The following is a 119,847-nucleotide window of genomic DNA, read 5'->3' on the forward strand; positions in this document are numbered from 1 at the left end:
TTGCAAACTGCGGGGGAGGCCGACACCCACAAACTTTCGGCATCCCCAGTTCCAAGACGCGCGCATCTCGGATGCTCTTTTCCTTCCGCCCCGATCCTCGTCTCCTAGAGCCTCACTCCCCGCACGTCCCGCCGCGGAGGACCAGATTCCACTCGCGGGAAGGGGATGCGAAGGGGCCGCCTTTCCCACGCCTCCGACAGCTGCTCCCCTCCCCGCCGTGACCGTCCCCACGTGGGACACGAAAGGAAAGCCCCGCCTGGATCCGCGCAGATCAAACCCCCGCTGATCGTCGCCTGACTTCTTCGCTGGCGCCGGGAAAGAGGGCAGCGCAGTAGAGGAAAGCGCGCGGGGGCCGGCAGAGGAAAGGCTGCAGGTAAGCGGCGGCGGGACTCCCCGCCTCAAGATTGCGACTATCCCACCTGGGCGCTCCCACGACGCGGCTGCACTGGAGGAGGGGGACTTAGCTGAGCCCGAAGCGAGGGTCTGGGGCCCTATTTTCTTGCAAGGTGGGGACAGAAGCGGGTTTGCAATAGGCTGGTTTTCCTGGGGGGATTTGGGGGGGTCCCTCTGATTCGGGGCCTTCCCTCCGGACCCCCGGACTCCAGAATAACAGAGTTGGACGGGAGGTAGAGGTAGAATGAATGAGCTGGAAGGGACCTTGGAGGTCTTCTAATCCAGCCCCCTGCTCAAGTAGGAGACCCTATCCAATTAGAGACAAGTGACTGTCCGGTCTCTTCTTTAAAATCCCCAGTGATGGAGCACCCACCACTTCTGGTGGCAAGCTGTTCCACTGGTTAATTTTCCTCCCTGTTAAAAAGTTTCTCCTTAATTCCAGGTTGCTTCTCTCTTTCATCAGTTTCCATCCATTGTTTCTTGTCCTGATAATAATTTGATAATAATAAATAATAATTTGACCCCTCTCTTCTTTGTGGAGGCCCCTCAACTCCTGGAAGACTGCTATCATGTCAGCCTTAATTCTTCTTTTCTTTAGACTAGCCAAACCCAAATATTGCAGCCGTTCTTCATATGTTTTTGTCTCCAGGCCTTTGATCAACTTCTCTTCTCTGCACTTTTTCCAAAGTCTCAACATTTTTTTTGTAGTATTGTTACCCAAATTGGTTGTGGTATTCCGGGTGTGGCTTTACTGGGGTTTTATAAAGCAGCACTAAGACTTCATGTTTTCTAGTCCAACTCCTTGCGCAAACAGGACTCATTCTGGACAGATGGCTGTCCAATCTCCTAAAAATTTCCACTGTTGGAGCATTCACAACTTCTGAACATAAGTCATTACATTGGTTAATTCTTCTTAATTTTCTGTTAAGAAATTTCTCCTTAGTTCTAGGTTGGCTTGGCTCTCTCCTTAACAAGCTTCCATCCATTGTTTCTTGTCCTGCCTTCTGGTGCTTTGAAAAATAAATCAACCCTCTCTTCTTTGGGGCAGCTCCTCAAATGCTGCAAAACAGGAGCCGAGGTGGCGCAGTGGTTAAATGCAGCACTGCAGGCTACTTCAGCTGACTGCAGTTCTGCAGTTCAGCTGTTCAAATCTCACCGGCTCAGGGTTGACTCAGCCTTCCATCCTTCCGAGGTGGGTAAAATGAGGACCCGGATTGTTCCTGGGGGCAATATGCTGACTCTGTAAACCGCTTAGAGAGGGCTGAAAGCCCTATGAAGCGGTATATAAGTCTAACTGCTATTGCTATTGCTAAAACTGTTATCATGTCTCCCCTGCTCCTTCTCTTTACTAGACGAGCTATGCCCAATTCTTCAACCGTTCTTCATCTGTTTTAGCCTCTGCCCACTAATCCTCTTTGTTGTTCTTCTCTGCACTCTTTCCAGAGTCTCAACATCTGTTTTCTATCGTGGCGACCAAAACTGGATGCAATGTATTCCATTATATAGGCTGTAGGGTCTCCTACTTGAGCAGGGGGTTGGACTAGAAGATCTCCAAGGTCCCTTCCAACTCTGTTATTCTTGCCATGTCACTTGGCTTGGTGGTTCACATCCGGTATGCAACAGGGAGCTATTTTGAAATGTCTTTTTTCAAGAATCAATCATTTGGTGTTTCTCACACTGGGTTTGTGGAAGGGAAAGCTAATATGCGAGCAAACAGCTGTGCGGCTGAGTGCTAAATTTCATTCTATTGTTTTTAACCCATTGTATTCAGCCAGAGGTGTCTGCGGACATGAAAATAACATTTGGCCACAATTGTGGGACTGAATGCCATAAGTTATGGGCATCATGTTAAAAGGGGGTGAACTTCAAACATGGATCTGTCATTTGCTGGGTACCCTAGCAGTAACTCACCCAGATGTTCCTGAGTGTCATTGCTGCCTTATTTAACATTTTAGCTGTAGGTAGTCCTCAACGTATGACCACAGATCAGAATTTCCATTGCTAAGCAAGGCAGCTGTTGAGTTGCGCCTGATTTTATAAACTTTTTGCCACTGCTGTTAAGCAAATCACTGCAGTCGTTAAGTGAGTGATGCAGTTGTGAAGTGAGTCTGACTCTCCCTCTGGCTTTGTTTGGGCTGGGAAGATCACAAATGGTGATCACGTGACCCCAGGATGCTGCAACCATCATAAACATGTGACAGTTGCCAAGCGCCTGAATTTTGATCATGTGACCGTAGGGATGCTGCTATGGTCATAAGTGCGAGGAGTGGTTGTAGGTCACTTTCCCCCCACACCATAACTTTGAATGGTTGCTAAATGAATGGTTGTAAGTCAGGGGCTGCTTAATTCTCTCCCCACTAAACTTTTCGTGTCGCCTGAACATTTGATAAGCATTCTTTCTATCACTTCACCCCAATCCTTAATAAAACTATTGACAAAAAGAGGTGCCAGGACTGATCCTGGCAGCATTTCTACAATATATGCCTCCACTTTGAGGAGGCTCCATGCATGCATCCCCTCTGATTTTGGGGCCAACTGTGTCGCTCTGTGTACCCCACAATAGGTTGTTAATCGGCATGTCATTGTGTTTCTCAAATGCTTTGCTGAAGTCAAGGTATATTATGTTGATAGCATTCCCTCTATCGATTAAGTAAGCTGATGGTTGAAAAAACTGAGACAAAAGGTTAGTTGGCAAATTTTCTCAGGACAAATTCAGGCTGATTTCTAACAATCCTTGCATTTTCAAAATTCTTATACAGAACAACAGAGCTGGAAGGGACCTTGGAGGTTTTCTAGTCCAACCCACTGCTCAAGCAAGGGACCCTATACCCATGATGGTGAACCTATGGCACAGGTGCCACAGGGGGCACATGGAGCCATTTGTCAGGGCACGCAAGGTGTGCTGTCCAGCTGACTTCGGCTTATTTTAGGTCATTTTTTGGGCCTACGTGCAAATCAGAAGTTAGGGAACGGACTTCCGGTTTGCTCGTAGGGCTGGTTTTAGCCCTCCGGAGCGTTCAGGAGCCTTCAGGAGCTTTCCCTGAAGGCTTCAGAGGGCTAAAACCAGCCCTATGAGCAAATCGGAAGTCCGTTCCTGAACTTCTGTTTTGTCCGTAGGGCCGGTTTTTCGTGCTCCAGAGGCTTCAGGGAAGCTCCTGAAGCCTCTGGAGGGCTTCTGGGGGTGTGGGGTGGGGGAGGCTGTTTTCCTATAAAGCCTCTGGAGCATGGGGAGGGCGAGAAAAGCACGCCAAAAATGGGGCGGGAGCATTGGCATGTGCACGCATGTGCACTGGGGTCGTGCACGCATGTGCACTGGGGTCGTGCACGCATGTGCACTGGGGTCGTGCACGCATGTGCACTGGGGTCGTGGGCATAGCATTATGGGTATGGCATGCCCGCACCCGATTGCCCTGCGCTCCCTCTGCTTTTGGCACGCGAGCCAAACAAGCCAAAAAAATATTTTATTGAATAAACATTAAAACAATGGACATAGAGGGGCCTTCCTGGCTTTGTCACTTCCATACCTATTTTAACAGAATGACAAATACAGTTTCTACTTATCGTACATAGCTACTTTGATCTTATTAACATATCCCTTATCCTCCTTTGTATATTTATCTATGTATTATCCAGTTCCAATTTGACAATCCTCAAAATATTCTGTTCTGATGCCGAGCATCTACAACTTCTGAAGGCAAGCTGTTCCACTGGTTGATTGTTCTCACTGTTAGGAATTTCTCCTTAGTTCTTGGTTGCTTCTCTCCTTGGTTAGTATCCATCCATTCTTCTCTTGCCTTCTGGTGCTTTGGAAAATAAGTTAACCTCCCTATTCTTTGTGGGAGCCCCTCAAAGGAGAAGGGATCAACCTATTTTCTCTTGAGCTCTTTGTGTCTTCAATGGAATCTTCCTAGATATTGAAGTCAGACTGACTGGCCGGTTGTTTTCAAAATCTTCCTTTCTTTCTGTTTGAAGTTAGGGATAGTTCTTTTCCAGCCATTTGACATTTCTCTGGTTCTCCGGGATTTTTCAAAGACACGATAGCTTAGCCAGACCATCATTCATTTCCTTAAGAACCTTAGGATGCAGTTCATCTGATACAGGAGATTAAACTTGTGTCAGGGTCCCAAATAGCATCCAAAAGTAAATCAGAGTCTGAGGCAAAGTGTTCCTCAAAGTTCCAATTTATTAAGAGAGCCATGTTAGCACATCTGGGAAAACCCGAATCCGAAACTTCCCAGGTTTCTCTACCTAGTTGAAAGTTCAAGATCCTGCCCCCACACCCACAAGCCCATCCCATGGTCCAATCTTCCACTGCCATGCTGGCAGTTCCACCAATCCAGTTCTGGCCAGGTGAAGAGGTGCAAAGACAAAGGATGACTTTGGCTTTCTAGAAAGGCGTTTGTTATGGCTACATAGCATCTAACTCTGTATAATCCCCCCTCCCATTTTCCCACAATAGAAAATGCATAGCAGAATAATATAAAGTGTGGCAGGCCTGAGATCCAAAAGAAAAGATGGCTGCAGGCCTCCTAACTTATTTTCTTCAAGGACTCGACTGCCCTTAAGTTTTCCAATGAAAACCTGTTCTTCATTTTAAAAGATGACATGGATAAAGATTCAGAAGATGGTTATGTTAGTCCTGCATCCTCTCCAGATCACAGGAAGGCTGTTGGAAAGAAAGTAAACCAGTCTCTATATTAACGTAAACAGCAACTTATTGGTTCTAAATTTAAAATAATCCAGTTACTGGCAACGCAAGTTACTGCTCAACGCAAGATTAGAGGAAAAGGAATTTCTTTTGATGTAGGCAGCTGCCAAACAGTTTGACGATTGCCTGGTTTTCTTTTAAGGATGCTTTGAAGATTCTTTAAAGCAGTGTTTCTCAACCTTGGCCACTTGAAGATGTCTGGACTTCAACTCCCAGAATTCTGGGAGTTGAAGTCCAGACATCTTCAAGTGGCCAAGGTTGAGAAACACTGCTTTAAAGGATGTTTTTAAGATACTTTATGTGCCCTATTTAAATGATTGTGCTGTTCGCAGGAGGAGTGGAAATGTAATTCTGCCAGAAGGCTGCAAAGTTAAATTTTGTGGCTGTTGATTAAAAAAGGAGAAATGTTTGGTTCAGGGCAGTTTCCAGAATTAGGGAAAAGTTGGCACAAACCTTTATAGAATCTGACTAAAATGGACTTCCAGTCTTGTCTTAGCCATGAAAGGCAGCTGGATGACTTTGGGCTGGTCCTTCTCACTCAACCCAACCTACCTCACAAGGCTGTTGTGGGGAAAATAGGAGAAGGAAGCCCTATTGTCTTTGTTAGTTGCCTTGAGTTAAAATAATAAAGGCAGGGAATGAATGAATGAATGAACAAATGAATACATTAATGAATGAAGTAGATTCTGGTTGCCCTGTGCAGAGGATTGGATTTGATAGTCTCAAGGACTTTTTTGTAGATTGTAGATTGTAGAAGTTTATTTGTATGCCGCCCTTTTCCCTGGGGGGACTCAGGGCGGCTCACAGGACCCAGTGTTGTGGCCCGCCAGTGGCCAGTGGAGCTGGTGGCAGACTCGGACAGTGAGGAGGTTGGGGAGGAACATGGGCCAATCCTGGAGGATGGGGAAGGCTCTGAGGAGGGCTCTGCGTCGGAGGCAGAGAGGGGGCCAGGGCCATCTGACAGTTATCAGCTGCCTTCGGAGTCGGAAATCAGTGGGGCAGAAGAACTGCTCGAGCCTGTTCCCAATGTGCACATGCGCAGAGTTGCCAGGAGAAAGGAACAGCTGAACAAGGGCTGACTCAGGAGTAAAGATACAGGTGGACGGTGAATGGCCCCTCCCAGAGGAAATAAAAGAGGAGTGACAGGGGAGTGGAGTTTGCAGGAGAATATTAGTTCAATTCATTAGGGTGAAGATCTGTTCCTGACTTCTTGCCAAGGAATTGCTGCTACAGCCTGGCATTTGGAAGATATCGGCCTAGCAGGTCTCCAAGCCTGATAAGGTCTGTGGTTGTAAATTCACCCTTGAAAGGCTGTTTGCCAGGACTTTGCTGGATGTGAAGGAGAGGAATCCACATTAGCTTAAGAAAAAGAAGTTTTGTCAGGACAAAGGGTCTGCTTTGTGATTTGGGGAAGCCTAAGTCAGAACAGGCTGGTCAATTTGTGAGACACTCAACAGCAGGCAACAAAGCAAAGAGAAACAGAACACCAGAGAGGAGAAAAGCTAATTTCATTGTATACAGGATGTAGAATGACAATAAAGGCTCCCCCCCCCCCCCCGATTTTATTTTTTGTTCTCTTACATACCATTTTAAGTATACATTCACATAATTGTTATTCTTCTTTACATTTATCATTCTTATACATTTATTATTTCATTTAATAGGTTATAATATAGAGTTTGGGTTGCTTTATTTACCATCCCTTCCACCTTAGTTCCCCTTTCTTTTCTCCCTCCTTCTCTACTTTCTTCTTTCCTCCTCTTCTTCCCTTTCCTTCTTCCCTTACCTCTCCCCTCCTCCTATTCTTCCCCTTCCTACCCTCTCTCCTTCTCTTTTTCTCACTTCCATCCTCCTCTCCTTTCCCCTTTCTTCTTTCCCCCCTCTTCCTCTCATTCTCTCCTCCTCTCTCCCTTTCTTTTTCTATTGTTGGTGTCTCTTTCAAATCTCAGTTTATGTTTCCTTGGGATGGTATTTCCGTAAAGTCAAATATAATTTGATATCATTTCTTATTCCCTTACCTTCACTAATCTATCCTTACTATGTTCCCCCCCTTTATGTCTCATTATTGAATATATACTTTTATATTTAATATTTTCTTTTCTGTTTTCCCCTTCTCCCCCTCCCTTTTCCATTTAATAGTGTATCATCTGGGTTCTCTATCTTCTCCCTTCTTTCATTTCTAGCTTGCTTTCTCTAGCCAATCATAAAATCTTCCCCATGTCAATATGACAATAAAGGCTTTGAACATTGAAACCAGAGTGTTGAAAAGAAACATTTGGGGGAACGGGGAATGAAAGAGGAATTGAAGAAACCGAAGGAGTTCACACAGAGTGAATGTAGAAACTAAGGAAGTCCAGCAAAGTTCACCAAAAAAGAAGAGCGAAAGTTGAGGAATGAGAAACATAAAAGAGACCAGGTGGGGGTAGGGAATAGAGGCTTGAGATAAATTAAACCAAAGCTGATTGAAAAAGAGCATCAGAATAAATCCAAGTTTCTCTTCCTCTCTGCCCGAGGTGGCGCAGTGGGTAGAGTGCAGTACTGCAGGCCACTTCAGCTGACTGCTATCTGCAGTTCAGCGGTTCAAATCTCACTGGCTCAAGGTTGACTCAGCCTTCCATCCTTCCGAGGTGGGTAAAATGAGGGCCCGGATTGTTGGGGGCAATATGCTGACTCTGTAAACCGCTTAGAGAGGCTGAAAACCCTATGAAGCAGTATATAAGTCTAACTGCTATTGCTATTGCTATTGCCCTTCCAGAGATTCTGGAGGAAGAGCGAGACTCAAGCAGGGATGCAGAAATCATCCATATTAAAACTAGAGAACCGAACTCTCCCTCCACCACGCTCAGCCTTCTCTGCATATGAAAGCGTTAATGAAACCAGAGAGGAGGCTTAGGGTCTTTCCCCACTCCTGAGTTTAAAAGTCTTTTACCCTCTTGAGCTGGTATAAAACTATTGCAATTTAACATGTGTGTCCCTATTCCCAATCTTTAACCCGTTCGTTACATCTCTTCTGAGTGACCTATAAATGGAGTTATCTTGGGTTTGGCTAGTCTAATGAAAAGAAGGACTAGGGGTGACATGATTGCAGTATTCCAGTATTTGAGGGGCTGCCACAAAGAAAGGGGGGTCAACCTATTCTCCATAGCGCCAGAGGGCAGGACAAGAAATGGAATGGAAATTAATCAAGAAGAGAAGCAACTTGGAATTGAGGAGAAATTTCCTAACACGGGAGGACAATGAACCAGTGGAACAGTTTGCCACCAGAGGTTGTGGGAGCTTCATTACTGGAGGCTTTTAAGAAGAGATTGGACAGTAACTTGTCTGAAATGGTATAGGGTCTCCTGCTCTAGCAAGGGGTTGGACTAGAAGACCTCCAAGTTCCCTTCCAGCTCATTCTATTCTATTAGAATATAGAATAACAGAGTTAGAAGGGGGCTTGAAGATCTTCTAGACGAACCCCCTGCTTTGGCAGGAAACCCTACGCCACTTCAGACAAATGGCTATCCAACATCTTCTTAAAGACTTCCAGTGTTGAGGCATTCACAACTTCTGGAGGCCAGCTGTTCCACTGATTAATTGTACTAACTGTCAGGAAATTTCTCCTTAGTTCTAGGTTGCTTCTCTCCTTGATTCTTGCATGGTGTGTATGCCACTCCCAACAAGGTTTTACATTTTACAAATAGCCTCAGAGATCTTTCTATGACTGTGCAGGCAGAAAAAATGTGTGGTGCAGAAGAAGTGAAACAGATTATCTTCTGGGTAAGCAACGCTTACGTTATGGTGGTAGAGAAGTGGTTGAAACTGACAAGTACTGTACTTTGCTGTTCCACTTGCCCACACACAAACATAACATAGTTTAGTGGGCTTATTAATGTTACCCAGCAATTCCCTTCATCCAAACCTCAGAATTGTCCCAATGAAGTCCAGCCACATGCAGACCAATGCTAATTCACAGAGCAATGGCCTAAGGTAATGGCCTTAGAAGGAGTCCACAAGGCACTTGAAAGTTTCCCAACCCCACCAGGCAAAATTAAATAGCACTAGCAAAAGCACTTATATACTGCTTCATATTGTTTTTACAGCCTTCTCTAAGTGGTTTACAGAGTCGGCCTATTTGCCCCCAACAATCTGGGCCCTCATTTTACTCACTTTGGAAGAACGGAAGGCTGAGTCCACCTTCAGCCTGGTGAGATTTGAACTATTGGCAGTGCCTGCAATACTGCATTCTAATCATTGTGCAGAGGAAGGAAGGGAAGGGAGGGGAGGGGTGGAAGGAAGGAAAGAAGGAAGGTAGGTAAATAGCAATAGCACTTATATACCACTTCACAGTGATTTTAAAGCCCTCTCTAAGCAGTTTACAGAGTCAGTATATTGTCCCCCAACAATCTGGGTCCTCATTTTACCCACCTTGGAAGGATGGAAGGCTGAATCAATTGAGCCTGGTGAGATTTGAACTATTGGCAGTGGGTAGAGTTAGCCTGCAATGCTGCATTCTAATCATTGTGCAGAGGAAGGAAGGGAAAGGAAGGGTGGGGAAGGAAGGAAGGAAGGAAAATAGCAATAGCACTTAGACTTATATACTGCTTCGCGGTGCTTTCCAGCTCTCTCTAAGCAGTTTACAGAGTCAGCCGATTGTCCCCCAACAATCTGGGTCCTCATTTTACCCACCTCGGAAGCACAGAAGGTTGAGTCAACCTTGAGCCGGTGAGATGTGATCTGCTGAACTGCAGCTAGCAGTCAGCTGAAGTAGCCTGCAGTACTGCACTCTAACCACTGCTCCACCCTGGCTCTAAATCCACAACATGAGAGTTCCCAAGGCAAGAAAAGTCCAGAGTTCACAATCCAACCTCAAGGCACATTATCAATCCAAGGCAAGACAAGAATCACAATGACTGGAGAACACAAGCTAGGAAATGAACATGTTGTTCCCAGCATGGCTCCCATCTGTCTGCTGTGCTAAGTAGCCAGTTTCTGGTGCAGCCCATCAAGAAGGGCAAGGCTACCTCCTCATGAGTAGTCGGGCTGACCTTCTCTGCTCCTGCCTTTTCTCTGCCCTCCGTGTTCTTGGATCAGGTGTAGAAGGCAGCTCCTCTTTGTCATCACTGATCGGCTGTAATGACAGGCTTTTTCCACCTCAAGCCTCAAGGTGTCCTGCTGTCCTCTGCTAAATCCCTCCCAGATGGCTGCTTGGAGCCATTGACTATCTCCCCTCCAGATGTGCCTGGGACTGGCTCCTCTTCCTCTGAGCTGACATCTGGAGAGCTATCTGGGGATGCATGGAGGGGAGCCATCACATGTACGGGGAAAGTGGCAGATCTGACTCCTCTTTTTTCCATGCTTTAAATAGCAATGCTCTGCTCTCTTGGATGCTTGGGGAGATGCATTTCCACAACCTAATAATGCTCAGGGTTAACCTTGGCTAGGTTTTGTGTAGCTTAGCGCAGTGATGGCAAACCTTTATTTTATGGCGTGCCAAAATTTTCCGGTGCGTGCTATCGCACCAATTCAATCCTCCCCACCCACCTGTGCATGTGACATCCCTCCCTTGTGCATGCATGCACAACCCCCCTCCCCAGGCTGTGGAGGCTTTCCTGAAGCCTGGGGAGGGCGAAAATAACGTCTCCCAGCCCTCTGGAAGGCCAAAAATCAGCTGGCTGGCGCATGCATGCGTGCTGGAACTGACAGCTGGAGTGCCAGCAAATATGGCTCCATGTGCCACAGGTTCACCATCATGGGCTTAACATATTGTGCCAATCTATCCATTTTGATAGCTAATCCAGAAATAATCAGTGAGTGGCATTCTCAGTAGTGGGAATTAATATTTAAGACTTGGTTTCCTATAGATCAGATGCAATCAGCACTTGGAGACATTGGCCTGCATCCAGCTAGATGTGGCTGTGATGCAGAAGAGCCAGAGAAATGGAAGTTGGCATGTCTGGGGGGGTTGGACTAGAAGACCTCCAAGGTCCCTTCCAACTCTGTTGTTCTGTTTTTCAACAACAGGTACCAATAGAAGAGAATATCTGTAGCTCAGGGTTGAACTGTGGGGTCTTTGGTGCTCTCTGAGTATACATGTTTTCTTGTAGATGTTTCATTACCCAACTAGGTAACACCATCAGTGTTAGCAACTGATAGAAGAGAATTTCTGCAGCTTAGAGTTGAACTGTGAGCTTTTTGATGCTCTCTGAGCTTGGCTGTTTTCTTGCAGACATTTCAATACCCAACCAGGTCATAGTTTCAGAAGATGTTTATGTTATTTTATTCATTTAGTTTGTCACTCATGTACAAGATAACAAGAATAAACATGAATAAGAACACAGGAAATGGGTAGAAATGAATGTGGACAGTAGGACAGGGATGTTAGGCACGCTGGTGCACTTATGCATACACCTTCTTGACCTAGTTGGGTAATCAAATGTCTTCAAGGAAACAGCCAAGCTCAGAGAGCACCAAGGACCTCACAGAAACAAGAGGAATGAACTTGCTGCCCACACCAATTTTGCAGATTTAACATTGGAAATGTTTGTTATTCGTTACTTCCTGGGTTTATATTTTGCTTCGGTCCTTGACAATGCTGAGTGACGTACATATCCTCAAATTAAGTCAAACAAAAATCAAAGTACATCTAGTTATATAAACTTCAAGAAGGTCAACACAGGAGGATTAGAAAAGTCTGTTATTAAATATTATGGATGTTTAGCTAGAACAGGACATAAGGATTCAGTGTTACTGGAGGATTTTAGAAATATTAAATGAAATGCCAGTATGTGGTTATGTATTAAATTTTGGTATATTTTATGATGAAGGACATTTAAATAATTACAATCAAATATAAATGGAGGTATAAGGGTAACATATAAATATCTGAGTTAAAATACTTGAGTCAATATGAATTATGTTTGATGACTGTGGAAGAGATGCACAAAAACCTTTTGTAACCAACTGATACACTTTCTACAGTATGTAAGGAAGGAAGATTTTATGTGTTTTGTTTTGATTATATACATATATATATATAATTTTAAAAAAGAAGGTCAACACATGCTGCAAAGGCAACAAGATTGAAATGTTCCATCTTGGTGGTTCTCTAACACAATTTAAGATGTGTGTTTTAAGGAGACTGGCTCGCTTTCCAATATTTGAAGGGCTGCCCAGTGGCAGATAGAATTTTTTTACTACTGGTTCCGGGGCACTCATGTCGGTTCGGGCAGGTGGGCGGAGTGTCCTGCCGCCACTACCGATCCGGGCTGAACTGGGAGCAAACCATCTCTGGGGCTACCACAGAGAGTAGGGGCTCAAGCTATTTTCCAAAGCACCTGAAGGCCAGACAAGGAATAATGGATGGAAACTGATCAAGGAGAGATTTAATCTGGAAATGAGGAGGAATTTCCTGACAGTGAGAACAATTAACCAATGGAACAGAAGTTGTGGGAGCTTCATCACTGGAAGTTTTTAAGAAAAGACTGGACTGCCATCTATCCGAAATGGTGTAGGGTCTCCTGCTTGGGCGGGAGGTTGGACTAGATGACCTAGAACAGTGTTTCTCAACCTTGGCTACTTGAAGATGTCTGGACTTCAACTCCCAGAATTCCCCAGCCAGCGAATTCTGGGAGTTGAAGTCCAGACATCTTCAGGTTGCCATGGTTGAGAAACACTGAGCTAGAAGGTCCCTTCCAACTCCATTATTTCGTTAAGCTTCTGTTTTGCTTATATATTTGTCAGTAAAACAATTACCACACAGTTAATGTGCCTCCATCTCTTTTCACCTGTTTACTTCTGAAATCCCGTCGACTTCTGAATTTGCCACTGCTCTACTTTGCTGACCCAGTTTGTTTTCAATTTCCTTGAAAGCCTTTATAGAACGATCGTTTCGTAGTAAACGTGACGCAATTGTGGAATAACCCAAAGATGAGTAAAAATGATTAGGTCAAATCTTTCCATTCTTTTCGCTGCTGAGACAGCTCAGCTCTTCATCTGGATCAGGGTGCTCAGAGAAAAAAAAGAGGAAATAACTTTTTCTCCTCTGACTTTTTGAAAGGAAACATGAAGTTGGTGTCAGCGGGTTTTTTTTTTTTTAAAAAAAAAACACTGTCTGTTTGGGTCTGGAGTCCTTCAATTTTGCTTGCTTAGAAAAAAATGGGGAAATCTTTACCTCATGTTTATTTTGTTAACAAGTGAATCAGGATAACATCGAGGTATAGTTGACAAGTAGATCACAGAAGAACCGTTGCTGAGATGTAAATTCTAAACAGTGATTTGGAAAGAAGGATTTGTTAATATTTGTTATTAAATATTATGGATGTTTAGCTAGAATAGGATATAAGGATTTAGTATCATTGGAGGATTTTAGAAATAGTAAATGAAATGCCAGTATGTGGTTATGTATTAAATTTTGGTATATTTTCTGATGAAGGACATTTAAACAACTATAGTCAAATGAAAATGGAGGTGTGATGACGGTAACATGTATAAATATCTGTGTTAAAATACTTGAGTTAATATGAATTATGCTTGATGACTGTGGAAGAGATGCATAAAAGTCTTTTTGTAACCAACTGATACACTTTCTACAGTATGTAAAAAAGGAAGATTTTATGTGTTGTGTTTGTTTTGAGAATTATTATTTTTTAAAGAAAAGAAGAACCGTTGCTTCTTGGAAGGTGATAAGTTACTAATATTATTTCTACTTGTGATGAAGGGGAAAGTCCTTTCTTCATATATTTCTTTTCTTTTCCTTTAGTATATGAGTGTTTTTCTGGTTTTCTTCTTACTCTTTACTTTTTTGTCATATCTGTTTTCTTTTTATTCTTTGAGCTTTGTATTTTATTTTCATTTATATTAATATGTATCCTGCTTTTAGAGTAGTCCTCAACTTATGATCATAATTGAGTGCAAAATTTATGTTGCTAAGTGAGAAATTTGTTGTGAGTTTTGCCTCATTTTACGACCTTCCTTGACACATTTGTTAAGCAAATCTGGCTTCCTCATTGATTTTGCTTGGCTGAAGGTTGCAAAAGGGGACTCTCCCTGGACACCATCGTAAATATGAAGCAATTGCCAAGCATCCAAATTTTGAACACATGACCAGGGGGATGCTACAACCTTTGCATGAGTGTGAAAAATGGTCCTAAGTTTCTTTTTTTCAATGCTGTAACTTTGAATAGTTATTAAGTGAACTGTTGTAAGTCGAGGACTACCTATATTGATGAAGACTGTAGTGTCCTAGGGTCATGTCATCACTTCTGTGACTTTCTGAGAATGGGGAAGGTAGAGTCAGGATCCAATCTGGGTTGGTCACCGGGATGAGAGCTTTTGTAGTTGTACTGGAGGCTGGGAGCCCATTCTCCAGGAACTTCTCCCTACCAGAACATGTGATTTGGGCAATTCTACACATAGAAGGTAAACGTTTCCCCGTCCAGTCATGTATAATTCTATGGGTAAGGTGACCAGATGTCCCGCTTTCAGCGTGACAGGCACGCTTTTGTACAATTTGTCCCACGCCCCGCGCAGTTTTCAAAAAGTCCCGCTCCCCAGCCCATGAGCTGTCGCTTGCTCCCCTGCCCATCCACACCCTTTCAGTGGGGTGCATGCTGGGAGGAATCTCTCCTGTCCTCCCAGCTCCCTTTCGCCCGCAGCAGAGATCAGGCAGGCCAGAGGAAACACTTTAATCAGTGGAATGCGTGCAGGGAGGAGAGGAGATATTCGTCCCTGCGTGCAGCCCACTGATTAAAATACTTGCTTTCACTCGCCCGAGCTTTGATGCCGGTGAAAGAAAAGTCCTTTCCGCCTGAATCCCGCCCGAGCTCTGATGCGGGCATCAGTGGGGTGTGTGCAGGGAGGAGAGGAGAGATTCCTCCCAGCATGCACCCCACTGATTAAAGCGCTTTCAGTGGGCTGCGTGCAGGGAGGAATCTCTCCTGTCCTCCCAGATCCCTTTCGCCCGCAGCAGAGATCGGGCGGGCCATAGGAAGCACTTTAATCAGTGGGCTGCGTGCAGGGAGGAGAGGAGATATTCGTCCCTGCACGCAGCCCACTGATTAAAATACTTGCTTTCGCTCGCCCGAGCTCTGATGCCGGCGAAAGAAAAGTCCTTTCCTTCACCTGAATCCCGCCCGAGCTCTGATGCGGGCATCAGTGGGGTGCGTGCAGGGAGGAGAGGAGAGATTCCTTTCTGCACAAGCCCCCCCCTTCTTTAGAAGAGCCGGAAGCATTAGGGAAGGGGGCTTTGTGCATCCCCCCTCCCCTGAAGCCCCGCGCCTGCTTACAGCAGCCCCAGATCGCCAGTGGCATCAGACTCCAGCTCCCATCCCAGCCCTTTGCACAGGGTGACGCTTGCAAAGGAGAGATGCGAGAGGCGCTGGGATTGGTTAGAATCAGATGAAGCTTGGCTTTGGAAAGGTTGGATGGCGGGACAAGCGAAAGTGAAAGCCCCATAGAGTGACGCCACCAAGAAGAGTTTTGCAGTGTTCCATGGCCCTCCCACTCAGGAAAGGAGGGTTGGGATCACAGGCACCTGACTCTATTCACTTTGGATGTGCATCATAATGTTGTAAGCCGCCCGGCGTTACCTGTGTGTGAGGTGGGCTGCCCTATGCATTTGCGTGTGTGCGTGGGAGAGAGAGAGAGTGAAAAAGAGAGGGAGAAATAATTATATTAATTAGATAGATCAGTGTTTCTCCACCTTGGAGACTTGAAAGTGTGTGGACTTCAACTCCCAGAATTCTGGGAGTTGAAGTCCACATACTTTCAAGTCTTCAAGGTGGAGAAACACTGAGATAGATGATAATGAGATGAGGGAGGGAGAGGGAGAGCGGGAGAGAGAGAGAGAGATATATATATATATACCATAACTAGATAGACAGATAGGCAGGCAGATAGACGGATGGATAGAGAGAAAGAGAGAGAGATAGGTAGGCAGGCAGATAGACGGACGGAGAGAGAGAGGGAGAGAGAGGGAGAGAGGGAAAGAGGGAGAGGGATACCATAACTAGATAAACAGATAGGCAGGCAGATAGACAGACAGAAGGAGAGAGAGAGACAGAGAGATACCATAACTAGATAGACAGATAGGCAGGCAGATAGACAGACAGACGGATGGATGGATAGAGAGAGAGAGGATATGTATAATTAAGGTGACCAGACGTCCCTAGCGAGGCCACGGGCTGGCACTAGCCACTGCGGCCTAGCTTCTTCCTCCCCCCCCATCAATGGGTCCCTCTTTACCAATCTGAAAATCTGGTCACTTTATCTATGGGGCTGTGCTTGTATCTGTTTCTTCGTCAAGGTTACTGAACTAGTACCTATTTATCTACTCACATTTGCATGCTTTTGTACTGCTAGCTGGAGGAAGTAACGGGAACTCACTCCATCCTGCTACACTTGGGTCTCAAACCTGGGCTGTCAGCTTTCTGTTGTAGCCCGCTAGCAGCCAGTGGAGCTAGCAGCAGATTCAGACAGTGAGGAAGTTGGGGAAGAACATGGGCCAGTCCCGGAGTCTGGGAAAGGCTCAGACGAGGGCTCTGTGTCTGAGGCAGAGAAGGGGCCAGAGCCGTATGCCAGTTATCAGCTGCCTTCAGAGTCAGACATCAGTGAGGCAGACGAACAGCTGGAGCCTGATCCCAGTGTGAGCATGTGCAGAGTTGCAAGATGAAGGGAAGAGCTAAAGAACAGGGGTCGACTTGGGAGTAAGGCCACAGATGGACGATGAATGGCCCCTCTCAGAGGAAATAAAAGAGGAGCGAAAGGGGAGTGGAGTTTGCAGGAGACAATTAGTTCGCTTAATTGGTTCGTGGCTCTCTGAGACTTCTTGTTAAGTTTTGCAGATCTCGGCCTGGCAGCTCTCCAAGCCAGATAACTGGCTGACTGTAAATCCTCCCTTGAAAGACTTTGCTGGATGTGAATGAGCAGAATTCACAGTCAATTAACCACGGAACCATTCTGCCCGTTGCACTATAGAACGATGCCAATCCAAATATATAGACCCGCTCTTTTTGTATGTATTAAAAGCCATTATAGTATCTGCAATTGGGGTAGAGTGGAGGTGCTGCTCTTGTCTCTTCCATGGAAATCAGGGTGGGGCACAAGGCACCTTAAATATAGTTGGTGCTATATATTGATCAGGGGCCCACTTTAAAAACAGATATCAATTCCAGTCTATATTCACAGCTCATTTGTGCCCTTCCTGAAAGACATGATGAGGTTTTAACTTGCAGAATTGCATACTTTTCCAGGAGCGTTGAAGGAGAGCCAAGCTATTAGAGGGTCTGCAAGGAAACCTGGTTTGTGTAAGGCCATGATGACAACATCAAGCCTCTGCAGCATCTGGATTGAGACCCGAGCTCCCAGGATGCCTTTTTATCTTCTCCTTCTCCTTCTCCAGCTCCCAGGTAATATAAAACTGTCTCCCTTTCTATGGAGCACAACACCTCACCTTCCTTTCTAAGATCCACCACTAGAAGCTCCTCAGGAGAGGCTTCTCTACTCTGCACAAGTCAAAAAGAGGGAAACGACACTATAGAATACTGCACACCAAGACAACTAGACCAGTGGTGGGTTCTGGATCCCGTTGCAAACGATATACTGTACTTACCGCCCACAACACTCCAGCTGCTTGGTGGAGTGTCATGCAAGCACCATATACTCCGTGCGCATGTGCGGAAGCCCCGATTGGCTCAAACACAGGAAAGAACGGCGGGCAGGCGGCCCCTCCGGAACACCATACAGGAACGGTGTCTGGTGCTTCCAGAAGGAACCGGTACACCTGTACCGGGGTGTACCGGTCGTATCCCACCACTGAACTAGACACAGGGACAGTTTTTCTCCCCATGCTATTACTTTGCTAAACAAATAATTCCCACAACACTGTCAAACTATCAGGAAAGTTAGTATTACCATCATTAGCCCCATCTTCCCTATTCCCTATCTCCTTATCTTCTTCCTATAACTTTGTTGCTTGTATCTTATGATTTATATTGTTTACTTAGCATCCTAGTATGATTTATGTTGATCGCTTATTTAGTATCCATGACTATCACTAACTGTTGTATCTTATGATTCTTGATGAATGTATTCTATTCTATTTTTTCTTTATGTACACTGAGAGCAGAGGCACCAAACACAAATTCCTTGTGTGTCCAATCACACTTGAGTTGAGTTGAGTTTATTGATCTTGTATGCCGCCCACTCCCGAAGGACTCCGGGCGGCTTACAATAAACAAGGGAAGGGGATAAATAAACAAGGCAACACCTTAAAATACGCAACATTCACAGTTACCGTGGGGCTGGATATTTCACAAGCCCCCCCGGCCTGCTGGAGCAGCCAGGACTTGGTGGCTTTGCGGAAGGCCGGGAGGGTGGTAAGGGTCCGGATCTCCATGGGGAGGTCGTTCCAAAGGGCTGGAGCTGCAACAGAAAAGGCTCTCCCCCGGAGAGTCGCCAGCCGACATTGGCTGGCAGATGGAATCCGGAGGAGACTTAACCTGTGAGATCTAATCGGTCTATGGGAGGTAATCGGCAGGAGGCAGTCTCTCAGGTACCCAGGTCCGATGCCATGTAGGGCTTCATAGGTGATGACCAGCACCTTGAAGCGGGTCCGGAGACTAATGGGTAGCCAGTGCAGCTCGCAGAGGATAGGTGTGACGTGGGTGTACCTGGGTGCACCCACAATCACTTGCGCGGCCGCATTCTGGACTAACTGAAGTCTTTGAACACTCTTCAAGGGCAGCCCCATGTAGAACGCGTTACAGTAATCCAGTCTTGAGGTCACAAGGGTGTGAGTGACTGTCTGAAGGGCCTCCCGATCCAGGTAGGGTCGCAATTGTTGCACCAGGTGAACCTGGGCAAAGGTCCCCCTGGTCACAGCCGACAAATGGTGTTCTAAAGTCAGCTGGGGATCCAGGAGGACTCCCAAATTGCGGACCCTCTCTGAGGGGGCGTATAATTTCACCCCCAGCCTGAGAGATGGAATATTTGGCCAATATTTGGGAGGGAACATCAGAAGCCACTCGGTCTTGTCTGGATTGAGTGCCAACTTGTTAACTCCCATCCAGACCCTAACAGCCTCCAGACACTGGCACATCACTTCTACTGCTTCGCTGAGTTGGCACGGGGCGGACAGATACAACTGCGTATCGTCCGCATATTGGTGGTACTTAATCCCGTGCCGGCGTATGATCTCACCCAGCGGCTTCATGTAGATGTTAAATAGGAGGGGGGACAGAACCAAACCCTGCGGCACCCCATAATTGATGGGCCTTGGGGTCGACCTCTGCCCTCCGACCAACACCAACTGCGACCTGTCCAAGAGGTAGGAGGAGAACCACCGAAGGACGGTGCCTCCCACTCCCACCTCTCGCAACCATCGCAGAAGGTTGACCAATAAAGAATTCTATTCTATTCTGTCCCATTCCATTCCATTCCATTATTCTATTCTGATACTATTCCACTCCACTCCACTCCATTTCATTCTTACTCTACTCTACTCTACTCTACTCTACTCTACTCTACTCTATTCTTCTGGTGATCAAGGTGCTTTTCTATTATGTTATCCAACAGTGTGGGGCAGAGGAAATCCAGATGACACAAGTGACGTGGAATATGAAATTGAAAGAATAGAAACAAAACTGACAAGATTAGAAAAGCCTTCGCGTGGTAGGATTGTCATACATGAGGACCCCTTTTTGTGAGTATACGTGGGCTAATGGCTGTCTGTACTAGTGAAGAAAAGAGAGCTGGGCCTTTGATTCCTCACAGCTCCAAAACAGAATGTGCTTGCTTTTTAACTGTTTCATCACTGCAATCCACATTCCCTAAATTGGAACTTAGTTGAGTCTCTAACGCAGGGATTCTCAATCCCAGCAACCTCAAAGAAGAGTGGACTTCAATTCCCAGAATTCCCCATCCAGCTGGGAATTGAAGTCCCCTCTTCTTAAAGCTTTCCAAGTTTAAGAAATATTAAACAAGTTAATATTAAGTTAGGTTGGTGATGTTTCTCCATCATGTTTGAAGAGGACCTTGACATCTAATAGGTGTCCATGATGTGTCCACATGTGACCGTTGAGTCCTGTACATGCACGAAATGTTCTGCCACATGTTGGGTGGACATGTGGGCACCGTTGTTGCAGCCTTTGCAGCTCTGGCTTTGCAGAGTACTTGCTTCTCTTGTGCTATGGCTGTTCTTCTGTCCTCAGATGTCCACCTTTGGTCCCCACCTGTCATTAAGTTGTTAATATTAAGAAAGATGACAGAGAATCATCTTGCCACTGTAGAAAAGATCCTGGAGGCCTACCACAAACCTCCTTCCTCTTCATAGCAGGCTTAGCCACTTCCACCTCGCTTGGCTTTGCTTCACAGAGGTGTGAAGTTTGTAAAGAGCCAGTTTGGTCCTGTGGTGAAAGCACCAGGCTACAAAACAGGATGGTAAGTTCTAGTCCTGCCGTAGGCATGAAAGCCAGCTGGGTGACTTTGGCCCAATCACCAGGAGATGTGAATTGTAGTCTTCCCTTAAGCATGAAAGCCAGTTGGGTGTCTTTGGGCCAATCACCAGGAGATGGAGAGTTCTAGGCCCACCTTAGCTATGAAAGCTGGCTGGGTAACTTTGAGCCAATCAACAGGAGACAGTGAGTTCTAGCCCCACCTTAGGGATGAAAGGTGACTGGGTAACTGGGTCAATCATTAGGAGAGGGTAAGTTCTAGACCCACCTCAGGCGTGGAAGCCTTTTTCATGCCTTTTACCTTTTCATCACCCCCATAACAGTGAATGGTCCTTAAAAGAGCCTGTCACTAAACAAGGACCACCTGTACTGTACAGGTGTTGTCCTTCTAACATTATTCCAAATTGCCACAGGTGTTGCTGCCTGTTGGACTAAGATAAGCCAGTGAAATGGCAGCCTGCCTCTTTGATGGAGGTAGGCACCTGTGGAACTGTTGCCTGGATCCATCTGGTTCCCCTTTTTTCAACAGGGATCTCCAACATCTGGAGTCAATTTTGGCAAAGACACAGTTCCAAGGACTTCATAAGAGGTTTGGTAGATCAAAGATACTTGCCAATGTGCACAAGATTGTACCCCAGGCATCCGATAACCTGTCCATTGAGGAAATTGTGCAGGTGAGTACAGAACTGAGATGCAAAAAATCCCCAGAATATAGAATACTGAACAACAGAATTGGGACCTTGGAGGTCTTCTAGTCCAACCTCCTGCTTGAGCAGGAGACCCTTTAGCAGAGGTGTCCAACCTTGACAACTTGAAGGACTATCTGTATATAATCCTGACCCGAGAAGAATGTGACAATAATTTGAAAAAATATAGATATCAGCATGGGCCTGCTTGCCAGAACCAGTAGATGCAAACCAAATTACTGTATTTTTTGGAATATAAGACGCATCTTTTTCTCCCCTAAAAGAGGGTGAAAATTTGGGTGCATCTTATACACTGAATGTAGTCCCTCCCACCCACCAGCCCCCACCCTTTGGCCTCTGCCTCCCAGCAATTTACCTCCTTGCAGCAAATGGGAAGCTGCAATAGGCTATAATATTCCCTGCAGCCTGAAACAGCTGATAATTGGGAGAAATTGAAAGTGAAACTTGCTGTTTGTTCACCTGGCAAATTGCTGGGAGGCAGAGGCAGATTTTTTTTCTTGTGCTAATCAGTCTGTTTGCTGCAAGGAGGTAAGTCAATAACTATAAATGCTTATAGAATATTCAAATTATTAGACTTATTTTTTAAAGACTGCTTTATTATTGTTCTAGACAGCTTAACAAAATGAAGAAACTTTTTAAAATAAATGCTTGATCTGAAGAGGCCCAGTGCTATTGTATCTTCTTTTAAATAGCAGAGAACAACTATACCTCCAGAAAGCACATCCATTTTAACAACATCTGTACAAGTATAATCTGAAATGTAACACTACAAACAGTGTATATTGTCTGTATTGTTTGCTGTTTGTTGCAAGGAGGCAAATTGCTGGGAGGCAGAGGCAGATATTTTCCCCTTGCTTTCTGTCCCAAAAGCTAGGTGCATCTTATATTTCGGAACGTCTTATACTCTGAAAAATACGGTAAGAAAATCCAGATGGGAAAGGTTGGTCTCAGCCTTCCCTTTATAAGACAGCGGCTGTTCTTCCTTTCCAATCACAGTCTGTAATGCCGCGTCTTTTTCTCTACTACAGGATGTTGAAATCAAGCAGTTCCAAGTGACTCTGTCAAAAACAGTCTTGACAAAAGCCAAAAATGCAACAGTCAACCAGGAGGGGCGAGTTGTGATGTTGGCAGCGACAAGCCCGGTGCTCTTCAAGGTAACGGCCTGGACAAAGGTTTAAGGCCGGAGAGGTCTCTTATTTTCTCTTAATGACTCCCATTTAGCTCTGCCAGGGTTATCCCTTATCCCTGCAAGCCTCTACACAGAAACATTGTGCGTGTCTTGTGGCAAAGCAGAAAAAGAACTTGGAAGCTACTGTTACTGTTAACAACATAAACTTTTGTGGATTACTGTATTTTTGGAGTATGACACACCTTATTCCCCTCTAAAAGAGCTTGGAAATGTTGGTGCGTCTTATACACTGAATACAGCCATTTTTGGCCTCCTGAAGCCCCACCCCTGCATCCCATTTTTTTGAAAAATGGTCAAAAAACAGGCTGTTTTTCACAAAAATGGAGGCGTTTTTGTCTTCTCCCAGCCCCCAGAAGCACTCTGCAGGCTTCAGCAGGGCTGGAGGAAGAGGAAAATGCCCCCGTTTTTGCAAAAAACAGTCCATTTTCCACAACTTTTTCACAAAACGGGGGCATTTTCCCCTTCCCCCCAGCCTTGCTGAAGCCTGCAGAGTGCTCCTGGTGGCCGGGGGGGGGGGGGGGGGACGACAATTTTTTTTCTTACTTACCTCTTTGAAATCTTGTGTCTTATATACCGGTGTGCCTTATAGTCTGAAAAATACGGTTACTGGCATCATAGAACAGATACGTTATGGAAAGGGTGAGACAGAAGATGGTCCTTATCTCTGTCTGTCCGTCATTATCTATCTATCTATCTATCTATCTATCTATCTATCTATCTATCTATCTATCTCTCTCTCTATCTCTCTATCTATCTATCTATCTATCTATCTATCTATCTATCTATCTATCTATCATCTATCTATCTATCTATCTATCATCTATCTATCATCTATCTATCATCTATCTATCTATCTATCTATCTATCTATCTATCTATCTATCTATCTATCTATCTATCCATCCATCCATCCATCCATCCATCCATCCATCCATCCATCCATCCATCCATCCATCCATCCATCCATCCATCCTCTATATAATCTAAACATTGTTTCTTGCAGGATAATGATTCCAAGCCAATCCTTGGGGGAAAAGTGATTGGCATCTCAGTGTGGAATACATCCGTCCATGGGTTGCTCCAGAAAGAGCGAATATCTATAACTTTTTGGCACAACCAGGTGGGTCAGAAATCTCTTCTTAACATTGCCCTGATCTTGGCTTGTTTTCAGTGCCATGAAGGTCTGTATCAAAATTCTCCATAGGTTTCTATTCTTGTGGTATGGGATAAACCAGTGATGGTGAACCTTTTCGGAACCTCCCCGGAAGAGGAGCTGCCCAGGGAGCATGCGCACACTGAAAAATGAATGTCCGGTTTCCTGTGTGCACATGCGCACTGGCAAGCTAGACTTCCAGTTACTGGCATGCATGTGTACGTGACAATAAGCTGGCTGGCACACATTCTCATACTAGAAAACGGAAGACCAGCTCTTCCAATTTATGCTACTGCCGCACGCACGAAGGCCAGCTGATCGTCACACATGCATGCATGCCAGAAACCCGGAAGAGGAACGGGCAACGCCACGAGTGCCAAGAGACATGGTCCTGTGTGCCACTTTGGGCAGGCGTGCCATAGGTTTGCTATCACAGAGATAAACCAAGTCATATATTGTGGTTTTCTCCCATAAATGATGTGAGAAATGAGAACTAAATGGGATGGCACAACAGATAGATAGATAGATAGATAGATAGATAGATAGATGGATGGATGGATGGATGGATGGATGGATGGATGGATGGATGGATGGATGGATGGATGGATGGATATGGATATGGATATGGATATGGATATGGATATGGATATGGATGGATGGATAGATATAAAGAAAGATAGATAGAAAGAGAGATAGAGTGCTAGAGATAGAGATAGATAGATGGATGGATGGATGGATAGATGGATGGATGGATGGATGGATGGATGGATGGATAGATAGATAGATAGATAGATAGATAGATAGATAGATAGATAGATATAAATATAGAGATAGATAGAGATGGATGGATGGATGGATAGATATGGATATGGATGGTGGATGGATGGATAGATAGATAGAAAGAGAGATATAGAGCTAGCTAGCTAGCTAGCTAGCTAGATAGATAGATAGATAGATAGATAGATAGATAGATAGATAAGAGATATAGATAGATAGCAATAGCAATAGCAGTAGACTTATATACCGCTTCATAGGCCTTTCAGGCCTCTCTAAGCGGTTTACAGAGAGTCAGCATATTGCCCCCAACAATCTGGGTCCTCATAGATAGATAGATGATAGATGATAGATAGATAGATGATAGATGATAGATAGATAGATAGATAGATAGATAGATAGATAGATAGATAGATAGATAAGGATTGGAGAAATAGTTTCCAGGGTCATCCCATCTCAAATTTATGACTGCACAGCTAAACAAGGTTTGGGCTTTGTTGCCCAAAATTTTGGAGGGAGGCAGGAACTGGACTGGGAAGAGAAGCAGCCAAGGCAAGAGAAGGATTGACAATGGGACAGGAACACATCACCTAATGATAACATGTTGTGTCACCTGAAAAAAATGGATGTGTGGAGAGCAGACATTCGGTTCCTCTTATATTACCACAGGGGTGTCCATGCTGGCTGGGGAATCTGGGAGTTGAAGTCCACAAGTCTTAAAGTTCCCAAGTTTGGACACCCCTGTATTACCACATTGGTAGAAGATTGCAATCTTCTCAGTGACTCACCCAAACTGCACGTAAACCAAAAGTATCAACAACTATATATATCCGTATTTCCCAAGCTCAGCAATTTAAGATGCCCAAACTTTGAAGTGTTGGCTTGAAGCTTGAATTTTGGGGCTGAAGTCATCTTTAACTTTTGCAGAGCCTAAGAAACGTTGCATGTGTCTCTGTGATAGTTCCCTGTACTTTATATATTTTTTTACAAAAAAAATATCATGCATTATATTCACTCTTTGAATTTTGGTTTTATTTCAGATGAATTTTACTCCCTTGTGTGTCTTCTGGGTTATGGGCGCCAAGCGTAAGTGTCCAACAAAGTTGGGAGCATGAATGTGAACATTTGAAAGGAATAACAGAATAACACAGTTGAAAGGGAGCTTGGAGGTCTTCTAGTCCAGCCCCCTACTTTAGCAGGGGACCAGGGATGGTGAACCTATGGCACATGTGCTGGAAGTGGCACGGAGAGCCATCTCTCTGGGCACACCAGTTGTTGCCTTTTGTTCTTCTGGAGGAGACTTAGGAGGGGACCTCCTGGGGAAATTCAAGCATCTTGCAAGGTGGGGGACAGAAGTTGGTTTGCAACAGGCTGCTTTGCCTGGGGGGGGATTTGGGGGTCCCTCTAATTCGGAGCCTTCCCTCCAAATCCCTGGACTCCAGAATAACACAGTTGGGAGGGACCTTGGAGGTAGAGATAGAATGAATGAACTGAAAGGGAGGTCTTCTAGCTCAGTGGTCTCCAACCTTGGCAACTTTAAGACTTGTGGACTTCAACTCCCAGAGCTGGCTGAGGAACTCTGGGAATTGAAGTCCACAGGTCTTAAAGTTGCCAAGGTTGGAGACCACTGTTCTAGCCCAAACCCTGCTCAGAAGACTTCATACAATTAGAGAAAAGTGGCTGTCCAGTATCTTCTTAAAAGACTCCAGTGATGGAACCCCCACAATGTCTGAAGCAGTGGTGGGAATTCAATTTACTACCAGCTCTGTGGGCGTGGTGTGGTGGGCGTGGCATGGCTTGATGGGCGTGGCTTGGTGGGTGTGGCAGGGGAAGGCTACTGCAAAATCCTCCTTCCCTCCAGATCAGCTGGGACTCGGCAGGCTGAGAATAGATGGAGGTGGGGGAGGTCAAAGGTAGTATTTACTGGCTCTCTGAACTGCTCAAAATTTCCACTACCGGTTCTCCAGAACTGATCAGAACCTGCTGAATACCATCTCTGGTCTGAAGGCAACTTCCATTCCACTAATTAATTGTCCTCCCTGTTAGGAAGTTTCTCCTTACTTCCAGGTTGCTTCTCTCCTTGATTAGTTTCCATCCATTGTTTCTTGTCCTGCCCTCTAGTGCTTTAGAACAGTGGTCCCCAACCCCCGGTCCGCGGACCGGTGCCGGGCCGCGGAGTACCTGGCACCGGGCCGCACAGCGGCCGGGGGCCATGATCGCTCTTTTAAATCCGCTCCTCTTAAATGCATTTCTCTCCCCCCCACTTTGGTCCCACCCTCGGCTCTCTCTCCCTCCCTCGCCGTCTCCTCCCTTCTCTCCCCCCCCTCCCGCACCGATCCATCGCCAGGGAAAGAGAGAGTGAGAGAGAGAGAGGAGAGAGAGAGGGAGGGAGTCAAGAAAACTGTTCCGGCCGCCGCTGAAATGACTCAGTAACTTTTGCGCTTGGATCTGCTTTTTCAAACCTCCCCCAATCATCATCGCCACCCTCTTCCTCCTCCTCCACCACCACCGTTTGTTCCGCTAAAGCTCCTAAAGCTCTCTCCTCGGCTTTTCCTGCTTTCTCCCTGTCACCCAGATGCATGCTGTGGTTCGCGAGTGCAGCTCGGTTTTATGTGTCCGCTTCTCTCCCTTTCTCTCCACACCCCCCCCACCTCCATTTAATTATTTTTTTTAAAAGAAAGAAAACCGTAGTTCTGCCAATTGCAAAAAAAAAAAGTGTGTGTGCGTGCATATCTGCCGGCGGGTGTGTGTGTGTATGCACGCGCGGAGAGACACTGGTTGGAAAGGAAGGACAGGACTGGCGGTGTGTGTTTCTGCAGCCCCTCCGGTGGAGGCTGCACTAGCTGTCAGATCTGGTGGTTTTTTTTTCCCCCTCTCCTTTTTCCGGCAGGTCGTTTTAATCCTTGCTAATTACTTTCTGTTCTTCGCTTGCCAGCTTCCTTCCCACCCTCCTTCCTCCTCCTCCCCCCCCCCGTGCGCCTCCCCGCTTTTACTCCCAAACAGTTATATATTTATATATATATATATTTTCTCTCTCTCCACGGCATTCGCGCGCGCGCGCTCTGTTCTTTGCCCGCCGAATGTGGTGGGGAGGGGGAGGGCGGGCAGAAAGGTTGGTCCGGGTTGAGGGTTCAGGATGGTCTTTGAGGAACATAAGTCTGTCCGGGTGGGGGGGGCATATTAAAGCATTTTATATTTATGTAATTGTATTTTATTTTGTAATGCATGTTTAAATACAATAAAATAAAAGTTGTTTAATCAAAACAATCTGATATAGAAACAATCAATGTGTCGTCGCCAACAACGCCCCCCCACCCCTGCGCGCGCTCAGCGGGCCACGGTAAAATTATCAAAGGCTGACTGGTCCGCGGCGATAAAAAGGTTGGGGACCACTGCTTTAGAAAATAAATTGACTGTGCCTTCTTCTTTGTGGCAGCCCCTCAAATATTGGAATGCTGCTATTGTGTCTCCCTTAATCCTTAACAAGTTTGACTTAGCAATAGAAAATTTAGGCTCAATTGTGGCTGAAAGTTGTGGACATTTTATAAGGAGAAAAGGAGAGGAGGATGGAAGGGAGAGAAAGAGAAGGAGAGATAGTAGGAAAGGAGGAGGAAGAGTGGAGGAGAGGTAAGGGAAGAAGAAAGAGATAAGGAAAGGTGGGTGGAAGGGAGAGAAAGAGAAGGAGAGGAGGGAGGAAGGGAGAAAAAGAGAAGGAGAGAGGGTAGGAAGGGGAAGAGAGAGGGGAAGAGTAGCAGAGAGATAAGGGAAGAAAGAAGGGGAAGGAGAGGAGGAAGGAAGGAAGTAGAGAAGGAAGGGAGAAAGAAAAGAAAAGAAAGAGAAAATAAGGTGGTGTCATAACAGGCGCTAGGGATGGTAAACAATACAATCCAAACTATACCCTATAATCTTTTAAAATGGAATAACAATAGTATAAGATTGGCAAAGAAAAAGAATAACCATGTGAATGTATACCTAGAATTTAAGAGAATAAATGATTGTAAGAATATATAGCACATTATAGGTAAACAATATTTGGTTATAAATAGCTAAGTATAAATAAATATAGAATTGTACATAAAAATGGATAAAGAATAAAGAGACCATGAATGTAAGATAGAAAGGTATAGAAGGGAAAACACTAACTGCAAAGAAACCGATACGGAACTGCTGCATGATATATGATGGAACTTCTTGTTCCTATGTTGTCTTAAGTCATGTGTTTGTTTTTGTTGATGTGTTTATGTGTTTAAAATAAAAACTTATAAAAAAAAGAAAGTTGGGGGCCACCTGGATTGCTTCTCACTGTGCTACTATTAACAACATCAAAAGTAAATCCCCCCACCCCGCTTCCTTGGTAGTTGGTGGGCTCTTTCGTTTCCTCTCCTTCAAGGGAATCAGCCCTAAAGTAGCCTCTCCTTTTGACCGTAGCTGGTGCCATCGGCAAGTGGAATACATCAGGCTGTGATGTGGTGCGTGGAGTACACCAAACAACCTGCCTTTGTGATCATCTCACCTTCTTTGCGGTGCTCATGGTAAGTGCCGAACTCCATACCAGCATCCTTGTAGAGCAGGGGTGTCAAATTCAGTTTTATTGAGGGCTGCATCAGGGTTAGGGTTTGACCTCGGGGTGGCTGGGGTGGGCGTGGCTAGTTTGATGTCATTCATGTTGGGGGCGCCTGTGGCGGCTCAAGTGCTCTGCCAGCGAAAACAGCCTCCCGAGCTCCGTTTTGGGCTGTGACGGCCTCCTGCGAGCCTATGCCAGTGAAAACAGAGCTCGGGAGGGCTACAGTGGGCCAATCCGCTGTTTCCAGGGCAGCCTCCTAGGCTGGATCTAAGCACTTTGTGGGCTGGATTTGGCCCGCGGGCCTTGAGCTTAACACCTCTGCTGCAGAGGACATGATGGGGACAAAGGATGATGGAGGACTACAACTCCCAGAAATTCAGGGAGGCTGACCAGTGATGAGGGATCAGAAGGCCTCAGGAGATCTTTTACCCTTGAACCTAACCAAGAAAAACCAAGTATATAATAGTAGAATTCTATTTATTTATTTAATATTATTCAACATCCCCAAACCCCCATAATTTTAACCTAAGACTGTCTACTGTTGACCTGACCCCGTTCCTAAGAGGTCCATAGATGGGGCGTGCATAAGCGCACTAGCATGCCTACCAGTGGTAGGATTCAAATAATTTAACAACCAGTTCTCTATCCTAATGTTTTCTTACAACAGCCAGTTCACCAAACTGCTCAGAAAGTCAACAACTGGTTCTCCTGAACTGGTGCAAACTGGGTGAACCCCACCACTGATGCCTACTGTCCGTATCCTACTGTCCCCATTTATTTGCACCCCATTTACTGTGTCCATGTTTATGTTTATATCTATACCTGTTATCTTTTACATGTTTGACAAACAAACAAACTAACTAACTAACTAACTAACTAACTAACTAACTAACTAACTAACTAACTAACTAGGTTTTCTTTAAAAAATTGAAGCTGAAGGTAGACAAATGCATACTTGATTTTCCAGGAAATGGACTGGAATGAACCCAGAGTAATGATAAATGCCATGGAAGGGAGGGATAAATGCCATAAAGAAAAAAAGAACTGGAAAACCAATCCTAAAAGAGAGATTGACCTGTTTAGCCTGGAGTAAAGATAATTTGCCAAGGAAGGCAAGAAAGGCAAAAAAATACTGGATGAAAATGCCTGTACCTTCCACGTATGTGCGCAGCCTTCTGTGTGTGTGCTTTGCTTGTGGTTTGCATGCATGCGCATTGCTTAGAAAACGTGGCTGGCTAGGAGGACATAGAGCCAGGCAGGTAGATGGCTCACTTCAGGTCACCGCTATCGGTTCGCTTGAACTAGTCCAAACCGGCTGAATACCGCCACTGCTTCTAGTCCAGCCCCCTGCTCAAGCAGGAGACCCTTTATTATTCCAGACCAGTGGCTGTCCAGTCTCTTCTTAAAAGTCTCCAATGATGGAGCACCCACTATTTCTGGAGGGAAGCCATTCCATTCTGGAGAGAAGCTGTTCCACTGTTTGTGGAGCTAATTAACTAGGAAGATAGCAAGTTTTCCTTCACAGGATGTGTTCAAGAGGAAGACAGCCATCCTCCAGGGATTTGACCCCTGATAGGACATTGGACTTGAAGGCCTCACTCCTTCTTGCAAAGTGTTCTAGTTGTAGTCCACCAACCACATTCAAAACAGTAATGATGCCTCCAGTCCTGGAGCTTCTGAAAAGTCTTTACATTTGTTAGATCTTTCCCTTCCTGCCTTTTCTTCCACAGCTCCCCTCCTCAGATATAGACAAGATCCACGAGGAGTACCTGAGCATTGTCAGTTATGTTGGTTGCATCATTTCAGCTTTGGCTTCATTCATCACCATTGTCTTCCTTTTCTTGAGGTAGGATGTGTTGATATTTTGCTTTACGTTGGGATTTGGAAAGGGGGAAGGCTCAGGGGGACTTTAGAAGGAAGTTGGAGTAGCACCAAAAGAGGAACAAAGAAAGACACACAATGTTTTTCTCACTGAAGAAGAACCCTGTGAGATAATGTGCAGGAACATCTCAGCACATATTTTTTTCCAGCTCTGAGTCACATTGGGTAGCGTGGTGGCTCTGGGCTTGTCGACTGGAAAACTGGCAGCCCAAGTTTGAGACCTGAGCTCCAGGCGGCAGGGTGAGCTCCTCCCCTCCCTTCAGCTCCTGCCAACCTAGCAGTTTGAAAGCATGCAAATGAGAGTAGATAAATAGGTAGCATTTTGGTGGGGAGGAAACAGCATTCTGTGATGCCCTGCTGGCCACGTGACTGACTCGGTGGCTCCAAAACGGGGATGAGCACCACCCAAAGAGTAGCAATGGCTGGTGGAGTAAAATCCAAAATGACTCCTTTTTATCTGAGTCACATACATGGCTGCGAACCCAAATGCTGATCTAGCAGCAAGCTGCAATTTCCCATTTTCAGACTGTTTTCAGTAATCACCAACCCTGTCAAACTGAGAAGGGGTTTTGTGTGATCTCTCTCTCTCTCTCTCTCTCTCTCTCTCTCTCTCTCTCTCTCTCTCATCTCTCTGTCTGTCTGTCTCATCTGTCTGTCTCTGTCTCTCTCTTTCTCTCTATCATCTATGTATGTATGTATGTATGTATGTATGTATGCATGTATGTATGTATGTATCTGTCTGTCTGTCTGTCTGTCCGTCCGTCTGTCCGTCTGTCTGTCTGTCTCATCTATCTGTCTCTCTCTCTATCATCTACCTATCTATGTATGTGTCTGTCTGTCCATCTCCCTCTCTGTCTCATCTGTCTCTCTCTCATCTATCTGTCTCTCGCTTGTCTCTCTCTCTCATCTCTCTCTATCTCTGTCTGTCTGTCTGTCTCTCTCTCTGTCTCATCTCTCTCTCTCTCTCTCTCATCTATGTATCTATGTATCTATGTATCTATGTATCTATGTATCTATGTATCTATGTATCTATATCTATCTGTTTATCTCTCTCTCTCTCTCTCATCTCTCCCTCTCGTCTGTCTGTCTCTCTCTCTCATCTCTCTCTCTCATCTGTCTCTCTCTCTCCTCTCCCTCTCTCCCTCTCTCTCGTCTGTCTCTCTCTCTCTCTCTCTCTCATCTCTATCTCTATCTCTGTCTGTCTGTCTCTGTCTCTGTCTCTCTCTCGTCTGTCTCTCTCTCTTATCTCTGTCTGTCTGTCTCTGTCTCTCTCTTGTCTGTTTCTCTCTCATCTCTCTCTCTATGTCTATCTCTGTCTGTCTGTCTCTGTCTCTGTCCCTCTCTGTGTCTCATCTGTCTGTCTGTCTGTCTGTCTGTCTCTGTCTCTCTATCATCTATCTATCTATCTATCTATCTATCTATCTATCTATCTATCTATCTATCTATCTATCTATCTATCTATCTATCTACCTACCTACCTACCTACCTACCTACCTATCTATCTGTCTATCTCTATCTTTCTATCTGTCTCTGTCTCTGTCTCTGTCTCTGTCTCTGTCTCTGTCTCTGTCTCTCTCTCTCTCTCTCTCTCTCTCTCTCTCTCTCTCTCTCTCTCTCTCTATATATATATATATATATATATATATATATATATATATATATATATATATATATATATATATATATATATATATATATATATATAATCTATCTATCATCCCAACTTAGCAGGAAGGAGACACCATAGCCTGCAGTCAAAGGAGGGTGGGAGGCTGTCTGCATTTGGTATACATTTTCTAAGGGCAGATCTGGGTCTGGTTTGGATCTATTTCCTATTTCAAACTCGATTTCATTGAGGGCCTCATCAGGGTTGTGTTTGACGTTGGACAGCTGTGTGTGTGTGTGTGTGAGACCAGCCTGGGCATGGTCAACTCAACATCACTCATGTCAGGGCACCTGTGGTAACCCAAGTGCTCTGCCAGTGAAAACTGGCAGAGACTCCCAAGCTCCGTTTTCAGCTGCAACGGCCTCCTGCAACCCTTTGCCAGCGAAAACGGAGCTCAGTAGTGTTGCAAGCAGCCCTCTGAAGCTCCATTTTCATTGGCAGAGGCACTGTGGGCCAGATCTAAATACCCCATGGGCCAGATCCGGCCCCTGGGTCTTGAGTTTAACACCCTCTGTCTATGTCCACATGAATCTCATCTGGACAGCAATCTGTGGGGTGTTGGGAGTCTGTGGGCCCTTGAAGGATAGATGTTTTCTGAGATGGACAGAGGTCGACGACCTGTGGCTGTCCAGTCTTTTGGACTTCAGTTTCCATGAGCATCAACCAACAAGGCCAACAGCAATGGACTATGGGAATGGCCTGTAGAACATCTGGAGCAGGTTAGATACCGTATTTTTCAGTGTATAAGACACTCCGAAGTATAAGATGCGCCTAGCTTTTGGGAGGAAAACGAGGAGGAGGGGAAACCTGCCTCTGCCTCCCAGCAATTTGCCTCCTTGCAACAAACAGCAAACAGTACAGACAATATACACTGTAGTGTTACATTTCAGACTATACTTGTACAGATGCTGTTAAAATGGAGGTGCTTTCTGGAGATATAGTTGTTCTCTGCTATTTAAAAGAAGATATGAGAATGCTCTGCAGAACATCTGGAGAGAAGTGGTGGAAGGAAAGTCCATCTGGTCCAGTCCCAAGCTGGGAGAAAGATGCTGGAAAAAATATGGAGGCTGATAGGAAAGAAAGTTTATCGATGAACAAAGCCACGCACAGAAAGGCAGCGTGCTATTCTGGGTCAGCTGAGCCAGAAACACACACTGCTAGTGGTTCTGCTTCACCAAAAACCAACTTTCTTTCCAATCAGCCTCCGTGGTATTTCCAGCGTCTTTCTTCCACTTTGGAACCGAAGCAGATGGATATTTCTTCCAACAGAAGCAGGTTAGATAACTCAGGGATCAGGTCCTGGGGATGAAACTCTTTCCTCCAAAAGATGCCAAGACTTTCCATGACTGCAGCTTGGAGCCTCATACAACCAAGAAGACAAGGATGATGCTCTTTCTTTTTCATAGGAAAAAGCAGGCATCCCATTGTCTATGTCCACATGAACCAGGGGTGGGTTCCTGCCAGTTCTAACCTCTTCTATAGAAGAGGTTCCACAAATCTACAGTGCCGTTTAGAACTGGTTCCAGCTCTCTCCCCTCTGCCTGTCCACACATCATCAAGATGAAGAGCGAGAGGAGGAATTCTGGGAGTTGAAGTCCACAAGTCTTAAAGCTGTCAAGTTTGAACTCCCCGGGGTGGTGGGGTCTAAAGGGTTAGGGGTGCAAGGATCTTGTAACTTGACAGCTTTAAGACTTGCGTGCTTCAAATGCCAGAGTTCCTGAGCCAACATTTTGGTTGCTAAGCAAGAGCGTTGTTAAGTGAGTTTCACCATATTTTACAAGTTGGCCACTCCAGTCACATGATGCCAAGTCACTCCCACCCGGTCACATGGCTGGCAAGCCACTCCCACAAAGCAGGCCACACCTACAGAAGAGGTTCTAAAAAATTTTGAAACCCACCAGTGACACGAACCTTCCTTGGACAGCAATCTGTGAGGGGGGGATGGTGGGGGTCTCTGTGCCCTTGAAGGATAGATGTTATCTGAGATGGACAGAGGGCAATGGCCAGTGACTGTCCAGTCTCTTGAACTTCAGTTTCCATGAGCCCCAAGCAGCACAGCCAAAAGCAATGGACTATGAGAATAGCCTGTAGAACATCTGGAGGGAAGCAGGTTAGATAACTCAGGGATCAGGTCTTGGAGATCAAACCCTTTCTTACAACAGGTGCTAAGACTTTCCACAGCTGCAGCTGTGAGCTTCATACAGCCAAGAAAAGAAGCATGATGCTCTTTTTTCTCCACAGGAAGAAGCAGAGAGACCACATTGTCTATGTCCACATGAGCCTCCTCTGGGCCATCTTTCTTCTCGACATGGGCTTCCTCATTGCGATGTACCTGGCTTTTAAGGGAGGAGACATAGCTTGCAAAGCTAGTGGGATGTTCCTGCACTTTGCCATGCTTGCGTGCTTCACTTGGATGGCCATTGAGGGCTACAATCTCTACCGGCTGATTGTTCAAGTCTTCAACTCCTACATGAAATGCTTACTTGTCAAGCTCTCCTTAATAGGTTGGGGTGAGTCACAAAAGTTGTTTTTTGCATCCTTGTTTTGGATCTGTCTCTTACGATCTCTTACTCGGGAACTATTTTTTCTAAGATTTCTTCCCCATTTTGACAGTGGTGAAATTCATTTTTTTTTACTACCGGTTCTGTGGGTGTGGCTTGGTGGACGTGGCAGGGGAAGGATACTGCAAATTCTCCATTCCCTCCACACTCCTGGGGGAAGGATATTACAAAATCTCCATTCCTCCCCCACTCCTGAGGGAAGGATAGTGCAAAATCTCTCTCCCCACTCCAGGGGAAGGATACTGCAAAATCCCCATCCCTCTCCACTGCTGGGGGAAGGATAGTGCAAAATCTCCATTCCCTCCCCACTCCAGGGGAAGGATACTGCAAAATCCCCATTCCCTCCCCACTCCAGGGGAAGGATACTGCAAAATCTCCATTCCCTCCCCACTCCAGGGGAAGGATACTGCAAAATCTCCATTCCCTCCCCATTCCTGGGAAAAAAATACTGCAAAATCTCCATTCCCACCCCCCCTCTAGGAGAAGGATACTGCAAAATCCCCATTCCCACCCCACTCTGGGGTCAGCCAGAGGTGGTATTTACTGGTTCTCCAAACAACTCAAATTTTCTGCTACCGGTTCTCCAGAATCTGTCAGAACCTGCTGAATTTCACCCCTGCATTTTGGTACTGGCTTGAACTTATCGTTCAAGAATTGTTGTGGAATTGTAGGGAGGGACTGGATGTGGCATTAACTCCAGCTGTTCTCCTCTGCAGGTCTTCCTACCCTCATCGTATGCCTACTTTTTGGGATCGATCAATCCTACTATGGGCCTTCCTCTTTTAAGGTCTATGAGGCTCCGAATAATTACACCAACACAACCATGTAAGTTCCTGGGGAAATAGAACAAAATGGACCCTACTATCTATTCAGAAAGATGCATTTTTTCCTTGAGGATTAACAGCTGTCCATCTCTGGGTAGCAGAGGCTGAGATCCAACATCTGGAAATGTTGCTGTACTAAGTCATATCTCTGAGGGTGATATGAACATATAATCCACAACTGCACCTCTAACTGACCTATAGGAACCCCAGACTGATCCCCTTGTGATCTGTATGGACTGAATGTATAAATTTTGTAATTTATACATTTATTAAGTAGTGAATAGAACAACAGAGTTGGAAGGGACCTTGGAGGTCTTCTAATCCAACCCCCTGCTTAATAGAAGACCCTATACCACTTCAGAATAGTGTTTATCCACCATCTTCTTAAAGACTTCCAGTGTTGGAGCATTCACAACTTCTGGAGGCAAGTTGTTCCGCTGATTAATTGTTCTAACTGACAGGAAATTTCTCCTCAGTTCTAAGTTGCTTCTCGCCTTGATTAGTTTCCACCCATTGCTTCTTGTTCTGCCCTCAGGTGCCTTGGAGAATAGTTTGACTCCCTCTTTTTTGTGGCAGCCCCTGAGATATTGGAACACTGCTATCATGTCTCCCCTAGTCCTTCTTTCTATTAAACTAGACATACCCAGTTCCTGCAACCATTCTTCATATGTTTTAGCCCCCAGTCCCCTAATCCTCTTTCTTGCTCTTCTCTGCACTCTTTCTAGAGTCTCCACATCTTTTTTACATCATGGTGACCAAAACTGAATGCAGTATTCCAAGTGTGGCTTTACCATGGCTTTATAAAGTGGTATTAACCCTTCACGTGTTTTTGACATTAATTTATGTAGTTCTAATTTGTGTTTATTTTGAGTTTTATCATAAGATATATGTCTCAGAGGGAAAGTGGCCACCAATTCAATATAGTCTATCCTTTAGATTCAGTATTACCAAATCTGGGTCAATACTAGCGTTAATGTCCTCATAAATAGTCATAGAGTTTCTTATTGGCAATGTGTGATTGGAGACACAAGGCCTTTGTTTCTGGTGCATAAACTCATAAGGTACGTATAAACAGAGAGTAACAGGTCACAGTTAAATCATTGATGTAACATGTCGACTAAAGACTCTTGCAGGTTATCCCACATTACTGGGTGGAGCATAAATGTTTACACAGAATACCTTTCTCCCCTTTAGTTCCAGCATCAACATTTGAATGTCATCTGTATCATAATTTTCCTGATTCATTTATACTAATCTCATATCATGAATGTGCTCCATGGCTGGATAGATGGATGGATGCTCCAGCACTGGAAGTTTTCAAGAAAAGTTTGGGCAACATTTGTCCAGGATGGTGTAAGCCAGAGGTCTTCAAACTTGGCAACTTTAAGACTTGTGGATTTCTGGAAGTTGAAGTCCACAAGTCTTAAAGTTGCCAAGTTTGGGGACCCCTGGTATAAGCTCTTGGGCATTAGGTTGGACTAGAAGATCTTACAGATCTCCTCCAGTCCTGGGCTTCTATGATTCTATCAAGATGTATTACAGCTAGGCTCATTACATCTCCTGCCTCCTTAGCACAGCCCATTGTTTGGTCCCATGTGTGTCATTATAAAAACACCTGTAGCCAGGGGTGAAATGCTACCGGTTAGGGGCAGTTTTTAAAAAAACTTTTTTAGCATTTTCTTTACTAATGTTCAGCTGTGCGACAATCAGCTATGCCTGGTTGTCTGTGAGGTTCCTGCTTGTTGGGGGGGGGGGGCATTTGTGTGAAGTCCAGCTGCTTTTGCATTGTGTATGAGTCAGCTGTGTAGCTTTTGTGTTATTTTTGTGTAAAGTGTGATAGTTGGTTTTTGAGCTCTCTGGGACTCTGTTGAGGTTCCTGCTTGCTGCAGGGGGCATTTTGTGTGAAGTCCAGCTGCTTTTATATTGTGAGTGTGAATCAATTGTGCAGTAACACCCACCTGGTCACATAACCACCAAGCCATGCCCACAGAACCAGCAGCAATTTTTTTTTGAATTTCACCACTGCCTGTGACCAGGTAATACTATAACATCATCATTTCCATCAATCAGGTTTCTTGGAGAACGTGGAGAACGAGGGAATCAGGGAATGATCAGAGGCCACAAAGAGGGTGGGATGCGTTACATTCATGATTGGCACTGGAGAATCCTAGAAATTCCTGTTTTTTGGGAAGGTGTCAACTTCCAGAAAATTCCCCAGCCTATTTGAATGCTCACATTCCAGATTTCATGTGTCTTCCAGCTACTTAAGTAGTGCCTAGACTCACCTTTCTATGTTTTTTCTCTTCTTCAGCTGTTGGATTACCAAGAAGGAGATCAACAGTTTCTTCAATTTGGGCTATTTAGGCCTGGTGCTCTTCTTCAACACCATCATGCTGGCCGCCATGGTGTATGAGATTCTCAGGCTGAGACACCGAGAGCATCACTGGGGATATGCGGTGATGCTGCTGGGCCTGAGCTGCGTCCTGGGCATCCCTTGGGGGCTGATCTTCATTGCGTTTGCTTCCGGGACCTTTGAGTTGGTGGCCCTCTATCTTTTCACCATCATCAACTCTCTCCAAGGTCAGTGAGTATTCCTGCTCCCCTTAGTCTTGAGATCTGTTATTTTCCAGATGTTTTTCCCCTGGATTTTCACGCAACACAAGAGAGAGATGCATTTTTGCTCTGTGACTTCCTCTTTTCAATTCAATCCGAGTTTGTGAAAGTGAAGCAGATCCTAAGAGGATGGGATAATCACGTTGTTGCTCGTCTAACTTTTCACTGTCAATGTTCTGACCCAGCTCACCAAACATGTCAAACCCTCGGAGGTGAACTCAAATATTCCTTTATTAGGAGTGCCAACAGCTCCGGCAAAAAGTTTCTCTCTCACTGCAGGCTAACAAGTCTGCCTGGCAATAGTTGTCTGCCACAACTATTCATCTCCACCCCCTGCCTTTTATCCCAGAACTAGAGTGGGGCTTCACCAGAAGTGGTGGTTCTTCCATCCCCAGGACCGGTTCATAGATTTCCACTGCTCTCCTCTCCTCTGCCTTCTGCGCATCCACACATCAGGCACTGGACCCAGATGTTCCTCCTCTTCCTCATCAGCCACCTCCAGACCTGGAGACTGTTGGCTCTCCATCTGAGGGCTGATTGACAGCCCAGGCTCTGCCTCTGTCTCTCTCTCTCTGCCAGCTCCATTCCCTCTTTCCCCTCGGAGCTCTCGGGTTGCCTTGATGCTGACCCTGATTCCCATGCCTCCTCCTCTGATTCGGCTGCTGGAGGTACCCACGATCAACAGGCCACAACAGTCAACAACTCTCTTCAAGGTCATAGGGTGATGACTGCTTCTGGTCTCCTACCTTTGGGCTGTTGTGTAATATGGAGGTCACTGTTAACTTGAGATGTATTCAATCTAATTTAATGTTTCCACACCTTGCAACTTTCAGAGGGATGGACTCCACCTCCAGAATCCTGAATTTTGATGTTCACCCATCTGAACATTGCCAAGACTGAGAACTATTGATTTAATTTGTAAGTGAAGCAGATCCTAGAGTAGAGGTCTTCAAACTTGGCAATTTTAAAACTTGTGGACTTCAAGTCCCAGAGGTATCCAGCCAGCTCTTAAAGTTGCCAAGTTTGGGGACCCCTGTCCTAGAGGATGGTAGGTAAAACCCATGGTTTGCCTGGAGAAGTCTTAGATCGACTTCCAGCATCTCCAGGTAGACAAAGGCTTCAAGTAGAACGAATCTCATGGATCTAACCAATCCGCCAGATATAACAACTCTAGTGGTAAAGGTGGAGCAGCTGGGACTTCAGGAGAAGACAATTCCTATTGGATGATTTGGGTGCAATCATTATCTTATCCCACACTATCCACAGGGTGGGTTTGCAGAGCATTCTAGACTACGTAAAATGAGGTAGGTGGTTTGTGGTTCAATGTGGAAACCCAGGCTACCATCTTGGCATGTTGGATGAGTTAAATCTACTTGAAAAAGTCCCTACAAGTTTTTGTTTAGTATAACAATAGCACTTAGACCTATACTGCTTCACGGTGCTTTATAGCCCTCTCTCAGCGGTTTACAGAGTCAGCATGTTGCCCCCCCCCCAACAATCTGGGTCATTTTACCCACCTCGCAGTGGTGTTTTCCGGCAGCCACTACTGCCAGTTCGCTCAGGGACGTGCCCCACGCATGAATGCACAGTACAATTGAAAATTGCTTTGCGCAGAAGCAAAGAACAAGATGGGGCCATCTATGACAACACCAAAGAACCAGTTCGGGGGCGTGGCAGGCCTGGGTCACTAACACTTCCAGCAATCCAGGCCTCCAAACTCCTGCCAGTTTGGCCAAACTGTTAGGAAACCACCACTGCCACTTTGGAAGGGCAGAAGGCTGAGTCAGCCCTGAACCTGGTGAGATTCGAACGACCAAATTGCAGTCAGAAGAAATAGCCTGCAGGACTAATCACGACGCTTCCATGGTATGCAACAGTTTTGCTGAAAACCATCATTTATTTCCAGATTTTGATCACACTGGCCCGTCGTAGTACGACGGTGTTCATTTGCTTGCAGGAATGGCCTGCATATAGAGAAATTGCCAACAAATAAATATATGTCCTCTGGATTTCAGTCCCTCTACAGCAGGGGTATCCAACCTTGGCAACTTTTAAGACTTGTGGACTTCAACTCCCAGAATTCCCCAGCCAGCCATGCTGGCTATGGAATTCTGGGAGTTGAAGTCCATAAGTTTTAAAGTTCTGAAGTTTGGACACCCCTGCTCTACAGCATATGATGGTCAACAGCCCTCAACCCAGCTGCTATTCTGGCCTTGCAATTCTTCAATTCCTTTCAGAGGCTGCTTAACATCTGTGATCTTTTCTGGTTTCTCTAGCTCCAACTCTATCATTCCATTATCTATTGTCTACTTTTATGATAAGGTTATAGTAACAGAAACATGCAAGTCTGCCTGCTTACATTTCCACCTCCCTTTATCTTTACGTGAACTAGGCAGGTTTCTTTCTGACGTGCTTTCTCAGATTACATTTCTGCCCTGGACTCAAATTCCTTTTATCTATCTGTTGCCTTGGCTGCAGCTCCTTTCCTCAAGGTTCTTCCTATGGTACTACATTACACTGCACTTTTATTCATGTGTCCAAATTCCTCACTTCCTTCCAGGAACTGCTTAACATCTGTGATCTTCTCCTGTTTCCCCAGGCTTCTTCATCTTCCTTTGGTACTTGGCCAAAGTGCTGCAGTCTCGCAGGTCGAAATCCCTGCAGTGCTCGACTTCCAACAGCTTGAAGCTCCAGTCCAGCAATTCCAGCACTTGACCTTGTCTTGGCCAGGAGGACTTTGGAAGTGAAATGTTCATGGGAGGATCTTCCTGGAAACTGAGCCAAACAATTCTTTGGTGGACTAGGGTGACTTCATACTTCTCAGTAGCTTCGAGATGACACCGATCTGTTTTCCTTAAATAGAGGAAATCTTGACTTACAATAGTTGGTTTAGTGACTTTCAAACGTACAACTAAAAAAAGTTACTTATGACCGTTTTTTCCACACTTATAACCAATGTGACATCCTCATGGACATGTGATCAAATTTCAGACACGTGGTGTCAGGCTTAATGTCCGGTGTGCCTCCTTCAGTAGCCAAGAAAGAAAACTCCCAACTCCATTGTTCGTGGAATTAAAAAGTACTTTTACTGGTTATGAAAAGAGAGCAGCGAAAGTAAAGCAGGATCTGAGCCAGAAAGGCACGAAGAAGTACATATTCAACCCCCTCCCTCCAATGACCCCCCATCCCAGTGTCCAATCTGCAACTCCCTTAGGTGTCATGTGGGTTGCATCTCCAGACAACATCATTACATTGGTATGCAGGATGGTTGGCCTTGACCAGGTCCAAACACTGGCCATCAGCATGCGCAGAAGATGGTGAGAAGAAAACTCCAATTGCCATATCACCTCCAGTGCTATTTATTCCCACCCCAAATACCATGCCCCCACCCTCCCCGTTTCTATGGCAGCCGATAGCAAGTAAGCGGAACAGAGGCTGACATGTGGCAACTGACACATATTTTTGTGACCTTCTGACAAAGCAAAGTCAATGGGGAAGCCAGACTCACTTAAGAACTTTGCAACTAACTGAACAACTGCAGTGGTTCACTTATCAACTGTGGTAAGAAAGGTAATAAAATGGGGGGAAACTCATTTAACAAATATCTCTCTTAAGCAGTAGACATTTGGGGCTCAATTGTGGCCATAAGTCTTTGTGTCAGTGTTCCAAGTATCATGTAGAATTAAATCAGAGTCCAAGGCAAAACGATCCTTAAAGTTCCAATTTAATAAATCAGACATCTTAGCACATCTGTGTAAATCCCAATTCTGGAAATAACACCAGAATCCCACCCGGTTAAAAGTTCATGATCCGAGGTGGCGCAGTGGTTAGGGTGCAGTACTGCAGGCCACTTTAGCTGACTGTGATCTGCAGTTCAGCGGTTCAAATCTCACCGGCTCAAGGTCGACTCAGCCTTCCATCCTTCCAAGGTGGGTGAAATGAGGACCCAGACTGTGGGGGCAAGTTGCTGACTCAATTTGCTAAAAAAAAATTGTAAACCGCTTAGAGAGGGCTGAAAGCCCTATGAAGCGGTATATAAGTCTAATGAATAAATAAATAAATAAATAAATAAATAAATAAATCTTGTCCCCACACCCACAAATCCATCACATGGTCCAATGTTCTTCTTCCACTCTGGCATCTACACCCAGCTGCTTCTGGTCAGGTGCAAAGGTGCAGAGACAAAAGATGACCTTGGTCTTCTAGAAAAGAATGATAACAACACATTCCACAATCCTACTCCTGTCTATTGCCCCCTCCAGTCAACTATACTGGAACAGCATAATGAAATAAGAGAAAGTGTGGCAGGCCAAAGATTCTAACAGGAATATAATTGCAGGCCTGACACTTTGTATGGCTCTTCTTTCTAATGTAAATATTTTTTAAAAATATTTCTATAGTGTAAAAAGTTGATGACAGTACATTGAAATTTAAACCACCTGTATTAAAGGCAAATTTTTATTAGTGCAGGTACCTTCTTAATTACATCTGGACAAAATCTACCTCAATATATGTTTGTGGTGGTGGTGTGTGCTGGGCCGAAGAACTGTGGAGAGGGAAATGAAGCCAGGCTGTATGTGGGGAGTCTGTGGAAGGGAGTCAAAGAAAGTCACAATGGCAGCCACAACCATCTTGCACACAGAAAGGAGAAGGGGTGGGATTGAGTGTTTGGAGCGTCCATCTTGCCTTTTTTGACCCCCCCTCCCTATCTGTATTCTTTCAAGGGACGTTTGACTGACCATCTTACTGGGTGATAATATGGGAATTTTGTTCTCAACATTCTTCTATTTTTACAACCTGAAAATTGTTTGAAAGAATGATGTATTTTTTTAAAAAAACAAACCAACATATGGTCAGTATATATATATATCTCCCTTGATGCTGATGATGTTGCTTAGTTGGGTCATGAAACATCTTCAAGCAAGCTCAGAGAGCACCAAAGACTCCATAGTTCAACCCCTGAGGGACAGAGTTTTTCTTCTATTGGAGCCACATATGGGCGTCATACCCTTCAGCATTTAAATGTGAGAAATTGCCAGGTTGTATATAGAAGGCAGGGATGCGAACTGGTTAGCAGGGATCCCCTGCTTGGTGAGACATTAAAACTGTGCTTCTCAATTGCTGCAACTTTAAGATTTGTGGATTTTATTTCCCAGAATTCCTAGCACAGTTGGTCTAGGACAGTGATGGCTACCATTTTTGTCTTCGGGTGCCGAAATCGCGTGCGTGCCCACGATTGTTGCGCAGGTGCATGCCCACACCCACAATGCAATGCGCCCTACCCCCATGCATGCGCATGTCACCCTCACACCCCCGTGCATGTATGCGACTCCCCCATGATCCCCTGTGCATGCATGTGCCCCCAGGCTCCCTGAAGCCTCCTGAAACCAAAAATGTGGCACCGGGGTGTCACGGCACACCCCCATGCTCCCCCTCACCCCACACTCACACGCACCCCCACGCATCTCCTTCATGCACAGCAGAGATCCAAAAATCAGCTGGCTGGAGCTGATCTAAGTGATGGCTTGCCTACCAGCAGAGACGGCTCCATGTGCCACCTGTGGCATGCGTGCCATAGGTTTGCCATCACAGGCCTAGGGATTTTGGGAAATGTATGCACTACACATCTTAAGCCGAATTCTGGGAGTTGAAGTCCACACAACTTAAAAGTTGAATTCTGGGAGTTGAAGCCCAGACATCTTATAGATGAATTCCTGGATTTGAAGTCTGCACCTTTTTCCTGAATTCTTGGAATTGAAGTCTGTATATCTTAAAGCTGAATTCTAGAATTCTGACCTCCATACATCTTAAAAGTTGTTGAGGTTGTGAAACACTGCATTAAGGGGGTCTAAATTAACATGTGGACTAAGAGGCTGTGAGGCAGAATAGTGGCTTAACAGAGTGTGTGCATCCACATTCTATGGCTAGTTTATGACTACGCAAAACTAACTGAATGAATCCAGTAGTCGTATATGTTGGATAAATGCAATTGTAACCTCCACAGCAGGCTTTATATATCTTCATGCTTTGGTAGATACATTTCCCTGAAAGGTACGTAAGCATGAATTAAGACGACGCACTTTCCCAAAAGGAAAATTAGGACAGAGCTCTCAACTTCAATTTATATAGATGTAGGTTTTATACTGTTGAATGAGTTTTTAATGGAATTTTTTTTTCTTCTTCTTTACTTAATCCTCCATGGAAATTTATGGGAAGCCAGAGCCCTTGCTACGCTAAGTTGGTTTGTGCAATTTTCAAAATTATTCCTTTGGATTTGTAATGAATATTGTTTTCACAATTAATTAATAGTGAGATGCTTTCTTTATAGCCTTATTTTTTTTTTAAACCATGTTGGAACCATGTTAACTAAATCAGATGTAGATGTAGCCATGTTAAAACTAAATAAGATGTAGACTGCTCCTTAATACACCAGTTTTACCAAGCTACCCACATCAACACCACTCATTATGGCAGCTCTCCGCCAGTTGGCAATGTCCCTTTGGCCCACATCGTAGCCCAGCTGTTAATTATACTTGGATAAATAACAGAAGAACAGAGGTGGAAAGGATTGGTTTGGTTTGGTTTGGTTTATTGGATTTATATGCCGGCCTTCTCCCAAGGACTCAGGGCGGCGTACAACATTAAAAAAAACACATATTACAAAAGTTTTTAAAAAATTAAATAGAATATCCAAAACAAACCCAATTAAGATTAACAATAACATTTTTTTAAAAAAAATAGATTAAAATTAACAATAATCAATAATTTATTTTGTTTTGTTCAGGCCAGGCTGGCTTGCTGGAAAAGTCAACTTTTTAGGGCGCATCGGAAGGACCGGAGGTTGGGGATCATACGAAGCTCCGGGGGCAGCTCATTCCAGAGGGAAGATGCTCCCACAGAGAAGGCTCTCCCCCTGGGGGTCACTAGCTGACACTGTCTGGCCGACGGTACCCTGAGGAGGCCAACTCTGTGGGATCGCACTGGACGGTGGGAGGCTACCGGTGGCAGTAGATGGTCTCGCAGGTACCCTGGGCCTAAGCCATGGAGTGCTTTAAAGGTCATAATTAGTAGCTTGAATCGCACCTGGAAGACAACCGGCAACCAGTGCAGGCCGCCTAAAAGGGGTGTAACATGGGAGCATCTAGGTGCCCCCATGATAACCCGCGCAGCCGCATTCTGGACCAGTTGAAGCCTCCAGGTGCTCTTCAAGGGCAGCCCCATGTAGAGAGCGTTACAGTAGTCCAGGCGAGAAAGGATGAGGGCATGAGTGACTGTGCACAGAGCATCCCGATCCAGGAAGGGGCGCAACTGACGTACCAGGTGAACCTGGTAAAAGGCCCCCCTGGTCACGGCCGTCAGGTGTTCTTTCTGGAAATCTTTTAATCCAATCCTCTCCTCAAGTAGGAAACTCTATAGCATTCTGGACAAATGGTTGTCCAATCTCTTCTTAAAAATGTCCAGTGATGGAACACCCACAACTCCTGGTGGCAAGCTGTTCCACTGGTTAATTGTTCTCATTGTTAGGAAATTTCTCCTTAGTTCTAGGTTGCTTCTCTCCTTGATTCATTTCCAGCCATCGTTTCTTGTTCTCCCTTCTGGTGCTTTGGAGAGGTGGTGGACCCCTTCTTCTTTGTGGCAGCCCCTCAAATATTGGAACACTGCAATCATGTCTCCCCTGGTCCTTCTTTTCATTGGACTAAACTTCATTAGAAGGCAGCCTCCTTTTTGTCCTGCACACCAAAGTCCAAATATTACAGAAAGACAAGGCAGGAATCTCCCTTCCCAATATCTTAAAATCCAAGATTGAATTCTATTTCTTCTTCCAGCCAAATTATGTTTCCCAACACCAAGCTGGGTTTCTCCAACATGCTAAACCTTCTTAAATCCAGATTGGGAGCTGACCCAGGACGAAGGGATGCTGGGACAGAACAAAAAGTCAGCAGGGCAACAGAATGGGAATCAGGTGAGAAGTTGACCAACAGCTGCCCTAATGTATTGCTCAGGAAACTAGCCCAGCAGAGCTTCCATGGGAAGAGGCAGTCTACCCCAAGGAGCTCTGTCTTCAAAGCAAGAAATGAGAAACAGGCAGCTTGGTGAAGGTAGAAAAGGTGGAGCAAGTGACCCCTGATAGTGGGGATAAAGGGAGGTGGCTCATCTCCTTGGGGATCTGAAGGGCTTTGTGACTTCACACTTGCAGGCTAAACTGTCAGTTGCTGCCAGTTATCAGTTATCAGAGTGAAGATGCCTCCCAAGGGGCAGGCTGGTCTTCAGAGGGGCTCCTGATCTCTAATGGGGAACCTTCCCTTTTTTTGGTAGCCAGCGATCAGTGGGGTAAGTGAGGGAGAGAGTTTGGGTTGGGATCAGAGTGAGGTGAGGATCAGGATAAGTGGGAGAGTCAGGGAGGTGGAGAGAGATGAAGAGGGAGAGGAAGAGGAGGGACAGAGAGGAAAGGGGACAGGGAGAGGAGTGAAAACGAGGAAAGATGAAGAATAAAAGGGGAGGGGAGAAAAGAAAGGGAAGGAGAGGGGAGTTAGGGAAAGAGGGAAAGAGGGAGATGGTGATAGGCAGGAAGGGAAAGACAGATCATGAGATGGTTAGGGAAGGGAGAGAAAGAGAGGGGGAGGGAGGCAAAGCAAAGGGAAGGGAGGGCAAGAGAGCAAGTGGGGAGAGAGGGGGAAGGAAAAGAGAGAAAGGGAGTAGGGAAGAGGGGAGGGGCAAGGGAGATGGGGAGAAGAATGGGGAGAGTGGGAGGGGGAGAGGGAAGGAGGGAGAGGGGGAGAGGAAGAGATGGAGGGAAGGAAGGAGAAGGAGGGGAAAGATGAAAGTGAAGGAAATAGGGAGGGGCAGTGGGACAGGGATGAAAGAGGGGAAAGTAAGGAAGGGGACATGGAAAGGGAGAAGAGGGAAGGGGGATGTGAAGATAAGGGAGGGTAAGGGAGAGGGATAAAGAAGAGGAGGGGCCAGTGCCTGGGTGAGGAGGAAGAGGAAAGGAGGGAGAGAGGGGAGGGGCTGAGGAATGGAGGGGGAGATGAGAGGGAGTGAAAGGGGGATGTGAAGGAGACAGGAAGGGGAGAGTGATAGGGGAATGGGAAAAGGTGGAGGTGGAGAGTGAAGGAATGGGAGTGAAAGAGTGGGAAGGGTAAGGTGAGATGGATCATGAATGAGTTGGGAGGAGGGTGTGAGGGTGAGGGGAATGAGGAGGGGGATGAGAGGTGGAGTTAGACCATGATACAAATCCTACCTGTCAATGATTACTTCAGCTTCAACCTCAATAATACACAGGCAAACAATAGCTACAAACTCAAGGTTAACCGCTCCAAACCCGATTGCAGAAAATACGATTTCAGCCACGGAGTAGTCAACGCCTGGAATGCTCTACCTGACTCTGTTGTTACATCCTCAAACCCCCATAACTTTAATCTCAAACTGTCTACCGTGGACCTCACTCCATTCCTAAGAGGCCCATAAAGGGGGCGTATTGTCCCCATTTATTTGTACTCATTTCATGTGCTCAGGTCCATATTTATACTTATGCCTGTTCTCTCGTACATGTTTGACAAACTAAATTTTTGAAAAAAGAGATGGATTTGGAGAGAGGAAAGCGAGAGTGGATTATCAGATTACAGATAGTGTTGGAAGAAATATCCTTCTGGGTTCAGCTCCAAGTGGGGAAAAAGACACTGGAGACATGGAGGCTGCTTGGAAAGATGGTTTAATGGCAGAAAGGACACATGGCTTGAGGCCTGAACAGAAAAGGTGATCACATGCTTCAATGTTGGTGGAGAAGAAGAGAAGGAAGGATGAGATGCTGAAAGCCCTTGGTTTTATGCCCTCTCTGGCCTTTGATCTTGAGCTTGTATTCTGATTGGTTGTCAGAATCCCATGGGGCCTGGCATGGGCAACTCTCTAGGCTGTGTTTGAATCCAGGTTTGGTTGAGTTCTCAGATGCCATGTGGTGAGTTGGGTAAAGGCTAATCATGCCTTAATCCCATCACCTTGTAGCTAAAGGGGAGAACTTTATTATGTAAAGGGACTGGCTTGGGCATCTTAATGGCCTATTGTCAAAGGGGGATGGGCAGGAAGCTGCAGGGAGCTACTCTGTCTTTAAAACATGTTTCTTCCTTTTCACATCCAGGGAAATGTAATATTCTGCCTTTTCAATATTTCCTAGGATATTTCATTTTTTGGGGAGAGGGCTGGGTGATAACTTCCTACAAGAGAAAAGGAGGCGGCTGACACTTGGGAACACACAAAAAGAGACTATTTAGCAACATGCAATCTTTAGCTGATTGTTTTTCTAAAAGGTTTGATAAACTACTAAAGGCCATGGAAAACATTCTGAAGAAACTGACCTTAAAGACTTTAAACAGACAAAAGGAACTTCTTTTCAAAGCAGTAGACACGTGGGGAAGAAATATGGACTCAGAAACAACATGGACGTGGAAAATATTCAGAGCCCAGTAAATTGGCTGGGAAGAAAAATGGACTCAGAAATAACAGAGTCAACTTGATACACTTTCCTGAAGCTCAACCCTGCATTTTTATATAATAACAGAGAACTCTCTGGGTGGATAAGTGGCAAATGAGTCTTTTTAAAGGGGCTTGAAAGAGAGTGGGAAATGGACTTATTACATTTAATTGAGGAACAATCTTATCTGTTTTGTGGGCAGGGGGGAGATAGATTGGCTTTGGAGATTGGACTTATTGTATTTAATCAATCAGCAATCAACACCATCACTCTGCTAAACAAATAATTCTCTCAACATTGTCAAAACATTCACTAAATCTGCATTACTATTATTATTAGTCTTCTCTTCATTCCTATGACCCATCTCCTCCCACTTATGACTGCAGGACTGTAACGTTGTTGCTTGTATCCGTACAATTTATATTTATATTGTTTCCTGATTGGTTATTTGTACCCTATGACAAATACCAAAGACAAATTCCTTGTGTGTCCAATCACACTTGGCCAATAAAGAATTGAATTCTATTCTATTCTATTCTATTCTACTCTGTTCTGTTCTATTCTATTCTATTCTATTCTACTATTCCCTATTCTATTCCTATTCCTATTCTATTGAGATTGTATTAAGAAACAAATGTGGATATTTAATCTAGGACCAATTAGGGTTAATATTTGGAATGATTTGGGATTGAAACCATGGTACATTTTCTATACGTTGATTACAATAATAGTTTATTAACAGGGTTTTTGAATTTCAATGTTGTCTATCTTTTATTATTATTAATCTTACTACTTTTACACTTTTATATAATATGTTTATTATTGCTGTGGCTAGAATGTAGTATTGCAGGCTGACTGCCCACTGCCAGGAGTTCAATCCTGACCCGCTCAAGGTTGACTCTTCTGAGGTTAGTAAAATGAGGGCCCAGATTGTTGGGGGAGGGGCAATAGGCTGACCCTGTAAACCATTTAGAGGGACTGTAAAGCACTGTGAAGTAGTATATAAGTCTACTGCCCTTCCATCCATCCATCCATCCATCCATCCATCCATCCATCCATCCATCCATGATGCACAGTGGTTAGAATACAGTATTGCAGGCTAACTCTGTCCACTGCCAGCAGTTCAATCCTGACCAGCTCAGGGTTGACTCCATCCTTCCGAAGTGGGTAAAATGAGGACCCAAATTGTGAGGGGCAAGAAGCTGATGCTGTAAACCACTTAGAGGGGGCTGTAAAGCACTGTGAAGCGGTATATGTCTAAGTGCTATTGCCCATCCATGAGGCACAGTGGTTAGACTGCAGTATTGCAGGCTGACTCTGCTCACTGCCATGAGTTCAATCCTGACCAACTCAAGGTTGACTCTCCTGAGGTTACTAAAATGAGGAGCCAGATTGTCGGGGGCAAGGGGTTGACTCTGTAAACCATTTAGAGGGGCTGTAAAGCACCACAAAGCGGTATAGAAGTTTAATTGCTATTGCTACATATTTACCTAGCATGCTAGGGTGCATGGCATATCAGAAAATATAGCATGAGTGAAACCTGCCCGATGGCCTTTTAATTTATGAGCCAGCAATATGCTGCAGCTGCCAGAACAGACAATGTGATTCTCAGTTGCATTCAACAGAAAAGTAGTGTGAAGATTACGAGAAATGATAGTACTGCTTTATACCACACTGGTGAGGTACATTTAAAATATTACATCCTGTTCTGGTCAAAAGAGTTTAAAAAATATATGCTGAAGCCCTACTGCAGAAGCAGTGCAGAGAAATGCTATAAAAATAGGGTTTAAAAAGGAGGTTGGAAGCTAAATCCTATGACCAGCTAAAGGAATCTAGAAGGTATGTCTGTCTCATGAAGGGAAGGCTTAGAGGATACATGCATCTTAATTATTATTTATCAAATTTATATGCTGCTCATCTTCCAGTACTTGAAGGGCTGCCACAGGGAAAAAGGGATCAATTTATTCTCCAGAGTACTTAAAACCAGGCCAAGAAGTAACCAGTGTTCATTAAAGAGAGATCATTGAACTTAGAACTAAGGAAAATTTCTTAGCAATGAGAACAATTAATCAATGGAACAGCTTTGCTGTGGTCCAGAAGTTTGGGTGATCCATCACCGGAGGTTTTCAAGAAGAAATGGGACAGCCATTTGTCTGGTATAAGATCACCTGCCTTACACTGGAGGTGGGACTAAAACTCTAACCCTAACCCAACTTTTAAGGTTCCTTCCAAACCTATAATTTTATGATTCAACAGAGAAGAGAGGAGGCAATAGAGAAAAGGAAGGTAAGCCAAGGAAATATAGACGAATAGGTTGTGATTAAGCAACTGAATTGAAGTAAATGAGAAATGGTGAGTTGATCCAAATTGTATTTATTTATTTATTTAAATCTTTGAACACTGCTAGTACACACCAACCACAGCAGCTAACAACAACAACAAAAAAGATCCAACATCATTAATAGGAATCCTAGCAAAAAGATATGCTGGAGCAGTGTTTCACAATCTTGGCCACTTCAGGATATTTTATGTGGACTTCAACTCCCAGAATTCAACTTTAAGACGGGTGGACTTCAACACTCAAGAATTCCCCAGCATGCATGCTGGTTGGGGAATTCTGGGGATTGAAATCCACACATCTTAAAGTTGCCAAAGTTGAGAAACACTGTGTTAGGGCAAGAGAGGGCCCATTTTCATAAAGTTAAATTAGAATTCTTGTGGTGTATGTCAGCACACTAACAAGGTTAAATGTTTCATATATTTTTTTACAGGCAACTATTTCAAATTTTGCACATTGCACATTGTGGGTAGAAACTGGACTCCAAGGTCAGATTCCAACAGCTGAATGAAGCTTCAGTTGATTCCTTTTTGCAAACTTGGAGGGATAAAAGCTTCAACAGGATAACATATCTTGGGGGTGGGCAGCTGCCACATTTTGAGAGTGTGACCATGAGCCTTGGACCAAGGATTGGCCACGGAAAGGAGAACCAGGGTTAACATGCTCTTTTTCAGAAAATAAGTGGGTCTGGTTTCTCCCTGGCTTTCTCCCCATAGCTTCCTCTAGCTGTTTTCTATTCTATTTTTGCTTGAACCACCAAGCACATTTCAACAGCTTTGAGGTCTAGCAGGTGGCCGAGAGGCATTCTTCTTAAACCAAGATAATGTCATGAACTTTGTGCTTCCTGCAAAACATCTCTTTCATTTAACCCTTTTTTAAAACCCAAAACATGGGTTTAAAAAAAAGAGAGAAAAGAAAAAAAAAGAAAAAGAAAATAAGAAAGAAAAAAAATAGGCTGGCAAGAGCAGAAGCCAGAAGACGCCGATATTTATCGTCATATTGTGGCTTTAGTGGTTCCCGAAAGCCAGCTTGTGCATCAGAGATAACACTATGCTGAATTTTGTTTTAATCACATTTTGAATTTCTTCAGTTTTTCTCCCCTTCCGTTTTTCTCTGTTCTCAGAACATTTGAGAATTTGTTTCAGATTTCTCTGTGATGCACTGGAACTTGCTTTTAACAGAAAGGAAAAAGAGGGAGACGGCTGAGGCTGCTATTTTTTTCATCCATGTCCTCTCACTGGCCTGCAGCATCCCTGGCTGATCCTACTTTCCAGTCTGGAAAAGCCACTGGGGAAGAGATCTCTCAGGAGGATCTATTGGAAACCAGAGAACCTGTAGATCATCAGTGAGATGACAAGATGCTTGCGCTCTGAGGGATGTGCTCATTCACTGAGGGCAAGATCATGAACTTTGACCTGAGAGGAGTTCTCCAAAATTCCCCTATCCCTTAAAGCAGAGTTCTCCGACCTTGCCAACGTTAAGACATGTGGACTTCAACTGCCAGAAGTGGACTTCAGCTCTGGGAGTTGAAGTCCATAAGTCTTAAAGTTGCCACGGTTGGAGGCCCCTGCCTTAAAGGAAGCTCAGAAACCAATTTCATGCAATTGAAGGAGAACTAGTAGGAAAACGCTCCACACTTTTCAGCCCAGCAGTTGTTGGAAACTCTCTTTTAGGAGAGAAAATGGCAAACTGGCCCTGGCATGAACTGCAATGATAGATTTATTTGGAAGTCTGCTCTTGCAGAAGCTGCTCACTTCTTCATGATTTTCACAATAGCTATGAAGATGACGATTGCAATGAAGGCTACCACGGCCATCACACCTGGGACCCACACCTGCGAACCTGGAATGAGAAGGGAGGCAGTAGAGAAGAGGAGAGATGGGGAGAGAGGCAGAGAATGAGAGAAAGAAAGACAGAGAGGAGGAGAGAGGGAAAGAAGGGAGAAGAAAGGAAGGGAAAGGAAAAGAAATAATGGAGGGGAGAGAGATATGATGGATGTATGGAGGATGGATAGATAGATGATAGACAGAAGATAGATAGATAGATAGATAGATAGATAGATAATGGATGGATGGATAGACGAACAGACAGACAGATAGAAGATAGATAGAAAGAAGATAGATAGATACAGACAGAAGATAGATAGATAGATAGATAGATAGATAGATAGATAGATAGATAGATAGATAGATAGATAGATAGATAGATAGATAGATAGATAGATAGATAGATGATAGATAGAATAGATAGATGATGGATGGATGATGGTTGGATAGATAGATATAGGGATAGAGCGAGATATAGATGATAGATGATGGATTGACGACGAGTGGATGGATGGATGGATAGATAGACAGACAGACAGAAGGTAGATGAATAGATAGATTAGACAGACAGAGAGACAGACAGACAGATAGTAGATAGACACAGATACAAGATAGACAGAGAGAAGATATAAGATAGATGGATGGATGGACGGATGTGAGGGAGGGAGGGGGAGAGAGACAAAGACAGAGAGACATAAAGACACAGAGAGAAGGAGGAAGACAGGAGGGAGGACACATTACATCAGTCTGTTTAGAAACTGAAAATGTTGCTTCCAAAGAATGGCCCAGATAATTTATGAAAGCAATCCTATGCTCTTTTTTTAAAATTGGTTTTTCAGATCCACTGGAGATATGGGTGGGGATGCTGATAATTTTTCAGTTTATGTTTTGGGTGGGAGAATTCAGGGGCCATTAAAAATAAAAACTGGATCTTAAGTCCTTTCAGAGAGGAAGGCAGCTGATATGCTACTCCTTAAGTCCCCCCCCCCACCTTCTCTCCAACCCCAACGGGCTGCAAAAGAACAGCCATCCCAGGGCATTGGGTGTTGAAAACTTCAAGTGGAATCCCAGGGGCATCAAACCGAAGAGGGTGCCATACCCCAGAAAGATGGCTGGTCATTGGCGTTCCGGGTTTCCAAGTGTGAGGGGGCTGCGAACACAATAGGTCCGTAGGAGACCACCTTCATGTACTCATCCTCCAGCTGCCTCTTGTTCCTCTGCTTGATGGGACATTGCTGTCACCCAACGAAAAAAGAAGAAGTAAGTTGGCGCTCAACAGAAGCCCCTACAAATGGTGGAGCTAATGGTCAATCATGAAGCTTGCTTTGCAAACCCAACATGTAGGCCACTAGCCAACGGGCAGGCAAAGAAATCCCATCGTCCCCAACCAGCAAGGAGATATAGGTACTGTAATCCGTGTACTAAAAATAGCCTTTCTCAATTGGAACAAATTAGACTGGAATAAACAGTTAACAGTAACATAGTTGGAAGGGACCTTGGAGGTCATCTAATTCATGCAGGAGACCTATACTAGGGATTCGAACCGCCGAACTGCCGATCTTTCTGATCGACAAGCTCAATGTCTTAGTCACTGAGCCACCTGGCAGGCTTATAAAACACTGGCTCCAAATAAAACTGGCACTGTCGTGAGGTTTTTTTTTCTGCCCCTGTAACCCAAATCATCTGCAGAAATGACAGGTAGTCCTCTACTTATGAGGCCAACACTTCTGTTGCTAAGCCAGACAGTTGTTAAGTGAATTTGCCACCTTTTACAACCAACCTTGCCACAGTTTTTAATCGTTGCAGATGTTAAGTTAGCAACATGGTTGTTGAGTGAATCCCCACTGACTTTGCTAGTTCAGGAGGACACAAAAGATGATTACATGACGGTTATATTTAAAGACAGTTATAAAGTTATAATATTGTGTGGGCATGGAGAGGAGAGGTGTGATAATCAGTAAATAACCTTTAGTTAACTACAATAATAACAATGAAATGTTAATGGACAATATTTAATGATACATACAGGTGTGTTACGGGGGGGGGGGAGAAATGCTTAGATATCTTACTTAACCGAATTAATTTTAGAACATGTCATAAAGGTGTAATGTTATTGGAGATTTATTGGAACTGCAAATGAATGCCAGTAGGTGGTTGTGTCTTCTACTTCAGTTGACTGCCTGCTACAGTTCGGCAGTTCAAAACTCACCAGGCTCAAGGTTGACTCAGCCTTTCACTGTGAAGCAGTATATAAGTCTAGGTGCTATTGATATCTACCTACCTACCTACCTACCTACCTACCTACCTACCTACCTACCTACCTACCTACCTACCTACCTACCTATCATCTATCTATCTACCTTCCTTCCTTCCTTCCTAACTTCCTTCCTTTCTTCCTTCTTTCTTTCTTTCTTTCTTTCTTTCTTTCTTTTTCTTTCTTTCTTTCCTTCCTTCCTTCCTTCCTTCCCTCCCTCCCAGTGGTTAGAATGCAGTATTGTAGGCTAACTGTGCCCACAGCCAGCAGTTCAATCCTGACCAGCTCAATGTTGACTCAGCCTTCCAGCCTTCCAAGGTGGGTAAAAGGAGGGCCCAGATTGTTGGGGGCAAATAGGCTGACTCTGTAAACGGCATAGAGAGGGCTGGAAACCACTGTAAAATGGTATATAAGTCTAAGTGCTATTGATACCTTCCTTCCTTCCTTCCTTCTTTCCTGTTAGAATGCAGTATTGCAGGCTAGCTCTGTCCACAGCCAGCAGTTCGATTCTGACTGGCTCAAGGTTGACTCAGCCTTCCATCCTTCCGAGGTGGGTAAAAGGGGGCCCAGATTGTTGGGGGCAAATAGGGTGACTTTGTAAACTGCTTAGAGAGGGCTGGAAACCACTGTAAAATGATATATAAGTCTAAGTGCCATTGATACCTTCCTCCCTCCCTCCCTCCCTCCCTTCCCTCCCTCCCTCCCTCCCTCCCTCCCTCCCTTCCTTCCTTCCTTCCTGTTATAATGCAGTATTGCAGGCTAACTCTGCCCACAGCCAGCCGTTCGATCCTGACCGGCTCAAGGTCGACTCAGCCTTCTGTCCTTCCAAGGTGGGTAAAGCAAGGACCCAGATTGTTGGGGGCAAATAGGCTGACTCTGTGAACCGCTTAGAGAGGCCTGCAAAGTGGTATATAAGTCTAAGTGCTATTGTTATCGCTATTAATGATCGGCACGATGGATGACCATAATTCCTGGCTTCATTATGGTTTTGATTCAAGGATTCCCGAAAGCTCTGCCTTCTTCCCAGGGATTCCAATCCTTTCTCCGGAGTCTCCGGGAATGCACATAAATGAGCCGTTCAACCCCCAATAAGATACAAAGAAGTGCCCAGCGTGGCGTAGCCATGCGCAAGAGATGCAGGTTCACCTTGACGCAGGGCTCCTGGTTAGCTGGAATGCAGAGACGGACTTGGCAGTGCAGGAAAACTTCGGACAGGTTCTTGAACTGGAACATCTGAAAGCTAAATTTTGCCACCGTGCTGGTTCCGATGACATTGATGAACTCCAGCGTCTTGTCGTGTGGACACCTGGAAGAGATCAAGGCTTCCTTAAGCTGCCCTTCCCACCAGCACTCAAAGCATAGAATAACTCCCAGATTAACTTAGACTTAGAATCACTTTATTGCCACTTTGAATGTAAACTAATTGGCATACATTAGAATGAAATTTCATTGCATGCAGCTCTCAAAGGGTCACCCCTCCAATATACACTACATAAATATGACATGAATAAATAAATAAATGGATCAATAAATGGATAGATGAATGAATAAATAAATGGATAAATGAATGAATAAAAATGAATAAAAATGAATAAATCAATGGAAAAATCAATGAATCAATAAGTAAATGGATATATCAATGGATAAATCAATGGATAAATCAATGGATAAACCAATGGATAAATCAATGGATAAATCAATGAATCAATCAATGAATAAATAAATGGATAAATAAATGGATAAATAAATGGATAAATAAATGGATAAATGAATAAATGGATAAATGAATGAATAAATCAATGGATAAATCAATGGATAAATAAATGAATAAAAATAAATGAATAAAAATAAATGAATACAAAATTATGCATATACCCATATATAACACAGAGAAACAACCCAGTCTAATGTATACATGTACATGGTGAGAAAACCGAATCTTGCAAGTTTACCAGATGGATGGATGGCCTAGGGAACAAATCTGCTACAGAGTCTGGTAGTCCTGCTAGAAATACTTCAAAATCTTCCCCCAGAGGGGAGCAACAGAAACAGACCATAAAGTGGGTGTGTGGGGTCTCTAACAATGCCTTGAGCTCTAAGCACATAGCACATATAAGCCTCGAGTAATGGGAAGCTTCTTGGTTGTCCTCACCGCTCTCTGTAGGGACTTTCTATCTGAGGTGCTGCCACCATCAAACCAAACAATGATGCATTTCGTTAAAATGTTCTCAATCGTGCCTCTGAAAAAGGGGCAGGACAAAAGGAGAAAGATGTGCTCTTCTGACCCAATGCAGGAAATGCAGGTGCTGATTTGCACACTTCACTAAAGATGACATGTGGCGAGACCAATCCAGAGGGTTAAGTTATCTGTATCCCCCAGATACTTAATACTGTTGGCCACTCATAAATTTCATAAATAAATACTTGCCAGGCATCCAAATTCTAATCATTTGACAGATCACAGATGCTGCAACAATCTTAAGTGCGAAAACCAGTCATAAGTCACTTTTTTTTGTGCCATTGTAAGTTTTAATGGTTACCAAATGAATGGTTGTAACTCAAGGACTACTTGTATAGCCATCTATCTATCTATCCATCCATCCATCCATCCATCCAAAGAGATCTCTGGTTTCAAAATGACCCCAAATAATTGTCCCCACTTCCCATCACTCTGGCTCTTCCTAGAGAGAAACCCAGCCTCGCCGCTTACCCCTTCATGATGAGGTAATGCTTTGTGCTGTCATCGGGGTCATTTGTTGGGGTGCCCCAGCAGTCCTCCACACTTAGGAAGAAGTACTTCACCTGGTCTTGCCCTTCTATCTGCAGGAGGACGTAGAGGGTGTCCGACATGAGAAGCGACAGCGGCTGCTGGATGTGGGGCTTCTTGAAGCTGGCACTCTCGTAGAGGCCCATGGTTACGGTGAAGTCCCCTTCTTTGACTGAAAATTGCACAAACCTAGGAAATAGAGATGTCTCCCATCAATCAATCTGTCTGTCTGCCTGTCTATGTCAGGGGTCGGCAACCTTAAACACTCAAAGAGCCATTTGAACCTGTTTCCCACAGAAAAAACACCGGAAGCCACAAAAACCTTCCCGTGCTTGACTATTTCCTGAGCGGCTATAATACTAGCATATGTAGTTGAATTAAACATTCTGTTTTCTTCTGAAACTTCTCTTTCCTTGGATTTATCCATGGTTGGCCTACTGGGTGTTGAAAACCTCAGTAAATCATGGGCCAGTGGATGTCGGACATTGGCAGTTGTGAGGCACATTGTGAGTGACGGAGCCACAGCAAAAGGATGAAAGAGCAGAGCTGCCGGTTGTTGACCCCTGGTCTATATGAGGAGGGAATGAGTTTCTAAGCCATGCTGGTGAGGAATCCTGGGAGTTGAAGTCCACAAGTCTTAAAGTTGCCAAATATGGAGACCTCTTGGGCTAAGCTATTGTTCTCCTAAATTATCCATGTGAAGTCGATGGTACCTATTCAGTTTTTGACTTCTATTTTTGACTTCTGTTTCGATGACAGATTGGTCAATTTCATGCCAGCAGAAATATGCTGCTGGAATTCAAGAGAAAGATTTCGTTCTTCAACTTCTTACAACTATCCCTTATTTTTTTCTATTCTACTTCCTCTGAATTCCTCCAAACTTCAATTGTTTCTAAATGCCTATCCAAAGAAGTAAAGCAATTAACATGCAACTAATAATCAACAGCAGGAAGACTGAAAACACAATAAAATAAATTGATGAGATGCACTTAACATCAAACTATTGTATATACCTGGTAAAAGGGAAACACCTTTATTTTATTCTAAAAGGTATCTGGGACAGGGTGTAAATAAAATATGTACATTGCACACAAAAACAAAGCATAGTTATGGCCTTGAGAGCACTCACTCACTCACTCAATCAATCAATCAAATGAATAATAATAATCGTGCTGCGTAATTCTCATTTTTATCCTACCGCTTCACCAGCTACTCACTTCCCAGCCTACACCTGATCAGGTCCTACATCAGGGTGTCAAACTCACATTGTCACGTTGTCATCATTTGATGTATCAGGACTTCCCCCCTTTGCTAAACTGGGTGATAGCCTTGTCCTAAATGAAGGACCTGGGTGGGCCCAGCCAGGGATGGGATTTGGAGGTTCTCCGGACTGGACATGACTTTAGCTACAGGTTCTCCCCACCCTGGGTGAACTCGTAGAAGCCCACTCCTGCTTCTAGCCCTTGGAGATATGGAATCTATTGCTTTTGAAATACTAATAAACCTATTGTCAATTATTCTATGCCAAGCCATACTGTTCAGTATCTTGGAGTTTTAGGAAGGGGTCCTTTCTAGCTGAACCTGTTGGAGATTTGATCTAACATGGCATCTATCATCAGGTTGTCGGCCATGGCCAAACCCAGCATCTCTTTTGACCATGGTTATCTCCATATAACATAGGATGGGTGCCAAAGCTCGCTGCTTCGTCTGTTGAAATGCAGCTTGCCAGCCTACAGAATGGCCTAAAACTAGCATAGCCATCCTAACCTAAGACAACAGAGAGGTAGTTAAAGGGAATGCTTAGAGTAACCCAAGCTACAACATACGTGTCCGTAGCCTGGAGTGAGTATTGCAAGCTGATGACACGCTTGTAGGCATAGATGCAGGAGAAATGTATGAGAATCACATTGCTCCTGGTGATCACACCGTTATCCTCCCGGTCTGACTTGATCACATTGTCGTAAGACACGTGAGAACCATTGACCTGCAAAAAGGACCAGAAACTAGATTAAGGGCCAAGATCAGAATTGTGGGCGAAGACTTTAGTAATCCATACACCAGAAGTGGCCATTTCTAAATTGGATGAGCTCATATGATTAGTCCTTACGCTTATGATCATTGCAACCTTCCCACGATCACAATTTGGGAGTAGTTATATACAACAATTGCAGCATTCAGGAGTATTCTGACCCAGCTTCGCAAACACGACAACCCTCTGTGGTTGAAGCAGTGATTCATTGCTTCAGTGATTTATTAGGAGCCCCGGCAAAAAGTTTCCCTCTCACCGCAGGCTAACAAGTCTGTCCGGCTGGGAGATGAATAGTTGTCTGCCACATATATACGCCTTTTATCCCTAAGCTAAGGTGTGGCTTCGCTAGGAGCAGTGGCTCTTCTGTCCCAAGGACCGGCCCATAGATTTCCACTGTTCTCCTCTCCTCTGCCTCCTGCTCATCTATGCATCAAGTACTGGATCCTCTTCTTCCTCATCAGCCACCATCAGACCTGGGAGCTGTTGACTCTCCATCTGAGGGCTGATGGACAACCCAGGCTCCACCTCTGTCTCTATTTCTTACAGCTCCATTCCCTCTTCCCCCTCGGAGCTCTCAGGCTGCCTTGATGCTGACCCTGATTCCCACGCTGCCTCCTCCTCCTCCTCCTCCTCCTCCTCCTCCTCCTCCTCCTCCTCCTCTTCCTCTGATTCAGCTGCTGGAGGGGCTGGTGGCTGACAGGCCGCAACAAAGGGTCACATGATCACTGTTTATTACCTTCCCAGCTGGCTTCCAACAAACAAAGTCAATTGGAGAAGATAGATTTGCGTAATGACAAAAAAAGAGGACATAATATTGAACCTGGTCACCTAACAACTCATTTCATTACAGCAGTTGTGGTTGTAAGACAAGACCTATAGGTAGTCCTTGACCTACAACCATTCATTTAGTGACTGTTCAAAGTTACAACGCCACTGAATGAAGCAACTCATGATTATTGCAACATTCCCCATGGACACATGATCAAAATACAGAAAGTTGGCAACTGGCATGTATTTATGAGGGTGGCAGTATCCCAGGGTCACGTGATCACTTTTTGCAACCTTTTGATGAGCAAAGTCAACGAGTAATCCACATTTACTTAATAACTGTGTTATTAACTTAACTTCAGTGATTCACTTTACCACCGTGGCAAGAAAGGTCGTATAATGGGGCAAAACCCTCTCAGCCATTGTCTCACTTAGCAAGGACAATTTTGGGCTCAATTGTGGATGTAAGTCGAGGACTCCCTACTGTGCCTGTATACCTCCCCCTTACCTTGATCTCTGACCCGCAGGTTGTGTGGTTTTCTCCTGTCAACTTGGCTCCGAAGAAGCTTTCTCCATCCTCCTCTTGCTCAGAAACAGCGCAGGAACTATTCTTCAGGTGGACGGATCTCAGGGGGACTCTCAGGGTCTCAAACACTTCCTTCCTCACCAGCATCTTCATGTACTCCTCCTCGCACAGGAGTTTCACCTCCATGTCTTAAAAGAAGAACAGGGTTGGAAGGAGAGTTGGAGGTCATCTAGACCAACCCTCTAAACAAGCAGGAGACCCCCCATACCATTCTGGAAAAATGACTGTCTAGTCTCTTCTTAAAAACCTCCAGTGATGGAGCACCCATGACTTCTGGAGGCAAACTGTTCCATTGGTTAATTGCCCTCATTATTAGGATATTTCTCCTTAGTTCTAGCTTCTCTCTTTGAGTAGTTTCCACCCATTGTTTCTTGTCCTGCCCTCAGGTGCTTTGGATAATAACTTGACCCCCTCTTCTTTGTGGCAGCCCCTCAAATACTGGAATACTGCTATCATGTCACCCCTAATTCTTCTTTTCTCTAGACTAGCCAAACCCAAATCCTGCAACCGTTCTTCATGTGTTTTAGTCTCCAGGCCTTTGATCATCTTAGTTGCTCTTCTCTGCACTTTTTCCAAATTCTCAACATCTTTTTTGTAGTAAAATTGGTTGCAGTATTCCAGGTGTGGCCTTACCAGGCTTATAGCATGCTGGGTAAACTATGGTTTACTCCTTCTGTGAAGCTAGGAATAGATGTTTCTCCTTAATCCCAGGTTGCTTCTCTCCTTGATTAGTTTCCACCCATTGTTTCTTGTCCTGCCCTCGGGTGCTTTGGAGAATAATTTGACCCCCTCTTCTTTGTGGCAGCCCTCAAATATTGCAATACTACTATCATATCACCCCTAATTCTTGCTTTCTTTAGACTAGCCAAACCCAGTTCCTGAAACCGTTCTTCACATGTTTTAGTCTCCAGGCCTTTTCATTCATCTGGCCCCCTCAAGATCAATTAAGTGTTTCTTGGGAAACATAAAAAAAAATAGAATAACTCCAAAAGCTTCTAAGTTAAGAAAATTCCTTCTGAACATGGGAAATCTGTAGGTCTTTGCAACCCCTGGAGCAGATCAGAGGTGGGTTCCTACCGGTATGGACCAGTTGGGCTAAATAGGTAGTAACTTGGCCTGCCACGCCCCTGAACTGGTTCTTTCAGCACTGCTGTAGGAGCCATCATCTTGTCTTTTGCTTCTGCACATGCACAGAAGTTTTTTTTTAGTACTGTGCCTGTGCGTGTAGTGTGCACCAAGCATGCGGGTGCATGAAGCGCATCCCTGGGCAAACCGGCAGTAGCAGCAGTCGGAACCCACCCCTGGGGCAGATGTGTCTTACCTTTACAGAATCGTCCCGTAAAGCCGGTCTTACAAGTGCAGTTTGCCCTGTTGTCTACCACCCTACACACTCCCTGGTGAAAACAGGGGTTTGGGAGGCAGGGTCCCAAAGTCCTGCGAAGCCTCACTACTTCCTCTCCGCTGGCTTTACGGAGCTCCGTCAGGCGATCTAGAACAGAAGGGATCCATCAGATGGTTGGTCACCTACAGAGAAAACCCTACTTTCGCCCTTCCGCCCCAACAATCTCAGTTTCTCTGCACCTGTTACTTATTGCTGGCTCCGTCTCACTTTAGGGCAATTCTTGGAAGTCTTATAAAAATATCTTCCCCATCAGTGGTGGGATTTAAATTTTTTACTACCGGTTTTTTGGGCGTGGCTTGGTGGGTGTGGCAGGGGAAGGACACTGCAGAATCCCCATTTCCTCCCAATCAGCTAGGCCTCGGGAGGCAGAAAATAGATGGGGGTGTGGCCAGCCAGAGGTGGTATTTGCTACTCAAAATTTCCACTACCAGTTCTCCAGAACTGGTTAGAACCTGCTGAATGCCACCTCTGCTCCCCATCATGTGCACCCCAACTTTGTGCTAGGTATGCATAATTCCTGAGCATTTGGAAGCACCAGAAACAGCTGCACAGCTCCAAACACTAGATGGCAGCAGAGTTACTGTTTTCTGTGTTGCTTTGTTGACATCTAGTGGACCTTCGTCTTATGCAGCCCATGTCTGCAAGCCTTACACTATCTCCATTGCAAACTTGCCACAAGGTAGATGGATGTTATAAATAGAGGGGACCCAACCAGGGGTGAAATTCAGCAGGTTCTGACAGGTTCTGGAGAACCGGTAGCGGAAATTTTGAGTAGTTCGGAGAACCAGTGGGCCTCAGAGTGGAGAGGGAATGGGGATTTTGCAGTATCCTTCCCCCAGAAGTAGGGAGGGAATGGAGATTTTGCAGCATCCTTCTCTTGCCATGCCCACCAAGCCATGACTACAGAACCGGTAGTAAAAATGTTTGAATTTCACTACTGGCCCCAACCTCCAGTCCATGGACCAGCAGCGGGCCGCCACATGCCAGAAACCAGGCCATGCAAACAAGCAAAGCTTGCGAATGCTGGCTGGGGAATTCTGGGAGTTGAAGTCCGGACATCTTCAAGTTGCCAAGGTTGAGAAACACTGATCTAGAGGGATCCCAGAAAGATCCCTGGATGATGGACTATGACACCTAGTTGCTAAAGTCACGTTGCCCTTGGCAAAGTTAGATTTGTAACAGAAAACAGACATCTAATTCTGAGCTCGCAGGATCTGTGGAATCTCCTACTACAGGTAGTCCTCAAGTTGCAACAGTTCATTTAGCGACTGTTCAAAGTTACAACAGCCCTGAAGAAAGGGACTTATGACCGTTTCCCACACTTATGACCATTGCAGCATCCCCATGGTCACATGATCAAAATTCAGACGCTTGGCAACTGATTCATGTTTACGACGGCTGCCATGTCCCGGGGTGATGGACCACCCTTTGCAACCTTCTGACAAGCAATGGCAAAGCCGGATTCACTTAACAACCAGGGGACTTAACAACTTAACAAAGTTGATTCGCTTAGCAACTCTGGCAAGGAAGGTCGTAAAATGGGGCAAACCTCACTTAGCAAATATGTCACCTAGCAACAGAGATCTTGGAGTTGCTTGTGGTCTTAAGTGGCGGACGGCGTGAATTGCATGCATTTAATCTCTGATGAACAATGACGTTAATAAAGGTAACGATTTAGATGTACAACTGAGAGACCATTTGTTTTTCATGTGTCCTTCTGGAGAACCAGGTTATGTATCTCTGGGTGAGAAAAACCTTGGAGACGGAGCCAAGAGACAATGCTAAGAGAACGGTCAGATAAGACACGGCATGGCCCACAGCTGGGTGGTGTGTGGGGCAAGGCGCTCATTAGACCCTCCCTAATTTCTCAGACTGCAAAGATCCTGTTAATTGCAAAATCCTGCTAACCTAACTCCACAGTAAAGACAGAGCTAATACTCCTGGTCTTGCTTCTTCTCAGGAATAGCCTAAAGGAGAAACACCCAAGGTGCTAGACTCCAGAGGCAGCTGGAGGTTCACCCACCCTGCCCTCTAGCCAGCTTTTTCCCAGCAGGAAACCAAAAAACTTACATTCAGAGCTCTCAATCGCAGGGAAGAAGAGAATTGAAAATATAAGCCAGAACTTCATCATCATCTCCTGAAAGAAGAAAGAGGGGGAGCTATCAAGGTCAAGGCTCCTTCAAATAAATTCCCGGGTTCTTCGGTGAAGCTTTGGTAACAGTATAGAAAACTTTTCCATCAGAATCTTCCAGCACTCTTTTTTCCCCAGCTTCCCTAAGTCTTCTCTTGATGCTCTTCTATCTAATCAAGTCCGACCCAGTTGAGCTTCTAGATTCAGGCAAAGTCTCCCCATTTCTGCAATCTGAATCTTTTAAGGGTGCCCCATAATCCAATCCAGACTGGATGCAAAGCTGCAGCAAAGCAACCCCGATTCATAATCAAAGACATTCATTTTTTTATTTGCAATTTTACCCATGTGGGTGGATATGCTCAGAAAATATTTTAAAATATATTTATTTGAGCTCTAGTTTTATTTAATGTTTTTTTAAAAATGCAGATGAAGTATCTGCAACTGAAAAGGGATGGAATTAAGAATGAACCGAGAGGCCAAAGACTCCTTCAGTGATCTCTATACTCACCTTTATATCTTGTTGCATCTTCCACCTGCCTTACCTTCATAGTTTTCTTCCCACAGGCTGAATTTGCTTCCCAAAAGATGGATTGCTCTAAGCCCAAAGTGCATCCACCTTGAACTGCAGGTAGCGAGCCAGAGATGGGGGGAGGTTAAAAAAATTGAGATGGTGGTCATAGTCATGTGACTTAAGCCCCTCCCTCTTTTTTAAGGTGCTGCGTGCAAATGATGTACTTAAAATGGGTGGACTTTGAATGGCTGCCATCTTAACTTTTCTTGACTCCTTTGAGCAGAGGACTCTGCTGGGGGCATGGTGGAGGTTGGAGGTCCTTCCTCTTGAATATTTGTGCAACTGAGAACTTTCCTCACTAAGGGTGACCCTTCAGTTCATTCATACTTCCAAGAATGACAGTCCCCCCCCCTCTTCCTTCAAAAGATATTCATCAGCTGTCCTTCAAAAACACATCCATCCATGGTTAAGAGAACCTTGGCTTATTCAGCTCAAGAGTTTCCTGCATGCTCGGGACACACTGAACCATAAGCAGTCTTCACTGTTGACATTCATACCACAGTAATAGTTACCTGGTTTGTAGTTCAGAGTGCCATTCAAACACAGCCACCGTGAAGAGAATTGGGAGGGGGGGGATTTTCTTCTGTCTTTAAGTGACTATAAGTGCAACACATTTTGGGTAGAGAAATTAACTACAGGTTCCAAAATTAATTTTATGTATTTTTAGAGCACAGGGAACTACAAACAATCACCTTAATCACATTGATGGGGGTGTAAGCAGAATGGTTAAGATTACAGGGTAGTTTGTGTTTTATGGCATCCTAGAAACACAATCAATTTTATTTACATGTTTACAGATTGACTGGACTGTGGGTTACACAATGACCCCTGTCTTGCATTTAGACCAGGGGTCCCCAAACTTGGCAACTTTAAGACTTGTGGACTTTAACTCCCAGAACTCTCTGCTGGCTGGAAAATTCAGAGAGTTGAAGTCCACAAGTTTTAAAGTTGCCAAGTTTGAAGACCTCTGATATAGACATTGCATAGGCTGTTCAATTAATCCAATGTTCCTGGTTCACACAACACAATGGATTGACAAGTTTTATTCATTGGCTAGTTTTACTAGGTTATTTGTGACTCCTAGTCCCATTAGGGCAAGTCACATTAATAAATAGCACAGAAGACAAACGGACCATTTCAGTATGTCTCATCTTAAAATACCTTCTATGCCACAAACACTTTCAAGCCGGCAGTTAGTTTACTAATTATTTGGTATTAATTCAACTTGTTTAACTACTGACTCAATATGTGATGCAAAGAGGCATACACAATTAAAAGCAACAAACAACACCCTAAAAAAATATAATGAAATATATTGCTCTAATTACAGCCATTGAGATATTATAAAATCCAGAAGAAGCATCAGACATTTTTTCTACAATTACTTAAACCTGAAAAAAAAAAATCCTTCCCCAATTTTAATTTGAAATGCTTGAATTATTCTATCTAGTGGTAGATAAAAGTATTTTCAACCAATTGTTTCATCTTCAAAATATTTTCCGGTTCAACAAAGATAGGCGATTAAAGCCTTAAGAAAACTATTTTGCCTTTAAATGCATCTTGCTGGTTCAAAAACAAGCAAGGATATTCCCATATTACATCATCTGGGTGAAATATGATTAAAAATCTGCCTTTCAGACACCTGTTTAAAACAATTAATCTCCTCAACATTTTGAAGGTTACAAATTGAAATGGCGAATGGGGGAGCAAAGCCTCTAATTTTGAGAATTGCTCTAACTCAAATTACAGAGATTGTTTAGCTGTCCTGTTCCTTGAACTCTAGCGAAGGGCAATCACACCAAAGTTTTTAAAAAGTTGATTTAAAAGTGGTTTCTCTTTCAGGAATCCTTCCAATGTCTTCCCTCAACAAGTCACTCTGGGATTCCGAAGAAATTCAGAGAATAACCCTGCAAAGGGAACTCTTGAAGAATTTACACACAAACACACACCAGGAAAGAAATGTGTAATTCTCAAAAGCAAAAAAAGGGGGGATTCCATCAGCTTCTTTAGTTCTTCAATTTCTCTGAAGAAGAACAGGTTATTCTAATACCAAAACTAAAAGCAAACCTAAAACAGGAAAATGAAAAGATGGTCTAGACATTAGCACAACCCAAAGACATTCCTTTGAAGAGATGCAATGTAATGTTTCACTTACTTGCGAGTAAGCCTTGCTGGACTTCAGAGTAAGGACAAACGGGCTGCTTGCCTACTCTCTTCCTCACCATAAGAGCTCACGAGCACTGACTTTTCTCGGCTCTGCCCTTATATATATTATCTCCAAGCCAGCTGATTCCCCTCCTTTCAAGGTCTTGGGATGACTATTCCCTTTGCCACTTGGAGACCTTCTAACGCCTCCGAAGATACTATCTAGTAACAGCAATCCAAGGCAATAAGCCACTGCTTAGAAGCTGGGTTGTATTTGGGGGTATTTGGCTTTCCGAGGTGTAGAAAATTCTTGGTTCTTCCCCTCTTTTGATCTCCTTCTAATTTTTAAAAACTGCTTTGAGAGAGAATCTTCCAGATGTTCCTTTTTAGGCCCTTGAAGAGAATAAGGGCAAGATTTAATACAAGCCCTATCAAAGGGACAGAAATACCCATAGATGAAAATTATACTTTTGTTTTTTTGCAGAATATTGAAATCTATGATGAGTTAGGAAAGAAAGAAGGATATACAGTAGAACTTCTGGTCATGAATGCTTTTGACCACGACCAAATCGGTTTTTTTTGTAAGTGCCAAATTTCCTGATGTTTGCAAACAACAGTGACCCGCGAGTGGCTGCTGCATTAATTTTGGTTAAGTTCGGGTCACCACCAAATTGGGTCGCGATCAAAGTTATGGAACGAATTATGGTTGCAAGCAGAGGTTCTACTGTACCAGAAAATTAGATGAGACATGAGTGATTGAAAGTTGCAATTATATGGCTAACATTCAAGTTTTAAACATTTCTCCCTCTGAAGGATCACGGGTGAGAAAAGAAACAGAATGTTAAAATGTTAAAAAATGATGATTGCTGCAAGTTATGTTTATGATACAATGGGAAGTCCCATCACTGGCGTTTAGCCTGGATGACAGATTTAGAAAGTAGACGCAAAGGGAAGCAAAAGTGAGAATTTATGTACATTTAGTCCTCAACGTACAAATGTTTGTTTAGTGATGGTTCGAAGTTACAATGGCACTGAAAAAGTGGCCTATGACCGTTTTTCACACACCGATGACCGTTGGCATCATCCCCATAGTCACGTGGTCGAAATTCATATGCTTGGCAACTGGCAGTTTTGGATGGTTGCACCATCATGGGGCCATATGATCACATTTTGTGATCTTCTGACAAGCAAAGTCAATGGTAAGCCAGATTCCCCACCATAGGTACCCTCAACGGCCTCAATAGGATTGTGCACCCTCAATAATGCAGCAAGAGTTGGGCTTTAAGTAATAATGTGTGTGTGTATGTTTATTGTTATTTGATGTTTACTCTTCTTCTTGGGGGGGGGGGTGTCGACATGTCAAGACTGACTCGAACTTTCACCTATATTCCGTTTCGCTCACAGCTTGACAAAGAATGGGAGGGGTTGGGGTGGATGGGATTGGAATTCAAGATGGGGGGAATGGCATCCAAATGTTGTCAGTTCCCATGAGACCTTGCTCACCCCCTCAAGGACATCCAGAGCAGATGACACAGCGTGATCAGCTGGTTCCCACAACAAAATGAGCAGAAGTGATTGGTGGATGTAATGGACTCTGGGCTACCTGTAGGGAATTGACTATGATTGCTTTTGCACAGGGAAATCCAGAGCTGGTTTTGCTTCTTCTGTGCCAATGTGGTTTATTTGGTAAAGTTTATACTCTTGGTAAAATAATGTCCCAGGAGTAGCTTTTTCTGGATTCGCCAGCTGGACAGTTGACACTTAGCAACCGTGTTACTAATTTAACTGCAGTGATTCATTTAACAACTGTAGCAGGAATGGGCATAAAACAGGGCAATAGCAATGACATACTGCTTCACAGAGCTTTGCAGTCCTCTCTAAGACAAAGTCAGCATATTGGCCCCAACATTCTGGGTCCACATTTTACTGACCTTGGAAGGATGGAAGGCTGAGTCAACCTTGAGCTGGTCAGGACCGAACTCCTGGCGGTGGGAATGCAAAGTTAGCCTGCAATACTGCATTCTAACCACTACAACACCAGGACTCCTAGGGCAAACTTACTTAACAACTGTATTGCTTAGCAACAGAAATTTAGGGCTCCGTTGTGGCCATAAGTCAAGCATTACAGGTACATTGACAAATCCATTTGAGTCCATGCTGGTGTTTCCTTTATTCGTGGCTACACAAAGTGTTTTATTTTGGAGCAGTAGTATGGCCTGCCAATGCAGATCGTCCTGGACACTGCAACCGTCATAAATATGAATCAGATGCCAAGCACCCAAATTTTGACCACATGGCCCTGGAGGTGCCGCAACAGTCATAAGTATGAAAAAATGATCTGATGTCCCTTTTCTTCAGCGTCATTGTAACCACAAACAGTCACTAAATGAATGGTTGTAAGTCAAGAACTATCTGCAATCTGATGACCATTTGCGGCCTACCCAGTGGGCTTCTGATAAGCAAAATCAGTGGGGGGAAATTTGTTTTAACGACCATGTGTTTTGCTTAACGACTGTGGCAAAAAAAGGTTGTAGAATCAGGTGGGATTCACTTAACAACTACGCTGCTTAGCAATATAATTTCTTGCCACAGTTGTAAGCTGAGGACCACCTATATTGATTTATTTTTGAGGTTTATTTGCCATAACAATTATTTTTCTAATTGATGATAAAAAAAGGGTGAGAAGAGAATCCGAAATTAAAACAAAACAAACAAGTGAGTTTTATTGATCGCTATCGAAAGAGGAAGTGCTGGGCCATTCTTATAGAAATCCTCCAGAAATTTCATTCTGTGTTCCTATTTTTGCTTCTTAATATTCTTGTTTCCCCAGCTGGAGTAACTTTAAACTGAGGCAAAGGAGCAAACTACGACTCCCAGAGGCCTCTGCTTCCGGAAGCTGGTTGCCATGGAGACAGATATCAACAGATCTTGCAGGAAAGAGCAGAGACTTGGAGGTCAGTAGGAGGGAAGGGTGGCCCATCCGTAGTGTCAATTTAGAAAAGGAACAAACACGTTTAAGGTCAAATAAGCAAGGAGGAGCGAAGGGCAAAACTGCTAGTGCAATTCACATGTTTTTAACCATCATTGCTTTGTTAGACGCAGGCATGGAAGCATTGACATACTTTCAACTTTTCCAAAGTTTAGAAGCTTGGGGGGGGGGGGGGACCCTGCTAGAAATATTGCAATCTTCTCTTTGCACTAATTTATTTTTAAGGGGATTTTTTTGCTACTTGCTGTGTTTTAAGCCCAGACTTCTCTTTTGCTTTGAAGATAACTCTCACTTTCCATCGTTTTCTCCTGATAGTATTTTTCTCTCTGTGTCATTTAGCTTAGAAAGTCTGTTCTATTTGTTAGCCAAAAACACTGGAAAAGTGGAAGAAAGCTTTGTATTTCAGTTGCTAGAAACCTTCATTTCTCAACCAAAAGAACAGAAAACAAACAAACCGAAAAAATGGGAAGTGGAAATTTTAATTACCGAGCTGAGAATGCCTGCGATCTCAGAAGTTTTAAATCTCTGAAAGGAGATTTAAAAAAAAAAAAAAAAAACTCCTCATTTTCTCTCTCTCTCTCTTTCTCTCTCTTTAGCCCATCATATTATTTCCTTAGCAGGGTTTAATGGAAGAACGTAAGCACAGTGGTGATTACTGATATCTAATCTTAAAATAATGTTCCGGAAGAAACGGTCCATATTTTCTACACAAATAATGTGAAATCAAGGATGTGTTTGAAGGCTGCTGGTCTCTTTCTTTCTATCTTCTCAGAAGAAGAGGGACAGAATCAGGAGGGAGGGAGGGAGGATTGGGGGGAACAGCTTGACCTGTTGGATAGTTGCCAGTGCTTATTTTATATATTTCTGCTTTGCTGTTTACAAACCTCCTTGGAATTCCTTGCTTAAGAAGGACAGGGCGGAAGGCGGGGGATGCCTGGAGATAGAGATAAAGCAAACATATGCACAGTTATTCATCCTGATTTGTACTTAGGAAAAAAAAATATAGCTTCAAGGCTTGTCTACAACCGTTGTTGACAAACGGTGGAGCATTTCCTTCCATGAATGCATCTCAGAAGCTTTTGGGTAGTCAACTCTCATCCCATAGAGCTAAATTTTTCAAACATGTTCATTCGCACAACATGTGAACAAGTGGGTTATGTTAAACCAGGGTGACAGGTCAGGGTTACAGGTCAGGGGTGGGTTCCTGCCGGCATTACTGCCAGTTCGGTGCACAAAAAGTTTGTGCATGCACATTAGCAATGCACAAAAATGTCTGTCCATGCGCACAACATTTGAAAAGGGAGGAAAAAAGTAAATTTTTGCAATGAAGATTGTTCTGCACATGCACAGAATTGAAAATCAAGATAGGGGTGCCGACGATAGAACCAGTTCGGGGTGCGTGTGTGTCCGGCCTAGTTACTACCTACTTGGCCAAACCGGTCCAAACCAGTAGGAACCCACCTTTATTACAGGTTGTCCTCAAGTTACCACCACCACAACTGAGCATAAAATTTCTGTTGCTAAGGGAGACAGTTGTTGAGTGTATTTTGCCCCATTTTACAACCTTACATGCCACCGTTGTAAAGTGAATCACTGCAGTCCTTAAGTTAATCATACAGTTGCTAAGTGAATCTGGCTTTCCCATGGACTTTGCTTGTCCAAAGGTTGCAAGAGCCAATCATGTGGCCCTGGGAACTGCAATAACTATGAACCAGTTGCCAAGCGTGTGAATTTTGATCACATGACCATGGGGATGCTGTAATTGTGAAAAATGATCATTAGTTGCTTTTTTCAGTGCGGTAGTAATTTTGAACAGTCACTATGTCAGCGTTTCAATTATCATCCAGAATTGAATCAGTGTTCAAGGCATAACTTTCATCAAAGTTCCAATTTAATAAGAGAGACATGTTGATACAAACTGTGGAAACCCAAATCTGAAAACTTCTTGGGTTTTACACCCAGCTGAAAGTTCAAAACCTTTTCCCCCACACCCACGAGTCCATCCCATGGTCCAGTCTTCCTCTGCCACACTGGCATTTCCATCCATCTAGTTCTGGTCAGGTGCAGAGGTGTGGAGACAAAAGATGACCTTGGGCTTCTAGAAAGGAATGTTTTATTTTGACAGCAACACTCCTTACTATTCCCCCCTTCCCCATTCCCCACTAATGAAATAGCATAGTAAAATAATAGAAAGTATGGCAGGTCAAGATCCTAAAAGGAATATGCCTTCAGACCTGACAGGCGGCCTCTCCTCAGAAGAAAAAAAACATTTTCTAGAAAGAGAATAACATAAAAGTTAACATAACACAATTAACCACCTCGCCCCCCGCCCCTTTGGCTTATCGGGAACTGTTGTAAGTCAAGGACCACCTGTAGTTAGCCACATTTTAGCCTTGTTTATTGCCCCCCCCCAAAAAAAACAGTCCGGGAGTTAGTTTATGGTGCGATGTGTCCTATGTCTCAGTGTACAGAATAAGAACAATTCAGTAGAAATGGCAGTAGAAGAGACTTCAAACGATGAACAAGAAGATATCATGGAAGAAAGAGAGATTGAAAAAGAAAAACACTTAGATGATTTCACTGGGTTTTATGGTGTCCCACAAAAAGTAGACAAGGGGTCCCCCAAAAAGGAAAAATTAAAACAACAAAGATGGAAATAGTGGGGAACGATTGTAAGAAAACCTGGGGAAAGTTACCAGAACAATAAAATTAAAAGGGAGGAAAAAAAAGTGGGAAGAAAAAATAAAGGAATTACAAAAATAAGGGGAAAAAAGGAGCTAGTTTGAACTGTTGGAAAGAAGAAAATATAAAAGAAGTGAAATTCCTGAGAGACCAAGAGAAAATGGTTAGGAAACGAGGAAGGGAAAGAAAAGGATTTACTAGTCAAAAAAGTGAAATGTGTTAATATTCTTAATGGTATGTGACTAATTATGATGTGAGGGAATTATATTAACATTATTAATTGTGGATAACTAACTAAGTGAAATGCTTACTATATAAAAATTGCTTTTGAGGATATATGCTTATCTACAGTAAAATAGATGGAAATGAAATGATAAATCTGGTTAACTTTGGGGGCAATGATGATACTGTTTATGTATTAAGAAGAAATTAAATTTAAGATGGAGGATATGGAAATGAAATAACAAGGCTGAAATTGGAAATGGAAATATGATGTAAAATGAACTATGTACAGGAGAAGATGTTAAAGGGGAAAGCCCAGGCAACACTTTCTTTATAAAATAATTTATAAAGAAATAAAATAATAAAATATATAAATATAAAATAATAATAAAAAATCAAGGAGACAAGCAACTTAGAACTGAGGAGAAATTTCCTGATAATAAGAACAATTAATCAGTTAATTGAATCTGATTTCCCCATGGACTTCGCTTGTCAGAAGGTCACAAAAGAGGATCACCTGAGCCTGGAACATTGCAACAGTCATAAATTGGAGTCAGTTGCCAAGTGTCTAAATTTTGATCACATGACCACGAGGATGCTTCAGCAGTTGTAAGTGTGAAAAGCGGTCATAAGTCACTCTTTTCAGTGCTGTTGCAAGTTTAAACGGCCACTAAATGAACTGTTTTAAATTGAGGACTACCAGTACATCTATTTTCTGCAGAATAGAATAGAACAGAATAGAGTAGAGTAGAGTAGAATAGAATAGAATAGCAATAAGAGTAGAGTTAGAGTAGAGTAGAATAGAACAGAACGGAAGAGAACAGAACAGAACAGAACAGAATAGCAGTAAGAGTAGAGTAGAATAGAATAGAACAGAACAGAGTAGCAATAAGAGTAGAATAGAATAGAACAGAACAGAGTAGCAATAAGAGTAGAGTAGAATAATAATAGAATAGAATAGCAATAACAATAGCAATAAGAGTAGATTAGAATAAGGATAGGATAGGATTCGATAGGATAGGATAGGATAGAATAGAGCAGGAAGGGACCTTGGAGGACTTCTAGTCCAGCCCCTTCTCAAGCAGGAGATCCTATACCATTTCAGACAAGTGATTGTCCAATCTCTTCTTAAAAACCTTCAGTGATGGAGCACCCACAAGTTCACTGGTTAATTGTCCTCCCTGTTAGGAAGTTTCTCCTTAATTCCAGGTGGCTTCTCTCTTTGCTCTGTTTCCAACCATTGTTTCTTGTCCTGCCCTCCGGTGGTTTGGAGAATAATTTTACCCCCTCTTCTTTGTGGCAGCCCCTCAAATATTGATGCCATACCATCAAATACCAGGCTGTCTCAAGAATTCTGGGAGTTGAAGTCCACAAGTCATAATAGGGCCCTTGTTCCCCACCCATGACATATTGAGGAATATATCCAGAGAATGGGAGACACCTTTTGTCCGGTAGGTCTCATTTTGCTTTCTATGACTTTGTCACCCAGGTTTTTTCAGAGAGCCTGTGCTGTTGCGAGAAGCAAGATGCAGGGCCAAGAGGAAAAATCTGGATCTTCCCCAACGGGAGGCGAGAAAGACTTGCGAAGCTCTTCGAAGCTCACTGAGGAAGTCCAAGATCTGGAAAATCAGCTGTCACGGGTCAAAGTTATTATTCCTAAAGCTATATGGTAAACAATACCTAACTTACTTTTGGGCCACGAAGTTACTTAGTGCATTGACCCACTTTCTGGGTCAATTTGCACTTGAGTCTCGTAAATGGCCTGGAATTTCACAATGTGAAATTGATGAGCCCATTGTGAAAATGCAGACTGAAATTGATTATCACGTTAGGGAAATCTATGTTGAAATTTATTAACCCATGGTTAAAATCGACACAGAATTTGTGAAAATCTACATTGAAACATATTAGTTTATTGGTGAAAATCCATGTGGTGGGAAATTCCAGACAGAAATTTATTAACATGTTGAAAATATGCTAAATGGTTGATCTTGGTTAACCACCTTGTACAATCATGGATAACTATTCAAATTAAAGATGGGTGCAGTTGCCTCCTGCCTCACTCACCTTTTTAAAACAACTTCAATTAATTAAGTACTGGTAGTCCTTGATTTTCAACCATAAACTGAGCCCAACGTTTCTGATGTTAAGCGAAACATTTGTTAAGTGAATCGGCACCATTTTACGACCTTTCTTGCCACAGTTGTTAAGTGAATCACTGCACTTGTTACATTAATGACACAATTGTTAAGTGAATCTGGCTTACTTATATGTTTAATTCTTTGTCACCTGAACCTCCTCATGGCACAAACACACTATTGGAGACATTTTTTTTTCCTGCCAAATCTTCATTAAAGAAGAAGTAAGAGCTGAGGTGGCGCAGTGGTTAAATGCAGCACTGCAGGCTACTGCTAGATCAGCAGTTCAGCGGTTCAAATCTCACCGGCTCAGGGTTGACTCAGCCTTCCATCCTTCCGAGGTGGGTAAAATGAGGACCCGGATTGTTGTTGGGGGCAATATGCTGACTCTCTGTAAACCGCTTAGAGAAGGCTGAAAGCCCTATGAAGCGGTATATAAGTCTACTGCTATTGCTATATTCATTAGATTTCTTTCCTCTCATCTCCAACCCATCCATCAGGCAGTTTTAATTGCATTGGTGTTAAAATAACACTTCCTGCCTTATTCTAACACACCTGAGGCCAGCATCAAAGTAGATATTGAGTTTCAATTTTACCAAGTTTGAAGCAGCACAGACAAACGATGCATCGCTCCAAATTTTTTGGACGTGCAAAACGATGCCATTCTTCTCAAAATTATGAATGAAAACTTGCACATGTATTCTTCGGTCTTGCTCATGTGCAGCCATGCAACTATGGCAGGCGCATGGCCCTGTAACATCTTCTTTTCCCCCCACAAGTGAGACAGCCTGGGAATTGTGCTAAATTGCTTTTCCCTTTCTTCTGACCTCATTCCTGGCAGGCTCAAGGTGTGTGAAATCTCTGAAGTGTTATCACCTTTTAATTCTGGAAGCCAGGGCTACATGGGAATCAAAGCAAGTGAGGCAGGAGAGCGATGGAAGCCTATCTCATGCCAGCTGTTTTCTGCTGACTCAAGGATGGGTGAAGGTTGTTTAAACACGATAGCAGGGAAAAGCGTTTAGCTGAATTTCTCCGTTCTTATGCTGTAGGAACTTTTTTTAAAAAAAACCCTGTTATAAACTTCAGTGGAATTGCACTGTGATGGAACAGCACATTCAGTGCAGCACCTTGAACTATTCATGCTCAGAGAGAGTTCTCTTTCTAGCTTAAATAAAATGAAACAGATGCCACTTTTATCACGAAGTTATTCCCTGAAAACTCAGCAAATTGCTAGGTATCAGTACAGGTAGTCCTCAACTTATGACCACAATTGAAGCAAAAATTTATGTTGTTAAGGCATTTGTTAACTGCATTTTGCCCCATTTTATGACCTTTCTGGGATGCGGTGGCTCGGTGGCTAAGACACTGAGCTTGTCGATCAGAAAGGTCGGCGGTTCGAATCCCTAGCACTACATAACGGAGTGAGCTCCTGTTACTTGTCCCAGCTTCTGCCAACCTAGCAGTTCAAAAGCATGTAAAAATGCAAGTAGAAAAATAGGGACTGCCAAAAATAATGAACTGCGCGGAAATGGTTAACTTAACTCTCAAACTTTAAGATAAAGAAGAAAAAAAATACTCTACAGTATGGGACAAATGGTATCAGTGGTTAGGAATAACGAATTAAAGTAGAATATTGATAAATGTAAATATTAGGTTATAGGAATTATAAATGTAAAGAGGAAGTTGCAAATGAAAAATGAATGGAAAGTATGTAAGATGCTAAACAAAAGGGGATATACCGATGTCTTAGGAACGGGAAGAATGGATGTTGAACTTGATTTTTATATTTTGTTTTTTAAAAAGCATAATAAAAATTATGTATTAAAAAAAAAGAAAGAAAAACAGGGACTATTTTGGTGGGAAGGGAACAGCGTTCCGTGCACCTTCAGCGTTTAGTCATGCCAGCCGCATGACCACGGAGACGTCTTCGGACAGCACTGGCTCTTCAGCTTTGAAACGGAGATGAGCACCCTCCCTAGAGTTGGGAATGATTAGCACATATGTGCGAGGGGAACCTTTATCTTTTATGACCTTTCTAGTTACAGTTGATAAGTGAATCATTGCAGTTGTTAAGTTGATAGCATAGTTGTTAAGTGAACCTTGCTTCCCCATAGATTTGGCTTGTCAGGAGGTCACAAAAGGTGATCACCTGACCCCGGGACACTTCAACCGTCATAAATACGAGTCAGTTGCCAAGCATCTGAATTTTGATCACATGACCAGAGGGATGCTGGAATAGTTGTAAGTGTGATAAAACAGTCATAAGTCACATTTTCAGTGCCGTTGTAACTTTGAATCATCACTAAACAAACTGTGGTAAGTGGAGAACTACCTGTGTTTCCTTCTTTGTCTTTCCTGCACATAGTGAATTCGATTGGACCAACATTGACACAGCATACTTGCCCGAGTCCTACAAAACCAACACACCCAAGGAGCAGTTGCTTCTGCAGGTGGCTGATAATTTTCATCGGCAGTACGCGCACCTCTGCCCAGACCGTGTGCCTCTCTTCCTTCACCCAATCAACGAATGCAACGTGGAGGTAAGTTGGGCAAAGAGCTCTAGAAAGGAACTTCCAATTGTCATAAAAATCTATAAAGCCTTAGTAAGGCCACACCGAGAGTACTGCATCCTGTTTTGGTCACCACACTATAAAGAGAGATTGAAACTCTAGAAAGAGTGCAGAGAAGAGCAACCAGGATGCAACCAGGGGACTGGAGACTAAAACATATGGTGAATGGTTGCAGGAACTGGGCATGGCTGGTCTAGTGAAGAGAAGGACCAGGGGAGACAGGAGATGCAGCCTTCCAATATTTGAGGGGCTGCCACAGAGAGGAGGGAGACCAAGTTATTTTCCAAGGGACCCAGAGGCCAGACAAGGAATAATGGATGGAAACTGAACAAGGAGAGATTCAACCTGGAAATAAGGAGGGATTTCCTGGCAGTGAGAACAATCAGCCCATGGAATACAAGTTGCCTTCAGAGGTTGTGGGAGCTTCATCACTGGAAGCTTTCAAGAAGAAACTGGTCTGCTATCGGTCAGAAATGGTGTATGGTCTGCTTATGCGAGGGATTGGACTAGATGACCTACAAAGCCCCTTCCAACTCTGTTAATCAATGTATTAAATCTGGAAGCGGCAGTTTGATGAATAGGCTGAGAATGGTCTGCTAGAAATGATTATAATAGAGTAACACAGACCATCTGGCATTCTGGACAAATGCTTGTCCGACCTCTTGTTAAAAACCTCCAGTGTTGGAGCAGAACTTCTAATCCACTAAATATTTTTTTTCCTCACTGTTAGGAAATTTCTCCTTAGTTCTAGGTTGTGTCTTTCCTTGATGTCTGTGGAGATTCTCGGCCATCCAGTTTATTGTTGCCTCAAAGGTGGGTTTTTTTGTCTTCGAATGGCACCTGGACTGTTTTATTTCTTGAGAAGGAAGAAGGAAACATTTTGCTTCTCATCCAAGAAGCTTCATCAGTTCTGCTAGTGGGGGGATGGAAGGAGAGGTTCTGATAGGATGGTGTGTGTGTGAGAGACAGAGACGGAAGGAGAAATGGAAGGATTGTATTTCTTTGCACTCATCCGGTCATTAGCACTCTCCCTGAGAGCTCTTGAAGTCACTTGGGGGTTTACCTGTGCCCTTGGGGTCACCTGAATTAGAGTGCAATTGCTTGTGGAATCTTCTTGGAACTGCTGCTTCTTCTAACTTCTTCAGCACCTATTATTCCATCGCCCTGCTATGAGAACTAATAAAGCTTCTTGGATGAGAAGCAAAATGTTTTCATCATAGAATAGAATAGAATAAAGTAAACTAGAGTAGAGTAGAATGGAATGGAGTAGAGTAGAGTAGAGTAGAGTAGAGTGGAGTGGAGTGGAGTGGAGCGGAGCGGAGCGGAGTGGAGTGGAGTGGAGTGGAGTGGAATGGAGTAGAGAGTAGAGTAGAGTAGAGTAGAGTAGAGTAGAGTATAATAGAGTAGAGTAGAGTAGAGTATAATAGAGTAGAGTAGAGTAGAGTAAAGTAGAATGGAGTAGAGTATAATAAAGTAGAGTCGCGTAGAAGAGAAGAGAAGAGAATAGAGAATAGCATAGCATAGCATTGTCCAATCTCTTCTTTAAAACTTCCAGTATTTTCTTCCTTAAGGAAAAAAAATCTGTCCAGTTGCCTTTTGAAGAAAGAAAAAACAGCACAGTTGAGTTGATGTTTCCATCTGTTATTTCATGGCCTGCCTTCAGGTGTTTTGGAGAACAAGTTGACCTCCCCCTCTGTGGCAGCCCCTCAAATATTGGAAGATTGCTATCATGTCACCCTAGTGTTACACTTGTGTGAAATCTCAGAGTAATTTCCAAGGAAAAGAAATGGCTATTCAACGGGTCGATGATGGCCAATTTTCCCTCTTTTGGCCAAAGCAGAAATCGCATCTTACTTTTCTGTCCATAATTTGTCCTTATCACTTGTTTTCTTAGCGACCAATTCGTGGTGTCACCAGAATTGTATCTGGAAAGTATGGGAGGCACGCCCATTTTGAAGGAAACCACTCTTCAATACCACAATTTAGCTATTTTCAAAGCTGTTACTTCCCCATCTCTCTGTGACATCCTTTTCTTTCTTTTTTCTTTTTGCTTCTTGATCAGCTTTTAACAAAATAGAGGGAAACAAACTTCCACGGCCCCCTTGTTAGAAATGCAGAGGATTTTTAATGTAGCAAATCCAAGAACGGGAATTCTCAAAGGTGGTTTTCCCAGGAAATTTTTCCAGAAAATTAGTGTGTTTATAATAAATACCACAATCTTTTGCTGCTTGTCCTCCACATCCTCATTTGTAAAGTTCTCCTCGATGTTGTTGTTTTTAAAAGTGGAACGTTATTTTATCTCTGAAAGGACAACTTTTATATTGGTTTATCTGTTGGCAAAGTGGGTGACCTCCCAGCTGCAAAATTATAATGGTGTAAAAGTTGCCCTTTGGCATTATCTGATCAGGATAAGCAGGCAATCTGTACATTCCTTCCTGGGATGAATGTCTGCATGTCATTTGCAAAATCTGCTCATCCTTTTTGTCTGGAGCGAGCAAAGAGCAAACAGCAGCTGGCCAACCTCTTTTTAAAAATATAACTTTTACATATTGTGAGTTGTTTTTTTAAAAATAAGCTCAATTATTTTGCAGAGTATCTAGAGTGTTATACTGACCTATAAAAACAGGAGATTTCCCTCTGAATTTGCTTATCTAGACACTTACAGGAAATTAACAAGTTGAAAAAGAATTTTAAACATCATTTTTTTTAAAATGCCAAAGCACGTGACCAGATTGTGAGATGATAAATGGTTAGAACAACCCATTTCGAAAAACCAAAGATTAACAAACAACCTATTAATTTTACCAAACCTTTTTGTTCAGGGTTTGGTTGATATTTTGGAAGCATTTATTTTTTTAGCCATGAAAATAGCCATTGTGTCACATCTGAGAATGTTTTGTTTATACGTTTTGATGCATAATATGGAAATGCTAGCTAGAGCTTGGCAACATTTTTAAAAAATGTTCTTCATCACACCTTTGTTATTTTTATAGGCGCAAACACACACAATGCTCCTTCTTCCTCTGATTTTCCCCACAGCCACAACCCTGTGAGGTGGATTGGTCTGAGGGAGAAGGACTTGGCTTAAAGTCACCCATCTGGATTTCGTGCTTAAGGTGGGACTAGAAATCCCAATCTAGTAATTGGTTCATAGTCACCTAGCTGGCTTTCATGCCTAAGAAAGAACTAGAAATCACCATCTCCTGGTGATTGGCCCAAAGTCACCCAGCCAGCTTTCATGGCTAAGGCGGACTAGAACTCACCGTGTCCTGGTGATTGGGTCAAAATCCCCAAGCTGGCTTTCGCACCTAAGGATGTTCTAGAACTCACAATCCCTTGATTTCTAGCCTTCCCCTCTAGACCAAATTGGCTTTCTGAGTTCAAATCTCAACCCCGTTGACATGGGATTATATTTCTGATGATCTTAGAGTCCTGATTGGTTGATTTACATTTGTTTTCTTTGTAAAAGTAACCCAATGGCTTTTTTGGTTGCAGAAATTTGTTAGCACAACAGTCAGGCCAACTCTGCTCCCTTACTCAGAATTATACAACTGGGATAGTGCTGCCCGTTTTGTGTCTGATTATCTCAACATGGAGCCTCTTCCTTCCCCACTAGCACCGGTAAGAAGTAGGACCTGCATGGGTGATGGAGGAGCTGATGCAAAGAAGAACTCAAAGCCATGTAGATGACCTTCCTCTTCAGTGTATCCTAATTAGAAATGGGTTCCTACCGGTTCGGACCGGTTCAGCCAAAGTGGTAGTGGTATGCCAGCCTGAGTCGCAGAACCAGCAGTGACCCAGGCTGGCCACGCCCCTGAACTGGTTCCCCGGCTGCCGCTGCCATCATCTTTTTTTGGAGTTCTGCACATGCATGAGCAAAGCGTGCGCACGAGCAAACCAGCAGTAACACCAGCCAGAACCCATCCCTGATCCTAACCCCCTGGTCCAAGGCCCTTCACACATACTAGCATAAATACAGTGCCAACAGGTGCGTCATTGGAAGATCTGAAAGACCAGGTTAAGGACACTGTCTTGGAGAAGGTCCATCTATGTGGTCACTACAAATTGCCATCCAATTCATGTCCCAAAGGTGCTTTTTTAAGAGGGAAACTGGACTTTCTTGGTTTTTCTTTGAAGACATTTCACTTCTCAGCTGCTGCTTCTTTTTATTCAAAGAAGAATAAAAAAAATGTCCAGGTGCCTCTTGAAAAACCACCTTTGGGACAACCATGACCTGGATGGCTGAGAACCTCCATAGACACTGAATTGATAGCATATAATCAACCAATCAATTGATCATTTATTAACTGATATATTTTGTACACTTGTGTGTTTATTTTTTGTTGTACATCTCATGAACTAAAGTTGTATATTTATTGAACTAAATAAACTATGAGTGGTATATCAAAATATTTATTGAAGCATGGAGTTCAAAACATTCACAGTGAAATCAGTAGTAATCAATAATAAAAATTGACAATACAGAGAACTAAAGTTGAATAGAATAGAATTCTTTATTGGCCAGGTGTGATTGGACACACAAGGAATTTGTCTGTGGTGTAGATGCTCTCATAAAATGAAAAAAAGAAAAGAAAAAAGCGGGGGAATACATTCATCAAGAATCATAAGATCCTAGTGATAGTCATAGGTTACTGTTCTGACGCCCTCCTCCATCCAGGAACCAAAGCCGAGATGAGCTTAACTAGAATGTACTTTAATAGCAAGACCAAAATCTCGGTGACTGAAAGCCAAGCAAACAAACAGATAAGGACCTTGGCAGCAACTCAGACAAACCTTGGCAGCAATCTAGCCTGCCAAGTTAGTTACAACAGTTCTCTTTAGTCAATGCGTTGACTTCTGCAAGAGGGCCGTGTGCACAAGCAGTCTTTTTTATAGTCTGGAGAGGAGCCTAATGACCTCCTGTAATTGCGTAATTGTTCCTGATGCCTAGTAGCTCTTCGATGGCGTGCATCCAGGAACAACTCACTATTGGCTTCTGGATCACTCTCCCTTATCTCCTCCCCACTGGTCCAAGGCTCAGGCGGCACCTGGTGGCCAACTAGTCTCTCTGTGCCCTGCTCGGAGTCGGAACCCTGTCCAGGGTCCTCCACACCCGCCAGAGCTGACTCATAGGGCCCCTCGCTGTCGGAGTCTGGTGGCAGCTCCAATGGCTCCTGCTGGGCCACAACAGGTTACTACTAAGCAATTAAATTACATTCTGAGTTGGTGCAGAAAGAACATTCTTGGTTGTGCTTTTTTGATGACGCTTTTGACATCTATTTTAAGTCTTGAGATGTGGTAGAACCTAGAAACTTGAAGTTGTAATCACAGCAGGTTGAAGGATGTGTGTCTTCTCTTTCCAGCCCTGCTACTTATGTTCACCAACAACCATCTTGAGGTACCAGCGAGGAAATTGCTTTGATTTTAGCGTCCTTTTATGCTCTCTGCTAATTGGAGCAGGCTATGATGCCTACTGCGTGAACGGCTATGCCACCAAGGACATCTGCATGATGGACGAGTCCAAGGAAGAGTGCCCACTCTTAATGAAGCCGGAAGAGGTGAGAATGGGACTGGAGTGGGATCCAGAGGCAGTTTGGCCTACTGGTTAATGCGCCAAGCTAGAAACCAGGACATGGTCAGTTCTAGTCCTGCCTCAGGCACGAATGCAAACTGGGTGATTTTGGGCCGATCACCAGGAGACTGTGAGTTCTAGTCCCACTTTAGGCATGAAAACCAGCTGGGTGAGTTTGGGCCAATCACCAGGAGACAGTGAGTTCTAGTCCCATTTTAGGAATGAGCACCGGCTGGGTGACTTTGGGCCGATCACCAGATGACGGTGAGTTCTAGTCCCACTTTAGGCATGAAAGCTGGCTAGGTGACTTTGGGCCAGTTCCTCTCTCTCAGTCCAACTCACCTCGCAGGGTTGTTGTTGCTGTGGGGAAAATAAGAGGAGGAAGGAATATTAGGTAGGTTTGCGGCCTTGACTTACTTATGAGGGAATAAAAAGTGATTAATAAAATCTAACAAATAGAAATAAAAGAAATAATAATGGGGATGCTAGAAAGACAGAAGAAGAGAAATAGTGAGTGGACAGTTAAGTTAAGTTTGTACTTTGGTTTTAATTCTCCCCAAAATCCGGAGAAGTCCAGTAGCCTCTGATCCCCTGATCCCCTTTTGCAACCTTCTGACGAGCAAAATCAAGGTTCACTTAACCACCTTGTTGGCAACTTACTAATTTCAGTGTTTCTCTTAACAACCATGGCAAGAAAGGTCGTACAGTGGGCAAAACTCAACTACCGTCTTGCTTAGCAACAGAAACTTCGGGTTCAGTTGCAGTCTTAAAGTTGTGGGCTCCTTGTACTTCGTCCTGGGTTTGAATCCTGATTTCAACCTTGTGATTTCAACTCTGCAGCTCACCAAAACTTCTGTTTTTTTTCCCAGGGATTGGTTTGTTGGGAAGGGTCCTACTAGACCTCTGATGACGAACCTATGGCACGGCTGCCACAGGTGGCATGCAGAGCCCTCTCTCTGGGCACGCAAGCTGTCGTCCCAGCTCAGCTCTACCGCGCAGCTGATTTTTCGGTCTCTGCCGTGCAGGGCACGTGTGGGAGACATGTGCGCATACATGCTGGGGGGAGCACACACAGGGTGTCATGCATGTTGGCTGAGCCAACATGGCTGGAGGAGGAATTCTGGGAATTGAAGTCCACAAGTCTTAAAGCTTTCAAGTTTGAACACCCCTGGGGTTTTGTTCCTAAAGAGTTAGGGGTGTGAGGGTCTTGTAACTTGACAGCTTTAAGATTTTCACACTTCAAATGCCAGAGTTTCTGAGCCAACATGACTGGAGAAGGAATTATGGGAGTTGAAGTCCACAACTCTTAAAGCTGTCAAGTTTGAACACCCTTGGGTTTTTCTTTCTAAAGGGTTAGGGGTGCGAGGGTCTTGTATCTTGACAGCTTTAAGACTTGTGTGCTTCAAATGCCAGAGTTTCTGAGTCAACGTTTTGGTTGCTAAGCAAGGGCATTGTTAAGTAAGTTTCACTACATTTTACAAGTTGGCCACACCCACCCAGTCACATGGCCAGCAAGCCACTCCCACAAAGCAGGCCACACCTAAAGAAGAGGTTTTAAAAAAATTTGAAACCCACCACTGACACACATGGACACTTTCGGCATGCAACAACAAAAAAATTAGCCATCACTGTACTAGACTCCACCTGTTTTGGGGCTACCATTGATTAATGTGACTCTGTTACAATTATTACACACACACACACACACACACACACACACACACACACACAGACCTGTTTTCAGGACTGGAAATGCAGCAAAAGTCCAATGGGTTCAACCTCATTTGGAAATCACAAAAAACCTCACAGAATTCCCCATCCCTCAAAGAACCCCAAAAGAAACAGGAACTCCCAGCTCTGCGTGCGAGTTCTGCAATTTCCCCCAGCCCACGGCCACAGACTTCCTTTCTTCAAAAGTTAATTTCAGGCCCTCCCTCACACACACACCCCCTTCTCACAAGTCAATTTGTGACCTTGGCATCCACTGCCTACCAAGCCCTCGAGAGGGCAGCATCGTTTCAATTTGCATAGTGGAAAAGAAAGACAATTTTTCTTTTCCAAGGGCACTTTGTGGTTGAATGGTATCACTGAGGATATTTTATAGTAATTTTTTTTATTGTTGTATAATTTAGATAATGCTTTCTATTGTTTTGATACAGTGGTCTTTGATTGATACAATGTGATGAAATTAATTCATATGATCAGTTAATTAAAGGTTATTAACACTTTAATTTTAGATAACATATAACAGTGTTTCCCAACTTTGGCAAGTAGACGATGTTTAGACTTCAATTTGTTAAGTTTGAGAAACAGTGACTTAGACTATTGAGAAAGGAAGGAAGAGAGAAGGAAAGAAAGAGAGAGAGAGAAAGAAAGAAAGAAAGAAAAAAGAAAGAAAGAAAGAAAAAGAAAGAAAGAAAGAAAGAAACCAGGAGTATGGACAGAAGAAAGGAAGGGAGATGGGAAGGAAGGAGAGAAAGAAAGAAAAAGAAAGAAAGAAAGAAAGAAAGAAAGAAAGAAAAAGAAAGAATGAAGAAAGGTGGGTGGGAGGGAGGGAAGGAGGGAGAAAGGAAAGAAGGGAGGGAGGGAAGAAGGAAAGAAAGAAAGAAAAAAGAAAGAAAGAAAGAAGGAAGGAAGGAAGGAAGGGAGATGGGAAGGAAGAAAGGAGAGAAAGAAAGAAAAAGAAAGAAAGAAAAAGAAAGAAAGAAAAAGAAAGAAAGAAAAAGAAAGAATGAAGGAAGGTGGGTGGGAGGGAGGGAAGGAAGGAGGAAGGAAAGAAGGGAGGGAGGGAAGAAGGAAAGAAAGAAAGAAAAAAGAAAGAAAGAAGGAAGGAAGGGAGATGGGAAGGAAGAAAGGAGAGAAAGAAAGAAAAAGAAAGAAAGAAAAAGAAAGAAGGAAGGAAGGAAGGTGGGAGGGAAGGAGGGAGGAAGGAAAGAAGGGAGGGAGGAAAGAAAGAAAGAAAGAAAAAATGAAAGAAAGAAGGAAAGAAGGAAGGAAGGAATTATTGCTGGAAACTAGCAAAACATTTAGTGAATTGTGGTCACATGACCACAGAACTCCATCATGGATCATGAAGCTGGCCTGCCTAACTTATGGTCACATGTCTCTGGGCAGGCGGCTTAACCATTGACAACAGCTGGACATGTTTTATGGGTCGTAAAGCACCCATTCCCTGGCCATTGTAACTGTGAAAATGTCTGGTTGTTAAGTGAGGACTACTTGTACAAATGTAGGGAAAAAAAAACAAATCAATGCAGTGACCAAGTCCAAGAGGTTTGGCCAATCCTGTCTCTGAGATGATGGCCAGGAGCAGAATATGCCACAATCCTTCATTTTGCACAATTAAAAACATTTGGGCTTCACCAACTCGACCAAAAGCAGACGTGTGTGTGTGTCTGTGTGTGTGTCTGTGTGTGTGTGTGTGTGTGTGTGTGAATAATTTCCAAAGATTGGATTAAAAACTGGTATTGTTGTTCTCCACAGGTCCAAGTTGAAGCCAAGAAGGAGAAGGCAAAGAAATACGCCACCAAGCCCCCGCGTGACCTGCGGAGCAAGTATGAGTTACGTCAGGAAGAGAAGCAGCGGAATAAAGAACAAGCTGCAGAAGACAAGAAACAAAAGGAGGAGGAAGAGAAGAAAGCTGTACGTAGTTTAGAAGAGACTTGTGGGTCTGGGGTGGCTGACTTGAGCCTTGTGGAAAGGCATCAAGAGATCAAGAGACAGGTGACAGCTCGGCCCTGAAGAAACGGGGTTAAAAGCATTGCAGATCCCTCCCTCCCTCTCCCTCCTCCCTTCTCTCCCCACAATATAAAAAAAAAGATGTTGAGACTCTAGAAAGAGTGCAGAGAAGAGCAGCCAAGATGATGAGGGGACTGGAGGCTAAAATATACGATGAATGGTTGCAGGAACTGGGCATGGCTAGTCTAGTGAAGAGAAGGACCAGGGGAGGCAGGATAGCAGCCTTCCAATATTTGATGGGCTGCCACAGAGAGGAGGGAGATCAAGCTATTTTCCAAAGCACCTGAAGGCCAGACAAGGAATAATGGATGGAAACTGACCAAGGAGAGATTCAACCTGGAAATAAGGAGGAACTTTCTGACAGTGAGAGCAATCAACCCATGGAACAGAAGTTGCCTTCAGAAGTTGTGGGAGCTTCATCACCGGAGGCTTTCAAGAAGAGACTGGACTGCCATTTGTCAGAAATGGTGCAGGGTCTCCTGCTTGGGAAGGGGGTTGGACTAGATGACCTACAAAGTCCCTTCCAACTCTGTTAATCCGTTCTGTTCTCTCTCTCTCTGCTGCAGCTGGAGGAGAAGCCAATACCGGACCGTCTTCAGGGTCTGCGCGTCCATGCCTGGGTGCTCGTTCTCTCCGGCAAGCGGGAAGTGCCTGAGAGTTTTTTCATTGACCCTTTTACTGGGAAAAGCTACAGCACTGTTGACGATCACTTCCTGGGCATTGAGAGTCTGTGGAACCATCGGAATTATTGGATCAACATGCAGGACTGCTGGAATGGTTGCAGGGTAAGAGTTTGTCTGGGCCTTCCTACTCAGAGGAATCTCAACTTTCTTTTTTTAATTACAAGCCATAAATCAGAACCCAAAACTCAGAGCCCTAAGGCTGAAAGGGACCTTGGAGGTCTTCTAGTCCAGTCTTTCTCAACCTTGTCAACTTGAAGATGTCTGGACTTCAACTCCCAGAATCCCCCAGCCAGCATTCGCTATATGTAATGATTGTGGAAGAAAGGCACGAAATGTATTTGTAACCAATCAACACGCTTTCTACAAGATGTTACGAAGGATGATTCTTGTTTTGTGTTTTTGTTTAATTAAAACAATAAAACTTTTCAAAAAAAATATTAAAAAGATGTTGAGACTCTGGAAAGAATGCAGAGAAGAGCAGCCAAGATGTTTAGGGACTGGAGGCTAAAACGTACGAAGAATGCTTACAGGAATTGGGTATGTCTAGTCTAGTGAAGGAAGGAACGCAGTGCCTCAGTGGCTAAGATGCTGAGCTTGTTGATCAGAAAGGTCAGCAGTTCGGCAGTTCAAATTCCCATCGCCGCATAACGGAGTGAGCTTCCATTACTTGTCCCAGCTTCTGCCAACTTAGCAGTTCAAAAGCATGTAAAAATGCAAGTAGAAAAATAGGGACCGCCAAAAATAATGAACTGCGCGGAAATGGTTAAATTAACTCTCAAACTGCAAGATAAAGAAGAAAAAGAATACTCTACATTTGGGACAAATGGTATCAGTGGTTAGGAATAACGGATGAAAGTAGAATATTGATAAATGTAAATATTAGGTTATAGGAATTATAAATGTAAAGAGGAAGTTGCAAATGAAAAACGAATGGAAAGTATGTAAGATGCTAAACAAAAGGGGACATACCGATGTCTTAGGATTGGGAAGAATGGATGTTGAACTTGATTTTTATATTTTGTTTTGTAAAAAGCTTAATAAAAATTATGTATTAAAAGAAAGAAAGAAAGAAAAATAGGGACTATTTTGGTGGGAAGGGAACAGCGTTCCGTGTGCCTTCAGCATTTAGTCATGCTGGCCACATGACCACAGAGACGTCTTCGGACAGCGCTGGCTCTTCGGCTTTGAAACGGAGATGAGCACCGCCCCCTAGAGTCTGGAATGACTAGCACATATGTGCAAGGGGAACCTTTACCTTTAGTCTAGTGAAAAGAAGGACTTAGGGGAGACATGATAGCAGGAGAAACTTCCTAACAGTGAGGAGAATTGACCATAGGAACCGCTTGCCTTCAGACGTTGTGGGTGCTTCATCCCTGGAGGTTTTTAAGACCCTAGACCATTTCAAGTGGCTATCCAGCCTCTTCTTAAAACCCTCAAGTGATGAAGCATCCACAACTTCATAGGTGCTTTATCACTGGAGCTCACAAAAGCTCAGGTTTCAAAGAAGTCTCCCACCCCCTCGTGCCCTTGTGACCTCTAGGCTGGAGTACTGCAATGTGCTCTACATGGGGCTGCCCTTGAAGAGTATTCGGCGACTTCAGCTAGTCCAGAATGCGGCCGCGCGAGCAATTGTGGGTGCACCTCGCTTCACCCACATAACACCTATCCTCCGCGAGCTGCACTGGCTACCGGTCGATCTCCGGGTACGCTTCAAGGTGCTACTTGTCACCTACAAAGCCCTTCATGGTAGTGGATCTGGGTACTTGAGAGACCGCCTACTGCCAATTACCTCCACCCGACCAATTAGATCCCATAGATTAGGCCTCCTCCGAGTCCCATCTGCCGGTCAATGTCGACTGGCAACTACGCGGAGGAGAGCCTTCTCGGTGGCAGCTCCGACCCTATGGAACGATCTCCCCGTGGAGATTCGTACCCTCACCACCCTCCAGACCTTCCGCACAGCCCTTAAAATCTGGCTATCCCGTCAGGCCTGGGGTTAAAGACTGTAACCCACCCGAATAGTATGAATGTTGTGCTTTTAATGATGTACTGTCTTATGTGTTAATTGTTTGTTTCCCCCACCTTTTCGAGTTGTAAGCCGCCCTGAGTCCCCCCAGGGAAAAGGGCGGCATATAAATAAATTACTCTAAGACTCTCTCTAAGACTCTCTCTAAGACTCTAGATATTTCTGCTAAATTGTTTAGATAGGTGTGATAGACTTGCAGTGCCAGAGTAACCTGCAAAATATATCTACTGGTGTAACATAATAGTATATATGTATGTATGTATGTATGTATGTATGTATGTATGTATGTATGTATGTATGTGGACATGTGTGTTTGTGTATTACTTATTGGGCTTAGGGATTTCTTTTTACTTATTTATTTATTGAGATGTATTCTGTGTTCTTGGGTGGGCTGCACCAAGGGGAGGTTCATCCAATTTCATGGTACACATAATGTGCATTGACAATAAAGGCATGATTAGATCAAGTCTATCACATAGAGGAGACATGATAGCAGTCTTCCAATATTTCGGAGGCTGCCCCAAAGAAGAGGAAGTCAAACTATTCTCCAAGGCACCTGAGGGTAGAACAAGAAGCAATGGGTGGAAGCTAATCAAGGAGAGAAGGAACTTAGAACTGAGGAGAAATTTCCTGACAGTTACACAGTTTCCTACTAATTAACTACTTGCCTCCAGAAATTGTGAATGCTCCAACACTGGAAGTCTTTAAGAAGATGTTTGATAGCCATTTGTCTGAAGTGGTGCAGAGTTTCTTGCCTAAGCAGGGGGTTGGACTAGAAGACCTCCAAGGTCCCTTCCAACTCTGTTATTCTATTCTATTCTTATTCTATTCTATTTTATTCTTATTCTACTCTATTATAGGATAAAATGTTTTGTAATTAAGACATGAGCAAAATCCCAGAAGTTACTACTTTTCAACTTCTTGTTCTCATTCTATTGAAAAGCTACTCCAGATGTTCTGTTGAAAAGGACAGAGCCCAGGGAAGTTGGGAGCTGACCCCTGCAGACCCCTCAAGAGCCTTTTGGACGAGGACAGAAATCCTGCCTTTTAACAACCTTAAGGGGCGAGCTGCTCAGGTGATGTTGGTCTGGACAGAACTGTTTCTTGTAGAGAATTCACTGAGATCTGTTTTCCGTCTAGGATCTCCTGTTTGATCTCGGGGACCCTGTGCGATGGGAATTCATGCTCCCCAACAGCGACAAACCTTTCTTGTCCCTGCCAGAAATGGAGGAGGAGGAAGATCTGGGTGAAGACGAAGTGGAAGATTTGGTAAGGTCTGGGACTCCCGATACTAATGGCTTGGCTGCTGAGTTAGTGCAAACCACCTATCCAGATCACTTAAGCAGAACAGAGCTGGAAGGGACCTTGGAGGTCTTCTAGTCCACTCCATCTGCTCAAGCAGAAGACCACATTTGAGACAAGCGGCTGTCCAGTCGCTTCTTTAAAACGTCCAGTGATATCTTGGACTGCGCAGAAATGGACAGACTTAGAAGATTAAACAGAAAGAAGATACAGAATACTTACCAAACATGGAATTTATTTTATCAATGGCTGGGGGTGGGGGGAAGGGTAAATATTAGGAATATAATTTGTATTCTTAAGCAAATAAAACAACCTAGACAACCCGAAGTTTATTAAGCACTAATTAAACGTAATAGTAGAAAATTAATAAACCTTTAAAAAAAAAACCTCCAGTGATGAAGCACCCACAATTTCTTTTTTTTATCAAAAAGTTTTTTATTAAACATAAATTAAAACATTGGACACAGTGTAAATCGTCCTGGCAGAATCTATGCCATCCATGCTAAGATATTCAGTTATAATTGCAGCCACCCTGTTTGTTTGTTTTTTTACATTTGATCCCTATCGTATTCACAAAAAAGAAAAAAATAACCTATTTCCAGCCGTGTTCGTTTGTATTTATCTTGTACATTCTTGCGTTTATCATTTCCTACATAATTCTAGTCTCCATTCTATGAATCTTGGCTCGAGGCTGTTAGGGCCTGGATGGGGGTTAACAAGCTTGTACTCAATCAGGATAAGACCGAGTGGCTGGTGTGTTTCCCTCCTACTAATTGGCCAAGTTTTCCATCTCTCAGGCTGGGGGGTCAAACAGTACGCCCCTCAGACAGGGTTCGCAATTTGGGAGTCCTCCTGGACCCACAGCTGACTTTTGAACACCATCTGTTGGCTGTGACCAGGGGGGCATTTGCCCAGGTTCGCCTGGTGCACCAGTTGCGTCCCTACCTGAACCGGGAGGCCCTCACAACAGTCACTCGTGCCCTTGTGACCTCTAGACTGGACTACTGCAACGTGCTCTACATGGGGCAGCTCTTGAAGAGCATTCGGAGACTTCAGCTTGTCCAGAATGCAGCCGCGCGAGTGATCGTGGGTGCACCTTGGTTCACCCACGTAACACCTATCCTCTGCGAGCTGCACTGGCTGCCTATTGGTCTTCAGATACGCTTCAAGGCGCTAGTCGTCACTTATAAAGCCCTTCATGGTATTGGACCTGGGTACTTGAGAGACCGCCTGCTGCCAATTACCTCCAATAGACCGATCAGATCCCACAGATTAGGCCTCCTCCGAATACCATCCGCCGGCCAATGCCGACTGGCGACTACTCGGAGGAGAGCCTTCTCTGTGGCTGGTCCGACCCTCTGGAATGAACTCCCCGTGGAGATTCAAACCCTCACCACCCTCCAGGCCTTCCGCAAAGCCCTTAAAACCTGGCTATTCCGACAGGCCTGGGGCTAAAGAGCTTCTGCCCCCCTTCTCGAATGGTATGATTGTTGTGTGTTTTTAAATTGTGTATTGTTTGTTTGTCTTTTTATCCCCTGTTTGTACCTCCTTTCCCTGATTGAGTTGTGAGCCGCCCTGAGTCCCCTTTGGGGAAAAGGGCGGCATATAAATGAAATAAATCCTAATCCTAATCCTAATCCTCATGGCTGTTTTGGGCTTTCCCTTTTATATTCCAACCATCGATAAAATTTATCCCAGAGCTTATAATATTCTGATTCATCTTCCATTCCCATGTCAATTTATCCATTTCAGTGCAGATCAAGATTTTCCTAATTATTTCCCCTTCATGTGGACTTTCCCTGTTTTTCCAATTCTGGGCAAAGACCATTCTTGCTGCTGTGATAATATGTATTGTTAGAAAGATAACCCTCTTGTTGTATTTCTTGTTTATAATTCCCAAGAGAAATAGTTCCGTTGTGAATTCTATTTCCTCTTCAGTTATCGCTATCAACCACTTTTGGATGTTCTGCCAGTATATTTTGGCTCTTTGGCACGACCACCATGTATGGTAGTACAAAGCACCCACAATTTCTGAAGGCAACCTTTGTTCCACTGGTTCCATTGTCTGAAATGGTAGAGTCTCCTGCTTAAACAGGGGGTTGGACTCAGAGTGGGTTGCTCCCAGTTTGGCCCGGATCAGGCAAACCGGTAGTAGCAGCGGCAGGAGGCTCTGCCCACGTGCCCGCAGGAGCAAACTGGTTGTAAAATAGCAATCCACGACTGGTTGAACTAGAAGACCTCAAAGATTGATTGATTGAATCTTGCACCGATAGCTTCATCAATGTCAAAAGTCAAGGGCAAAAAGCATGGGTCATCTCTCTTTCTTCTGTCATGCCTTATTGCCATAAAGGTAGCCTACCAATATTAGTAGAAAGTTTCTGAAAATAAAGCAATAATTTCTGCTCAGAAAGATAATTTAGGCTGCCAAATGCAGAGCAGGAGTTAGATAACCTGGGCTTTGGTAGATGTACATTCTCGCAAGCCTTGTTTCTTTCTTCTTGGTAGATGAAGGAAGAAGAATCAAAGACTTTTGACATGCCTGCATCGTGGGTGGAACAGATCCACATATCTCCCAAAGGTATTCTTGGTTTTTTTCCATCTTGACTTGTCTTCAGTAGACAAGCTTGGCGAGGAAGTGATAGCAATATGATCTAACCATCTTAGAAGGCATCAGTTTGTAACAAACTGCCTATAATTGCAGGGAGCACATAGCTAAGGATCTTTTCCTTCTCCTCCCCCTCCCCCTCCCCCTCCTCCCTCTTCTTCCTCTCCTCCTCCTCTCCTCCTCCTCCTCCTCTCCTCCTCCTCCTCTCTGAGGTAGCTTCTTGGCAACTTAAGAGACCTTAGAAAAGAAATCTGGGGTGAACCTTAGAAGAAAGTCATCATGTTGACCTCACCTGCTAGATTCCAGGGGAAGGTGATCTTTAGCACTCATGGCTTTATGAAGGGAAGGATCAGGGCTAGGGTTGAGGTTAGGGTTAGGGTTGGGATAGGTTCAATATTTGGGATCCAAAGAAGAGGTTGGATTATGGAAGAACTAATTATAGTAAGGTAGAAAAGTTCAATATGGCTTCTCAGGCCAACAAAATATGAAGTCCATGGGTCAACATTCCAAGTACTGCACCCATGGAAAGCAGAACTCCGAGGCAGGTAGATTCCTCAAAGGACAATTGTATTGGATACATCACATTGGAACAACTGGTGAAAACTTCCATGGTTTTCACTTAATTAAAAGAGAAAGTTTTTCCCCTTCCCCAAGTCATCAGTCACATGGTCCAATCGAGGTGCTGACCGGTTGCTTGTTTACTTTGCTCCTCCTCTCCCAGCCACCTGTTGGAATGACCTTGGTTCCCACAGGAAAACTGCAAAACTCCAGCTAACTATTTCCCTCCCCCTCCCACCTAGCGGCAATCCTGAAGCCTCAAAGCCAGGTGCGCTTCATGGTTGTCACCATGCATGCAGACAACCTGGTAAGTAGATACTCAACCAAACCAGTCTGTCACACATTTGGAGTCAATCAGGCATCCAAAGTGCTGCTCGGTTGGCACTTAACCATCAGACCAGCACTGTTGATAGTCAGGAAAGAAATAAATCATATTCCATCAATATTTGGAGAACCTCAGCTTCTCATTCTCACCATGTATAGATATCAACGTCTTCTCTGTTTTTATCTCTAGAATTTGAGACTCGCTGTCCTCAAGGCAAGAAACTGATTCAATATAAGAATGCCAAGTTGGAGAAATGGGCCCCATATCTTAATGCCAATGGCCTAGTCACCCGGCTGACACTGTATGAAGATCCAGATTGTAAGTAGGTTGAAGACCCTTTGGGAGAAGAGGCATATTCGGTTTGATGTAATGTTTGGGGATAATTCTCTATTTGCCTTATAATGTTTTTTATTAAAAGTTTTAAAAATAATAAAGGATAATACACACCGAATTTAGAAGAAAATGAGAAAAGGAAAAGAAAAAAAAGAATAGAAAGTGCAAAGAAATGAAGTGGAAAGGAAGGAAGGGAGAGAGAGAGAAAGAGAAAGAAAGAGAGAGAGAGAGAAAGAGAGAGGGAGGGAGGGAAAGAAAGAAAGAAAAAAGAAAGAAAAAGAGAGAGAGAAAGAAAGAGAGGGAGGGAGAGAAAGCAAGAAAAAAGAAAGAGAGAGAAAACAAGAACGGAAGGAAGAAAGGAAGGGAGGGAAGGAGGCAGACAAAGGAAGGAAGATGGAATTTAGTTCCTATCAGGAATGAAATTCTTGGCCCTTTAGACTTGAGATGATCTTATAAGACTTTAAGTCTTGTGGACTTCAACTCCCAGAATTCCCCAGTCAATTCATTGGAAGACTGCTATCGTGTCTCCCCTGGTCCTTCTCTTCACTAGACTAGCCATGCCCAGTTCCTGCAACCGTTCTTTGTATGTTTTAGTCTCCAGTCCCCTAATCCTTTTGGTTGCTCCTCTCTGCACTCTTTCTAGAGTCTCAACATCTTTTTTATAGTGTGGTGACCAAAACTGGATGCAGTACTCTAGGTGTGGTCTTCCTAAGGCTTTAAAGAGTGATGTTAGTATCTCTTGATCTTGATTGTATCCCTCTGTTAATGCAGCTTAGGATCGCATTGGCTTTTTTGGCTGCCTCTGCACACTGCTGACTCCTATTTAACTGGTTGTCCCCTTAGACTCCAAGATCCCTCTCACAGTTACTGCTATTAAGCCTGTTTTCCCCCAATCTATTCTTCTCTTTCCACCATCAGATACCAAGGTGCTTGAAGTGAAAGAGTGGTTTAAGAACCGTGAAGACAAGTTGGACATGCGAGAATTGAATAAGCAAACCAACATCATAGCAGAGCAATTCGTACCTGGACACGCCCTGGGCCTGAAAGGTACAACGAAGGCCCTTGATTCTTGGCAATTCTTGGCGATTCTTGCCTGGGCATCCCTTCCTTCCCGTTTATTATTTGATTCTCTATATCCCATCTTTATTACTTTATAAATTACTAGGGTGGCAATCTACCAGACACAAAAAATTAGGAGCCAGGATGGAGTTCAAAAAATAATATGAATGTATTTCATACTCTATTCACAAGAACCTGATCTACTAAGGCAAATTATAACGTGTGTCATATATCCTATTCACAAGAACCTGATCTACTAAGGCAAAGTAGAACCTCCCCAACAGTGAACAGACTTCCAGGGGGCCTGGATGTAGGTCTTTTATGGTGATTCCAAACTAATGGTGCATTTGACACTGCCCTTGGGCTTAGACTGGTCATCTCATACACACATTTGCTAATACTCCTTCCTCCACTTGTTTTTCCCGCAAAAACAAACCAGTGAGGTGGGTTGGGCTGAGAGAGAGTGAGAAAGAGAGACAAAGTCATCCAGTTGGATATTGGGCCTAAGGCAGGAGTAGAACTCACTGTCTCCTAGAGATTGGCCCAAAGCCATCCAATCAGCTTTTATGCTTCAGGTGGGACTAGAACTTACCATCTCCTGGTGATTGTCCCAAAGTCACCCAGGTGTCTTTCATGCCTAAGGTGGGACTATAACTAAGATGGTTGCTAAATTAGATTTATCAATATTTGCAGTCTTCTTTTGTTATAAGGGACGTGGTGGCTCAGTGGCTGAGATGCTGAGCTTGTCGATCAGAAAGGTTGGCAGTTCGGCGGTTCGAATCCATTGCGCTGTGTAACAGAGTGAGCTCCCATTACTTGTCCCAACTTCTGTCAACCTAGCAGTTCGAAAGCACATAAAAAATGATACAGTACAGACAAATGGAGCTGGCATTGAGAGTAAGGGGGCTGCGTGAGGATAAACAGGAAAACCTGAAACAGATTCTTTCAGAAGCTTTTGATTGTCTGGTGGGAAGGCCGGGGTCTAAGTTTGACTGGCAAATCGATAAAGTCTATCGCATTAACTCTTGGGTGGCAAAGCAGAAGCAGCTTCCTCGAGATATAGTTATATACCTCACTACAAGAGAGCTAAGAAACACGATATTACAAGAGTCTTATAACACTAAGCTCCGAATTGGGGGTCAGGATTTGACTGTTTTGAAAGAGATACCACCTCAAATGCTAAGAGCCAGGAGAGACTATGCTTTTTTAGTGGAAGAACTCAGAAACCGTCAGATACAGTACAGATGGGATGCACCATTTGGTATTATATTTACATTTGATAGGCAAAGACATTGTCTCAACTCAGTATGGAAAGCACAAGATTTTTATTACAATATTTTGAAGGCGGGACACCATGCACCATCTGGACCTGGAGAAAGACCACAAGAAGGACAAGACAGACAGCAAACCATACAACTACCAGATAAGATGGACCATATCTCCCCCCTAGAAGTGCAAGGTGTCATGGAACAAAGACCTAATCGTATGACTACTAGACGAATGGAAAAACAAGCTAAAAGGCAACAACCTCAACAATCACCGGCCATCGATCAAGGAGTTATAGTAACAAGTCCAGAAGCCGTGGGAGGAGCTAGGCCAAAGGTTAAACAGGCCATACAAGAGGCTGTAAAAAAGCTTCAGGTAACCAAAGATGACAACTAAGATTTTAACATGGAATGTCAATGGACTGAATTCTCCACAGAAGAGAAAGAAAATATTTCACTATCTTAAACAATTTAAGAATGACATAATTTGTTTGCAAGAAACTCATATTAAATCAACTGATCAAAAATATCTGATCAATCCAAAGCTTGGTCAACATTTTGTAACTTCTGCTATGGAAAAGAAAAATGGTATAGTTGTATACCTAAGAAAAGATATGAAAGCTGGATTAATTGAAGCAGATCCCGATGGAAGATATATCGCGTTAGATCTAATCCTAGAAGGGAAAAAGACATTGCTTCTGGGAATTTATGCTCCTAATCAACAGCAAAATGGATTCTATAGAAATCTTCATGCTAAATTAGTACAGTGGGATTATAGGTCTTGTATACTACTGGGTGACTGGAATGGCATTATAGATACCAAGAGAGACAAGAAGATTTCTCATCCAAACATCAAGATGTGAGCAAAGCTACCCAAATCCTTTTTTGATATGATGGACGACTTTGAACTGAGAGATATCTGGCGAGAAAGAAATGCAGAGGAATATGATTTTACCTTTTTTTCTGATAGGCATCAATCCTTCTCTAGGATTGACTTCATATTAACTACTAATGATTTGCTTTCTAGGGTGAAGAACACAAAGATTGCGGCTAGGGTCCTTTCGGATCATAACCCAGTCTGGATGGAATTGGGAGGGGTGGTACAGCAAGAAGGTCTTGGAGATTGAATGAAAATTTATTTAGATATGAAAAGTATATCAATGATTGTAAAAAATTGCTAACTGAATACTTTGTTTTTAACATGAATAAGGATACACCTATGGAATTTGTATGGGATGCAAGCAAAGCGTATATGAGAGGAGTATTGATAAATCTAAATAAATCACATAGACATAAACAAGGGGTAAAAAGAACAGAGTTGGAGGAGGAAATTAAGAAGAAAGAGCTGGAGTTGAATGAATCCAGGCGATACAAAGGTCAAGGAAGCAATTACCATATTAAAATCCCAATCTGATATGTTGATCTCTGACCAGGTAGCCACCAGTTTGTTATACGCAAAACACAATACTTTCTGTAATGCAAATAAACCTGGCAGGTGGTTAGCTTATCAGATTAGGAAAAAAAAAGAAAATTCGAAATATATCTAAATTGACCTACAAAGGGAAGGAGGTATTTCAACAGGATGAGATTCAAAAGGCATTTCGGGAATTTTTTACAGAGTTGTACAAGGGGGATAAAATTAATGGTTTAGATATAGACAAATACTTAGATAAAGAAAAAATACCCTTAGTTAAAGAAGAGTACAGGCAAAAACTGAATCAACCAATAACTTCGGGGGAAAATTTACAGGTAATTAAGCAGTTGAAGTCAGGGAAGGCACCAGGCACAGATGGCTTGACAGCGGCTTACTATAAAAACTTACAGTTGGAAATAGTAGAACCTCTTAGAGAATTATTTAATAAGATTCAAATGGAAGGTAAGGTACCTCCTTCATGGAAGACAGCCTTCATATCTTTGATACCCAAAGAAGATCAAGATACTACTCAACCAAAAAACTACAGAGCTATTTCATTACTTAATGTAGACTACAAAATTTTTACTAAAATACTAGCAAATAGGTTAATGCTGGTTATCCAACAATTGATACACGCTGATCAAACAGGTTTTATACAAGGGAGACAGATGAAAAGTAATAGATTAATTATTAATGCATTAGAATACTTGGGAAAGAACAATCAAATCCCTGCTGTGCTCATATTTCTGGATGCTGAGAAAGCCTTTGATCAAGTTAATTGGCAATTTTTGCTGAAGATATTGCAAAAAATGCAGATAGGAGATAGTTTTTTACAAGCAATCAAAGCAATATATCAACAGCAAACAGCTCAAATTATAGTCAATGGAATTTCAACAGAATCCTTTCAAATTGGAAAGGGTACAAGACAGGGCTGTCCTTTGTCCCCACTATTGTTTATTATAACTTTGGAAGTATTATTGAATAAAATACGGGGCTTGGAGGGCCTAAAAGGAATTAAGGTTAGGCAGCAAGAATACAGAGTGCGGGCCTTTGCGGATGATTTGGTCATAATATTGGAACATCCGCAGGAATCTAGTATGGTTTTAATGAATACGATTAACCAATATGGTCAAGTGTCAGGTTTTAAAATAAACTTAGGGAAAACGAAAATATTAGCCATAAATATGAACACTAAACAAAAGGAGGAATTAGGAGGAATGTTAGGATGTGAGGTAGTCAAAAAGGTTAAATATCTTGGAGTTAATATTTCAATCTCAAATGGGAAACTATACAAGTCTAATTACGAACCACTCTGGCATAATATACAGATAGAGAAAAAATGGGAGAAGTTACACTTATCTTTGCTGGGAAGAATCGCGGCAGTGAAAATGAATATCTTAGCAAAAAATTTATTTCTTTTCCAAATGTTACCTATACTTAAAAAAGATGAGAATCTTTTAGAATGGCAGAAGGGTATCAATACATTTGTATGGGCAGGAAAGAAGCCGAGAGTAAAGCTGAAAATAATGCAAGATACACGCGAGAGGGGAGGCTTGAAACTACCCAATTTAAAACTATATTATGATGCAGTGGTGTTGTCCGAAATTAGTGATTGGATCAATTTAACTACTAATAGGATACTGAACCTTGAGGGATATGATCTAGTATATGGTTGGTATGCTTACTTGTTATTTAACAAAAAACTGGACAAAAACTTTAAAAGTCATATTTTAAGAAATGCTTTACTGCGGGTTTGGAAAAAAATATCAACATAAATTAAATGATAAGATACCTATGTGGGCAATTCCTAGACATGCAATTGAAAATATAAATATAGCACAAAAACAGGATAGAATTACCTATAGACAGCTTCTTATTTTGGAAGGAGGGGCACTACAATTAAAATCCTTAGAGGTATTAAAAGAGGAGAGGGCAGTTCAAACATGGTTCCAGTATGGGCAATTACAGGCCAGATGGAAAATAGATCAAAAAATTGGTTTTGTCCAAATTGAGGACAACTTATTTAAACAAATAAGAGATCAAAGTTTAATGCATATAAAGAGGATATATAATGTATTAATACAGATAGATTCGGAAACAGAGTTAGTTAAAGCTTGTATGGTAAAGTGGGCTCAAAATATTGAAGAACCAATAATGTTGGATACATGGGAAAAAATTTGGGTAAGAAATGTGAAATTTACACAAGCTCAAAACCTGAGAGAAAATTTTTACAAGATGTTCTATAGATGGCATTTAGATCCTAAAAAGCTGGCTTCTATGTATCCGAATTTACAACCCAAATGTTGGAGATGTGGTTCTCTCGATGCTACCTATTTCCATATATGGTGGACTTGCCAAAAGGTTAAGGCATTTTGGATAAAAATATGGTGGATTATGCAAAATATCTTTAAAAGAAGGATAAAGTTTACTCCTCAGTTATTTTTGCTAGGTATAAGTACTGACTTTACAGTGGTAGAGACTAACTTGATCCTGCACTTAATAACGGCAGCAAGACTGTTGGTGGCGCAATATTGGAAGAAGGAAGACCTGCCTACAACTCAAGAATGGGCATTGAAAGTTACAAATTTAGCCGAGATGGCTAAAATATCGGCATATCTTAAAGATCACTCAAATGAGAGATATAAATGAGACTGGAAAAAATGGATTGACTATATACAAAATAAATATGGGACTAAGAAATTCCAGTTAGCCTATGCTTAAGGTCAGGAATGATTGAAATTGTTTAAAGTTAGCTTAGCAAGAAGAAGCTAAGATCAATGTAGAGATGTTATTAATTTTTTTATTTCTTTTTTCTCAATAGATTTTAGACTGTGTTTGTTAAAAATCTATACCGTGTACGGGTTCTGGGAAGTCGGGGGGGGGGGGAAGGAGGTGGGGGGTCGGGGGGGTCGGGTGGGGGGAGGGAGGGACATATATTAGGTTAGACACGATGTGTTAGATTTCAATGCAATGTGACTTCACATGTATACACATGTATGTTTTTCTTTAATTTTTCTTTAAAAATAGGATAAGCCAAGTACATCAACATATACTGGAAATACACCAAGGGGAGGAGGAGTAGGAAAGAAAAAGGATGGGTAGAGAGGGGTGGGAGAGAGGGTGGGGGGGAGGTGAAAAGGAAGGGGGGGAGCGGATTTGGAGAGAGGCGTGGCAGAGGGGGAGGGGAAGTAGGGTAGAGGGGGATGATGGAGGGAAGATAGAAAGTTGGAGGGTGGTGGAAGGAAGAGGTGTATGGAGAATGGAAGAGGTATATTTAAAAATTTAAAAAAAATGCAAGTAGAAAAATAGGAACCACTTTTGATGGGAAGTTAACAGCGTTCCCTGCGCCTTCAGCGTTTAGTCATGCCCAGCCACATGACTATGGAGACGTGTTCAGACAGTGCTGGCTCTTTGGCTTTGAAATGGAGATGAGCACCGCCCCCTAGTGTCAGGAACGACTAGCACGTATGTGCGAGGGGAATCTTTACCTTTACCGTTGTCATTTTGGCAATCCTATGTATTACTATATTTATGTATTTCTTTTGCTGCCTGCTCCCTGGAGTGCTTTATAAAAAGTCAGGTTAAAAACAAAAGCTTGCTGGTTTCCTGCAGACATTTCATTACCCTAACTAGGTAACTGTGAGCACTGATGATGTTACCAAGTTGGGTAATGAAATGTCTGCCAGAAATCAAGCAAGCTCAGAGAGCACCAAGGACCCCTTACAGTTTTTTTGGACCAGTGTTCAAAGTTACAATGGCTCCAAAAACCTAGGACCATTTTCCACACTTACAACCGTGGCAGCATTCCCATGATCACGTGATCAAAATTCAGACACTTTTAACTGACTCATACCTTTGACAGTTGCCGTGTCCTGGGGTCACAAAAGATCCCCTTTTGTGATCTTCTGACCAGCAAAGTCAATGGAGAAGCCAGATTCACTTAACAACTGTGTTACTAACTTAACAACTGCAAGAGTTCACTTAGCCACTATGGCAAGAAAGGTGGTAAAATGGGGCAAAACTCCCTTAACAACTGTCTTGCTTAGCAACATAAATGTTGGGCTCAATTGTGGACGTAAGTTGAGGACTACCTGTAGTTCTCCAAACAGTAAAGTGTGAAATGTGTACACATTATGTACAATGTGCCAGTCTGTAAGGATTGCCAATCGTAGTTTAAGAAAGTGAAGACGCTTGAAATGGAGTATTTAAAAAGGAAGCTTTTATTAAGTAGAAGGGAAAACCATTAAGTTCAAAGCAATGTCTGAATCTCCTTAGGCAATGCAAGTAGAATTAAAGCGGTAGAGACCCCTCCCATTAGTCAGAGTGTAGGTTTTAGCCAATACACAAGTATGAAAATGTTTCCTTTACCAGCTGCCCAGAGAGTTGTACATTCCCATGGCTATCTTCAGTTAGACATTAAAGTAAACCGTTCCACATGGCCATCGTAAACATTCCCCCAGAAGGTGAGGGGATCTCAAGGTGCTTCGGCACAAGGAAACCAGTTGTAAAATATCAGTTGTCACAGGCACTGCATCTTGGCATGAACCATTCTCTGTCTAGGTTTAGGTTTAGGTTTATTGGATTTATATGCCGCCCTTCTCCCAAGGACTAGAAGTTCTATGGTATTATTTGGGCGTTGCTAGTTTAGAGCAGGAGAAGGAAGGAAAAAGGATGGAGATCCATCTCATCAGCTCTTCTGCACGCTCTCTAACTGGAGATTCCATCAAATTTCTCTTTGCTTCCCCAGCTCATATGTACAAGACCATGGAACCCGAGACCGAGCGCACAATGGAGTTCTACAACGAGACACGCGTGGACGGCCTTCAGAAACGGACGGAGACTTCCCAAGAGATGGCAGAATATTTTGTAGGCCGCTTAGATTTCCTCAGCTACCGTCACACTGAGTTTGGCAAAAGAATCAAGAAACCAACCAAGAAGATGGCTATCACGGAAAGCAATGCCCGGCCAGTTTTGGTAAGAACAGCTCGTTGGCGGTATTCGGTCGATGCCCCATAGTCCTTCAGAGACAAGGCTTAGAAGATAGGAAGCACCCAGTAGGAAAAATGTGAGAAGAGGGTCTTTTGAGGAGGGGTATGGTTGTCATAGGTTTAACAGAGTGGTGTGCTGGCCGAGAGGTGGCGCTCTCGCCTCGCCATCAGGAGGTTGTGACTTTGATCTTAGGTGAACCTTTTTGCACTGAGTGCCAAAAAGGTTGTGTGGAAATGGCACAAGTGTGTGCTCTGGAAAAACTGAACTTCTGAATTCGAGCCCTTATGCGCGTCTGATGATCAACTGGCTGGCACACATGCACAGGATGGTTTTCGGCACTGCCACGTGCGCAAAGAGATCATTGTCAAGCTTCCGGGTTCTGCGCAATTGTCAATCAGTTGGCCAGCACTCATGTACACCCCAGTTTTCGGCATTGCTGCGCACTGAAGGGCAGTTGATTATCACGCCCGCGTGCATGCCGGGAACCTGGAAGACAAACAGGCAAGGCCGCGCGTGCTGGGCAACATGGCTCAACATGCCACTTTGGGCACAGGTGCCATAGATTCGCCATAAAAGCGCTGTGAAGCAGTATATAAGTCTAAGTGCTATTGCTATCTCCTATTTTCAGGAAGACTCATATACTGACCATAAAGTTGAATTATTGATGTGCCCAAATACCAGCATAGCGATCTAACTCTCTACAAACCATCCCAACCAACTCATTGTAATTATTGGTGGCTTAATACTACCTTATTCTCTTACATTTGCCTACTTTCTAGAAAATCACTGAGAGGTTCCACAGGAACCCAAGCAAACCAGCTGACGAAGATGTGGCCGAACGCATTTTTTTGATCTCGGAGGATAAGATCCTGCTGACCTACCATTGCAAGGAGAATTATATCACCCCTTCCAAGAGGGAGTTCAATAAGCATATCGATGTGGACAGCAAGGGAAACAAGATTATCATGAGCCGGGATATGTGCATCAGTTATCAGGTGAACGACGCATATGGTAGGCCCAGATCATGCTGGATCCAAGCTGGCATCAAGGGTGGGATTCAAAGGAATGGTTGCAAGACATAAATACACATAGTCCTCGATTTACGACCATGATTGAGATCAAAATTTATGTTGTTGAGCGAGACATTTGCTAAATGGGTTTTGCCCCATTATACGACTTTTCTTGCTACCATTGTTAAGTGAATCCCTGCAGCTATAACTGTCCGGCCTGCAGCGGCTCCTTTAAGAATCTTTGGCCTGCCACACTCTCTCTGTCTAGCTCAGTGTTTCTCAACCTTGGCAACTTGAAGATGTCCGGACTTCAACTCCCAGAATTCCCCAGCCAGCGAATGCTGGCTGGGGAATTCTGGGAGTTGAAGTCCGGACATCTTCAAGTTGCCAAGGTTGAGAAACACTGGTCTAGCTTCATCTTTAGTATGCCTTTTCATTAAGGGTGGGGGGAATAGCAAGGGGTGGAATGTGTTGTTTTCAGAACAAAAAAATCCTTTCTAGAAGCTCAAGGTTATTCTTTGTCTCCGCACCTCAGCACCTGACCGGAACCAGCCGGGTAGAGATGCCAGCGTGGAAGAAGAAGATTGGACCGTGGGATGGATTTGTGGGTATGGGGACAAGATTATGAACTTTCAACTGGGTGGGAATCCTAGGTAACTTCCAGAATTGGGATTCCCACAGATGTGCCAACATGTCTGTCTTATTAAATTGGAACTTTAGAGATAGCTCTGGCGTGGACTCTGATCTTATTCTGCATGATATTTGGAAAGCTGACATTTACATTAATAGCACGGTTATTAAGTGAATCTGGCTTCCCTGTCGACTTTGCTTGTCAGAAAGTCACAAAAGGGGGGAATCATATGACTCCGTCATAAATGTGAGTCAGTTGTCAAGTGTCTGAATTTCAATCCCATGACCGTGGGCAATGCTGCAATGGCCATAAGTGTGGAAAATGGTGACAAGTCCTTTTTTTCAGTGATGTTGTAACTTTGAACGGTCACTAAATGAACTGTTGTAAGTTGAGGACTATCTCTAGAAGTTCTGGTTGAATATCTGAAGGGAGCTGAATTTTCTTTAGGAAATAATACGGGTTGGTGGGATTCTTGTTGGCTTAGTTAAGAGCTCCCTCACTCCACTGTTGGAGACTCAAACTACAAGTAGTCCCTGACTTATAACAGTTTGTTTAGTGACCGTTCAAAGTTACAGCATCACTGAAAAAGTGACCACTATCGCACACTTAGGATCATTATATTATCAATACGGACACTGAAAATTCGGATGCTTGTCAACTGTCCCATATTTATGACAGTTGCAGTGTCTCAGGGTCATCCCCTTTTGTGACCTTCTGACCAGCCAAGTCCATGGGGAAGGCAGATTCATTTAACAACCATGTTTCTAACTTAACAACTGCAGTGATTCACTTAACAACCATGACAAGAAAATTCATAAAATGGGGCAAAATTCAGTGAACCAATGTCTCAGTTAGCAACAGAAATTTGGGGCTCAATTGTGGTCCTAAGTTGAGGACTACCTGTGTACAAGCAATCCTCAACTTACAACCGTTTGTTTAGCAACCATCCAAAGTTACAATGCCATTGAAAAAAATGACTTATAACCAAGGCAGCACCCTTACCAATTTAGGTGCTTAGCAATTGGCATATGTTTATAATTGTTGCAGCATTCCAGGCTCATGTGGTCCCCATTCATGACCTCCCCGGATGGGAAAGCAAAGTCAACGGGGAAAGCCAGACTTGCATAAGAACCACATGATTCGCTTAATGGAGTGATTCGCTCAACAACCTTAGCAAAAAAGGTTGCAATAATGAGCATAACCGACTTAACTTCATCCAGGATGGGTCGTGGTTGTCCCAAAGGTGCTTTTTTAAGATGCAATTGGATTTTATTTTTTGTTGTTGTTCCTTGTTGAAGACGTTTCACTTCTCATCCAAGAAGTTTCTTCAGCTCTGACTGGATGGGAAGGGAAGGATTTACACTCCTGGCAGACAGCTGGTGATTTTCATCCTTTTAGGAGTTGTTGAGGCAACTTGGAGGTTTTTCTGTGTCCTCAGGGTCACCTCAGTGATGCAAATGGATGTGGACCTTCTTTGGAACTGTTGAAAGGACTCAATTCTAGATGCAGTCTTCTATTCCCCACCATCCAGTCAGAGCTGAAGAAGCTTCTTGGATGCGAAGCAAAACTTCTTCAAAGAATAACCAGAAAGTCCAGTTGCCTCTTGAAAAAAGCACCTTTGGAATTGCCTTCTGCCCTGGGAATTGTAAAACAATGGCATGAATCCATAGAATAGTAAAACAATGAATTCAAATCGGTGGACAGAATTTTATCAGTCACTGCTTTGAGGTTCTGGAGTAGATAAGTATAGATAAACCACAATTTACAAGTCATAAAACATTTCTTCCCTTCAATACCACCAAGCTAGATGTTTCCTGTTTCAAGAAACAGAGTAAAGCAGATGTTGGCCTTTGTGTATCTAGTGGTTAACTACTCCGTTTTGTCATGGCTGAGCAAGTATAGAAAGGACAAGCAAAATCTGGGTTTTCCCCTGTACAGTGTGGTACCTTGTACTTGGGGTAGACCTCGACTTACAACACTTTACTTACTGACCATTCAAAGTTACAACAGCCCTGAACAAAGTGACTTATGACTGTTCTTCACACTTACGACCGTTACAGAATCTCCATGGTGAAGAATGGTTGCAGGAACTGGGCACATGGCTAGTCTAGTGTAGAGAAGGACCAGAGGAGACATGATAGCAGTCTTCCAATATTTGAGGGGCTCCACAGAGAGGAGGGGGTCAAGCTATTTTCCAAAGCACCTGAAGGCCAGACAAGGAATAATGGATGGAAACTGACCAAGGAGAGATTCAACCTGGAAATGACAGTGAGCACAATCAACCCGTGGAACAGAAGTTGCCTTCAGAAGTTGTGGAAGCTTTATCACTGGAGGCTTTCAAGAAGAGACTGGACTGCCATTTGTCAGAAATGGTATAGGGTCTCCTGCTTGGGCAGGAGGTTGGGATAGATGACCTACAAGGTCCCTTCCAACTTTGGTATTCTGTTATAGTCACATGATCAAAATCCATTTGGCAACTGACTATTCTTCCCCACATGAAGCCTTATATAAATGCTATTGCTATTGTCCTTCCTTCCTTCCTTCCTTCCTTCCTTCCTTCCTTCTTTCCTGTGCAGTGGTTAGAATGCAGTATTGCAGGCTAACACTGCTGACTGCCAACAGTTTAATCTTGACTGGCTCGGGTTGACTCAGCCTTCCATCCTTCCGAGGTGGGTAAAATGAGGATCCAGATTATTGGGGACAAGAGGCTGATTCTGTAAACCGCTTAGAGAGGGCTGTAAAACCACTGTGAACTAGTATATGTCTAAGTGCCATTGCCCTTCCTTCCTTCCTTCCTTCCTTCCTTCCTTCCTTCCTTCCTTCCTTTCTTCCTGCCTTCCATCCATCCATCCATCCATCCATCCATCCATCCATGACATGCAGTGGTTAGAATGTAGCATTCTGCCCACTGCCAGTAGTTCGATCCTGACCAGCTCAAGGTTGACTCAGCCTTCCATCCTTCCGAGGTGGGTAAAATGAGGACCCAGATTGTTGGGGGCAAGAGGCTGACTCTGTAAACCACTTAGAGAGGGCTGTAAAAGCACTGTGATGCAATATACTGTATGTCTAAGTGCTATTCCTTCCTTCCATCTTTCCTTCCTTCCTTCCTTCCTTCCTTCCTTCCTTCCTTCCTTCCTTCCTTCCTTCCTTCCTTCCTTGTGGTTAGAGTGCACAATTCTACACACTGCCAATAGTTTGAATCTCACAAGGCTCAAAGTTGAAGGTTGAGCCATCCTTCCGTCCTTCCAAGGTGGGTGAAATGAGGACCCAGACTGTTGTGGGCAAGAGGCTGATTCTGTAAACCACTTAGAGAGGACTGTAAAATCACTATGAAGCAGTATGTAAATCTAAGCGCTATTGCTATGTTCCTTCCTTCCTTCCTTCCTTCCTTCCTTCCTTCCTTCCTTCCTTCCTTCCTTCCTTCCTTCCTTCCTTCCTTCCTATTAGAATGCAGTATTGCAGGCTAACTCTGACCACTGCCAGGAATTCGAATCTCATCAGGCTCAAGGTTGCCTCAGCCTTCCATCCTTCCGAGGTGGGTAAAATGAGGACCCAGATTGTTGGGGGCAAATAGGCTGACTCTGTAAACCACTTAGAGAGGGCTGTAAAGCACTGTGAAGCAATATATAAGTGCTATTGCTATTCTTTCCCACATGAAGCAGTATATAAGTCTAAGGGCTATTGCTATACAAGGGTCACTTTGGTGTAATCTTAAGGCATCAAGCTAAAATCCTGCAGACCGTGAATTTTAGACCTAATTGAATGGGCAGGAAAAAATGTAGAAGATACATTTTATGAGCAAATGGAATATAAATGTGGGGATCATTTCTGGAAAGGAGAAAACAGTCCAGCAATCCCAGGAGCACTGAGTAGGTTGTTCTCCCCGTCGGCAAATGGCTAACCTGCTTCTGAAGCTGCTTTGAATCTACTTTGCTCAATCTACTTTAAGGTTCCTAAATCTACTTTTGGGTCCGTTTTGTTCTCAGGCGGGGCCTGTGGAGAAAGAAAAGAAATTGTTCCATCTCTATGAAATGCTGATGCAGCTAATCGAAGATGAGAAACGCTCCCGGCATCTAGTGTGGGAATCTGAGATAGAGGTACCAGTGGGGGGAGAATATTTTATTATTGCTGGTGGATGGTGTACAGAGTCCTGCCTTCTGGTAAGCCTCTCCGGTTGAATGCAGCTGCCTCACCCACTTTCCCTGGCTACCCTATGTTTGCACGCATAAATAGAGAAGTAGTTGCGTCTTGCTTCATGCTCCTTAATTACATCAAGGGCTCCTTAATTACCCCTTGATGTTAGTTCCTGTTTTCTGAAGGAAGAATCTGCAATCCTAAACTTCTTCCGATCATGTTCTGATCGAGGCTTCACCAAATCCCGAAGCAGACTCCTTGTCCCGACAAAACCCCTTTTTATGAAGCTCATGTAAATTCCTTTCATTCTCATCCAGCCAATAGTCTTTCAAGGGTGAATTTTACAACCACAGACCTTATCAGGCTTGGAGAGCTGCCAGGCCGTATCTTCCATACGTAAGGCTGTACAAGAAATACTTGGCAAGGAGTCTCTGAGAGTCACAAACAAATCTTCACAGTAATTAAACGAACATATTGTCTCCTGCAAACTCCACTCCCCTTTCACTCCTCTTTATTCCCTATGGGAAGGGCCATTAACTGTCCAGCTGTGCCTTTACTCCCAAGTTGGCCCTTATTCCTTAGCCGTTCCCTTCTCTTGGCAGCTCTGCACATGTGCACATCGGGAACAGGCTCCAGCTGTTCTTCTGCCCCACTGATGTCTGACTCGAAAAGCAGCTGATAACTGTCAGATGCCACCTCTCTGCCTCCGATGGAGAGCCCTCATCAGAGCCCTTCCCCATCCTACAGGATTGGCCCATGTTCCTCCCCAACCTCCTCGCTGTTTGAGTCTGCCACCAGCTCCACTGGCAGGCCACAACAGATCATTCCTTCTTTCCAATCATATGCCTTCCCCATCCCACTCCCATTTAACTTCTAATCCCAAGTGTCAATGGAGATTCTCAGTCCTCCAGGTCATGGTTGTCCCAAAGGTGTTTTTTTCAAGAGGCAACTGGACTTCCTTGTTTTTTCTTTGAAGACGTTTCACTTCTTATTCGAGAAGCTTCTTCAGCTCTGACAGGATGGTGGGGAATGGAAGAATTTATATTCCTTGCAGACAGCTGGTCATTTGCGTCCTTTTAGTGAATCTTTTAGGCCAACTGGAAGTTTATCTGTGTCCTCGGGATCAGCTGAGTAGTGCAAATGGCTGCAGAGCCTCTAATGTGTAATATTTTAGCACAGAGGTCTATAAATTTGGCAATTTTATGTCCACAAGTCTTAAGCATCTATGCTGGCTGGAAAGCTCTGGGAATTGCCAATTTTGGAAAGCCCTGTTTAGCATAATACACTTGTGCAGTTCCAAATTCCTTTCTCTGAAAGAGTGAAATAGAAGAGAATATCTGTAGCTCAGACTTGAACTGTGGGATTCTTGATGCTCTCTGAGCTTGGTGGTTTTCTTTCAAATGTTTCATTAACAAAATAGGTGGCATCATCAATGCTTTGTAATGAAACATCTGCAAGAAAACCACCAAGCTCAGAGAGCACCAAGTTCCCCAGGTGTACATAAAACAAGAAAAGACGATTAAACTTTCCTGACCATTTTGCATTCCATATATGTAAATGTTGGGAGTTATTCTCAGCCATCGTAATGGAGGGTTTTTATTCCAATGTGGGTGGAAGCTAAAAAAATGAGCTGTTAAAGATTGCAAATGGACATCTAGTTTCACAGGGTATGATGCTTTCAAAATATGGCCCTAAGGTATATGAAGGCAAATATAGGTGTCTCAGGATAATGTTGCAGGATCCAATCTGGATCGGTCATCAGGACCAGAGGTTTTGCCTTCCAAGCTTCAGAGTTTATGAGTTTTTGGACTTGTGCTGGAGCCCATCCTCAGGAAACTTCTCTCTAGCACAGTGTTTCTCAACCTTGGCTACTTGAAGATGTCTGGACTTCAACTCCCAGAATTCCCCAGCCAGCGAATGCCAACTGGAATGCTGGCTGGGTAATTCTGGGAGTTGAAGTCCAGACATCTTCAAGTGGCCAAGGCTGAGAAACATTGCTCTAGCAGAATGTGTGCATTCTAACATTCTCTGCTAGAGAGAAGTTCCCTGAGAATGAGCCCAGCACTTGTCCGAAAGCTCAGAAGACTAAACCTCTCATCCTGGTGACCGGCCCAGATTGGATCCTGCATTATGTCTTTGTTGATTGCAAGGAGATAGTATGGGCTCTAGTATAGTCCAGTTTATCAAAATCTCAAAATGCATGGGAGGAGAGTTTTACAGAGTTTTTCTTTACGAACTGAGTGGGATGGATGACGATGGGGAAGCAAAGGAGGGAATGACAGGGAGACAGGAACCAGAGGTGTCAAACCATAACAAAACAGCTGACTATGGGCGAGCTGTGAGAAAGGAATACTAAAAGGAGCCAAACCTTTGAGCCATTCTCAGAACACCAGAAAGGAACCGGATTGGACATTAATAGACTGTTCAGAGAGAGAAAGCTGAGGAAGAAGTGAAAACTATAGGCTTTGTGTGGGAACATATCAGATCCGGCTTTGCTTCTGCTTTAGCCACTTAACCTTTCACTTCAATCATGGAGTCGAGAGTCTCTCTTTCTTAAGTCCCTAGCCGGGCCAGCTTGACAAACTGGTTTTCCTACACCTGCAGAAGTGGAATGAGATGGTCTTTGGGGTGCTTTCCATGGTCAACCATCTATCTCTGATATCTCCATCCCACCCAAAGGTCCTGGAACTTCTGAGGATTCGAGGAGAGGAAGAAACTGCTAGCAAACTGAGCGTCTCCATTTATGACACAGAAAGGAACGAGAAGAGTAAAGAACATCGTGAAACCATAGTAAGCTGGAGGTTCTTTGGGATTGAATCTACACAGTATTTATTATCCTTGGAAATGACCAAAACTATAGAGGGAATTAGGGGTTGAAATATAGGAATTCTTGGCATCTTAATTGTCATCCCAAGGTTCTTGAGAAGGTCAGTAGAACCATGTCATAAGGACAGGCAACATTTGTGTGTCCAAGAACAATAAATACCTCCCCAAGTTCTGGATGTAGCACAAAGTCGTAATGATATTGCAGGAGGAATCGGAGTGAAAAACCTGAATTCCCCAATTTTTCTGGTGGTTTTTAAGAGGAAAATGGGAAGGAGAATTCTTTGGAAGGCAAACCACCTTTCCTCATTAACCCATTAGAATTAATTTTTACACCTAGCCCCAGGGGTGCTGTCTTACCACAAATATCAGGGTGCTTCCCAGTTTTGAACGTTGAATATTTCAGGAATATTCTCTTTCCCAAGTGCCATAAATGTACAACGTTTTCTGTGCCCTGCACAGCCTCAACTCCTGAACAGTTTTGTGCATCTGGGATGGCTCAGGAATTCTGGGAGTTGAAATCCACAAGTCATAAAGTTTCCATTGTTCCACGCGTCTGCTGTAGAGCGTAGGGAAAATGATCTTGAGGGAGATACATAGGACTTGGTACTTGGGCAAAAGGAACTGAAGGCTTTTTAAAAAAAGTCTAAACAACAACAAGAAGAAGGGGCCAAGACAAAGACTTCTCTAAAATACTGTACCATTTTTGTCCGAGATGGTATAAAGCAGGGGTGTCAAACTCAATTTCATTAAGGGCTGCATCAGAGCTGTGGTTGACCTCAAGGGGCTGGGCGGGCATGGCCGACTGGGTGGGTATCAGAGGTGGTATTCAGCAGGTTCTGACCGGTTCTGGAGAACTGTTAGCGGAAATTTTGAGTAGTTTGCAGAATCAGTAAATACCACCTGTGGCTGGCCATGCCCCCATCTATTCTCTGCCTCCCGAGTCCCAGCTGATCGCGAGGAAATGGGGATTTTGCAGTATCCTTCCCCTGCCACACCCACCAAGCCATGCCAACAGGACCGGTAGTAAAAACTTTTGAATCCCACCACTGATGGGTGTGGCCAACTGGGTGGGCGTTGCTAGCTTAACAGCACTCCCCAACCTGCTGGAATGTTTCCTCTTTGCACTGGTTTGACTGGGTCAAAGCAACGTAGGTAAACCAGGCCGAAGCAATGTGGGTTGGCCCTTTATACTTTCCAGGATGGCCCCACAGGCCGGATCCAACCACATTGCAGGCCAGATCTGACCACATTGTAGGACTGGTCCAACCACATTGCGGGATGGATCCGGCTCGCGGGCCTTGTGTTTGACACCCCTGGAATAAAGTCTCTTGCCTTGGGCAGAAGGTTGGACTAGAACAGTGGTTCTCAACCTTTTCTTTGCCATGGAGCTCCTTTGAACACCTTTTGTGGCCACCAACCATGGTCACAGACCCTCATGATTTAAATCATGACATTTCTTCAAATCTTCGTGGACCCTCTGTGATGACATCGTGGTCCCCCAGGGGTCTGTGGACCACAGGTTGAGAACCACTGGACTAGAGATCCTCCAAGGTTCCTTCTAGCTGGAGGATTCTATGATCGATGATTCTATAAGAAGGAAGAGAAGGTGTACCCTAATCAGCCTTGCAAGATTCTGTTATTTATAGCCAGTCTCAATAAAATAAGTTTTTGCCTTTCTCTGGAATTGATTTCACGATCTAGTCTACCCAGTGAGGCTGCCATGAAGCTCCCCATCAAGCATATCGGTCTGTCCCCTTTCTCTCCAGGAGCGCCTACAGCAAGAGGAGCGCCAGCGCCAAGTGGAACAGGAGCTGGACTATCTGGCACCTTTCCTGATTCAAGTGGGAGGCGTTGAGAAGATGACCAAGTGGCTCGCTTTGCGCCTGAAAGAAGACTGCCTGAATGATTTCAAGCATCGTCTCGTTGACAAGGCCAACCTCATCCAAGCACGATTTGAGAAGGTACCTAGGCAGTCATTGGACCTCTGGCTCTCCGTAGCCCAAACCAAGAGTTGGCTTGCCCTGGATAGGCCTTTCTATGGATCCAACTGTTCTCCAGGGGTTCTTGCTGTTGTCTCTGTAAAACATCCTTGGCCTACTGGAACCATTAAGACCAAAGTTTGCAGTCTTCACTAGCTATTCTCGGTGGAAGGAGAAGGCTGGGCTATGGACGTATGGCAACAACAAGGGGGTTCCCCAAAGCTTCATGCTGCTGCTCAGGTTCCATCCGTCTGATTCCATTTCTTTGTCTTCTCAACTGATGGCACACAGGTTCTATACAGGGATGTCTGCAGGAGATGGTCAAAAAAGTCAAAATGGTGGCAGTGTCATTGAGATGAAAGCTCTGTCTTTTATTTTAAGTTGGAACTTGAATTGCATTTCTACTTTTCTTTTTTTTTCTTTTTGCCAAACTCTGCATATATTTTGATTCAAGCTGTTTTGAGTCCATCAGTGTTATCTAGAGAGCTGACGGTGGAGATCGTGATTCTTTGGGCCACCATTAAACTTTCTTCTTAGATTGAATCCTTGTTACCGACATGAGTTAAGCCCAAGCCAATACATCTATTTCAGTGATAGGTTTTGGTCGGTACGGCCTGGTACGGCTGTGTTGGTAGTAGTCAGGCGGTGCAACCAGTGGTGAGTTCCGGATCCCGCTGCAACTGGTACGGTGCAACGGGGCTGGACATCTACCACATGCACGCATGCAGCATGCACGCAGCACACGCCTGCATACCTATTGCCCGCGACGCTCCAGCTGCTTGGCAGAGCGTCATGCAGATGCTGTACACTCCGTGCGTGGAAGCCCTGATTGGCTCAAATACAGGTAAGGAGGGTGGGCGGGTGGGTAGGCCCTCCAGAGCACCGTACTGGAACGGTACTGGTGCTCCCAACAGGCAGCGGTACGCCCGTACCTGGGCATACCGGTCATATTCCACCACTGTTACGGTGGCTCGTTTGGCCCACTCACCCATCCGCATTCCTTACCTGTTTTTAAGGTAACCAGGCCAATTGCACACGCATGCACAGTGTGTGGTGCCTGCACAACCTCCAACGCCTCCGACAAGCAGCTAGGCATCACAGGGGTGGTGGAGTACACAGGCGTGCACCGTGCACGTCAGGTGCATGCACAGCGCACATCTGGCGCATGCATGAATGGATCCCGAGCATCGTACTGGTAGCAAAGGTAAGAGCAACCCACCACTGATCTATTTCCTCCTTCTTGATGGCTACTGGATTACATGCTCACAACCATTGTCTTTTGTTCATGGAGTAGATTTACCTGTAGTGTAAACCCAGCCGTTTTTTTCTCTCTTTGCGTAGGAAACTCAAGAACTGCAGAAGAAGCAGCAGTGGTACCAGCAGAACCAACTCAACATGACCTTGGAGGATGAAGACGCCTACCTGAACTACTGCTCAGAGGCCATGTTTCGCATCCGCATTTTGGAGCTCCGTCTCAGCAGGTATTGTGGGAATGGGACTTAAGCCCAGGCAATGTAGGGATAAAAGTAAAATTCTGGGTCATTGAAACAAATCTCACCAGGCTCAAGGTCGACTCCGCCTTCCATCCTTCTGAGGTGGGTAAAATGAGGACCCAGATTGTTGGGAGCAATAGGCTGATTCTGTAAACCGCTTAGAGAGGGCTTTAAAAACACTGTGAAGCAGTATATAAGTCTAAGTGGTATTGCTACCTTCCTTCTTTCCCTCCCTCCCTCGTAGTTAGAATGCAGTGTTGCAGGCTAACTCTGCCCAATGCCAGCAGTTCAATCCTGACTGACTGGCTCAAGAATGACTCAGCCTTCCATCCTTCCGAGGTTGGGAAAATGAGGATCCAGATTGTTGGGGGAAATAGGGCTGACTCTGTAAATCACTTAGAGAGGGCTGGAAAGTGATATATAAGTCTAAGTGCTATTGCTATTTTCCTTCCTTCCTTCCTCCCTTCCCTTCCCTTCCTCTGCACAATGATTAGAACGCAGTGTTTCAGGCTAACTCTACCCATTGCCAATAGTTTGAATCTTACTAGGCTCAAGGTTGACTCAGCCTTCCCTCCTTCCGAGTTGGGTTAAATAAGGACCCAGATTGTTGGGGGCAAGAGACTGACTCTGTAAACCACTTGGAGAGGGCTGCAAATCACTGTAAACTGGTATATAAGTCTAAGTGCTATTGCTATTATGGTAAAGCAAAAAATTGCGATCTGTTGTTAATACCTTATTCTACTGCAACAGAGAGACTCGGAAGTCAATGCTTCTTTTTCTTTCTCACTTTTCTTTCCTCTTTTCCTTTCCCCTTCATTGTCCTCTTATTTGCTTTTGTATTATTTTATAATACTTTTTATAACCTAATAAAAATGTATTCTGGAGCAGCGCTAGTAACTCACAATTAGTGGAATTAGAACAGTAATTGCTTGTCTTTTTTCACCAGGCATAAGGAAAGAGCACCGCTGAAATACATAGCATTGGAAGAGAAACTTTCCAAAGATCCCCGTCTCTGCGAACATCTCAAGTTTTATGTTTAATTCTTCTGTGAATCATTGCTGGGAAGTGCTCCTCAAAAGCCAGGTGAATGTAATGAAACTTCTGAATAGCTTTGAAGAGCCTTTCATTTTTCTCAGGCCACTTTTTTCCTCTTCATAAACTTTTGCAATGTTCTGGTAAGAAAGCACCAAAGAGAAGGAACTTGAATTCTTTGAACCTCTCAATGGAACAACTCTGGGTTTGGATAGCTAGATATATGGGTGAAAGATAACAAGACTCTCAGATGATTGTTTCTTCTTCTTCTTCTTCTTCTTCTTCTTCTTCTTCTTCTTCTTCTTCTTCTTCTTCTTCTTCTCCGTCTTCTCCTCCTCCTCCTCCTCCTCCTCCTCCTCCTTTTTCTCCTCCTCCATATTTTGGGCCATGTTCTACTTCTTTTTCACTCTGCTAAATTGTTGTACTTCCTACTCACAGTGAAAGGAAGCCATGCGGTCTGTATTCAGTGGGATCAAAGAGTACTTTGGACTATGAGATGTCTTAATTCTTCCCATCTCATTTTAAACGATTTTGTAAGGTTTTACAACAATAAATTGAATATCAAATTTAAATTCAAAGTATTCCGCTTCCCTTCCTTTAAAATTTAAAAGAAATCACTGTCTGAATTCTGGGAACCTTCCTTCCGCTACTACTAGTTACTACTAGTTACTACTAGTTCTACGTGAACAGCTGTGGTGTCACTGAAGCAAGATAGGACAAACTCATGAATGATTAGAGCATCCTAAAACCCTCCTAGGTGTGCAGGCTAAAAAGAACACTGTAGGGAGAGTGAGCCGGACACCAGCAGTGAGTTGTTCCTGGATGCCCGGCACCGAAGAGTTAATAGACGTCAGGAGCAGTTGCGCAAGTACAGGAGGTAATTGCGCTCAGTTGATTGTCATTAGGCTCCTCTCCAGACTATAAAAGGACTGCTTGTGCACACGCCCCTCTTACAGAAGTCAATGCAGGAACTAATGTCGGAGAACATTACTGTGAGCTTGGCAGGCTGGATTGCTGCCAGGGTTTATCTGTGCTGGATTGCTGCCCAAGCTTGTCTATGCCGGTTTGCTGCCAAGGATCTGTCTGTCTGTTAATTAAATGCCATAACATATCTTTAGCTCGGAGTGTGTGTTGGTGTGGGACGAGGGGGGGGGGGTCAGAACAGTTTCATATTGGGTGTCACCCATCCCAAAGGCTGACTTCAACATGAGTCCGCCTTCTGACAACCTTTTGTGGGCTTCCAGTTCAAATGGAGAAATTAGGGGTGTCTTTCCAATAGATGGATTTCGGTATTGCTCAGCGATGTCTCTAGCTAAATGTGCAGATTAATGACTTCTGCAACACACACATTATTAATGTTGCTTTATTAATTCACTTTTTTTTCCTGGTTGCAGGTTCATGGTCATACAAAAAAAAATGTAGATATTTTGACAATGTTTCAAAGTGTGTTGTAACCTTTATCTTTCTAAACGTACCTTGTAAGTTTCCTCCCAAACATTATCTCCATAATCATTCATTTCTTCATTCATTCATCCATCTATCCATTCATTCATTTAGTCACCCAGCTCACTCAATTGACTCCGAGTGGCTTATATTTCTAAAATATTTCTAAATATTTCTAAAATTGTAGAACAATTAAAATAATTAATTCAAAACACTAAGACAATAAAAACATCCCAGAAATAAATACAAAACAGCAGCTGAGATAATTAATCAACTAACAGTAAAGTCCAGGTCTATTAACATAGTCCGAGCCCCAGATTGAGTATATAGTATAGGAAGGCTTTTAGAGCCTTTCAAAGGGTAAATGCAATTTCCAAGGGGGGGGATATTCCACAGAGTGGGGGCCACTTCAAAAAAAGCCCATTTTCTAGTCCCTGCCAGCTGGCACTCTTTGGCTGACAGGATCCGGAGCAATGGTGGGATTCAAAAAATGTACTGCCGGTTCTGTGGGTATGGTTTTGTGGGCATGGCTTGGTGGGCATGGCAGGGGAAGGATACTGTAAAATCTCCATTCCCATCCCACTCCAGGGAAAGGTTACTGCAAAATCCCTGTTTCTTCCCGATCAGCTGGGATTCAGGAGGCAGAGAATAGATGGGGGTGTGGCCAGCCAGAGATGGCATTTACCAGTTCTCTGAATTACTCAAAATTTCCACTACCAGTTCTCTAGAACTGGTCAGAACCTGCTGAATACCACCTCTGGCCCACAGCATGCCCCATCTGCTCCATCGAATTGGATAGGTAGAGACTTTTGGAGAAAGGCAGTCCCCCCCACCCCAGTCCAGTCCCAAGTCATGTAGGGTTTTAAGGGGGACAACCAGCTGCCTTGAATTGCACCCAGAAAGATCCTGGCAGCCAGGCAGATCATGGAATAAAGAGTCTTATATGTGCCCTGTGTAGCCAGCAACATTTATGACCTGTGCAACCACATTTTGCATCAGAAGAAGTTTCTGAACATTCTTCAAGGGCAGCCCCATGTAGAGTCCATTGCAGTAATCTAAGCGGGAGGTTACAAGGATATGG

The 119,847-nt window shown here is 43.7% G+C and overlaps 3 protein-coding genes across 3 annotated transcripts; 2 read left to right on the plus strand and 1 right to left on the minus strand.

The window, feature by feature from the left end:
* Positions 1-390: 390 nt before the first annotated feature.
* LOC116517339 (adhesion G-protein coupled receptor G1-like) lies at positions 391-41,571 on the plus strand. Its single transcript, XM_032230234.1, has 13 exons — positions 391-506; positions 17,332-17,487; positions 19,655-19,781; positions 21,062-21,206; positions 22,268-22,393; positions 23,431-23,547; positions 25,395-25,440; positions 28,783-28,886; positions 30,649-30,764; positions 34,707-34,975; positions 35,743-35,851; positions 38,162-38,430; positions 41,063-41,571. The coding sequence occupies exons 2-13, from the start codon at positions 17,394-17,396 to the stop codon at positions 41,176-41,178; spliced, it is 1,638 nt and encodes a 545-aa protein (XP_032086125.1). The 5' UTR covers positions 391-506; positions 17,332-17,393; the 3' UTR covers positions 41,179-41,571.
* An 11,448-nt stretch (positions 41,572-53,019) lies between these two features.
* LOC116517904 (uromodulin-like) lies at positions 53,020-65,558 on the minus strand. Its single transcript, XM_032231089.1, has 9 exons — positions 65,541-65,558; positions 64,972-65,038; positions 62,821-62,988; positions 61,422-61,627; positions 59,943-60,100; positions 58,060-58,305; positions 56,496-56,655; positions 54,195-54,330; positions 53,020-53,111 (listed from the first exon to the last, which is right to left on the minus strand). Exons 1-9 carry the CDS (start codon positions 65,556-65,558, stop codon positions 53,020-53,022), a joined length of 1,251 nt encoding a protein of 416 aa, XP_032086980.1.
* A 7,671-nt stretch (positions 65,559-73,229) lies between these two features.
* DRC7 (dynein regulatory complex subunit 7) lies at positions 73,230-117,560 on the plus strand. Its single transcript, XM_032231090.1, has 18 exons — positions 73,230-73,343; positions 75,141-75,310; positions 78,145-78,319; positions 81,845-81,970; positions 83,713-83,907; positions 87,405-87,563; positions 88,232-88,444; positions 91,509-91,637; positions 94,176-94,248; positions 95,348-95,476; positions 96,410-96,538; positions 103,977-104,203; positions 104,998-105,213; positions 109,846-109,956; positions 112,673-112,783; positions 114,586-114,780; positions 116,140-116,279; positions 117,238-117,560. Exons 1-18 carry the CDS (start codon positions 73,230-73,232, stop codon positions 117,329-117,331), a joined length of 2,706 nt encoding a protein of 901 aa, XP_032086981.1. The 3' UTR covers positions 117,332-117,560.
* Positions 117,561-119,847: the final 2,287 nt, after the last annotated feature.

This window comes from Thamnophis elegans, chromosome 14, assembly GCF_009769535.1.
Source record: "Thamnophis elegans isolate rThaEle1 chromosome 14, rThaEle1.pri, whole genome shotgun sequence".
NCBI classification, from domain to species: domain Eukaryota; kingdom Metazoa; phylum Chordata; class Lepidosauria; order Squamata; family Colubridae; genus Thamnophis; species Thamnophis elegans.

What these genes read in the sequence shown, in the direction of transcription:
- LOC116517339 (XM_032230234.1), top strand. Translation starts at nt 17,394, where the DNA reads ATGATGACAACATCAAGCCTCTGCAGCATCTGGATTGAGACCCGAGCT. An exon ending in CTGGGTTATGGGCGCCAAGC is followed by an intron (nt 25,441 to 28,782) that starts GTAAGTGTCCAA and finishes TTTTGACCGTAG; the next exon opens with CTGGTGCCATCGGCAAGTGG. An exon ending in GCTCTCCTTAATAGGTTGGG is followed by an intron (nt 34,976 to 35,742) that starts GTGAGTCACAAA and finishes TCTCCTCTGCAG; the next exon opens with GTCTTCCTACCCTCATCGTA.
- LOC116517904 (XM_032231089.1), bottom strand. An exon ending in CCTGCGGGTCAGAGATCAAG is followed by an intron (nt 60,101 to 61,421) that starts GTAAGGGGGAGG and finishes TCCTTTTTGCAG; the next exon opens with GTCAATGGTTCTCACGTGTC. An exon ending in CATTACCTCATCATGAAGGG is followed by an intron (nt 56,656 to 58,059) that starts GTAAGCGGCGAG and finishes GATCTCTTCCAG; the next exon opens with GTGTCCACACGACAAGACGC.
- DRC7 (XM_032231090.1), top strand. Translation starts at nt 73,230, where the DNA reads ATGGCAGTAGAAGAGACTTCAAACGATGAACAAGAAGATATCATGGAA. An exon ending in ACTGTATGAAGATCCAGATT is followed by an intron (nt 95,477 to 96,409) that starts GTAAGTAGGTTG and finishes TTCCACCATCAG; the next exon opens with ATACCAAGGTGCTTGAAGTG. An exon ending in TGTGGGAATCTGAGATAGAG is followed by an intron (nt 109,957 to 112,672) that starts GTACCAGTGGGG and finishes TCCCACCCAAAG; the next exon opens with GTCCTGGAACTTCTGAGGAT.